We start from the raw sequence: 144179 nt of genomic DNA, 5'->3' as shown, positions 1-144179 counted from the left end.
CAGGATGGCACGCAACGTCCAGTGCTTGCAGCAAGAAAGGCTTCATCAGACTAGCTCGATGGTATGATTTTGACAGCGGTTGTGACTCCCTCCCTCCTCTTTAATTATATGCCCGTTTTCAGAGCTTGAGTCTCCAGGAAATTCTATGAACTATCCAACTCTTCTTCTCAGGGTTTGGGTTTCCCAGGCTCAAACTTTGGAGATGTGTTTGAGTCTTCTCTGTAGCCCTATATCTAATTCATCAGGGAATTCTGAAAGTGGCCCATCTCCTCCACTGGTGCCCCCAGGCCTGAGCCGCCATTATCCCTCAGTGGATTGCAGCCTCTAACTGGCCTTCCTGCTTTCATCTTTGTTCCCGTACAGTCCTGTCTCCACGTAATAGTCAGTGATCTTTTAAAATCTTAAGTCAGGGAACTTCCCTGGTTGTCCAGTGGCTAAGACTCCCAGTTCCCAATGCAGGGGGCTCGGGTTCCATCCCTGGGAACTAGATCCCACATGTCTCAACAAAGATTGAAGATCTTGTGTGCTACCAACTAAGACCTGGCACAGCCGAATAAATAGATATATTTTAAAAATAAAATCTTAAGTCAGATCCTGTTACTCCTCTGATTAAAACCAATCCATATTTCTGATTTTACTCAAAATAAATTTCAAAATACATACCGAGTCCTAGAAGATTGGCTTGTTGCTTGCTACCCTTCTAGTCTTATTTCCCTTCTCTTTCTCATTTGCTCTGCTTTGGCCACACAAGCCTCCCTGCTGTACATCAAAATGCCGAGCACACTCCTTATACTAAGCCTTTAGCCTTGCTGTTTCTTCTGCATGGAGCGCTTTTCTCCAAGATGCCACCATGACTTGCTTCCACACTCAGTTAGGTCTCTGCTTAAATGTTATTTATAAGACAGGCCACCTTGACCCCCTTATGTAAGATAGCAATCTTTTTCTCTGCCAGATCCTTTCCTGATCCTTTCCTCTGCTGGAGCCCTCCATTTTTCTTTTCTAAATCATTTTCTTTTCTGAATCTGAATCATTCCTCTTTATTTCTTTAGTACCTGAAATACAATATATTTATACACTTGTTTATCTTTTATCTTCCCTACAACAATGTAAATTCCTTGAGAATAGGACCTTTGTCTTTTATTATATCCCCTGGGCCTGAAAAAGCTCTTAGCACATAGTGAGCACTCAAGAAATATATAGTAAGTAGATGTGTTGACCAAATAAATTCCATTTCTGCTTAGACCAGCTAAAGCTGGCTTCTAGTTCTTACAACATAAACTCCTAAGAGCCTTATCTGATAGACATAGTGTAGGGCCTAGCACACCACACAATCAAACTGATCTTTTGTTTAGTGGTCTTGGACAAAGTCACTTAACATACTGGGACTCAGTTTTTTATATGTTGCCCCTTTATAGGATAATTTTGCAACTTTTTAAAAAGCCAAATTTCAAAGCAACAATAGAATAGTGATTTTTTCAAACTACTTCATTCTTTAGCTTTCACAATTAGCACTGTGTCTTCTTAGAAATGAGTCACCTCACCTCACGATTTTCTCATTCTCAACTAGTTCTTATTTATTGCCACTGCCACTTGTCGCTATTGCCACTCGTATCATCATCACGATTATCATTAACTAAAAGCAACAATCTAAAAGATAGTATAAGATTTGGGATGCATGCTAAGTTGTTTCAGTCGTGTCCAACTCTGTGCAACCCCATGAACTGTAGCCTACCAGGCTCCTCTGTCCGTGGGATTCTCCAGGCAAGAATACTGGAGTGGGTTGCCATTTCCTTCTCCAGGGATCTTCCCGACCCAGGGATCGATCCTGTGTCTCTTCTGTCTTCTGCGTTGTCAGGCAGGTTCTTTACCACTATTGCCACCTGGGAAGCCAAGCTTTAGAATAAGTAAATGCTAAGGAGGGGTTTCCCTGGTGGCTCAATGGTAAAGAACCTGCCTGACAATGCAGGCGATGCAGGTTTGATCCCTGGATCAGAAAGATCCCCTGGAGAAGAAAATGGTAACCCACTCCAATACTCTTGCCTGGGAAATCCCACGGACAGAAGAACCCGGTGGGCTACAGTCCATGGGGTCACAAAAGAGTCTGACATGACTTAGTGATTAAATAACAAAATAAAATGCTAAGAAGTTCAGAGCAAGAGAAAGTTTATTGTGAACAGAGTTAGTTGAAAGATGGGTGGGGCTGAAGGTAGGCTTAAATGAAAGACAGAATTAAGGTGACCAGGGACTTCCCTGGTGGTCTAGTGGCCAGGACTCTGGGCTCCCAGTGCAGGGGACCCAGGTTCGATTCCTCCGGGAACTAGATCTCACGTCACAACTAAAGATCCCACTCACCATAACAAAGACAGAAGATCCCGTGTGCCACAACTAACACCGGGCTCAGTCAAATAAATAATAATAATCTTTTAAAAAGAGGTGATCAGAGGGGAAAGGTGGTCTACAGACACTCTCTACACAGGAAAACAGCACTTCAGGTACTTGATGAGGAGGTGGGAGAGTCTGCAGCAAGCAAGGCCTAGCTCAGCAGGGGTTCCCACAAGCTATGCATTAGCGTCTCTGCATTTCTAGGAAAAGATTTAGAGATCCCATAGCTTACAGCTGTGCCTCAGGCCTTTAAATTGTACAGGATCTACCATCCTTCAACAAACGTTTCTTCTTCCATCTTATTTATTTTTGGTTGCACTGGGTCTTTGCTGCTGTTCCAGGGCTTTCTCTATTTGGGGCGAGTGGGGGCTACTCTCGTTGCAGTGGGCAGACTTTCCATGCAGCTGGCTTCTCTCGTTGAGGAGCACAGGCTCTAGGGGGTGAAGGCTTCAGTAGTTGCAGCCAGTGGGCACAGCAGTTGTGGCTCAGAGACACTAGAGCATGGGCACAGTAGTTGTGATGCACAGGCTTAGTTGCTTCGAGCATGTGGAATCTTTCTGGACCAGGGATCAAGCCTGTGTCCCCTGCTTTGGCAGGAGGATTCCTATCTACTACACTACCAGGGAAGTCTCCTCCAGCTTCTTACAACCAAAGATTGTATAAACAGTTTTTAAGTTCCCTTGCATCATTCACTGGGTGTATAAAATGTTAGGCCCTTTCCTTTTGAACTGCTACCAAACTGAGTTTTTCCCTTCCTATGCTTATTATATATGTGTAATGTATACACCAGACTTTCCAATTACTCCTATAAATTTATATCTTACAGCCCAACATTACAACCTGTTACTTAGCATTTGGAATCCTAACTGTGTTGGTCAGTACTGTACAGTTTATGTCATCTGATGATTTCATACAAATATTTCTCATAGGTCTTTATCCAAGTTTCTGAAGAAACTGTTGTATGAAGAAAGGCCTGGACCCTTAAAGATCTCTTATCAATTTGAAATTGATCTTATCAGTACTTGAGTTTAACTTTTCAATCAACAATAAATAAATTCACCTAACTATTTTTGCAGGGAAGAGACTGAGGTTTGTTTAGTAAGTAATAATGGACTGAGATTTCTATGAACACAACTCTGATACAAACTTTGCTACTGAATTTGTCAAGTTAAACAACTCCTTTTGACTCATTAAGAGCTTCCCTGGTGGCTCAGATGGTAAAGCGTCTGCCTACAATGAGGGAGACCCGGGTTCGATCCCTGGCTCGGGAAGATCCTCTGGAGAAGGAAATGGCAACCCACTTCAGTACTCTTGCCTGGAAAATCCCATGGACGGAGGAGCTTTGTAGGCTACAGTCTATGGGGTCGCTAAGAGTTGGACACGACTGAGTGACTTCACTTTCACTTTGACTCATTTGGAAAAAATTCAAATGGATAATGCTCAAAATCCTTCAAGCTAGGCTTTAACAGTATGTGAACCGAAGGTTATATTAAATTTATTTCCCATTCCGAAATTCAGAGATTTTATTATCCAGTCTGTATATTCAGATGAAAAGAGACCATATTGTACTATCTCTGTAAGTATTCATTTTCTGTCTCGAACACAGGGCAATAATATTTCTCATTGGCCTAGTTAATGGTATTTTGGCCAAACCGAGTCTCAAAATATTGCCAAGAATAGACAGTCTAATTGCAATTCATTTCAAAACACTTTGTTGAGAGCATGCATACTGTTCCAGACATTATACTAAAGGGCTTCGAAAATAAATTACCAACAGTAAAAAACTAAGTTAACTACCAAATAAATCCTGCATTCCCAAATTGACTTCTACTCATTGATTTTGGATCTGTGCTGAGCTATGGAAGTATGTCTCAAACTCTTTTCCATTGATACTAGCCATTGTAGTTTCCACATCAGTCTTTACTCATTTCATTAAAAGAACTGTATCTTGTCCCTGAATTCTTCAAGATGTTCTCTCAATCCCTCAGAGATCTTATGCAATTTATAGCTTTCTTCATTCTATTTTCCAGTATTCCTTCTGGGACATTCATTGAGGGAAATGGAAATTCTATCAGTTAGGATTTGATTAGCTGCTGTTGCTAAGTCACTTCAGTCATGTCCAACTCTGTGCTACCCCATAGACAGCAGCCCACCAGGCTCCCCCATCCCTGGGATTCTCCAGGCAAGAACACTGGAGTGGGTTGCCACTTCCTTCTCCAATGCATGAAACTGAAAAGTGAAAGTGAAGTCGCTCAGTCGTGTCCGACTCTCAGCGACCCCATGGACTGCAGCCCACCAGGCTCCTCCGTCCATGGGATTGTCCAGGCAAGAGAACTGGAGTGGGGAGCCATTGGATTTGATTAGAGGTGACTACTATTAGGGATGAGATAGAATAAAGGAGTTATTATGGGGACTGGGGCTTTACAGTCCTGGGGACCTGTTAAGCCATCTGGGTAAGTCTGTTGCTTTTGCAGCGAGTGCCAGGCCTGAAGTCAGCAAGGCCAGCAGTTGGGAAGAGGAGACTGACATGATGTGGGGGCATAAGAGACCAAGAGCAACCTGCGAGGACAAAGTGGAACTGTATGTGTCCCCCATATTCCTACTCTAAGAGCTGGCTTTACTTAGCATATATGAACGTTTCCTGCACATGCACATGGCCCAGGGCTTAGAGAGAATGAAGAAGGATATCCACTGGGAGATGGTTGGTATCAGCCTCAAACCAGCAAAATGAGTCAGTAACTGATACATGGTGTGTGAACTACATAACTGCTTGGCCCTACAGTGCCCTTCATTTCTACCTTCAAAATGTCATGCAAACTTCTTTTGTGGGCAATGCTAACCAAGAAGCTTGCAGGGAAGGAAATTATGGGAAATGTAGCTCTAGCTTAGCTACTGTTGACAGAGTACAAAGCCATCATAAGAATCAACAACTGGACAGGCCTTACAAACTTTTTCTCCTTATTCTTCAGAATCTTTTGGATTATTCATTTCCAAGGTCCATGCTACTGTACTTATTTCTGTACTTATTACCTCAGTAGGGGTGGGGAAGGGTACCTACAGGAAAAAATCTTCAAAAAATCTTACTGAAGAAATTCTAAAACATAAAATCAAATAAAAAACATACTATGTTCATAGAAAACTTCAGTGTTAAAGTTAATAATAAAGTAAGATGGGACTGAATTAATCTCAAAATTTTAAAAGATTCCAGACAAAATCTCAAAAGACTTATTTTGTAGAACTTACACTATAAACAAAGCTAGTGGATATGATAGAATTCCAGCTCAGCCATTTCAATTCCTAAAAGATGATGCTAAGTGCTACACTCAATATGCCAGCAAATTTGGAAAACTCAACAGTGGCCACAGGACTGGAAAAGGTCAGTTGTCATTCCAATTCCAAAGAAAGACAATGCCAAAGAATGTTCAAACTACTGTACAATTGCACTCACTTCTCAAGCTAGCAAAGTAAGGCTCAAAATACTTCAAGCTAGTCTTCAACAGTACATGAACCAAGAACTTCCAGATGTACAAGCTGGATTTAGAAAAGACAGAGAAACCAGAGATCAAATTGCCAAGATCCAATGGATCATAGAAAAAGCAAGAGAGTTCCAGAAAAACACCTACTTATACTTCATTGACTACACTAAAGCCTTTGACTGTGTGGATCACAATGAAGTCTGGAAAATTCTTAGAGATGGGAATACCAGACCACCTCATCTACCTCCTAAGAAACCTGTATTCAGGTCAAGGAGCAAAAGTCAGAACCAGACATGAAACAATAGACTGGATCAAAATTGGGAAAGAAGTATGACAAAGCTGTATATTGTCACCATGCTTACTTAACTTTCATGCAGAGTACATCTAGCAAAATGCCTGGCTGGATGAATCACAAGCTGGAATCAAGACTGCAGGAGAAATATCAATAACCTCAGATATGCAGATGACACCACCCCTATGGCAGAAAGTGAAGTGAAACTAAAGAGCCTGTTGACGAGGATGAAAGGGGAGAGTGAAAAAGCTGGCTTAAAACTCAACATTCAAAAAATGAAGATCATGGCACCCAGTCCCATCATTTCATGGCAAATAGATGGGGAAACAATGGACACAGTGACAGATTTTATTTTCTTGGGTTCCAAAATCTCTGTAGAATGTGACTGCAGCCATGAAATTCAAAGACACTTGCTCCTTGGAAGAAAAGCTATGACAGATCAAGACAACATATTAAAAAGTAGAGAATCACTTTGCCAACACAGGTCCAGATAGTCCAAGCTATGGTTTTTCCAGTAGTCATGTATGGGTGTGAGAGTTGGACTGTGAAGAAGGCTGAGAGCCAAAGAATTGATGCTTTCAAATTGTGCTGGAGAAGACTCTGAAGAGTCCCTTGGACTGCAAGGAGATTCAACCAGTCAATCCTAAAGGAATTCAATCCTGAATATTCACTGGAAGGACTGATGCTAAAGCTGAAGCTTCAATATTTTGGCCACCTGACACAAGGAGCCAACTGATTGGAAAAGACCCTGATGCTGGGAAAGATTGAGGGCAGGAAGAGAAGGAAGCAACAGAGAATGAAACGGTTGGATGGCATCATTAACTCAATGCTCATGAGTTTGAGCAAACTCCAGGAAACCGAAGGATAGGAAACCCTGGCATCCTTTAGTCCACGGGGTCTCAAAGAGCTGGACATGACTTTGTGACTGAACAACAGCAATACTTCACATAAAAGGTGAAAAATAGCCAGGAGAATTATGAAGAAGAACAAAGTAGAAGGACTTACTCACCAAATGTCAAAACCTTTGGGTGGTTGCCAGAGGTGGGGGGAAGAGGGTGGGCAAAATGGGCGCATGGGGTCAAAGTGTGCAAACTTCCACTTAGGTCATGGTGATGTTTAAAAAAAAAAGACCTATAATAAAAACATAATACTGAACACCACGATAATAGTATAGGAATTGTCAAGGCTGCCAGTGAATCGGAAGAGAGAGATAGGTGTAGATACATAAAATATGATCAAAGGGACACCACAAATTGTGTAGCAAAATATTAATTATTGGAAAATTAATGTTAGAAAAATCAATAATCCACAACTGAAAAAATTATCATACATCCATATTTTATATCATGTACAGAAAGAAAAATCCAGGCAGATTAAGACCTAAATGCAAACAGAAAATTTTATTTTTAGAAGAGAAAATTCTAGAATTTTTTTATTGGATGGAAGCCTTAAGGAAAAAAACAGCAATTTTAAAAGTACTATAATGTGAAAATTCTATAAAACAAGACACCATAAATAAAGTGAAAAATAAGCCAAGATGCTAAGGGAATATAATTGCAATAAACATAATTGACACGGGGTTGGTATTTAGAATATGTAAAGAACCCCACAACACAGTAAGAAAATGAAAAACAACGTAACAGAAAAATGAGCAAAAGATATGAACAAGCAATTTGCAAATGGGAAAACACAGAAAAGAAATTCGATCTCTCTACTAGGAGAAATGCCCATTAAAACAACAGATCATTCATATTCATCAGATCAAAAAAATAATTTTTTTAAGTCTACAAAAACGAGTAGTGGTGAGGCTGTGAAACTAGGGCCTTGCACACCACTAACATCTCTATTCCTAGGAATAAATAAATCTACTCTAGAAAACTCTTGGTGTATGTACAATGAGAAGTGTATGAGAATATTCATTGCAGCACTGATGTAACATGCAAAATTGCTAACAATATAAATGTTCATCAATAGGTCCTTAAATAAATAAGAACTGAGGTATAAATTCCATAAGAAATTCAATAGTTAGAGTGAATGTACCAGTTACATATGCCAGCATGAATAAATATTAATATATAAAAAATAATCTTGAATAGAAAAGCAATTTGCCTTTTGTGTGACACCATTTGGATAAAGTTGAGAAACAGGCAAAACACTAGCATATATTATCAGTTCAGTTCAGTTCATTCGCTCAGTCGTGTCTGACTCTTTCAGTTCAGTTCAGTTCAGTTCAGTTCAGTAGCTCAGTGGTGTCCGACTCTTTGCGACCCCATGAATCACAGCACACCAGGCCTCCCTGTCCATCACCATCTCCCGGAGTTCACTCAGACTCACGTCCATCGAGTCAGTAATGCTCCAGCCATATCATCCTCTGTCGTCCCCTTCTCCTCCTGCCCCCAATCCCTCCCAGCATCAGAGTCTTTTCCAATGAGTCAACTCTTCACATAAGGTGGCCAAAGTACTGGAGCTTCAGCTTCAGCATCATTCCTTCCAAAGAAATCCCAGGGCTGATCTCCTTCAGAATGTATGGTTGCATCTCCTTGCAGTCCAAGGGACTCTCAAGAGTCTTCTCCAACACCACAGTTCAAAAGCATCAATTCTTTGGAGCTCAGCCTTCTTCACAGTCCAACTCTCACATCCATACATGACCACAGGAAAAACCATAGCCTTGACTAGACGGACCTTAGTCAGCAAAGTAATGTCTCTGCTTTTGAATATGCGATCTAGGTTGGTCATAACTTTTCTTCCAAGGAGTAAGCGCCTTTTAATTTCATAGCTGCAATCATCATCTGCAGTAATTTTGGAGTCCAAAAAAATGAAGTCTGACACGGTTTCCACTGATTCCCCATCTATTTGCCATGAAGTGATGGGACCAGATGCCATGATCTTCGTTTTCCGAATGTTGAGCTTTAAGCCAACTTTTTAACTCTCCTCTTTCACTTTCATCAAGAGGCTTTTTAGTTCCTCTTCACTTTCTGCCATAAGGGTGGTGTCATCTGCATATCTGAGGTTATTGATATTTCTTCCAGCAATCTTGATTCCAGCTTGTGTTTCTTCCAGTCCAGCGTTTCTCATGATGTACTCTGCATAGAAGTTAAATAAGCAGGGTGACAATATACAACCTTGACGTACTCCTTTTCCTATTTGGAAACAGTCTGTTGTTCCATGTCCAGTTCTAATGGTTGCTTCCTGACCTGCATACAGATTTCTCAAGAGGCAGGTCAGGTGGTCTGGTATTCCCATCTCTTTCAGAACTTTCCATAGTTTATTGTGATCCACACAGTCAAAGGCTTTGGCATAGTCAATAAAGCAGAAATAGATGTTTTTCTGAAACTCTCTTGCTTTTTCAATGATCCAGCAGATGTTGGCAATTTGATCTCTGGTTCCTCTGCCTTTTCTAAAACCAGCTTGAACATCAGGAAGTTCACGGTTCACGTATTGCTGAAGCCTGGCTTGGAGAATTTTGAGCATTATTTTACTAGCGTGTGAGATGAGTGCAATTGTGCGGTAGTTTGAGCATTCTTTGGCATTGCCTTTCTTTGGGATTGGAATGAAAACTGACCTTTTCCAGTCCTGTAGGCAATCTCAATTTAGGAGATTCTTCTTCAACCACCCTCTCCACCCAGTACAAATGAGTCCTCAAAGTGTTACACTCTCAGTGTGAGACAAATTAGGAATTATGCACTTCCCTACCACAACTATGATCACCAGGAGACTACAACAAAAATTACTCATCTCAATATCCTGTGCAAGTTGAGGAGATTTTATCCTCTAAGAGTCTATAATCACAGAGAACTTGAATGCAAGTTTGCAGCCCGAACACCTACACCCTGGATGCTTAAAAAATCTAAAGTCAGGCTTTAGATTTAAGGTCGTCCTAGTACAATGATGCCCTCAGGTGCCCAAAAGAAGCAAAAGCAAATCCCTCTGAAGGAACTCATCTTTATCTCAGGCATCAAAACTTCCTACACAAGTGTTTTTCAAAAAATCAGTTCACAGTAAAACAGCAATAATAAAACAAAACAAAAATTGAATCAAAAACTATCAGGAAACAAAGTACCATGAGCAAGAGTCAGCAGAAATGACAGAAAAGACATCAGAGGTTGGAATTACCAGACACCAAATAGGAAAATTTTTAAAGTATACTTAATAAATTTCTAGGAATAAAAGGGAAAACTGAAAATATAGTTTAAAGCCAACATATATGAAAAGAAACAAAAAAGAACCTTAAAAAGTAATAAATTAAATAAATAGATAAAAATTTCTGAATGGCTTTAAATTTTCTGGATGTATCTTTGAAAGTGAAAGTCACTCAGTCATGTCTGACTCCTTGTGACCTCATGGACTATACCATGGAATTCTCCAGGCCAGAATACTGGGGTGTGTAGCCTTTCCCTTCTCCAGGGGATCTTCCCAACCCTGGGATTGAACCCTGGTCTCCCACATTGCAGGTGGATTCTTTACCAGCTGAGCCACCAGGGACGCCCAAGAACACTGGAGTGGGTAGCCTATCCCTTCTCTGGAGGATCTTCCCAACCCAGGAATCAAACTGGGGTCTTCTGCATTGCAGGTGAATCCTTTATCAGATGAGTTACCTTCAGTTCAGTTAGTTCAGTTGCTCAATCGTGTCCGACTCTTTGCGACCTCATGAATCGCAGCACGCCAGGCCTCCCTGTCCATCACCAAGTCCCAGAGTTCACTCAGACTCACGTCCGTTGAGTCAGTGATGCCATCCAGCCATCTCATCCTCTGTCATCCCCTTCTCCTCCTGCCCCCAATCCCTCCCAGCATCAGAGTCTTTTCCAATGAGTCAACTCTTCGCATGATGTGGCCAAAGTACTGGAGTTTCAGTTTTAGCATCATTCCTTCCAAAGAACACCCAGGACTGATCTCCTTCAGAATGGACTGGTTGGATCTCCTTGCAGTCCAAGGGACTGTCAAGAGCCTTCTCCAACATCACAGTTCAAAAGCATCAATTCTTTGGCACTCAGCTTTCTTCACAGTCCAACTCTCACATCCATACATGACCACTGGAAAAACCATAGCCTTGACTAGATGGACCTTAGTCGGCAAAGTAATGTCGCTGCTTTTGAATAAGCAGTCTAGTTTGGTCATAACTTTCCTTCCAAGGAGTAAGCATCTTTTAATTTCATGGCTGCAGTCACTATCTGCAGTGATTTTGGAGCCCCCAAAATTAAAGTCTGACACTGTTTCCACTGTTTCCCCATCTATTTCCCATGAAGTGATGGGACCAGATGCCATGATCTTCGTTTTCTGAATGTTGAGCTTTAAGCCAACTTTTTCACTCTCCACTTTCACTTTCATCAAGAGGCTTTTTAGTTCCTCTTCACTTTCTGCCATAAGGGTGGTGTCATCTACATATCTGAGGTTATTGATATCTCTTCCAGCAATCTTGATTCCAGCTTGTGCTTCTTCCAGCCCAGGATTTCTCATGATGTAATCTGCATATAAGTTAAATAAGCAGGGTGACAATATACAACCTTGACGTACTCCTTTTCCTATTTGGAACCAGTCTGTTGTTCCATGTCCAGTTCTAACTATTCCTGTTCCTGACCTGCATATAGGTTTCTCAAGAGGCAGCTCAGGTGGTCTGGTATTCCCATCTCTTTCAGAATGTTCCACAGTTTATTGTGATCCACACAGTCAAAGGCTTTGGCATAGTCAATAAAGCAGAAATAGATGTTTTTCTGGAACTCTCTTGCTTTTTCCATGATCCAGTGGATGTTGGCAATTTGATCTCTGGTTCCTCTGCCTTTTCTAAAACCAGCTTGAACATCTGGAAGTCCAAGGTTTACGTATTACCTAAGGCTGGCTTGGAGAATTTTGAGCATTACTTTACTAGCATGTGAGATGAGTGCAATTGTGCGGTAGTTTGAGCATTCTTTGGCATTGCCTTTCTTTGGGATTGGAATGAAAACTGACCTTTACCAGTCCTGTGGCCACTGCTGAGTTTTCCAGATTTGCTGGCATATTGAGTGCAGCACTGTAGCATCAGTGTAGCATCATCTTTCAGGATTTGAAATAGCTCAACTGGAATTCCATGACCTCCACTAGCTTTGTTCATAGTGATGCTTTCTAAGTCCCACTGACTTCACGTTCACAGTCAAAATAGTAGACTAGAAGACAGATCTGAAAAAATTATATAGAACAAGGGATAAAGATGATAAATACAAAAAAGATATTGGAGGCTGTATTGTAAGAATCTAACAATATATCTCAGGATATACTATAATGACTATTCAAATCTCCAGAAGGAGGAAAGAGAAAAATGGGGCAGAGGCAATAACTGATGAAATAGTGGCTAGCAATGTTTAGAACTAAAGAAAGAAAAGAATTCATAGATCCAAGAAATCCAGTGAAAACCAAGTAAAACAAGTAAAAAGAAAATTATACCCAAACCTACAACAGGGAAACTACAGAATGAAAAAAAAAAAGATATTTGAGGCGGTTATTAAAAAAGAGAGATTACTCTCACATGTGTCAATAATTAGAATAATATACATATGACATCAACTGCAACAATGGAAGTTACTGAAGTTAAAAGATAGTGAAGCAATGTGTTTAAAGTATTCAGTGTGCTGAAAGGAATAACTGTCAACCTGAAATTCTATGAGCAGTGAAAACATCTTTTAAGAATGAAGGTAAATAAAGATATTTTTCAAACAAAAGCAGAAAGTTAGTCACTAGAGCTCTTCATTAAAAGAAACTCTAGAATGTTTGCTTTAGGTAGAATGTTGACATTAGGTGGAAAGAAAGTGAGAACAGATGGGTGGTGTACGATGAAAGAACACAGTAAAGAATAAAATGGTGAGTATATAGGATAATTTAAACATTGGCCACATAAAATAAAAACAAAAATGCTTCCAGAAAATTTTTTAAAAATGAGATTAAAATTAAAATACATGGCAGTATTAGCACATAAGTTCAGAAGGAAATGGTTGGCGTTGAAACATTCTACAGTTTTTTATAAGTATTGAAGAGGAGTTTAAAGATTCTGATTCACCTTAAAGCTTCCATTTATCTCTTCATATTAACTTCTTTTAAATTCTTGGGTATACGTAAAATAAATTTAAAATTCTGTGCTACTAATTCCGTCATTCCTGTCATTTCTGCTTCTTTTTCTATTGACCACCTTCTCCTAGTATGGGTCACCTTTTCTTTCTCTGTAAACTGATATTTTTTAATTGAGTGCTGGACACAGTGAATGTTTCAGTGTGGAGCAATGGATTTTATTCCTTTTTTAAAAAAATGTTAATTTCTTTTTAGCTGACAGTCAAATTTCTGGATCCTTTCAAGATTTGTTTTGAAGCATCATTAGAGGGGGTCTATAGGACTTCCCTGGTGGCTCAGACGGTAAAGCGTCTGTCTACAATGCGGGAGACCTGGGTTTGATCCCTGGGTTGGGAAGATCCCCTGGAGAAGGAAATGGCAATCCACTCCAGTACTATTGCCTGGAAAATCCCATGGACAGAAGAGACTGGTAGGCAACAGTCCATGGGGTCGCAAAGAGTCGGACACGACTGAGCGATCTCACTTCACTTCACTTCACTTCATAGTATTCATTATTCTGGAGTCTCTGCTAAATGCTTCAGGTATTTAAAAAGTTCTCTCTCTGGCTGGTTGAAATTCAAATGCCTCCCAACTCCAAGTGTTCTCTGGAATTGATCATGTTATTGTCTCTCATTAGTTCGTTGCCCAGTCTCAAAGAGTTTTGTTCTCTGCATTCACAGATTGGTACTCAACTTAAAAAAACCCACACCATCATGGTTATCTGGGTCATGAAGATCTTTTTTGTACAGTTCTTCTGTGTATTCTTGCCACCTCTTCTTAGTATCTTCTGCTTCTGTTAGGTCCATACCATTTCTGTCCTTTATTGAGCCCATCTTTGCATGAAATGTTCCTTTGGTATCTCTAATTTTCTTGAAGAGATCTCTAGTCTTACCCATTCTATTGTTTTCCTCTATTTCTTTGTTATTTGATTTGGACTTTAGCAAACAAGAAATAAGTGGAATAATGAAGTGTTTGTGTAGCGGAACTTATTCTGTGCTCTTGGAACTCCAAGCTGCCACTGAAAGAAAACCAGGTGAGACTGATGGGTGGCAAGAGACAGGAAACCCTACCCATGGTCACTTCCATGATCTGGCTAGCAGTCTGCAAACTACTAGATATATGAGTGAGGTCATCCTAGGTCATCCAGCAGCCAACCAAGCTGCCAAATGGCCACAGATTCACAGACCCACCTAGACCAGGGCACTGCTCTTAAGTAACATGCCCAAGAGACCCGACTAATAGAGCTTGAATTTTTTCCTTCCAATTTTATTGAGATAAAATTGACATATAACTGCATAATTTTAAGATGTACAACATAATGATCTGACATAAATCGTGAATAATTGTTGCAATAAGTTTAGTTAGCATTGTTAGTCACTCTGTTGTGTCTGACTGTGAGCTCATGGACTGTAGCCCACCAGGCTCCTCCCCTGACCATGGAATTCTCCAGGCAAGAATTCTAGAATCAGTAGCCATTCCCTTCTTCAGAGGATTTTCCTGGCTTATCCAGGTCTCCTGCATTACAGGTGGATTCTTTACCATCTGAGCACTGGGGAAGCCCTGGTGAGCAGCCACCATCTCAAATAAATATAACATTAAAGAATAGAAAAAAAAATTTTTTTCTTGCAATGAGAACTCAAGATTTATTCTCTTAACAATTTTATCATATAACATATGAACTCCTTATTGAAAAATTCAGACTTAAATTCAAGAAAGTAGAGAAAACCACTAGGCCATTCAGGTATTACCAAAATCAAACCCCTTATGATTATACTGTGGAAGTGACAAACAGATCCAAGGGATTAGATCTGATAGAGTGCCTGAAGAACTTGCCAGAGGTTAGTGACATTGTATAGGAGGTGGTGATCAAAACCATCCCCAAGAAAAAGAAATGCAACAAGGCAATTGGTTGTCTGAGGAGGCCTTACAAATAGCTGAGAAAAGAAGAGAAGCTAAAGGCAAAGGAGAAAAGAAAAGATACACCCATTTGAATGCAGAGTTCCAAAGAATAGCAAGAGAGATTTAAAAAATCTTAAGTGAACAATGCAAAGAAAGAGAGGAAAACAATAGAGTGAAGACTAGAGATCCCTTCAAGAAAATTAGAGACACCAAGGGAACATCTCATGCAAAGATGGACTCAATAAAGGACAGAAAACGTATGGACCTAACAGAAGCAGAAGATATCAAGAAGAGGTGGCAAGAATACACAGAAGAACTATACACAAAAGGTGTTAATGACCCAGATAACCATGATGGTGTGATCAGTCACCTAGAGCCAGACATCCTGGAGTGTGAAGTAAAGTGGACCTTAGGAAGCCTCACTATGAACAAAGCTAGTGGAGGTGATCGAATTCCTCCAGTTGAATTATTTCAAATCCTAAGGGACTGCGAAGTGCTGCACTCAATATGTCAGCAAATTTGGAAAACTCAGCAGTTGCCACCGGACTAGAAAAGGTCAGTTTTCACTCCAATCCCAAAGAAAGGCAAGGCCAAAGTGTTCAAACTACCACACAATTGTATTCATTTTGTATGCTATCAAGGTAAGGCTCAAGCTAGGCTTTAGCAGTACGTGAATCTAGAACTTCCAGATGTACAAGCCAGATTTAGAAAAGGCAGAGGAACCAGAAATCAAGTTGTCAGCATCTGTTGGATCATAGAAAAAGCAAGAGAATTCCAGAGAAACGTCTATTTCTGCTTCATTGCTAAAGTGTTTGACTGTGTGGATTATGGAAAAATCCAAACTATGGAAAATTCTTGAAGAGCTGGGAATCCCAGACCACCTGACCTGCCTCCTGGAAAATCTGTATGCAGCTCAAGAAGTAACAGTTAGAACTGGACGTGGAACGACAAACTGGTTCCAAATTGGGAAAGGAGTATGTCAAGGCTGTATATTGTCACCATGCTTACTTAACTTATGTGCAGAGTACATCATGTGAAATGCCAAACTGGGTGAACCTCAAGCTGGGAACAAGATTGCCGGGAGAAATATCAATAACTTTGGATATATGATGACACCACCCTAATGGCAGAAAGCAAAGAGAAACTAAAGAGTCAAAAGAAGAATGGAAAAGCTGGCTTAAAACTCAACATTCAAAGCATTAAGATCATGGCATTCAGTTCCATCACTTTATGGCAAATAGATAGTGAAACAATGGAAGCAGTGAGAGACTTTATTTTCTTGGGCTTCAAAACCGCTGCAGATGGTAACTTTTGTCATGAAATTAAAAGACACTTGCTCCTTGGAAGAAAAGCTATGACAAACCTAGATAGCATATTAAAAAGCAGAGACATTACTTGGCCAACAAAGGACGGTCTAGTCAAAGCTATGGTTTTTCCAGCAGGCATGTATGGATGTGAGAGTTGGACTATAAAGAAAGCTGAGCACCAAAGAATTGATGTTTTTGAACTGTGGTGTTGGAAAAGACTGTTGAGAGCCCCCTTGGACTCCAAGGAGTTCAAACCAGTCAACTCTAAAGAAAATCAATCCTGAATATTCTTTGGAAGGATTGATGCTGAAGCTGAAGCTCCAATACTCTGGTCACCTGATTCAAGGAGCCATCTCATCAGAAAAGACCCTGATGCTGGGAAAGATTGAGGGCAAAAAGAGAAGAGGGCAACAGAGGATAAGATGGTTGAATTGCATCATCATCTCAACGGACATGAGTTTCAGTAAACTCTGGGAGATAGTGAAGAACAGGGAAGTCTGGCATGCTGCAGTCCATGGGGTCACAAAGAGTTGGACACAACTAAGTGACTGAACAACAGCAACAGTGTTAGTTACATTTATCATGTTCGTTACATCACAAGTGCTTACCCATCTATATCTGGCAGTTTGTACCTTTTGACTTGCTGCTTTTGTCTAGTCACTAATTCGTGTCTGACTCTGCAGTCCCATGGACTATAGCCTGCCAGACTCCTCTGTCCATGGGATTCCGAGGCAAGAGTACTTAAGTTGCCAGTGGATCTTCCTTACCCAGTGGATCTTCCCTACCCAGAGACTGAACCAGCGTCTCCTGCATTGGCAGGTGGAGTCTTTACCACTGAGCCGCCAGAGAAGTCCAACATTTTGACTGCCTTTTTTCAATTCCCCCCTCCCCTCAGTTGCCAATTCCGGTATCCACAAATCTGATCTCTTTTTCTATGAGTTGCCTGTTTGTTTTTGAAGTATGATTGACATATAACACTATGTTAGCTGCTGTGACGCAACATAGCGATTCAATATGTCTATGCATTTCAAAACACCCCCCACAATAAGTCTGCTTATCATATGTCACTATACAAAGACATTAGACATAGTTATTGACTATATTCCCCACACTGTATATTTTATACCCATGAATCAATTGTTTTGCAGCTGGAAGGTTTGTACCTCTCTATCTCTGTTACCTACTTCTTCTCTTTCATTCCTTCCCCCTATGACAACCACCCCTTTGTTCTCTGTATCTGTAACTCTGTTTCTGCTTCGTTTTTTCATTGGTTTTTTTAGATTCCACATTTATGTGAAGTCATACAGTATTTGCCTTTCCCTTTTTGACTTGTTTCACCTAGCATAATACCTCTGGGTCCAACCATTGTTGTTGCAAATAGCGAGATTTCATTCATTCAAAGAATGAATATCAAGGAGTAATATTCCATTTGCTCTATTAGCCACATCTTCTTTAGCTGGCCACCTATTGAAGGGCATTAGGTTGCTTTCATATCTTTGTCATTGTATGTTGCAACACATCTATGTTACAATGAACACAGGTGTGCATGTATCTTCTCTAATTATAACAGTATCTTCATTTTCTTCTGATGACTGCTGGGTTATATGGAGTTCTATTTTTAATTTTAAAAGGAATCTTCATATGTTTTCTATAATAACCACAACAATTTACATTCCCACCAACAACAGAAGGGATTCCTTTTCTCTGCATCCTCCCCAACACTTGTTATTTGTTGATGATAGCCATTCTAACAGGTATAAAATGATATCTCATGGTAACTGTCTTTTTATGTGACTGTTGTCCTTTTGTACATCTTCATAAAATGTCTATTCAAATTCTATACACTTTAAAAAAATCTGGTGGTTTGCTTTATTGATGCTGAGTTGTATGAGTTCTTTGTATATTTTGATTATTAACCCCTTATTGGATATATTGTTTGCAAATACCCTCTCCCCTTCAATAGGGGGTCTTTTTCTTTTACTGTGCAAAAGCTTTTTATTTTGATGTAGTCCCACTTGCTTATTTTTGCTTTTGTTTCTCTCACCTGAGGAGTCATATCCAAAAAAATGTTACTAAGACCAATGTCAAATAGTTTCTGCCTGTGTTTTCTTCCAGAAGTGTTGTTTCAGGTCCTACATTTAAATCTTCAATCCATTTTGAACTTATTTTTGTTCATGGTATGAGAGAGCAGTTCAATCTGATTCTTTTGCATGTAGTTTTCCTGTTTTCCAAACATCATTTATTGAATAGCTTGTCTTTTCCCTATTGTACATTCTTGCCTCATTTGTCATAGATTAATTGCACATGTAAGTGTAGTTTTATTTCTGGGGTCTTTATTCTGTTCCATTGATCTAAATATCTGGTTTTGTGTCAGTACCATAGGAGTATAGCTTTGTAGTATGGTTTTACATCAAGGAGCATGATGACACCTCCAGCTCTGTTCTTCTTTTCCCAAGATTGTATTGGCTATTTAGGATCTTTTGTGTTTCCATATTTGTTCTAGTGCTGTGAAAATGACATTGATATTTTGACAGGGATTGCATTGTATTTGTGGATTGCCTGTGTATTATGGTCATTTTAAGAATGTTAGTTTTACCAGTCATCTGCTTGCTTCATCTTTAATTTTTTTCCTCAGTGTTTTATAGTTCTCTGAGTACAGGTCTTTTATTCTTTTTGATGCAGCTTTAAGTGGGATTGTTTTCTTAATTTCTCTTTCTGATAGTTCGCTGTTGATATATAGAAATACAATAGATTTCTGTATATTAATTTTGTATCCTGCAATGTTGATGAACTCTAGTACTTTTGGGTGGCATGTTTAGGATTTTCTATGTGTAATACATCATCTGTAAGCAGTGACAGCTTCGTTTCTTCCTTTCCACTTTTTTTCTTTTTCACGTCTGATTGCTGTGGTTAGGACTTTCAGTATTGATGGAATAAAAGTGGTGAGAATGGGGATACACATCTCCTTGATCTTTTTGTTGTTCAATTGTTCAGTCATGACTGTAGCACACCAGGCTTCCCTGTCCTTCACCATCACCCAGAGTTTGCTCAAACTTATGTCCATTGAGTTGATGATGTCACCCAACCATTTCACCCTCTGTCATCCCCTTCTCCTCCTGCCTTCAATCTTTCCCAGCATCAGGGTCTTTTCCAATGAGTTGGATCTTCCCATTAGGTGGCCAAAGTATTGGAGCTTCAGCTTCAACATCAGCCCTTCCAATGAATATTTAGGGTTGATTTCCTTTAGTATTGACTGATTTGATCTCCTTGCAGTCCAAGGGACTCTCAAGAGTCTTCTCCAGCACCACAGTGCAAAACCATCAGTTCTTTGGCACTCAGTCTTCCTTATGGTCTAACTCTCACATTTGTACATGACTACTGGAAAAATCGTAGCTTTGACTATATCGACCTTTGTCAGAAAACTAACGTCTCTGCTTTTTAGTATGCTGTCTGGGTTTGTCATATCTTTTCTTTCAAGGAGCAAGCATCTTTTTTAATTTCATAGCTACAGTCACCATCTGCAGTGATTTTGGAGCCCAAGAAAAAGTCTGTCACTGTTTCCATTGTTTCACCATCTATTTGCCATGAAGTGATGAGACTGCATGCCAGGATCTCAGTTTTTTGAATGTTGATCTTAGAGGAACAAGATCCTTAGCTTTTTGCTGTTGAGTATGGTATTGGTCATATATGGCCTTTATTTTGTTGAGGTATGTTCCTTCTATACCCACTTTCTGGAGGGTTTTTATTATAAACAGATGCCAAATTTTATCAAAAGCTCCTTCTGCATCTATTTAGAGGATCAAATGATGTTTATACTTCAGTTTGTTAACATGGTGTCACATTGATTTGTGGATACTGAACTATCTTTGCATCCCTGGGATGAATCCCACTTGATCATGTGTTTGATCCTTTTAATGTATTGTTTAATTCAATTTGCAAATATTTTGCTAAGGATTTTTGTGTACGTGTTCATCAGTGATATTGGCCTTTAATGTTCTTTTGCATGATATCTTTGTCTGGTTTGGTGTCAGGGTAATGCGGGCCTCATAGAACAAATTTCCAGTTTCTTTGCAGTTTTTTGGAAAAGTTTGAGAAAGATGGGTCTTAACTCCAGCTAAAGGTTTGGTAGAATTTACCAGTGAAGTCATCTGGTCCTAGACTTTTTTGGGGGGACTTTTAAATTTTATTGCTGATTCAGTTTCATTACATGAAACTGATCTGTTCACATTTTTTCTTTTTTCTGTTTCAGTCTTGAGAAACTGTACACTTCTAGGAATTTGTCCATTTCTTCTGGGTTGTCCATTTTATCGACATATAGTTGGTTTTAGTCTCTTATGATCCTTTTTATTTCTTTGGTGTTGATTATAACTTCTTTTACCATTCTGATTTTATTGATTTGGGCCCCTCTCTCTTTTTCTTGATGAATCTTGCAAAAATGTTTATCAATTTTGCACACTTTTTCCCCAAAGAATCAGCTCTTCAGTGTCACTGATTGTTTCTATGGTTTTTTGGTCTCTGTTTCATTTATTCTGCTCTGAAGTAAATAAATAAAGCATGAAGATTTCTTTCCTTTTACCAAGTTTGGATTTTTGTTTGTTCTCCTCTTTTCGGTTCCTTTAAGTGTAAAGTTAGGCTGTTTGAGATTTTTTTTATTTCCTGAGGTAAGTGTGTATCACCATAAACGTTCCAATTAGAACTGCTTCTGCTTCATTCCATAGATTTTAGATCTTTGTGTTTCCCTTTTCATTCATCTCCAGGTATTTTTAAAATTTCTTCTTTGGTTTTTTTCAGTGATTTTTTGTTTAGTAGCATATTGTTTAGACTCCATGTGTTTGTGATTTCTGCAGTTTTCCTCTTAGAGTTGATTTCTACTCTCGTAAGATTGTGGTTGGTAAGATGCTTGACACGATTTTAGTTTTATAAAATTTACCAAAACTTGCTTCGTGGCCTACCATGTGATCCATGCTGGAGACTGGTCTAAGTGCACTTGAAAATAATGTATATTCTGCTGCTTTTGGAAAGAACGTTTCATATATATAATGTATTATATATATTTAATGTTTTATATGTATAATGTTTATATATATGTATATAGTTCATTTATGTACCATTTAAGGGCAATGTTTCCTTATCAATTTCTGTCTAGATAATCTGTCCACTGATGTATGTGAGATGTTAATGTCCTCCAATATTACTGTGTTACTCTCAATTTCTCTCTTAATGTTTGTTAACACATTATTGACCAGGGGATTTTTGCAGAAACTAATGCTTGTGGCCGTAATACATCTCTAGTTAACAATGTGTTAACATTTGTTTTATATATTTAGATACTCCTGTGTTGGGAGCATCCTCCTGTCAATGGTTTTCAACAGCTAGTTGTGATACTGGTGCTCTTGGTATAGATGATCGCTTTTACAAAGCAGAAACAGAGACACAGATGAAGAGAACAGATGTATGGATACCAAGGGGGGCAAAGAGGGGAGGGATAAATTGAGAGACTAAGATTGACATATATACACTATTGATACTATGTAGAAAATAGATAACTAATGAGCACCTACTGTATTACAAAAGGAAATTTACTCAATTCTTTGTGGTGACCTAAATGGGAAGGAAATTCAAAAAAGAAGGGATATATATATATATATATATATACACATAGCTGATTCACTTTGTTGTACAGTAGAGACCAGTACAACATTGTAAAGCACTTATACTCCAATAAAAAATTAAAAAATAAAAATGATAAATTATTGATATTTACTTATTGCCATTATATTATCTGTTGGGGTTGTTTTTGTAGTTATTTTTTTACTCCTTTCTTTTTTTTTACTCTCTTCTCTTGTGGTTTGATGGCTAGCCACAGTGTTATGTTTGGATTCCTTTCTCTTTTTTGTGTGTGTATATATCTATTATAGCTTTTTGGCTTGTGTTAGCATGAAGTTTATATATAGAAATCTATATATACATACATGATTATTTTCAGCTGTTCATCTCTTATGTTCAAACACATTTTCCAATCCTACATTTTTACTCCCTCTCCCCATGTTTGCTATTTTTGATATCATATTTTACATCGTGTGTGTGTGTGTGTGTGTGTGTGTGTGTGTGTGTGTGTGTGTGTATTCCTTAGCTATTTGTCATGGATATAGGTAATTTTATTACTTGTCTGTTAACATTTTATTACTTGTCTGTCCTTTACCTTTATGCATAGTTGACTTACTACATTTACTATCTATTTGACTTTACCAATGAGATTTTTTTATTCATAATTTTATATTTCTATTTGTGATCTTTTCTTTCTTAGTTAGAAAAGTTTCTTTAACACTTCTTGTAAAGTTGGTTTGTTGGTGCTGCTCTCTTCTAGTTTTTGCTTGTCTGTAAAACTTTTGATCTTCCCATCAAATCTGAATGAAAGTCTTGCCAGGTAGAGTATTCTTGGATTGCAGGTTTTCCCTAATTATCCCTTTAAATATACCATGCCACTCCCTTCTGGCCTGCAGAATTTCTGCAAGTCAGCTGATAGCCTTAATGAAGTTCCCTTGTATGTAACCTGTTGATTTTCCCTTGCTGCTGTTAATATTCTCTTTATCTTTAATTTTTGCTATTTTAATTACTATGTATTTTGATGTGGCTATCTTTGGGTTGATTCTGTTTGTAACTGTCTGTGCTTCCTGGATGTGGATGTCTGTTTCTTTTCCCAGATTAGGAAAATTTTCAGCTATTATGTCCTCAAATATGTTCTCTTCTCCTTTCTCTCTCTCTTCTTTTGGGACCACTTTAATGTAAGTGTTACTACAAAAGTCTCAAATTGTCATTTCTTTGAAAAAATTTTTTTAAATTGCTTTATAATGTTGTATTGGTTTCTGCCATATAACGTTATAAATCAGTCATAACTATATGTGTGTGTGTGTGTGTGTGTGTGTGTGTGTGTGTGTGTGTGTGTGTGTGTAAGACTTCCCTGGTGGCTCAGACGGTAAAGCGTCTGTCTGCAAAGCAGGAGACCCGGGTTCGACCCCTGGGTCGGGAAGATCCTCTGGAGAAGGAAATGGCAATCTGCTCCAGTACTATTGCCTAGAAAATCCCATGGACAGAGGAGCTTGGTAAGCTACAATCCACGGGGTCGCAAAGAGTCGGACACGATATATATGTATGTATGTGCATGCTAAGTCTCTCCAGTCATGTCTGACTCTGTGACCCTGTGGACCGTAGCCTGCCTGGCGCCTCTGTCCATGGGATTCTCCAGGCAAGAATACTGAGGTGGGTTGCCATACCCTCCTCCAGGGGATCTTCCCAACCCAAGGATCAAAGCCATGTGTCTTACATCTCCTGCATTGGCAGGCAGATTCTTTACCACTAGTGCCACCTGGGAGGCTATATATATATATATATCTCCCCTACTGTCCTCACTTTTTTTTTTTTTCTGTTTCCAGTGAGTTCCACTACTCTGTTTTCCAGCTAGCTGAACTGTTCCTCTGTAGCATCCAATCTACTGTTGATTCCTTCTAGTGTATTTTTATTTTAGTTACTATACTCCTCATTTTCGTTTGGTTCTTCTTTACATTATCTAACTCTGTCTAAAACTCCTAACTTCTCACTTAGTTCCTCCAATCTCTCCCAAATCATTTGAGCATCATTACAATCATTACCTTGAACTCTTTATTGGGTAGATTGCCTGCTTCCACTTTACTTAGTTATTCCTGGGTTTTACCTTGTTCCTTGGTTTGGAACATGCTCTTCTGTTGCCTCCTTTTGCCTAATTTGCTAGTTTCATATCTGTGTATTTGGTAGGTTTGTTATGCTTCCTGACCTTGTAGAAGTGGCCTTTTTAGGAGACATCCTATAGGTTCCAGTAGTGTTCTCCCTTCTGGTCATTAAGTTATATGGGTGCCCTCCATGTGGGCTGCATGAGTCCTTCTGTGTAACAGGCTGACTACTGTGGCAAGCCTGGCATGTGTGACTGGTCCCTGGCCCAATAATTACCAGTCCCTACCTTATGTGGAACCTTCCAGCCACTGGTGGGCAGGACCAGGTCATGAGGAGGCTGGCTGAAGAGCCATGGGTGGGGGAAGTGGTTTCCAGGGCTAGTGTTAACCCACTGGTGTGCAGAGCCAGGTTCTGTGGTGAGTAGTTGCGGGACTGGGTGTGCTGGATCTAACGCTGACCTGACTGTGGGCAATGCTGGTTCCTGATTGGTTGCAAGGTCCAGTTTGTCCCAAAGCTGGTGTCAGCTGTTGGCTATTGGGGATGGATTCTGAGGTGGCTGGTTGAAGGGTCTAACATGTTCCAAAGTTGGTGCTGGACTGTTGATGGGTTGGTGGACCCACTGTTGGTGGGTCCTGACATGGCAGGCTGCTGGACTGAGTTGGTCCTAGTACTGATGTCTGCTGACTAGCCAACAGGGCTGGGGCACAAAAGGTCCTACAGCTGATGCCTGCTCACTGTTGGGTGAGGCCTAATGTGGAGCTCAGACTCCTCACTCTTCGGGGAGAACCTCTGTAATTGCACTTATCCTCCCATTTGCGAGTCATGGGCATAGGGGTATGGGTACTTACTATACCGCCTTGCCACCCCTCCTGTCATCTCATTGTGCTTCCTTCTTTACATCTTGAGTTGTAGAATATTTTCTGCTAGTATTCCGGTCTTTCTCATCAAAAGGTGTTGTGTAAATAGTTATAATTTTGGTATAAATAGTTGCCCATGGGAGGAGGTGAGCTCAAGGTCTTTCTACTCCACTGTCTTGGTCATTCCCTGATTTATCTGGTAGAGCTAGGATTTGACTGTAGAATCTGTGTTCTTAATAACACTGCCATACATAAAAAATAATATCTCCTTGAATAACTTTCTATTATTTTCTCAAAGAAGAAATAATTTAGTTGTTTTACTACATCATTTAAAAAAAAAAAACAACTCTGATGTAAACCACAAAAAGAGTGCTGGAATTCAAGTGCACCTGACTATTTCCACTTCACCACCCAGAGCAGGAGCAAGGGAAGAAGGAGAAACTGTAAAATCCTATGAAAATTAGTGAAACCCTGAATTAAGACCCTCCTTGTATGCCTCTTGAGAAGGTAACAATGTGCCACACTTTTACAACTGTGTAAGGTTCCAGTTGGGTTATTTGGATAGTCAGAAAGGAGAGGGTTAGCACACTCCATTAATCTCTAAGTAGTGGGGATTTATAGCAAGTGAGCCATGGTTACTTGTGCTCGGAAATAGCAGGAACTTAGTAAAGTCATGGAGAAGGCAATGGCACCCCACTCCAGTACTCTTGCCTGGAAAATCCCATGGATGGAGGAGCCTGGTAGGCTGCAGTCCATGGGGTCGCTAAGAGTCGGACACAACTGAGTGAATTCACTTTCACTTTTCACTTTCATGCCTAGAGAATCCCAGGGACGGGGGAGCCTGGTGGGCTGCCGTCTCTGGGGTCGCACAGAGTCGGACACGACTGAAGCGACTTAGCAGCAGCAGCAGCAGCAGCAGTAGTAAAGTCAGGTGATCTCACAGAAACCAAAGGCAAGAAGGAATTTGGGGCAGTTAAGGAATTTGAGAATAGACCCTCTGGCACCTCACCCTCACCCTTTGAGCATACTTCAGCCACTCATCAACTGTCTAATCCATTTCACTCTTGCTTAGAGATCCCTGATTCTTTCCTTCCATAGAAGGAAAGATAGATATAGAAGAAGTCTATATCCTCTCTCTGTCCTAGAATTACTCCTACTCATGTGAATGCTTTCCCATGCCTTTGTGTTCCCATGACTCCTTAGGGCCCCCACTCCACATTTATATCATCAGAAACCGGGTTTGGGAAAGAAGGAACCAGAAGACCAGCTTTGAGAAGCAAGGCCACGAATCTTGTTTCAGATGTGTTGAGTCAAGATCTCATAGGCCATCCAAGAGATCACCAAATAGTTAAATTTGGCCAATGGGGCCAATCTCCACCTATGCTCTAGAGCGCAGTGGACATGTGGGCCAGAGAGGTGAACGTGGAAGTCATTGACTCCTGGGTGGCGCTTGTTCTAACTTAGACTCAGGTTAGTCCCTTAGTTCCTTCATTTTGTGCTTGTTTGGGGTTTTCATACACAGCTCACGAGGTAGCATGTAGAGTGGTTAGAGTATGCACAGTCTTTGCAATCAGATAAAGCCAAGGAAGTCCCTACTGAGCAACTCAATAGCAATATGAACCAGGAAAAGTCGCTGAATGCTTTTGAGCCTCTAAAATGAAACAAGAGGCAATTTATTTGAGTATTAAATGAAGGAATTATTTCTGAATTAAAAAAATAATTATACCCGAAAAGAATAAGAGGACAGGACAACTAAATGTAATGTTATCCTGGATTAGATCCCACAACAACAAAAAATGGGGCTTTGGTGGGAAAACTGGTAAAATTCAAATAAAATTAAAAGTTTAATTAATAATAATGTACCAATGTAAATTCCTCAGTTTTGACAAATATACCTAATATGTAAGCACTAGGGAAAATTGGGCAAAAGCCATGTAGGAATTCTCAGTACTATCTTTGCAACTTTTCTTTAAATCTAAGCTTATTCCAAAATTAAAAGTTTATTAAAAATAATCAAATAAATATCTATATATATGTGTGTGTGCATGCTAAGTCACTTCAGTCGTGTCCAACTCTTTGCAACCCCATGGACTGTAGCCCACCAGGCTCCTCTGCCTGTGGGATTCTCCAGGCAAGAATACAGGAGTGGGTTGCTATGCCCTTCTCCAGGGGATCTTTCTGACCCAAGGATTAAATCTGTCTCCTGCAGCTCCTGCACTGCAGGCAGATTCTTTATTGCTGAGCCACTGTGGAGGCCCATTTATATTTACATATAAATATAACTTTATATAAATTTACATTTGTATAAATATATTTACATTTTAACTTAAATTTATATCTATGTAACTCTATATAAATATAAATTTATATAAAGCAATTCTGTGGGGCTATGATTGTTGAAACAGTCAAGAAGCAGTGACATCCCAGTGGCAATGAGCACACCTGAGCCCAGATCTTGGTTTCTGAACACCATTCTCCCGTGCAAAGAACCAGTGTTCCTTGAACAAATGGGATTTCAGGGCTGGAGTAGGGAAGACACAAGATAATGCTGAAGCAACTTTTAGTGCCAAAAGCAAGAAAGTGATTGAAAGATAAAGTGAGGGGTAAATATGTCAGCTTTCACAAAGCCTTGGACCCACCTCTGATGACAGATTAATATTTTAAAAGCTATATCAGATAAGGTAAACTTACTGATCATTTCAATAGAAGTTTGAAAAGAAGGCAAACTAAAATTCAACAACATTCTCATTAACAGTATAGATGTATCAACCCAAAGTTAACAAAACTGTAAAGTTTCAGGGACAAGAGCTCACAAGACAAGCCTCACTAAGTCACTAATTAATTTGAGGGGGTCCAAAAGCCATCCTCCAGTTTGATAATTTTCTAGAAGGACCCAGAACCCACCTAAAGCTTTTATACTCACGGCTACAGTTTATTACAAAGAAAGAATACAAACCAGAATCAGATATGGGAAGAGACGGGCAGAGCCCAAGGAGGGTCCACATGCAGTTCCCAGCCATCCTTTCCCCATGGAGTCATGTATGGTACCCCTTCTTCTAGTCACAATGTGTGGAGTATTGCCAACCAGAAAGGCTCACCTGAGACCTTGGTGTCTAGAATGTTATTAGGGCTCAATCACTTTCTGCCCATATGGCTTTATTGTCCGTCCCTTCCAAGATTATGCTAGCATTAGTTCCCCTGGAAGTTGGAGCTAATTGTGTGGCCTAAAGCCCATACCATAAATCACATTGTTAAACTATTTGGTGGTCAAAGCCCCCAACAAACAAAAACACTTCTATAAGGCAGGATATTCTTATCAGTCAGGAGCTAGAGATCAGCTTCCCAGGATTGAAGTGCAAAGGCCAGACATCTGTTCGATAAGGATAATCCTTTTTTACACAGTTCTTAATTTTAAAAAGTGTATTTCGAATCATGAGCCAATATTCTACTTAATAGATAAAAGCTAGAGACACTCTCTTTAAAAACTGGAACTTCCTCGGTGGCCCCATGGCTAAGACTCTATGCTCCCAATGCAGGGGACGATGGTTCACTCCTTAGCCAGGGAGCTAGGTCCCACATGCCAGAACTAAAAGATTCTATATGCAGCAGTGAGAACTGAAGATCCCACATTCTGCTAAGACCCCCACAGTCAAATAAACAAATGTATATATTTTTAAAAATATATATAAAAACAAGTAAGAATGATCTCTTTGAAAATCATAAATTTAAATGTCTAAAATTTCTACCCAAAGACTGAGAATTTGAAAAATATATGTATATATATATTTGTTTCTAATAACAATAGTCTAGGTTACTTGGATTGACTGTACCTCCCATCAGGGAGGCTGGACTTAACAAGTGACCGAACAAGATGCCAATTAAATTTGAATTTTAGACATATTCATACAAAAAATTGTTTTTATGAATTCCAAATTAAACTGGTATCCTGTATTTTATTAGGCAATTTCATCCTCTTCCATTGTAAACAATTCAAAATACTGGAGACATATACACAAACATATTCAAGTACACATCAACATACATAACCTTTTAAAAACATTAAAGAGGTCACAAGATAAAAAGAAATAACTAGGTGTGGTGGCTTTGTGTTGTGTCAAGGAAGAATGTAATAAATTAATATATGCAGAGATAAGAAAATGTTACAAATTCATATAGAGGTAAAGAATTTTCTCATATAGACGCAGAGACCCATAGAAAGCTCACAGCTTTTGTTCTATAAAGACAGCTATTGTTAGCCACTCAATCGTGTCTGACTCTGTGACCCCGTGACTGTGGCCCATCAGGCCCCTCTGTCCATAAAATTTTCTAGGCAAGAATACTGGAGTGGATAGCCATTCCCTTCTCCAGGGCAATCCTCCTGACACAGGGATTGAACCTAGGTCTCCAGCAAAGCAGGCATATTCTTTACTGTCTGAACCACCAGGGAAGACCAATGGCAGCTATGGGTCAAAGTAAATACAACACACAAAATCTCAACAGTCCTGATCTCAAATGAATATTTACCTTTCCATTGTACACAAAATGTCTTCCTAATCAATTTGAAGTCACCAATGCTGCTGCTGCTAAGTTGCATCAGTTGTGTGGGACTCTGTGCGACCCCATAGATGGCAGCCTACCAGGCTCCTCTGTCCATGGGATTTTCCAGGCAGGAACACTGGAGTGGGTTGCCAGTGCCTTCTAATAGGAAAGCATTCAAAACAGAAAAGTATAACAAACCATATTCTGTGATCATTAGCTAACAGTGTATAATTCCTATCACGCTAATATAACCAAATATTCAGGCTAGAAAATCAGCCCCACAATTGTTGCTGTTGAGAATAGCTTATCAAATATGTGCAAATCAGAACCAGAACCAAGTTTAGCCAAGAACCAGAAACAAAAATAAAAACACAGGGTCAGGAATACAGACAGAGAAATCAAGAGTAAATAAAGGTAAAGCTTTAATAATGTATTGTACAACACAAGGAATATAGCCAACATTTTATAAAAACTACAGATGGAGTATTACCTTTAAAAACTGTGAATTACTATGTTGTACACCTGAAAACTCACATAATATTGCACGTCAACTATGTTGTTGCTGTTGTTGTTGTTGTTCAGTCAGCCAGTTGTGCCCGACTCTGCAACCCCATGGACTGCAGCATGCCAGGCCTCTCTGTCCCTTATTATCTCCAGAAGTTTGCCCAAGTTCATGTCCGTTGCATCGGTGATGCCATCCAGCCGTCTCATCCTCTGATACCCTCTTTTCCTTCTGCCCTCAATCTTTCCCAGCATCAGGGACTTTTCCAATGAGTCAGCTGTTCACATCAGATGACCAAAATACTGGATTTTCAGCTTCAGGATCAGTCCTTCCAATGAATATTCAGGGTTGATGTCCCTTAAGATTTACTGGTTTGATCTCTTTGCTGTCCAAGGGACTCTCAAGAGTCTCCTCCATCAACTGTACCTCCATATTTTTAAGACTTTACTCTTGTAGTTTTAGGTTCACAACCAATTTGAGGGGAATATACAGAAATTTGCGGCCTCCTTGGTGCCTCAGAGGTAAAGAATTTACCTGCCAGTGCAAGAGACGGGTTGGGAAGACCCCCTGGAAAAGGAAATGGCAACCCACTCAAGTGTTCTTGCCTGGCAAATCCCATGGACAGAGGAGCCTGGTGGGCTACAGTCCATGGGGTCACCGAGTCGGACACAACTTGATGACTAAAACAATAACAACAATACAGAAACTTCCCATATAATCCCTGCCACACACATGCATAGCATCCTCTATTATCAATGTTCCCTGCAGAGTGTATGCCTCAATATTTTTTAAAGAGTAAACAGAATTATATTTCTTCTCAGTGTTATCTACTTAGGTTCTAGGACTCGAATCAACCGAACTTGATAACAGGCCAAAAAAGAAAGTGAGGCAAGACTTTATTGGGACTCATGAGAGAACTAAGTAACAGCTTCCCTTGCTTATCCCATAGTGGGGTGGGGGAAGGTGGTCTTTCTTTTTTTTGTCCGAGCCACGTGGCACATGGGATGTTAGCTCCCCAACCAGGAACTGAACCTGTGCCCTTGCAAGGGGAAGCATGGAATCCCAACCACTGGACCTCTAGCTGGTCCCTTAAATGAGATGAGGGTAGGTACGAGTCTAGGGATCAGACTGTATGGGTGGCTTGGGAGATGTATGGGTGGCCTGTGTGGTCCATTAATGGTGCTGTGTTCAGGGATTATGTGCAATAAACTACCTTTACTCCTGACACCTCAGAAGTGGCTGTTGGATTTTTGGTCTCTTTGTATCTTGTTGCTCATGATTTGCCCCAACCGCCCATGTATGCAGTTATTTTTAGTCCCTTATACGTCCCCATTCTGTTGCTGGAGGAGACATTTGTCCAGGTGCAAGCACTACAGCAAAAGGGACCCAGGGTCAGGTCCCAGCCTGTCTCATTCTCCTCTGAGGGATTTTACATCCCTTATTCTTAAGGGTTAAGGGGTTGAAGGTCTCTTATCTTGAAACTTCTTCCTGATGGACAGGGGCCACAGACCCACGGAACTTAGCTTCTGATGCTGGGCGGGATTGGGGGCAGGAGGAGAAGGGGACGACCCAGGATGAGATGGCTGGATGGCATCATGGACTCGATGGACGTGAGTCTGGGTGAACTCTGGGAGATGGTGATGGACAGGGAGGCCTGGCGTGCTGCGATTCATGGGGTCGCAAAGAGTCGGATACGACTGAGCGACTGAACTGAACTGAAAGGTGTAGCAGTCCCTTGCTGATTGTTCCGGGGACCTGTAGGGACCTGGGTTACCCTCTGATAGAATGGGTTGAAGTCCTTGAGCCACCTTGAGTCTTATTTGAAACTTTTGAAGCCTAGAAGACACAAACCTGACCAAAAGGTTAAACAGACAAAGACCAATACAAACATTAAGATCACAAAGGTCACAACTGAGAGAGAGGGACCCAACTAATACAGTCCAACCAACTACTGAAAATGTTATTGATGATAGGGTTCCATGGCCAAGGTTTTACATACCTCAATATGTGAAAATCTTTAAAAATCATTTTCCCTTTTTGTTTTTAAATCCTTTAAAAGGTCTAAATATTTGTTTCTCAGTGGTAGGCTTACATTTTATTTATACATTTGCCTAGTTATCCATATTGGGAGAAAACAAATCAGATATCACGAGCAAGCTCAGAGGTATATTGATTGGGGAAACATCTTAAAGGCATTTTATCAATGATACTGAACTGTCATACAAACATTGTACATTGTGCTTTAGCCACAAGCAGTATTGCATGTCATGAGTAGTCATATTTTATGACAATTTTACTACAGAATTTATTCCTAAGTATTGGGTCATTGTACAGTTAACATAATAACTCAATTTTTGATAGAACCTGGTCACAGGGCATGAGGCATTCAACCTTCATTTAAAGATAGATTGCAGCAATAACTTTAGAAACAAGCTTACAGTAGTTTCTTAATAATTCAGTTAACCTTTACAAATATGTAACATGACAACAAGGAACTATCTGGGAGATTAAACTTAGACAGTAATTACAGACTTCAGTTAACAGAATCAGAATTTGATATCCATTGAAACATTTTATTTTTCTGTCTAAAATCATCTGCAGTTTAACCAAATATAGTCAAATTACAATTTATTTGACTGTAAATTAAATCTGATTTCAATTAAACACTTCAATAAACTTGGTGTGCTTAATATGTAAGCGTAATTGATTATGTAAGTATAACTGATTTTATCCCCTTCATGAGTCACAGCCTTGTCATGGCAAAGAGACTTGCATAACTCACTGAAGCTATGACCCATGCCATGCAGGGCCAGCCAAGAAGGAGGGGTCCTAGTGAAGAGTTCTGGAGCAGGGAATGGCAAACAACTTCAGTATTCCTCCCTCAAGAACCCCATGAACAGTATGGAAAGGCAAAAAGATATGACACCAGAAGATGAGTCCCCAGGTCAAGGCGTGTCCTATATGCTACTGGGGAAGAGTAGAGGCAGTTACTCACAGCTACAGTAAGAATGAAGTGGCTGGGCTAAAGCAAAAAGGACGCTCAGTTGTGGATGTGTCTGGTGGTGAAAGTCAAGTCTGATGCTACAAAGAACAAAATTGCATAGGAACCTGAAATGTTAAGTACATGAATCAAGGTAAATTGGACATGGTCAAATAGGAGATGGCAAGAATGAACATCAACATCTTCACAAATCAGTGAACTAAAATGGACAGGAATGGGTAAATTTAATTCAGATGACCCTTACGTCTACTACTGTGGGCAAGAATCCCTTAGAAGAAATGGAGTAGCCCTCATAGTCAACAAAAGAATCCAAAATGCAGTACTTGGATGCAATATCAAAACCAACAAAATGATCTTGGTTCATTAATCCAAGTCTCTGCCCCAACCACTATGCCAAAGAAGCTGAAGTTGATCAGTTCTATAGAGACCTCCAAAACTTCTAGAACTCATACCAAAAAAAGATGTCCTTTTCATCATAGGGGCCTGGAATGCAAAAGTAAGAAGTCAAGTGTTATCTAGAGTAACAGGCAAGTTTGGCCTTGGAGTACAAAATAAAACAGGGCAAAGGCCAACAGAGTTTTGCCAAGAGAATGCACTGGTTATAGCAAACACCCTCTTCCAACAACACAAGAGATGACTTTACACTTGAACAGCATCAGATGGTCAATACGAAACCAGATTGATTATATTCTTTGCAGCCAAAGATGGACAGACTATATAGTCAGCAAAAACAAGACCTGGAGCTGACTGTTGCTCAGATCACGAGGTCTTTATTGCAAAAGTGAATCTTAAGCTGAAGAAAGTAGGGAAAACCACTATGAAGTTCAGGTATGGCCTAAATCAAATCCTGTCTGAAGAACTATGGATAGAGGTGCATAACATTACACAGGAGACAGTGGCCAAACCACCTCCAAGAAAAAGAAATGGAGGAAGGCAAACTGGTTGTCTGGGGAGGCTTACAAATAACTGAGGAAAGAAGAGAAGCAAAAGGCAAAGGAGAAAAGGAAAGATATACTCATCTGAATGCAGAGTTTCAGAGACTAGCAAGGAGAGACAAGAAAGCCTTCTTAAGTGAACAATGCAAAGAAATGGAGCAAAACAATAGAATGGGAAAGATGAGATCTCTTCAAGAAAATTAAGGGAACATTCCATGCAAAGATGGGTGCAATAAAGGACAGAAATGGTATGGGTCTAACAGAAGCAGAAGAGATTAAGAAGAGGTGGCAAAAATACACAGAAGAATTATACAAAAAAGTCTTAATGGATAACTATGATGATGTGGTCACTAATCTAAAGCCAGACATTCTGGAGTGTGAGGTCAAGTGGGCCTTAGGAAGCATTACTACAAACAAAGCTAGTGGAAGTGATGGAATGTGGGTGAGCTATTTCAAATCCTGAAAGATGATGTTGTTAAAGTGCTGCACTCAGTATGCCAGAAAATTTGGAAAACTCACCAGTGGCCACAGCACTGAAATAGATCAGTTTTCGTTCCAATCCAAAAGAAAGACAATGCCAAAGAATGTTCAAACTACCATACAATTACACCCATTTTGCATGGTACTCAGGTAAGAGCTTCACAACCCAGATAATCAGGATGGTGTGATCACTCACCTAGAGCCAGACATTCTGGAATGTGAAGTCAAGTGGGCCTTAGAAAGCATCACTACGAACAAAGCTAGTGGAGGTGATGGAATTCCAGTTGAGCTGTTTCAAATCCTGAAAGATGATGCTGTGAAAGTGCTGCACTCAATATGCCAAAAAATTTGGAAAACTCAGCAGTGGCCACAGGACTGGAAAAGGTCAGTTTTCACTCCAATCCCAAAGAAAGACAATGCCAAAGAATGCTCAAACTACCGCACCATTGCACTCATCTCACACGCTAGTAAAGTAATGCTCAAAATTCTCCAAGCCAGGATTCAGCAATACGTGAACCATGAACTTCCTGATGTTCAAGCTGGTTTTAGAAAAGGCAGAGGAACCAGAGATCAAATTGCCAACATCTGCTGGGTCATGGAAAAAGCAAGAGAGTTCCAGAAAAACATCTATTTCTGCTTTATTGACTATGCCAAAGCCTTTGACTGTGTGGATCACAATAAATTGTGGAAAATTTTGAAAGAGATGGAAATACCAGACCACCTGAGCTGCCTCTTGAGAAACCTATATGCAGGTCAGGAACAGGAACAGTTAGAACTGGACATGGAACAACAGACTGGTTCCAAATAGGAAAAGGAGTATGTCAAGGCTATATACTGTCACCCTGCTTATTTAACTTATATGCAGAGTACATCATGAGAAATGCTGGGCTGGAAGAAACACAAGCTGGAATCAAGATTGCCGGGAGAAATATCAATAACCTCAGATACGCTGATGATACCACCCTTATGGCAGAAAGTGAAGAAGAACTAAAGAGCCTCTTGATGAAAGTGAAAGTGGAGAGTGAAGAAGTTGGCTTAAAGCTCAACATTCAGAAAATGAAGATCATGGCATCTGGTCCCATCACTTCATGGGAAATAGATGGGGAAACAGTGGAAACAGTGTCAGACTTTATTTTGGGGGGCTCCAAAATCACTGCAGATGGTGACTGCAGCCATGAAATTAAAAGACGCTTACTCATTGGAAGGAAAGTTATGACCAACCTAGATAGTATATTCAAAAGCAGAGATATTACTTTGCCAACAAAGGTCCGTCTAGTCAAGGCTATGGTTTTTCCAGTGGTCATGTATGGGTGTGAGAGTTGGACTGTGAAGAAAGCTGAGCACCGAAGAATTGATGCTTTTGAACTGTGATGTTGGAGAAGACTCTTGAGAGTCCCTTGGACTGCAAGGAGATCCAGCCAGTCCATCCTAAAGGAGATCAGTCCTGGGTGTTCTTTGGAAGGAATGATGCTGAAGCTGAAACTCCAATACTTTGGCCACCTCATGCGAAGAGTTGACTCATTGGAAAAGACTTTGATGCTGGGAGGGATTGGGGCAGGAGGAGAAGGGGACGACAGAGGATGAGATGGCTGGATGGCATCACCGACTCGATGGAGATGAGTTTGAGTGAACTCTGGGAGTTGGTGATGGACAGGGAGGCCTGGTGTGCTGCAGTTCATGGTGTTGCAAAGAGTCGGACACGACTGAGCAACTGAACTGAACTGAAGGTAATGCTCAAAATACTTCAAGGTAGGCTTAAGCCTAGCTGAGTGCTAAAGAATTGATGCTTTTGAACTGTGCTGTTGGAGAAGACTCTTGACAGTCCCTTGGAGTGCAAGGAAATCAAGCCAGTCAATCCTAAAGGAAATCAACTCTGAATATTCATTGGAAGCTAAAGCTGAAGCTCCAATACTTTGGTCATCTGATTCAAAGAGCCAGCTCATTAGAAAAGACCCTGATGCTGGGAAAGATTGAACACAAAAGGAGAAGCAGGCAGGAGAGGATGAGATGGTTAGACAGTATCACCAACTCAATGGACATGAATTTGCGCAAACTCTGGGAGACAGTGAGAATACAGGGGCCTGGCATGCTGTGGTCCATGGGGTTGCAAAATCAGACGCGATGTAACAACTGAATAGTTGTCAGAAATGGATGCTGTATTTTATCAGTGTTTTTTTAATCAGTGCAATTGTTGAGGAGATAACATTTTTTTTATTTTAAAGCGTGTTAGTGTGAAAAATTATACTAATTGGCTTCCTGGAGTGAGGGAGCATTCTATTCCCTTCGATTTTCTGGGAGACTTTGTAAGGAAATGTTTTTTTTTTCCCCCTTCCTTAAACGTATTGTGTAATTCACTAGTAAAGCCATCCTTTGGAAGGATTAGAGATTGGATTAGAGAGTTCTGCTTTGGGGGGAATTCCTTGCTGGTACAGTGGCTAGGAATCTGTGCTTTTACTGGCAAGCTACAGGTTCAATCCTTAGTCAGGGAGCTAAGATCCTAAAGACCAGGTAATCGAAACAAAAACAAAAAACCCCAATGCTACTGGTATATTGGTAAAATGTGTCACCTTTTTTCCTGATCAGTCTAGCTAGAGGTTTAGCAATGTCACTGATTTCTATTCTTATCTTTATCATTTCCTTTCTTCTGCTCACTTTGAGTATTTTTCCTTATTCTTATTTTGTAGCCCAGGTGGCTCAGAGGTAAAGAATCTGCCTGCCAGTGTAGGACATTCGGAAGACACAGGTTTGATCCCTGGTTTGGGAAGACGCCCTGGAGAAGGAAATGGCAACCCCCCTCCAGCATTCTGGCCTGGGAAATCCCACGGACAGAGCCAGCCACTGGCAGGGGGTCGCAAAGAGTCAGACATAACTGAACATGCACATACACTAATTTTCTAGTTTAAGGTGGAAGTTTAGGTTATTGATTTGAGAGCTTTCTTTTTCAAGTACAGGCATTTATACTATAAATTTTTGTTTGAGTTCTGCCTTGGTTGTATCTTTCAAGTTCTAGCATGATGTATTTTCACTTTTCATTCAGTTCAAAATCCTAATTTCCCTTTTTGTTTCTTTGTTGTTTCTTGGGGGACGTAGTGTGTTTAGTTCCCAAATATTTGGAGATTTCTCAGATACTGTTCTGCTGTCAAATTTTAATTTAATTTTATTGCCAAAAATACTTTGCATGATTTTAATCCTTTTAGATATACTGATACTTATTGCCCAGAATATGAGCAAGCTTGATAAAAAGTCCTTTGTGCACTTGGAAAAACTGTTTTCTGCTGCTACTGAGTACTATGTAAATGTCAATTACATTAAAGTGGTTGATAGTATGGTTCAAATTTTATATACCCTTATTTTCTGTTTTTATTGAGCTATAAGTGACATATAAAATTATATTAGTTTCATGTGTTTTCTGTATGTTTTGTTATTGAGAAGTGTTGAAATCTGACTATATTATGAATATTGCTTCCCATCCCCATTTTGTCAGCTTTTGCATGTATTTTGAAGCTGTGCCGTAAATATGTAGGAACATAAACACGTAGAATTGTCAGCTCCACAGAGTTGACCCTCTGACCTTTATAACAAGATTGACTTTTCACTGGTAATAAGCTTTGTTCTGAACTCTACTTTGTTTGCTCTTTACACAGGCTTTCCAACTTTCTTTATATTGTATTAGAGGTAGAAGGGCATTTTCCCCACAATTTTATTAATACATTTAACTTATTTGAACCACTTATTAAAGTGAAACCACTGATAATCAGCGTGTAATTGTGTCTCACTTTTTTAATCCACCTTGATGTTAACTGGGGTGTTTAGACACTTTTGATGAAGTACAATTATTGGCTGGTAAGAGATGTTTTCATTCTGCTATTTGTCTTCAGTCTGTCTCAGTTCTCCTTGTTCCCTTTATCCCTTCTTTAGGTTGGATTTTTTTTTGGTTGTGTCGGGTCTTAGCTGCAGCATGCAGGGTCTCTCATTGTGGCCATGGGCTCTTCCTTGTGGTGCTGAGTTTAGTTGCCTCCCAACATGTGGGATATTAGTCCCCCAACCAGGGATCGAACCTGCATCCCCTGCATTAGAAAGTGGAGTCTTAACCACTGAACCACCAGGGAAGTCCCCAGATTGGGCATTTTTAATGATTCTGTTACATGTCTTCTATTAGCTTATCAGTCTTACAATTTTTGTGAATGCTTCAGGATTTACCTTATACACCAATCTTTAAATTATTATGTACTACATTCCACTAATACATCACTTTATATACAGGGTAAGACTCTTACACCCTGAAAATTCCCTTTCCTTCTTCCTCATCTTTGTCCTAATGTCATACACTTTTCTTTCCTTAATTTATATATTTTATTGAAATAGAATTGACTTACAATGTTTCAGGTACACAGGAAGGTGATTCAGTTATACATATACACATATATATTACTTTTCAGATTATTTTCCATTATAGATTATTACAAGTTATTGACTACAGTGTGGTGTTGGAGAAGACTCTTGAGACTCCCTTGGACCGCAAGGAGATCCAACCAGTCCATCCTAAAGGAAATCAGTCCTGAATATTCATTGGAAGGACTGATGCTGAAGCTGAAGCTCCAATACTTTGGCCGCCTGATGCGAAGAACTGACTCATTTGAAAAGACCCTGATGCTGGGAAAGATTGAAGGCAGGAGAAGGGGACAACAGAGGATGAGAAGGTTGGATGACGTCACCGACTCAATGAACGTGAGTTTGAATAAACTCCGGGAGTTGGTGATGGACAGGGAAGCCTGGAGTGCTGTAGTCCATGGGGTCACAAAGAGTCAGACACAACTGAGTGACTGAATTGAACTGAACTGAAACTGATAGTTCACTGTGCTATACAGTAAAACTTTGTTGCTTGTTGCATATGTATATTTTTAAATTAGAAATCTAGCATTCTATTCATACTAAGTCAAACAAGTGTAATTAAAATGTCATAATTTTTTTAGTTAGGCAAAAATTTGTAAGTTTTCTAAAATATATATATTATACATACTATTTATATATATGTATACAAAAGCTTTTCTACTATGCTTGATAAAGGCTTGAGAAAGAACATTAAGAAAAAAAGAAGAGATGAGAAATTGGAAAACATAAACCACTTGAGATGGGAGCACTGAATATGAAATAGAAAAAGTGAAACAAACTGGATAAAAGTAAAAAGATCATCATATAGTCCAGTTGTTTCTAAACATGGCTGCTTATTAGAAACATATCTGGAGTTTTGGAGAAAAAAAAGCAATACCTGGGCATTTGTATTTTTCAAAAAAATTCCAAGATAATTCTGATATACATCTGGATTTTAAAAAGCGATTACAGGTTTTCTATTAAATGATAGTTTTGGTGATATAGAATTCTATTATTTTTCTATTGACTAGTCATGATACAGTGGTATTAAGTTACATAATAATAATTGTAATAGTTACATAATCACAACAGGAAAGATGTTTATCAGTTTTCACAATCAATAGCCAGACAAAAAATAAAAGATAATTACAATTGCAAGCCACCACGGGAACATGATTAACCCAACCATATAAAATAATTATATACAATTTGTGGGTGGTCAGGCCAGCTGAGGTGGTGAGTGGGACTGCATGCATGCACATGGTAACTGCCCAGCCAGTCTGTCTTTTGGTTGGTGCATTTAATCCGTTCACTTTTTAGGTAATTATTGATATGTATGATCCTGTTACTATTTTCATAATTGTTTTGGGTTTATTTTTTGTATGTCTTTTCCTTCTCTTGTGTTTCCTATGTTCTATTAGCATTTGTTATAAAGCTAGTTTGGTGGTTCTGAATTCTCTTAACTTTTGCTTGCCCGGAAAGCTTTTGATTTATCCATCACATCTCAATGAGAGTCTTGAGATGAATGTTATTTGTCAACATGGTTATTGACAAATTCAGACAAACATTGTCAACAAATGTTATTTGCCATTTTCCCTTGTTATTTTTAATATTTTATCTTTAATTTTTGTCAGTTTGAATACTATGTCCCTGTATGTTCCTCCTCAGGTTTATCCTGCCTGGGACTCTCTGTGCTTCCTAGACTTGGCTGACTATTTCCTTTCCCATGTTAGGGAAATTTTCAGCTTCTATCTCTTCCAATATTTTCTCAGGTCCTTTCTTTCTCCTCCTTCTGGGAGAATAAAGTATACTTATAATGTGAATGCTGGTACATTTAATGTTGTCCCAGAGGTCTCTCAGGCTGTCTTCCTTTTGTTTCATTTTTTGCCCTATATTCTGGTCTGTGGCAGTGATTTCCACCGTTCTGTCTTTTAGGCCATTTATCCATTCTTCCGTCTCAGTTATTCTGCCTTTGATTCCTTCTGTTATTCACCTCTGTTTGTTTATCCTTTAGTTCTTGTAGGTCTTTGGTAAACATTTCTTGCATTTTCTCCGCTGTTTTCCTGAGAGCCTGGATCATCTTCACTACCACTATTCTGGATTCTTTTTCTGGAAAGTTGCCTGTCTCCTCCTCATTTAGTTGTTTTTCTGGGGTCTTATTGTCCTCCCTTCATTTGGGGCATAACTTTCTGCTTTTTCATCTCAATGTAATGTGGTTTTTGTTCTAGGTGCTGTGGGACTGTGGTTTTTCTTGCTTCTTCTGTCTGCCCTCTGATGGAGGAGGCTAAGAGGCTTGTGTAAGCTTCCTGATGGGAGGGACTGGTGGTGGGAAAAGACTAGGTCTTTCTCTGGTGGGCAGGGCCTTAGTCAGTAAAGCTTTAATCCAATTATCTGCTGATGGGCAGGGCTGCACTCCCTCACTGGTAGTTGTTTGATCTGAGGCACCCCAGCCCTGGGCTCTATGTGCTCTATGGTAGGGTTAATGGTGACCTCCAAGAGGGCTTATGCTGAAGGGGACCTTCCAGGCCTGCTGCTGCCAGTGCCCCCATCCCTGTGGGGAGCCCCTGGTGACCCATGCCTCCACAAGAGACCCTTCAATGGTAGCAGGTAGTTTCGGTTCAGTCTCCTGCAGGGTCACTGCTCCTTTCCTTTGGGTCTTGGTTCAAGCAAAGCTTTGTTTGTGCTCTCCAAGACTAGAGTTTCTGTTTCCCCTAAGCCTGTGGAAATCCTATAATCCAATCCTCCTGGACTTCAAGGTCAGATTCCCTGGGGTTCCTCAAGCTGGGAAACCTGACATGGGGTTCAGAACCTTCACAACAGTGGGAGAACGTCTTTGATATTATTGTTTTCTAGTTCGTGGTGGGTATGGGATTTGATTTGATTGTGACTGCACTCCTCCTGCCATATCCTGCGGCTTCTTCTTTGTCTTTGGACATGCGGTATCTTTTTGATGGGTTTCAGCATCCTCCTGTTGATGGCTGTTCAACAGCTAGCTGCGATTCTGGTGCTCTTGCAAGAGGAGATGAGCACACATTCTTTCACTCTGCCATCTTGAACCAGAAGTCTGTCGTACACTTCTACTTCTGTATTTTTTATATTTTACTTTTACTTTCTCCTTCAGATAAAAACTTGTGTTCTATTGGTGTCATACTTTTTATTTCTACATATATTATAGGGCCATGGTTAATTTTATTACTTTTCATTTAAGCAATGCAGTTGACTCTTGAACAAGGTGGAGGTTGGGGTATTGTGCCCCCTGCAGAGTCAAAAATCTACATATAATTTTATAGCTGGCTCTCCATATCTGTGGTTCTACATCCAGGGAGTCAATCAATTGTTGATTATGTAGTAGAGTAGTATGTACATATTGAAAAAAAAATCCATGTATAGGTAGATCTCTGTATTAGTTTAAACTTGTGTTGTTAAAGAGTCAACTGTATCTATCTTTTAAAGAAAATTTTACTCTTCATTCCTTTATGTAGATCCAAATTTCCATCTGGTATCTTGTCTCTTATTTTTGAAGGACTTCCTTTAACACTTCTTTTAATATGAGTCTGCTGGTGATGAATTATTTGAACTTTTGTAAGTCTGAATTGGTCAATTTTACCACAGATTTTGAAAGATATTTTTGCTGGGCATAGACCTCAAGTTTGTTTGTTTGTTTGTTTTCCTTTTAGTACTTTGAGATATTACTCCACTGTTTTCACATTTGCATTGTGTCTGATGAAAACTAGGCTGTCATCTTTGTTTCTCTATATGCTTTGGGTATTTTTGCTCTACCTTTAGTATTTTCTTAATCTCTGGTTTGCAGAAATTGAGTATTATCTGCTTTCATGCAGTTTCTGGCATGTTTCTTGTACTTGGTGTCCAGTGAGATTCTTGGATCCACAGGCTTATAGTTGTCATCAAATTTGAAATTTTCTTCGGCCATTAAGTATTTCTTCAAATGTTTTTTTGGTCCTATACTCTGCTGTCCTTTGGGGACTCCAGTTACACATATATCAGATCATTTGACGTTGCCCTAAAATTCCACAACTCACTGTAGAGCTCTTCAATCTTTCAGTGAAGTCCCTCACATACAAACGAGTTCCATTTCAAGAGCATGTTCATAAGTCCAGTTTGTAAGTTCAACAAAGTTAGCCTAGGTATCCAACTAACACAGTCAACTATATAGTCCTGTACTGTGATAGGTTCATAACAGTTTTCACATAAATAATACACAACAAACACAAAAAATAAGGAAAAAACCTTTAATCTTACAATACTGTCCCTTAAAAAGTATAGTAGTACAACAGCTGGCATACAAGGTGCTGGCATCGGGTGGACAAGAGTTACTGACTACAAGAGAGAGAATGATGAGAGACAGTAGAGCTGAAGGATCAGCAGTAACAGGAAATGGAGGGCAAGCTGGAATGTCACTCACACGTGATGCTGATGGCACAGATCCCGGTTCACACGGACCCTCTTGAGAAACAACCCAGTGACGTCTGGGTAGTAGGTCTTCTTTTCTTGTCAGAGGTGACACAGTCACACTGGATTTCATTCTGAAGGGCAACCTTCGTGTACCACTCTACACGTAGGTCCCATGCCTCAAAAACATCTAACCTATTGCTGGACCAACTACTTCACTGCTGTTTTTAAGTTTGCTTCTGGGCATCCTAGGCTTGAAATAGATACTGTTACTATTCTGTTTTCTATTTAGTAAAGTACACAAAAGCAAACCACGCACAGAGGATGCAAGCACGTGACAGCGAACACCAGACAAGTGAACTAACTCATGTGATTGGACATGTGAATGCATGTTCATATCTTTGAAAGTTCACAACTTGAAGATTTGTATGTAGAGAACTTACTGTATTGTTTCACTTTGGATAGTTTCTGTGTTTTATCTTCAAGTTTATGAATCTTTCATTCTGCAATGTCTAATCTGCTGAAGAAGCTGAAGTTGAACGGTTTTATGAAGACCTACAAGACCTTTTAGAACTGACACCCAAAAAAGATGTCCTTTTCATTGTAGGGGACTGGAATGCAGAAGTAGGAAGTCAAGAAACACCTGGAGTAACAGGAAAATTTGGCCTTGGAATGCGGAATGAAGCAGGGCAAAGACTAATAGCGTTTTGCCAAGAAAATGCACTGGTCATAGCAAACACCCTCTTCCAACAACACAAGAGAAGACTCTACACATGGACATCACCAGATGGTCAACACCGAAATCAGATTGATTATATTCTTTGCAGCCAAAGATGGAGAAGCTCTATACAGTCAGCAAAAACAAGACCAGGAGCTGACTGTGGCTCAGATCATGAACTCCTTATTGCCAAATTCAGACTTAAATTGAAGAAAGTAGGGAAAACCGCTAGACCATTCAGGTATGACCTAAATCAAATCCCTTATGATTATACAGTGGAAGTGAGAAATAGATTTAAGGGCCTAGATCTGATAGATAGAGTGCCTGATGAACTATGGAATGAGGTTCATGACATTGTACAGGAGATAGGGATCAAGACCATCTCCATGGAAAAGAAATGCAAAAAAGCAAAATGGCTGTCCAGGGAGCCCTTACAAATAGCTGTGAAAAGAAGAGAGGCGAAAAGCAAAGGAGAAAAGGAAAGATATAAGCATCTGAATGCAGAGTTCCAAACAATAGCATGAAGAGATAAGAAAGCCTTCTTCAGCAATCAATGCAAAGAAATAGAGGAAAATAGAATGGGAAAGACTAGAGATCTCTTCAAGAAAATTAGAGATACCAAGGGAACATTTCATGCCAAGATGGGATCGATAAAAGACAGAAATGGTATGGACCTAACAGAAGCAGAAGATATTAAGAAGAGGTGGCAAGAATATATGGAAGAACTGCACAAAAAAGATCTTCACGACCCAGATAATCATGATGATGTGGTCACTAATCTAGAGCCAGACATCTTGGAAAGTGAAGTCAAGTGGGCCTTAGAAAGCATCACTACGAACCAAGCTAATGGAGGTGATGCAATTCCAGTTGAGCTGTTTCAAATCCTGAAAGATAATGCTGTGAAAGTGCTGCACTCAATATACCAGCAAATTTGGAAAACTCAGCAGTGGCCACAGGACTGGAAAAGGTCAGTCTTCATTCCAATTCCAAAGAAAGGCAATACCAAATAATGCTCAAACTACCACACAATTGCACTTATCTCACATGCTAGTAAAGTAATGCTCAAAATTTTCCAAGCCAGGATTCAGCAATACATGAACCATGAACTTCCAGATGTTCAAGCTGGTTTTAGAAAAGGCAGAGGAACCAGAGATCAAATTGCCAACATCCACTGGATCATGGAAAAAGCAAGAGAGTTCCAGAAAAACATCTATTTCTGCTTTATTGACTATGCCAAAGCCTTTGACTGTGTGGATCACAATAAACTGTGGAAAATTCTGAAAGAGATGGGAATACCAGACCACCTCACCTGCCTCTTGAGAAATCTGTATGCAGGTCAGGAAGCAACCATTAGAACTGGACATGGAACAACAGACTGGTTTCAAATAGGAAAAGGAGTATGTGAAGGCTGTATATTGTCACCCTGCTTATTTAACTTCTATGTGGAGTACATCATGAGAAATGCTGGACTGGAAGAAACACAAGCTGGAATCAAGATTGCAGGGAAAAATATCAATAACCTCAGATATGCAGATGACACCACCCTTATGGCAGAAAGTGAAGAGGAGCTCAAAAGCCTCTTGATGAGAGTGAAAGAGGAGAGTGAAAATGTTGGCTTAAAGCTCAACATTCAGAAAACGAAGATCATGGCATCCGGTCCCATCACTTAAGAGATGGGGAAACAGTGGAAACAGTGTCAGACTTTATTTTGGGAGGCTCCAAAATCACTGCAGATGGTGACTGCAGCCATGAAATTAAAAGACGCTTACTCCTTGGAAGGAAAGTTATGACCAACCTAGATAGTATATTAAAAAGCAGAGACATTACTTTGCCGACTAAGGTCCGTCTAGTCAAGGCTATGGTTTTTCCAGTGGTCATGTATGGATGTGAGAGTTGGACTGTGAAGAAGGCTGAGCGCCGAAGAATTGATGCTTTTGAACTGTGGTGTTGGAGAAGACTCTTGAGAGTCCCTTGGACTGCAAGGAGATCCAACCAGTCCATTCTGAAGATCAACATGGGACTCCTTTGGAAGGAATGATGCTAAAGCTGAAACTCCAGTACTTTGGCCACCTCATGAGAAGAGTTGACTCATTGGAAAAGACTTTGATGCTGGGAGGGATTGGGGGCAGGAGAAGCGGACAACCAAGGATGAGATGGCTGGATAGCATCATGGACTCGATGGACATGAGCCTGAGTGAACTCCAGGAGATGGTGATGGACAGGGAGGCCTGGCGTGCTGCGATTCATGGGGTCGCAAAGAGTCGGACACGACTGAGCGACTGAACTGAATCTGCTGTTAATCCTATCGAGTATGTTTTTCATCTCAGACACTGGAGTTTGCAGAGGTTTAATTTGAATCTTTTTGTTTCTTTAATCTTTTAATGTTCAAGCATTTCTCTACTTCCTTGAACATATAGAACATAATGTCTTTGTAAATCAAATCCTATCAGGTGTTATTTCCAACTGTGTTGCTACTGATTTTCTCACTATAGGTTGTATTTTCTTTTTCCTTTGCATGATGGATAATTTCCAACTGGTTAGCAGACACTGTGAATTTTACTTTATTGCATTCCAGATATTTTTCCATTTTTATAATATTCTTGAGATTTGTCCTGGGATCCACATAAGTTACTTAGAAATTGTTTCCTTAAAAGTTTAACTTTAATTACTTCTATTTATTAATAACTTTTATGTTTTAATCTTTATTAGATGAGACCAGAGTAATCTTAATCCAGGGCTAATTTTGTCCCACTAATACAACGTTGTCTTAAGTACTCTGATGCCCTGTGAAGTATGAGGCCTTCCTCTGTGGCTGGTGGGATTATAATATATTCCCAGCTTTGTGTGAGATATGTTGAAAGTGTACTCTGTTCCATTTTGGTATTTATACCCTTGTCTTGGGTTATCTTACAGGCCTTCAGGAAAGTCTGCACATCTTCAGCTCTCTTTTCTTCAGCACTGTGTCCTAAAAACCCTTATTTACACTGGCCTATCCAGGTTCTTGTCTCCATCTTCTCAACTTAAGAGACCCCTGGTCTCACCTGGATACCTGCCCATTATACCTGAAATGTCTCCAGAGATTATGGCCAATTATACGGCGCATCTCATTTGGTTTTCCCTTCCTCATAGATCGCTATCCTGAAATGCCTGATGTCCAGTGTCCGAAATCTACTGCTTCATATAAATTTTGTCCAGATTTTTTGTTGTTTCTGGTGAGAAGACAAATGTGGTCCTTCTTATTCCAACCTGATTAAGAAGCCTAGTATTTTTTTCTTTTTGCAGTGATGATTATGAAAGTATTGTGAGAGTACATAAATTCCTCTGTAACTCCCTCCTCGTATTCCTCTAAAAAAATGAACGTTCCCCCCTACTTATAATTGTAGCAAGGTTCACTAGCTTCTGTAGCTAATATTGGGGAAGGGAGGGTTCATGGATATAATGTTTAAAATCTTGATTTAGAATAGTATATATTTTCCTTTTTAAGTTATCTTTCTGTTAATTCTGTCCTCTTCATTTTAATATTTAATCATTTTGTCTCATTAATTTTAGCCTTATTTTTCAACTTTCATGTTTATTTTTTAAAAATAAATTACTTTCTTGGATTATAAACTGAAAGCAGAAAACATAGCAATGTAGGGATAACCGTGTACTCAGTTCATACTTTAAATGGGTAATAGTTGGCAATAAACCTTCCCAATGCCCACGTTCTTCTTCCAACCAGCTGGGTCTGCATTAGCTTTCCAGGCTTCCTTTCCTATTTTTCTAACACCAAACCCTCTAATGTCAACAACTCTATAGAGCTACCACTTTTCCTGTATTTACAACACTGGAGAGCCATGGGAATGGTGTTTTAAACTCATGTTACATACAATCTAGGCTAGTGCTGTCTAAAAGAAATACAACAGAAGCCATATATGTAATTTAAGTTTCCTAAGTAATGAAAAAATTAAAAAGTGAAATTAATTATAATGCACTTTATTTAATCCATTATATCCAAAACATTAACATGTAATAAATATAAAAACTTACTAATTAAATATTTTACTTCATTTTGGGGGTAATTATCAAAATCTGATGGGTGTACATTCAATATGTATGTAGAAAACAGAATTTATTCTTATCAGTAATACTTGATATGTACTGAGTTTCATTAAATGTTTAGCTGAAAAAGTGGATTTCCATAGCAAGGTTGTTTCACTTACCCATGAGAGTTTTCTAAATTAAACTCTTTGTGTCTACATGGAATATAGCCCCTCAGGCTCTTAGGTCAATGGAATTCTCCAGGGAAGAATAAATTTAAGGTCTTCTCATTTCGTTTTTGAGCCTGCACACTTTCTAATTTTTCCCATATATGTATTTGGTTTTGAATGTCCTAGTCACTCCCTTCTCTAGGCGACCTTCCCCACCCAGGGACTGAACCTTGGTCTCCAGCACTGCAGGCAGATTCTTTAGTCTGAGCCACCAGGGACTTAGTAGCCACATTTCAAGTGCTCAACAGCTACTGTACTGGCCAGCACAGGTCTCAGAACTTTATGAAGAGCTACATATCATATAATTCCCCATTGTATTTATGCATGTACCCTCTCTATCTCCACACACACTCAAAAACACTGAAGTTCTCATAAAAAGATCTCACAACAGGAAGGGATATGTCAAGAATTTCAGCTCAGGAACAAACTCACAAAATACTGCCTTTTTACTGCCTTTGACAAACAATCATACTGCCTTTAAAAAATAAGAGAGGATTCTGGGAGGATGGCAGAGCAGGAAACACTAGGACTCTCTCCCCACTTAAGACTACAACTGGCAGAATTCCTCTGACATATCTGTCTTAAAATTCTGAAATTGACTGAAGGTTTACAACTTCCGGAGGAAGGCTTGGAAGGTAAACTATGGTTATTTTTGGTCAGTCTCAGCTCTTAGCACAGTACAATCCCCCATCTCCAAGGCAGGCAGCTGTGCATATGTTCCCGATGCAGTTTGCACACATCCAGGATGGGTAAATAGGACTCTGTCCTCCAAATATTGGGAAGTCATATTCTAACTGGTGATAGCTGCTAGGAGGTCCATTGTTGTTGCACTTCCACCCATTGTTGTAACCCTCCTCTCCTATGGCTGAAGGGACCTTATAAGGGATTTCAGGTGTCAGTGCCCTTTTCTCCCTCCCTTTCATTTATTTCTTTCTCCTACTTTGGCAGCCAGACATCAAAAGACTAGGACATTCAAAACCAAATACATACATGGGAAAAATTAGAAAGTGTACAGGCTCAAAAACGAAATGAGAAGACCTTAAATTTAAACCTGCAGCTGATCCTTGGAACAGAGACAACCCATAACAATAAAATAGTAACAACAAAAAACTTCAGGTAAGAGGGAGAATCTGATTTCCAGGGATAACATTATTAGATTCAAATATCTAATTTTCAACAACAACAAAAAACACAAAGCACGCAAAGAAACAAGAGAGTATAGCCCATTGAAAGGAATACATTGTCAATAAAAACTATCCCTGAGAAAGACCTAACTGCAGACCTACAAGACAAAATCTAACATATGCATTAACAATGCTCAAAAAATACGGAAGATGTGGAGAATGTCAGAAAAACGATATAAGAAATCTAGAAAGAGACTTCTTTGGTGGCACAGTGGATAAGAATCCACTTGTCAATGCAGGGATGCAGGTCTGATCCCTGATCCAGGATCTGTGGAGCAACTTAAGTCCATGCTCCTGAGCCTGTACTCTAGAGCCCATGAGCAGGAAGTACTGAGCCCACAGCAAGTGACTACAGCCTGCGGGAAAGACTAGAGATAATTCAAGAAAATTAGAGATACCAAGGGAACATTTCGTGCAAAGATGGGCTCGATAAAGAACAGAAATGGTATGGACCTAACAGAAGCAGAAGATATTAAGAAGAGGTGGCAAGGATACACAGAAGAACTGTACATAAAAGATCTTCACGACCAAGATAACCACGGTGTGAGCACTCACGTAGAGCCAGACATCCTGGAATGTGAAGTCAAGTGGGCCTTAGGAAAGTATCACTACAAACAAAGCTAGGGGAGGAGATGGAATTCCAGCTGAGCTCTTCAAATCCTAAAAGATGATGCTATGAAAGTACTGCACTCAATATGCTAGCAAGGAAAACTCAGCAGTGGCCACAGGACTGGAAAAGTCAGTTTTCATTCCAATCCCAAAGAAAGGCAATGACAAAGAATGCTCAAACTACCACACAACTGCACTTATCTCACCCACAAGCAAACGAATGCTCAAAATTCTTGAAGCTAGGCTTCAATAGTAGTCAACTGAGAACTTCCAGATGTTCAAGCTGGATTTAGAAAAGGCAGAGGAACCAGAGGTCAAATTGCTAACATCCACTGGATCATTGAAAAAACAAGAGGGTTCCAGAAAAATATCTACTTTTGTTTCACTGACTACACTAAACCCTTTGACTGTGTGGATAGCAACAAACTGTGGACAATTCTTAAAAGAGATGGAAATACCTGACCACCTTACCTCCCTCCTGAGGAATCTGTATGCAGGTCAAGAAGCAACAGTTAGAACCAGACGTGGAACAATGGATTGGTTCCAAATTGAGAAAGGAGTACGTCAAGGCTGTATATTGTCACCCCGTTTATTTAACTTATATGCAGAGTACATCATGGGAAATGCTAGGATGGATGAAGCACAGGCTGGAATCAAGACTGCAGGGATGAAAAAAAAAAAAAGACTGCAGGGAGAAGTACCAATAACGTCTCATATGCAGATGACACTACCCTTATGGCAGAAAGTGAAGAGGAACTAAAGAGCTTCTTGACGAATGTCAGAGGAGTGAAAAAGCTGGCTTAAAACTCAACATGCAAAAAACTAAGATTATGGCATCCGGTCCTATCACTTCATGGCAAACAGATGGAGAAACAATGGAAACAGTGACAGACTTAAGTTTCTTGGGCTCCTAAATCACTGCAGATGGTGACTGCGGACATGAAATTAAGACACTTGCTCCTTGGAAGAAAAACTATGATAAACCTAAACAGTATATGAAAAATCAGAGACATTACTTTGCCAACAAAGGTTCATCTAGTCAAAGCTATGGTTTTTCCAGTAGCTATGTATGGCATGTGAGAGTTGGACCATAAATAAAGCTGAGCACTGAAGAACTGATGCTTTTGAACTGTGGTGTTGGAGAAGACTCTTAAGAGTCCCTTGGACTGCAAGGAGATCCAACCAGTCAATCCTAAAGGAAATCAGTCCTGAATATTCATTGGAAGGACTAACACTGAAGCTGAAACTCTAGTACTTTGGCCATCTGATGTGAAGAACTGACTCACTGGAAAAGATCCTGATGCAGGAGAAGGGGGATGACAGATGAGATGATTGGATGGCATCACCGACTCAATGGACATGAGATTGAGTAAACTCTGGGTGTTGGTGATGGACAGGGAAGCCTGGCGTGCTGCAGTCCATGGGGTTGCAAACAGTCGGACACAACTGAGCGACTGAACTGACTGACCATGTTTGTCAACAGAAAATGGTCAATTCTTCCCCAATTATTTATAGCATGAAATAATCACAACCAAAATCCCAGTAGAGTTTTTTAATAGAAATTGACAAGCTGATTCTGAAATCTGTATGGAAAAGTTGTGATATGTCTTGCTCTACGTAGAACAAGTTTACCTTTCCTCACACATTCCTAAATAAATCTTTTAAACTACAAAACTATCCACATTTATAACTAGACAAATAAGTATCATTTCTAATGAGACAAAGAATACTTCTTGAGCATTCCTGAGGCTTGATAGGTCTTCCACCAACCCTGTGAAACTGAGGTTGAGATATTTGGGTAATTTTAAAGTTGGCATTTAAGGCCAGGTACGTGGACTACCAAGGTCATCTTTCCCTCTTTACCACACTGCTTTCCCAGCTCCCCAAAGACAAGGACTAAATTAAAAATTTTTCACTATGTCTAACACATACATCTTAATAAAAGCTGACATTGGTAAAATAGAAGCCATTATCTTCCCAAATTCACCTTACCAAGTATGTGATCTAAAGAATAAAGCTTTTCTTGGGAAAATCCTCCCTTTCCCACTCCACTCCTACCATCTCTGGTTTAGTAACACAGTTCATCAAAAGGAGGCACTTGTTATTAATAACTCTCCCTCGCTCCTCTGCAATTTCTCAGCCAAGCAAAACATCTCAAACTCAGATGGCCCTGGGAATGAGGTCTTCTGCCAGCACTCCAGAGACAGTAACTTCTCCAGACACGATGGTCCAGTATCATTTTTCTCAAAAATTATTTTAACTAAGGAAGTTTACTGTTTTATAGAATAACATCGGTCACATCATTTCGTTTGTATTCCCTCATATAGGTCCAAGTTTGCCAACCTTCTCAACTATGGCATTTGACAAATCTTCAGTAAAACAACTAATCCCCTCCAAGTTTAAGAGGTACTGAAGACAAGTAACCCTGCTCTGAGACTGTACTCAGTTACAATGCTTTAGCTCTAAGTAACAGAAAAGCCAATCAGGAATTTTATTCTCTCACATAAGAAGTTAGGTGGCAAGGAAGTTTCAGAGTTGATTAATTCAGTGGTGTAAGTTCATCAAAGATCAAATTCTTCCATCTTTCTCCTCTAGCATCCTTAGGATGTTAGGAATCATTGTCTCATAGTATCCTCACAATAAGCCTGTGTGTTTCATTAATGCTGCTGCCTGATGGTTGCCTGGTATGAGGAAAACAATTTTCTCACAAGTACTTTGGAAGGCAATTTAAAATTACCTAGAGTTTTTTTTAAATGTGCATATCCTATGATCTAGCAATTCAACTTCTAAGAATTCATCTCAGGAAATGTTAAGTGGACAAAAACAGGCACAAAAATGTCAATTACAATTTTTTTTTAACAGCAAAAAATAAGAAACAGCCTAAAATACCTATCAATAGGGTGTGACTACTTAAATTGAGAGACTCATATATTAGAATACATCACAGCTGTTTAACATGGAACTAGGTACAAGTTTTGTTGGTAAGAGTGAAGCTGCAAAGAGCATGTGTACATAGATAAAGATACCTATGACACTACAAAGGCAACAGGGAATTCCTGGTGGTCCACTGGTTAGGACTTTGTACTTTCACTGCCAACGGCCGTGTTCAATACCTGGTCGGAGAACTAAGAGCCTACAAGCTGTGTGGCAAGCCCCTAACCCCCTCCCCAAAAGGCTACAAAAGCAAAAACAGATAAATTGGACTGCATCAAAATTTGGAACTGTGTATTAAAAGACAATCAACAGAGTGAAAAGGCAGCAAATATGTGCAAATCACTTAAGAATATGTAAAGAACTAGTACAAATTAACAACAACAAAATAACCTATTTAAAAATGGGAAGAGCACTTTATTTAAGACATTTCTCCAAAGAAGACATACAAATGACCAATAAACACATGGAAAGATACTCAACATCACTAATTATTATAGAAATGAAAACCAAAGCCACAACCTCACAACCATTAGGATGACTGCTCTCAAAAGCAAGTTTTGCCTCTAAAAGAATCCACAAGGTTGCACAAGTGGAGGAGAAGCATCAGACCTTCTGCAATTTGCCCTACAAGGAGCTGGTACAGCTGCGCAGGGCCCAGCAGCTGCTGAGCCAGGCCTGGCGAGGAAGCAGCACTCCCTGCTACAGCACCTATGTAAGGCCGAGAGGGAGGCACCACCCAAGGAGAAGCCTGAGGCGGCAAAGACGCCTGCAGGACCCGATCACCCCGCCTAAGACGGGCAGCACGGTGGGCATCCACAAGGGCGAGACCGTCACACAATCACCTACACAGCCGGGCCAGCATCGGGACCACTCCTCTGCTTCATCCCCTTCACGCAGCCTGCCTGGCCAAAAAAGTCAGACTTCTCTATTAAAAAAGTTGTTTTACCAAGGAAGTGAAGAAACTGAATCCTTTGTGCACTAATTATGAGAAAGTAAAATGGTGAAGATGCTGTGAAAATAGTATGATGGTACCTCAAAAAAAATTGTAAGCATATGCTCAAAAGAACTGAAAGTGGAGTCTCAAGATGCACAGCAGCCTAAGTAAAAAAGCGGAAGCAACCCAAATGCCCACTGACAGTTAAACGTATAAACAAAATAAGGTATACATACAGGCAATAGTATTCATCCTTGGAAAGGAAGGAAATCCTGACACATTCTCTTTATATGAGGTGCCTAATCAAACTCAGAAACAGAAAGAATGATGGTCACCAGGGGCTCAGGGGAGGGAGGGGTGACAAGTTCTTGTTTAATGGGTCTAGTTTGATTTTTGTAAGATTAAAAAAAAGTTCCAAATATTGGCTGTGTAACAATGTGAATATAGTTAACGTTACTGAGCTGTACACTTTAAAATGGTTAAGATAGCAAATATTATATGTGTATATTTTACCAAAATTAACAATTTTAATTAAAAGAAATTTTAAAGTAAAAACACCAAAATGAGAAACCAAGCTATACATATTAAAAAAGAGCTCAGAAGGCATCCAACTCCTAACCGTGGTTTTTCATGAACACTGATGGGGAAAGGGGGGATTTGTTCTCTGCTCTACATCTTTCTGTGTAGTTTCAAGTTTTAAAAATTTCACTGGATATGTTTTTTTCCTATGTGGTTATGATTAGTTCTAGTAGGAATAATAAATTATGGAATAATTAATAAGGAAAAAGATCCTGGGTCAACCAATTAACAGGAGATGGTGCTATTAGGCTTTCCCCCAGGAAATGCCTGTTGCATTTCCTGGGCAGTAATGCCTTGGTCCAAATTAGAGAGCCACTCTCTAATCCTGAAACTGACAAATGTGACTCAAGAACAGCTAGTGCCTGCATACACAGAATTCCAGTGTTTTCCAACTATTCTGACCCTTCTTTCCCCCTGCTTACTACTAACAGAACACCAGGCCCGAATCAGCACCTACTGTCTCAGAGGCTATTCTCCTCCCATCCTTCACTTAAACAATATTATGAGAGTTACTGAGTGGTTAGCAACACCCCTTCAGAAACCAACCATTCCAGAAAAATAACTGCTCAAATACCAAGAGCTGCCAAGAGCAGATTCCCGGCAGCACATACTAATAACCTTAATGAAGCAGAGAGCAATGCCTTCTATAATATAAATTCTGGTTGGAAGAAAAGATCTACAGACTGTGGAAAAGTACAACTTAAAAAGCAAACACCATAGGTTCCAGTACAGCAGGAAAGCAAGCAGGGATTTCTAAATACAGAGCTCAATTTTAAGAGTTCACTGTACCTTTATTTCTCACTATCATCATTTGCTCTGTCAAAAATAGACACTTGCATGTCTTGAGCCATTCAGGATAAGCCACAGCAGGAACAGCTTTGCTTACATAGGGTGGGCAGGTCAGAAAGGCAGCATGGGGAAAAGAAAAAGCAGCCAGCAGGTTTTCTTAGGGATTATATTGCTCCAGCTTTTATCCTTCTTCTCAGCTATTTTGGTGCCAAGAAAGCTGCAGGGAGGTCTTTGCTCTGCTCTCAAAAAGCTTTTCACCAGAAAGGCTGAGGCAGTCTCAGGGCTGCAACGCCCTCTGCCGCTTGAGGTTTCCTTTGCCTGCTACAGCAGGTTCAATAGAATTTCCAACTTAAGATATGTTAAAAGAGCGAAACCAGCCCTTTACTCAGAAAACATGACCAAAAAGGCACAACTTTAAATAGAGTGGGACAGCTAAAATGCCAAGGTCTAAGTTGGACTGATTTCTACACTCACCTACCAATCTTCTCTACCTCACAAAGTGATTCTTTTACTCAGTTTAAAGAAAAGTTCTATATCACCCTCACAGGCATTTGGAAAAATAAGAACTGGACTTTTTGGTTTTTCCTCAGCTACCCTTAGTAACACTGCCCATTATCAGAATTTAAGGCAGGTCTTATTCATCTTTCAAGATTCAACTTAAATAATACTTAGTACCTGGTGTAAGTAATACTTAGTACCTGGTATTGAGGCTATGTTTGTGCGTCTGTTTCACTGTATGTATTCAACTAATAGCAGATGCTCAATAACCATTTAATAGAAGAATTCTAATCAAACAACCCTGATATATTGGGGGAAGCAAGAACTAACGACATAATTAGGAAACAAGCAATTACTGGGGGAGGAACCAAAATCCTTGGAGATAAGAGTATGAGAGGTGTTTCTTCAATTAACATTCTATTATTCTGCCTAACAGCAGTTAACCAGTATTTCCTGTGGGTCTTTTTCAGATTACCAATCTCACAAAGTCTCCCTCTGGTTAACTCTTAACAGAACCCCTTTTTAATTAAAACCTTCATTCTCTGTCTATATCCAAATATTCCTCACATTCTGATCTTAGTGATAAAAGAATACACAAAGACCTCACACAGTAACTCTAACAGAGTGCTAAGCAGATACTGAGCCCTTATAATGTTCTCAACATAATGCGGCTAGAAGCCCTGGTGTCCCAGCTTCCAGAATTAGAACTGATGATGAAAACATATATTAGCACCATAATCTTTACTTTTGTGAACGCTCCCTTGCTACACCACCCAGTATCAGAAGTCACATCAGGTAGAATTCCTTGTCTTTGCCTTAAGGATCTACAAATCCCAGTTCTGTGAAAAACAAATGTTCAGGGCAAGTGCCATCCCTCCGAAAACTTTAAAATAAACACTAACAACTAACAGCAACATTATGTAAAAACTCTGTAACTGGACAGAAAAAATAAGGTAAATATTTTGATACAAACAGTCCCACAGCATTTATTGTCATCTGGTAATAACATAAGGGTGAGCAGAACAATATGAATACACATTTTAGAACTACATCTCTAACAAAGGACACCTAAAAAACCCAATTGTTTGGTATCGCCAAACAATTTCTCACTTCATCTGTCACTTCTAGTTGGAGACACTTTGGAGCAGAGTAATGTTATCTCCTTTTAGCATGATCCGACCTGCAACACAAAATTAAAAAAGAAAAAAAAAAAAGAAGCAGCCATTAATAGTCACTCAGAAAACTGTAACTTTTAGCTTCAGAATTTTAGATCGTTCTTGAGTGATTCTAAAAATGCTTTCTCGTCTGTGAAATTATGTGACATTTTCCAATGTTGAAAGGCTGTGCCTATCAGAACAAATTCACTTTTCCAACAATAACCTAATGAAGGCAGAGAAATGTTATTTTATGAAAAGTACAGTTTCTGTAGACTAAGTCAACTGTCCCAACATTTCCTCAAGCTGATGTTACAGAAGCTGAGAAATGAGTTTTTTAGGAACTGCAGCATACTATATGGAGAAGGCAATGGCAACCCACACCATTACTCTTGCCTGGAATATCCCATGGATGGAGGAGCCTGGTGGGCTGCAGTCCATGGGGTCTCGAAGAGTCGACACGACTGAGCGACTTCACTTTCACTTTTCACTTTCATGGAGAGGCAATGGCAACCCACTCCAGTGTTCTTGCCTGGAGAATCCCAGGGTCAGCGGAGCCTGGTGGGCTGCCGTCTATGGGGTTGCACAGGGTTGGACACAACTGAAGCGACTTAGCAGCAGCATACTATAACCTCATCTTAAGAGTTCTTAATAAGGATTTCATCCTGTGATATACAAACTTGTTTAAGTTTTACCTAACACTGTCTAAATCTGTTTGAGCAAAGGATACTCTTCCTGAGAAATATCTATAAATATCTGCAAGAACACTGGTGTTCAAAAGGACAGTTTGAGAAATGTTAATCAACACCATCAGCAATTCCACAAGAAGTAATATTAACCTGTTTTACAGAGTTGATATTACCATGAGCAATCAATACTTTGCAAATAATTTATAAACAATGTCAGGAAGGTGAGCTTGCACTTCCTGATAAGACACGTTTATATCAGAAAAATCCAGGCTTTCAAAAAGCCTAGGCAGGAAGAAGCTAAGCAAAACATTATACCACTCTCAGAATCTACTTTGCACACAGCTAGGATAAAGCTCAAGAGAATCCTCAGGGACTGGAAAAAAGAGGCACTTGAAAACTACCACTTTTAAAAATACTAGTGAGCTGTCAATTGGGGCATTAAACGGTTAAAGACAAAATGCCTAAATAAACCTCAACTTAATGGAATTTTAACAGAAATTATTTAAGCCTTGAGGAAGCCATAAATCCTAAAGAACATGGGTCAAGAAACTGACTTCACTATCCAAATATTTTAAAATCTCTACTATGTGGCATGCACTAAGTATATTAGGGAGCGAAACAGAGAGGACTCAGGCACTAGTGGAGCATGCGGTCCAGTGGCAGACACTAACAATCCCCGAAATGCATGTTTTACTACGAATTCAGCACAGCATACCCTCCCTCCATCCCCACCCCAAGCAAAACAAAACCTAACCCGGGCAGGAAGTGGCATCTGACCTGAGTCCCAAAGACACAGGGGATAGCACACACACAAATTTATGATGAGACAAACGTGCAGATTCCAAGAACCGAAAAAAGTGTGGATGATCCTCAGAAAATGAAGTACAGACTGATACAAAATGAGCAGAGGGAGGTAAAGCCAGATCATGAAGACTTTGACGGATATATTAAAGATTTTCTTATCCTATGAGTGACAGGAAGCCGCCAAAGGATTTCAAGCAGAGAGATAACAAATTCAGGTCAGTGTTTTAAAAAGATGACTGGAGTCTACAGAGCAAATTGGAGTTGCAGAGAAATTTATTAGTAAACTGAACAGAACTGGTCCCATTTGCTATGGCAGTAAACACTAAAATAGCTCTAAATAGTGTGTCAGGCCTTGGAATTGAGTTTGATTCTGATATGCTAATTTTGAGGAGCCTTTGAGATATCCAAGTAGAAACACTGAAGAAGTTGAGAGAGGTCTAGGGCTACAAATCAACATTTGCAAGTCAACATATAAATATATAACTGTTAGTGCAGTCTTGAGTACCTAGGAAAAATAACATTGAGTGACAGGAGGACTGAGAACCAAGACTTAAGCAACTCAAACATTTAATGGCTGGGTTCTAAAGAATGAATATATAGAAGTGAAAAAGGAACAACCAGTAATGAAAAGTGAAAAGCTGACTACAGTATCAGAGAGCCAAATGCTGTTTAGAGCTCAATAAAACGGGGACCATTAGATTTAACACCATTAGCCTTTGGTAACCTTGGTGAGAGCTCTCAACTGGAGAGACAGAAGTAGAAATGGAGTGAGATAAACAATAAGTGGCAAAAGATGATTAAGAATATACTGCTGCTGCTGTTGCTAAGTCACTTCAGTCATGTCCGACTCTATGTGACCCCATAGTCAGCCTCCCACCAGGCTCCCCCGTCCCTGGGATTCTCCAGGCAAAAACACTGGAGTGGGTTGCCATTTCCTTCTCCAATGCATGTAAGTGAAAAGTGAAACGGAAGTCACTCAGTCGTGTCCGACTCTGTGCGACCCCACAGATGGCAGCCCACCAGGCTACTCTCCCAAATAATTTCTCAAATACAAACTAAATTTAAACATGAAATAAGTCGCAATTCATTCAATTCTGCAAGTGAATAAAAATATCTGTAATTCTTCAAGGCCATCTATATTCTTACCCAGTTGTTTTCTTGACTTTGTTTTAGAATGAATCTCTTCTGCATCATCTAATACGAGGTTCATATACTCATCAAAACCCTAGAAAAGTAAGTCAATTGAGTGTCATCTTCATGTAAAATCATTTCCAAACCGTTCTAATATGGCAATATATAAAAACATCAAGTTCAGAAATTCATCTCTCCACTGATCTTCCAGCTGAAACACCACATCTCAAGCCTCTTCTTCTTATTTTTTTTGGGAGGGGGAGTGCCCCACACAGCTTGCAGGATCTTAGTTCCCCAACCAGGAACTGAACCCAGGCCACAGTACTGAAAGCCTGGAACCGTAACTACTTTGCCACTAGGAAACTCCCCAAGTCTCTTTTTAAATAACAACGAAAGAGGGAATGTACTTCAGATTACTTCTGGAACTTTGGGGACTTTAGACTTCATTAACTATGCCAAAAAGTCATCATCCACATCTTTTATAACCTACTCAGTTTTCCCATGTTCCCACAAAGACACTATCATTACCAACCACCAAGCTTGTTTTTTCAACTAACAAACACGGGAAGGGGAAATTACTGATGGAATCTACTACACTGTCTAAAAGAAATACCAGACTCTTAGTATAACACTTCCACCCATATTTTCTTTCTTTATAACATTATTTAAGTTACTGTGCTACCTTGGACATCTTATTTAACTACCCCACCCAGTTCTATTCAGGTATTACTAACCAAGAATTCTCATCTTTCTCCCTTTTCATTTCTTATGACTCCTCCTTTAAAGACTAATACTGTTTAGTTATCTAATAAAATTAATTTTCACTCTCTTTTGTGAATTACCTAATCCCTATTAAGTAGAACAATGAGACAAGGACAGTGAGTCCTGAAGGACTTTCCGTGGGTTGGGTCTTTGATTTTTTTGTATATTGCTCTGCTGGCCATCTTTTAGGAAATTTTTTCTTTGAACAAAATGCTCTGATGTAAAATATCTGGGTACTTACAATGATACAGCCCTCTATCCGCATATTCACTTGCTCATAAAGCCACACCTGAATCCGCGATCTCTGAAATAATCAGAAAAACAGAAATGTTAAGAACTAAGTAAACAAAGTAAACACTTTGGTCAAACAACAGACAAATATGGCTCCTAAAAAACTCTGACAAATAAAAGCCAAGACAAGTTACTTACCAGGAAACATTCTCACTTAATAAATGTTACACTGTAACTAATAATAATATTCCTGTGTTTTTGAGACTCAATCATATTTCTGTTGCTTATAGTCTCTATATATTTAGAGTGAAAATTTGTGACAAGATAGCAAAAAGGGCTTCTTTCTTATCTACCAGAGCAAACTCCAGCTGCAAGAGTCTTCTCTAGCATCTGTTTTCCACGTCTCACACCTAATAACCGGGAATGCGTAAGTCGTGTCCAACTCTTTGCAATCCCATGGGCTGTAGCCGGCCTCCTCTACCCAAGGGATGGATTCTCCAGGCAAGAATACTGGAGTGCGTTGCCATGCCCTCCTCCGGGGGATCATCCTGACCTAGGGATGGAACCCGAGTCTCTTCTCATCTCCTGTACTGGCCGGCAGGTTCTTTACTACTAGTGCCACCTGGGAAGCCCTAAAAACCAGGAGTGAGACCCTCAATTCCTGTGTTTAAAAATTACAACAGCTTGAAATTAATGCTTTTCTATTAAGTCGTCACATACTAAAATCAGAACCACAGGAAACACATTTTCTTTCAGGGATAAATACTCTGCTCTGCCAAGTCAAATTTTGAGTTGATAAAAATTCCTCCCAAGGAAAGGGAGTAAAAGGGTTCACTAAATCCTCTGAACCTATCCCTCCAATCTTCCTCTTCCAGTGTCTTTTCTATCAATAAGTGTGTCTCCACCTCCCAAAGTGCTTAACACACCACCTTATGACCTAGTAAAAGCTGACTGAAATTTTCTTCCAGTGTCTCATCCTGAGGTGCCATGGAAAGGGTCCAATGTTCTTGCCATAATCCCAAGGAAAGTACCAATACCCAAGTGCCACTATCGTATCAGCCAGTAATTACTTTTCGAAATTATTAATTTTGGTCTTGCAAAGTAGTAACGACACAGTTCTTTGCATGCTTGGAGTCGGCATAGCTGTGTTAGGGGCTCAGTCATGACCAACTCTTTGAGACCCCATGGACTGTAGCTCTCCAGGCTCTTCTATCCATGGAATTCTCCAGGTAAGGATGCTGGAGTGGGTTGCCATTCCCTTCTCCAGAGGATCTTCCCCACCCAGGAATCCAAGCTGGGTCTCCTGCACTGCAGGAAGATTCTTTCCCGTCTGAGCCACCAGGGAAGCCCATGGCATGGCTACATACCATTTTGTCACATTAGAGCTTTCCTGGCACTCCCTCTCCTCAAATGCCCTCCCAATCTCCAGTTTCATTTTTCAACTCTAGAACAATGATCAGACAGTATGATACAAACAGCCAAATAAATTCACCTTTAACTTGAAAACAAAACAGAGAACAACTTACATTTTGCAAGTATCTGAAGATGAGATTCTGCAGCAAGAGTTAAGGGAAAAAAAACACCACACACACACACACACACACACACACACACACACACACACACGCCAAGCATAGACTCTGCTTCCTGGAACTCGTTAAATCTACCCGCATCTCATTTCTCTGAACGCGAACTCTGTGCCTAGGCAAAGAAAGTGCCCAACTAGGTACCCACTGTTGCTGTTCAGTCGCTAGGTCCTGTCCCACTCTTGTGACCCCATGGACTGTAGCCCCCCAGGTTCCTCTGTCCATGGGGCTTTCCAGGTAAGAAGTCTGGGGTGGGCTGCCATTTCCTTCTCCATGGGATCTTCTTCACTCTGGGATCAAAACCCCATCCCCCGTATCGGCAGACGGATTCTGAGCCACCTGGCAAGTCCAAACACCCATCAGGACATCACTAAATACTGGAAAGGAATAGCTCCCCACTCTCATCTTCCTGGAGTTTCTTCCGCGCCGAGGTCTCCCTCCCGGTGGAAAGCGGTAACACCCGCTTTCAGTCAGTATATAATTAAAGTCGCCTTCCCCGCTCACCCCACCACTACCGCATTCTCCAGCGCAGGGTCCGCCCGAGCCCACCTCCCGCCCATAACTGGTTCTTCAACTCCCCGCGCTTTCTCCTAGCCTCGGCCGCCCCAGGGGCTCATGGGATGAGCGGCCGCACTCCGCTCCCTCGGGCCTACTCCGTCTCCTCCTCGCCCCTCATTTCCCGGCCCAAAGCTGCTAATGCTCACGCATCGAGCAGGATACGATGGGCTGCACCATCACCTTCTGCACCTTCTGGCCCTGGCCCCGGTACGCCATGCTGGAAGCTCACAAGCACCACACTGCTCCACACTCTCTCAGAAAGCAACTTCCGGAACACCGAGCCGGAAGCGGAAGTGCGCCGTGCTCAGGCGGCGACGTGGGCGGTTCCTGGAAAATACCTCTCTAGCCACACGAGTCGGTTATTTCGGTGCTCCAGAGCGTCCCGGGGAAGCCGCACGGCAGCGACTCCCTTTCGGAAAGCGAGTTGTTCCTGCAGCGCCACCTGGAGGGAGGCTGGAAGGGGAGCGCGGCTTCGGTTGTGCGGCGGCCGCGGCTGCCCATCGCGACTTCGCTTTGGAGTTGGTTTTACGAGCCGGATCGTTCCCCTGCGTAGCTCCTCTGAAATGGTGTGGTTCAGTGGTTTTTCTAAGGCCTGCTTCCCTGGGATTTAGGCTTGACAGCCGCGTCGTGGTGGACAGGGTAGGGCCGCAAGAAGCCCAAACTCAGGGCTCCCGCAGCTGACACTTTGGGCTACAGACGATACGATTTCAAAGCCGGGTGCTGTGGTTACTCCAGTAACTGATTCAACTCTCATCAGCTTTTTGGAGAGCTATTTGTTAGGTGGCAGCGGAGGATCAATGTTGAATGAAAACCCTAAAACCTGATTTCTAGGCTCAAATCCTGCACTCTTATAGTGTGTGACCAAGAATGTTACTCACCCTTGCCCTGTCTTGGCTTAGTTATTAACAAAATGGAGATAAAAATGTTCCTTCCTCATGGGGTTAAAGATCCAATGAAGAAGTAGTGTACGTGTGTACACATCAAGGTCTCAGCCTTCCAGCATATCGTTTCCTGGGTAACACAGCTGAAGGGGAGGGGTCGGACTTGGTTAGACTATATTCTGGGTTGTGGGCTGACAGAAATTTCCTTTAATTGGAATACCCATTTTATAGATGAGGAAACTGAAACTCAGAGTCGAAGGGACTCGTCCAAGGGGACACCGCTTAGATTAGACACCACTTGAGCGACTTCGCTTTGACTTTTCACTTTCATGCATTGGAGAAGGAAATGGCAACCCACTCCAGTATTCTTGCCTGGAGAATCCCAGGGACGGGGGAGCCTGGTGGGCTGCCGTCTTTGGGGTTGCACAGAATCAGACACTACTGAAGCCACTTAGCAGCAGCAGACACACTTCCGCAAGTAGCAGAATCGTAACTTGTTTAACTGAGATTCTTACCAAACCAAACTTGGGTCTGCTCCGAGGAGGAGCAGTAAAGCCAAGCTGTTGACACTGGTTCGTGGTGAAGGACAGCCAGGGGAACAGGCAGCTCACCGTCAAAAGACCCAAACACCTGCGTGTCTTTTAGGAGAGGATTTTTAAAGACAAAGTAAGGGAGAAGGTTGAGGATACATGATCAGCTTATGCACAGTTCTCTCACTGGGTGGTTAGGTAACCAGCTGAGGTCACAGGGGTCAGTATTAAAGATCCTCAGGCCCCAGGCAGTCTGAAGGCTATGTGTTCATGGTCACGAGGTAGTTCACTTTTTCTCCCTGGTTTTAGTACCTGCAAAACAACTCAAAGATATGGCTCAGGATATTATCTGTAGCCCTTGATTCTGTTTCATGGCTAAACTCATTATTTTGTCTTGTTTGACTGTTTTCCTTTGTTTCTGCATTTTCTCACTTCTCTAATTAAATTTACTCTTAGAAACTCAGGGAAGGCCTAGGAGGTTAAAGCTTTTCTATAAATAAGAGGAAAGGGAAACAAAGGGGTCTGTCACCTGGAAGGCACCACAGAGTCCTGGCTCAGTTTTAAGATCTTCTGTTTAAAGAGGATAATATTAATAACAACCTCATAAAAATGTGAGATCAAAGGACATGAAAGTAATTTTTTAAAAGGACCTAGAAAACACATGGAAAAGTTGAGATTTGCTGAATTTGAAGACAGTGTGAATAGAACACACCAGTATACCTGTCTGATCTCAGATGCAGAAATGCTTAGCTACTTTTTTTTTTTTAGCTACTTGTTTTTACATTTTCCTATTTCTGAAGGCACGATTCCTAACTTTTAAGGACTGATCTTTACAACCAGTCAATTGACTCATATAACTCATGAGAAGAGATTTACTTTTCCTTAATGATTTTGCCATTTTCCATTTAAATCTTTGATCCATCTAGAATTTATACCAGTATATCTTAGAACTGATACAACTTTAAAGTTTCTAGGTGGCTATCCACTTGTCCATCACTATTACAAAAAAATAAAATAACCCTTTGTTCTTCATTTAATTTTAAATGCCACATTTATAGTATATCAAGTGTGTGTGTGTAGGTATGTGTTTTTACGTATAGAATTTATATTTTGTTCAGTTGGTCTTAGTATTTATTTAGACTAGTATCTCTGTTATTTTTATTTGGCAGGACAAAAAGTTCATAGAATTTTCATAGTTATTTTTGTTTTTCCTTAAATCTTTAGAATGCTGCTGCTGCTGCTAAGTCGCTTCAGTCGTGTCCGACTCTGTGCGACCCCAGAGACGGCAGCCCACCAGGCTCCCCCGTCCCTGGGATTCTCCAGGCAAGAACACTGGAGTGGGTTGCTATTTCCTTCTCCAGTGCATGAAAGTGAAACGTGAAAGTGAAGACGCTCAGTCGTGTCTGACTCCTAGTGACCCCGTGGACTGCAGCCTACCAGGCTCCTCCATCCACGGGATTTTCCAGGCAAGAGTACTGGAGCGGGGTGCCGTTGCCTTCTCCGATAGCCACCGTGTACTTAGATTTAAAAAAATTAATTCTAAGTTGTTCTAGGTTTAATGTAATCACAGTAAAAATACCAACAGGACTTTTAAAAATTAGGAAAGTTAAGTAAGTCCTGTTGGTATTTTTACTGTGATTACATTAAACCTAGAACAACTTAGAATTAATTTTTTTAAATCTAAGTACACGGTGGCTACTGTTCAAATTTTGATTCTTTGAGAAATTTTTAGTTTTGTTTCTCTGGAATCTGCCTGCAATGCAGGAGATTCACATGCAATCCCTGGGTGGGGAAGATTCCCTGGAGGAGGGAATGGCAACCCACTCCAGTATTCTTGCCTGGAAAATCCCACAGACAGAGGCACCAGCGGGCTAGTCCCTGGGGCCGCAGAGAGCTGGGTATGACTGAGTACACAGGCATTAGTTTTCTTTAGTTTTAATTTCTTTGTGGTTCATCTAGTTTAATCATAGACAGTTCATCTCTCTTGTTCTGAAAATTTGTATTTTACTCATTTGTATGCTCTAGTTGGTTTTGAAGAGAGAAGTAATACATTCAATTATATAAAAATCATATAGTTTTCCATGAATAAAAACCCATCAAAATAAGCAAAATGAGAAGATCTGGGAAAAGTATGTTTATACTACATCAAACAAATGGGTAATTTTACTAATACATAAAAAAAATTACTGTGTAAGAAACATTACAAAGCTTAATGGCTTACAACAGCCTTTATTATTTTTTTTTTAATTTGTGACCTTAGTGGGTCAAGCGTTTGGAGAGGGCTCAGCTGGGTGACTTTTCTGCTTCGGAAGGTGCATCTAAGGCTGGCATGTGTATTTGGAAGGCTGGCCCCACCTGAATCAGCCTCCGTGTCTGTGTGGCCTCAGTGCCTCACCACATGACCTCTCTGGCCATGAGGTGTGCTTTATTACGTGGGGGCTCAAGGCTCTAAGAAGCCAAGACTGAAGCTAACGGTGCCCTGAAAGGCCAGGTCGAGAGCTAGTATAATGTTCACCCCCCAGGCCAGACTCAAGGGCTGGAAAAACAGAGTCCATCTCTCTCTCTCTCTTTTTTGGCTGTGCCAGTCTTAGCTGTGGCATGCAGGATCTAGTTCCCTGACCAGGGATTGAACCCAGGCCCCCTGCATTGGCAGCTGGGAGTCTTGGCCACTGGACCACCAGGGAAGTCCCTAAAGCCCACTTTAAAGAAGTGCGTTAAAGAATTTGCAGACATTTCTAATCTGACACAAAGACCCCAAATAAAAATTGGCAATTTTAGCAAAGGAAATACAAATTTCTTCAAACATATGAAAACAGGTTCAACTTCACTCATTATAAAAGAAATGCCAACTAAACTACCAAGAAGTCGTTTTCCCGGACTAGGCTGGCAAAGATAAAAAAGTGGTGGTAATATAAATTATTAAGCTCCACCTCTAGATATTTAATCATACAAATAAATTTACATATGTGATATAATCATTGCAGCATTGTTTAAAATACCAAGATGGGAAACAACCTAAATGTCTATCAATAGGAATTAGCTCAATTATTGCATGTTCATAGAGTGTAATACTATTTTGCAATTATAGTAAAAATTGAAGATCTTTGTGTCCTCATATGAAAAGGTATCTAATATACAGTAAGATAAAAAGTAAGCTATGATGTATCTGAGGTTTACTTCAAAATAATTTAGCAGAGCCAGCAAAGCTGGATCTCAGATGGGGCAAGCCTAAGGAGCAAAATGTAAGTCATCACGCTTGCCTGAGCAAGTACAGCTCTGAGAGTGAGTGCTCCCTTAAATTATGCCCACTTTGCTCACCCGACTCTAGCCCTACTCCTGGGGGCCAGAACTCTAGCCCTATCCTGGGGGTGGATAGCTGGTATGGGTATAGGTGAAACAGGATTTGTCATCAATTTGTAATTCAGAATTTAAGACTGTTCATGATATAATAAAAATCGAGGTGATTATGTTTTATATATTAGAGAGAAATATTTTTGCTTATATGAACCTAAAATCTCTCTAGAATACCTGAGAAACAGAACTGGTTTGGGGGAGGCAGGAGCTGGGGCAGGAGCAGGGAGGACTTTGGCTGTTTACCCTTATATACATTTTGAATTTTGAAACTTGTGAATGAATTTATCACTGGTTCAATGAACTTATCAGTGAAAAGTACTATGGCACATTTGTTTCCTTTTGTGTGTCCCAACTAGTTATGATGTTCTTGTAAAATCTGAAGTTCTCAGGTGTCTGCAAATCAACTGGCCCACAGAGACATATTGAAGAATATCCTTTCTCTCAGTTTAAAGTTCTTGCCTCTCAACCAGAAGACTCACAGCTTGCTGAATGAAGCATGGCAAAGAATGCGGTTGGGAAGAGATAGAGGCAGTCTAGCAAAGATCAATAGCCCCTGAAATGGGTCAAGAACTTTTTCATTCATTCAGCAGTATTTATTGGATGCTTTCTATTATGACCTGAAGTGTGGCCCTCAAAATTCATGTATTGAAGCTATACCCAGTACCTCTAGAATGTGACTACTTAGAAAGAGGTCCTTAAAGTGGAAATTCAGGTTTTTGAGGTCATATGGGTGGGCTTCCCTGGTGGCTCAGCTATTAAAGAACTCAGCTACCAGTACAGGAGAGTCAGGAGTTGTGGGTTTGAGCCCTGGATTGAGAAGATCCCCCAGGGAAGGAAATGGTACACCGCTCCAGTATTCTTCCCTGGAAAATTCCATGGACAGATGAGCCATGGGGTTGCAAAGAGTCGGACATGACTGAGTGCATATGCCATGGGTGGGCCCTAATCCAAGGTCACTACTGTCCTTCTACAGAGAGTAGAACAGACACGTGGGACTTCCCTGGTGGCCCAGGGGTTAAGAATCCACCTGCCAATGCAGGGGACTGGGGTCCGATCTCTGGGTTGGGAAGACTCCACATGTCATGGGGCAGCTAAGACCATGCGCCCAACTACTGAAGCCCATGAGCTCTAGAGCCAAACCTCTGCAGCAAGAGAAGCCACGGCAAGAAGCCCTCGTACGACTGGAGAGGCCCCTGCTTGCTGAACCTAGCGAACACCCACACTCAGCAACGAGGACCCAGCACAGCCATAAATAAGCATAGATAAAAGCCACAGACCTGGGCATAGAGGGGAGACCATGCCTCATAACAGGACACGGTGAGAAGGGGGCCATCTGCAGGCCAGAGAGAAAGGCCTCAGGAGAAACCAAACTAGCCAACACCATGATGGAGGATTCTAGCCTGCAGAGCTGTGAGAAAATACCTGTTGTTGAAGCCACCCAGGCTGTGGCGTTCCTTCTCAGAGCCAGACCGGTAGTAGGTGCTGAGAACATATAAGTTAGTAAGCGCCTCTATCTGAAGCAGTGTACATTCTGCTGAGGAAGATGGACAGGCGCTTTCAGAACAACGAAGGGTAAACAAAGTATGTGCCTAGAAGACAGGCATCAGACCCCATTTGGGAGAGGGAGAGCAGGGTGTAGGGAGAGGAAATCCGCAAGTCGTGTAGTATGTAGAGTCAGCAGAAAAACAGACGAGAAAAGAGATGGCATTAGCAGAGGCAGTGAGATTAGTGTACAAGGGGTCAGTGGCCAGTAGTTTTGCACGTGTAGAGCATGAAGGTGAATGATGGAAGAGGCGAGTGCACCAGGGCCTTGCATGCTGTGCTCACGAGCTTGAGTTTAATTTTGGAGGGAAGGGGAAGGCACGTGAGGATTTTATGAGCAGAGTGACTCCAATTCACATTTAAAATACATCCTCTTTTTTTTTTTTTAAATAGCTTATTCTTTGGCCAAGAACAGCTGTCAGCAATCTGAGCAAGAATCAGACTGACTCTGAGACTACCAACGGGATGATCAGAGGTCATTAAAAACAAACATTAGTTGCTCAAAGTTTTGGCTTTGTTTACAGCTCAAATCATCTCCTTTACTAAACTACACAAAACTCCAGATCTAATACCGCAAGGAAACCTCCTCTGGCCAGTCTGGAACTCACGGATTTCTCATCCTCCTCTCTATAGATGTTTTTCTGTGCTCGGTCACTTAGTGGTGCCTGACTCTGCGTCCCTATGGATTGTAGCCTGCCAGGCTCCTCTGTTCATCGAATTTTCCAGGCAAGAATACTGCCATTTCCTACTCCAGGGGATCTTCCTGAGCCAGAAGTTGAACACACACCTTTTGTGTCTCCAGCATTGGCTGGTGGATTCTTCACCACGGCGCCCCCTGGCAGCCATCTATAGACAGCATCATCCGTTTAATACTTTTACCCATTTCATTCCTGCTACTTTTCCCTTAGAAGTATTTCAGAGCTGGGGCTTGCTTCATAAATTCTCTGTCCCTAGCGGCCAGCAGTGTTTAATGACGGGAAGAATTTGTGTTCTAATTTGAGCCTCTTCAAGGGAGGGTAGTCCAAAATACTCCTGTGGCAGTTATGCCAACGTATTTCTTTCACATTTCTTCAGTTTTTCTAAACTTGACTATCTTCCTTGACCTCTCAAACCAAATAAGTGAACTCATTAACAAATAAGCCTACCAAGGAAGGGATCCCTCTATTTAACTTCTCTTCCTCCACCCAATGCCCTATCTCAGTCATTTGTCTATTCAGCAAACTGTTGATTTTTATTTGGCCCTGGCATGCAGAATCTGTTTCCTGACAAGGGATCAAAACCTGGGCCTGCTGCAGTGGAAGCGCGTGGTGAATTCAGGAAGCAAACCCCAGCTTTGAAACACTTTTAAGGAAAAAGTAACAGGAATGAAATGGGTGTAAGTATTAAATGGATGATGCTCTCTATAGATGGTTCCCAGGTGCTGCGTGTAGTTTCAACCTCTGGACCACCAGGCAAGTCCTACAATAATCTTTTACTGGAGTGTTTCTCCATGGAGCATTTTTCCCCCTCTGCCTTCTCAATGTTGGGTGAGTTTACCCTTCATCTTAACAGACCGTTGTCTTCCTATCTGAAGACAAATCAGTCACAGAATCTAGAACAAAAAGCCAGGAACAGGCATTACTGAGTTTTAACCCACTTTTTGCTCATTCCCACTGACTCCAATGCAGCAACACCTTCCCAGTCATATCCAACCAAACTTTACTAATGGGCCCACTTAGTGATGCCTATTTTTAAAAATACATTTTTTTTTTTAAACCTGAAAAGAATGGAGCCACCTTGGGCTTTTGCCTATTGGGGTAAAAACATAAATTCTTAATTGCTGTTATTTGGGGGCCTTTTCATACTCTGACCCTTTTATTGTAAAATGTTAAGAAAATATTAAGTATTTTTGCATTGATGCCTGTAGCTTTATTTCAAAAATTCAATGAGTTTAGATAATTATTAACACAGTCAGATGTATAACCTATGGATACTTCCATATATTTATTCAGCAGCTTTCAAAGATCTGATTTAAGCAAGTTCTTGAAAGGTTCAACAAATCAAACCCAACTGCACATAAAAATATACTTATTGTTATATCTGAAAATACTTGACACTACAGTGGGGATAAAAAGCAGTAATCTTTCAATGCAGTATAGGATTAGTGTCGAAATAGATATGTGAATTCACAGGCACGTAAGAAGTACTCAGTACATCTCAGTACATGTCAGCTAAAGTGGTCTAACATGGCAACTGAAGACCACACAGTTCCTCTTGGTTCTTGACAAAGCAAATATTTTAAAGAATTGCAGAAGTAGTCTGGCAAAATGAAGCCACAATTTTAGAAAAGGATCGTGGAACTTTGATCAGTATGGAGAATAAGCTTTATTTCTGAAACTGTGTCTAAACACTGACCACAGGCTGGCCACGAGGAGCATAAACCATGTTCTGGCCACGAGAGAGGGCCCCTGGGATTGGAGGTCAGGGCCAGAGCTTCGAGGGGCCCTTTACTGACACACACAAAGAAGCTGCCAATTAGTGTGGAATCTCTGGCTATCGCAAAATTGTACGTTTGGACCTTTTCCCTGTTAAAACTGAAAACCATCATCACTCAAAACTGAATATGCGATATTTTGCTGTGACAAGTTGATTCAACTTGTTGGGGACGACTTTTAGAGTATGTGGAAAAATTTACATTGTGTGTGTGCTCAGTCATGTCTCTGCAACCCCACGGACGCTGGCCCAGCAGGCTCCTCTGTCCATTCAATTTTCCAGGCAAAACACTGGAGCAGGTTGCGATTTCCTACTCCATGGGATCTTCCCAACCCAGGCACTGTTTGGCAGGCAGAGTCTTTACCACTGCGCCATCCGGGAAGGCCTATATTCTTTGGTGGTTAACAAACTTATGTGTATTTCCATAACAAAAAACTGGACTTCCCTGAACTAAAAATTTCATATATGCTTTCATGCTTGAAAATTCTAAATTGTTGAAGCCATCTAAGATCTCTTCTAAACCCTCTCTTCTTTAAAAGAATTAATGACATTAGTTGAGTTAGAATAATAATGGGTAAGCATCATTGTCAGAAAAAAATCTTCACATGTGGGGAAGTTTGGCACCAAGTCCTTGTAAAAGGTTTGTAAAGACAAATAGAATCTGTGAAATTGGATCACATACACAAAGGTTCAACAACATTCTAACTGGGCCTCTACTGAGGCAGATCTCAGCCTGAAGTGATGTACGACTACTTAACTCACAACATCAAGACGTTCCTACACCAGTTTTATTTAAAACACAAATAAGTATTTATCTTGCTGTAATGGCAAACTGTTCAAATAATGGTGAACATGAATCACTGACTAACACAAGGCTTTAAATATGAAACAAAAATTTTTTTTAAAAGCAAAAGAATAAAGGTTATATACAAAAGGGACCTGGAATCTACAAGCCGATTCCAAAAACGAAATGAGTACAAAATCTGTGGTGAAACCAGAACATTTCACCCCTGCTTTGGAGAAGGGCTATTAGACAACACTCAGTCAGCTGAAGATGGACTGGTAGGTAAGTATCTATACATAAATTTCAAGTCATTTTTGCTTGTGTAGAATCATCCAGATCTTCCCAAGACTGAATTGGGCAGTCCTGTGGCTTTCTTCCTTTTCATATTCCCAACAAGGCTACACGAGGTTCAACTCTTGATGAGCCGCTTACAACAGCAGTTCCTTAGGAGCCAACACGACAGGTGGGTCAGATTTCCTTTTGAGAAACAAAACTGGCCACCTACAGCAAAGTATCAAAACGGGCACGTCCTTTCCTCTTCCTTTTGATTATGTATGTACAATATGTCTCCTTTCAAGACTATTATCCCCATCGTACTTGTTCCTTCACAAGTCTAAACCTTGAGGTGATATGAAGGAGATGAACATCAAGAAAAGAAAATTCAATTCAGAAACGAAGAGAACCGGAAGGCATACAATACACCCCCAGAGCATCTCGGCGACTCCTGCTACAGCGCAGTTCCGGGTACTCTAGCCCATGGATAAATAACGGCAGCTTGAGTGAGCTCGTCCTTCCCCCTCAGGTGGGTAAAGGGCACCAAATAAATACTGGGCAAGAGGAGTTTGCAAGGAGAATCAGAAATGAAAAACACTAACCAATTTTTATCCCTGTGATAATACACACCAGTAAGGAAGCAAGCACTAAAGAAGAGAAGGGACAACTTTCTTGCTAAAAAATAAATTCCTGTAATCATTACGTCACCATCTCTTTTTAAGAATCCAGGGAATCCCAGAAATAGAAAATTAGTTTCAGAGGACCCCTGAGGCACTTTAAAGCCTTAAAAAATTACAGTAATAATAAATTAGCTATTGCCTTTCAGAGGCTTACAGAGCAGAAGCGTGAAAATCAGGTCCAAAAAGTTATGTCCAAATTACAGGTTTCCTGAGCTGCTCAGCTGTTTCTAAAAGCTTAGTTGAATTCTCCAAATACCTTTAAAAAGACATACAATTTAACACAGACTGAGTGGATATTTTTTTTAGCGGTGGCATGAAATTTGGTCCTTAGTGGTAGCAGCTGTCTTCACCCTTTTCGAACTCAGGTTAACAATAGGTACATTAAGACCATACATAAAAGAAATTATACAATAAAGGGAAAAAAGGTGAAAACTGACAAACACCTCAAGGAGTCACTAAGTTTTCTTCACCCTTTCACTTAGGTCTCCCGCTCAGTCTTTTTGTGGAGAGAGGGGTAAGACAGAACTTTTTTCTCAAAGATGCTGAACAATGGCATCAAACAGACAAAATGATTACCAAGGGATTTAAAAATCTGACCCCAAGGAATCCAGGACTCGTGGATAACTCAGACGTACACTTCTGATTTGGGGCAAATTCTAGACTAAAGAAATCACCGTTTTGGATAAATGTTATAATAGATGAAACTAAGTCCAGTTTTTTGGTGAGTTTCTTTGTTTTGCTTTAAATGTTCTACTACCACCTTCAGCTATCAATCATTTCTGATAGCTCAAGCAGAAGGTCATCTTCATCCTTCCCAGGATCCAGATCAATCTCAGCTTCTAATTTGCCTCCTGAAATCTCCCATATTAGTTTCTCAAAATCATCCTCCATAGAAAGTGGGGGCTTTCCTGTTGAGGCAGAGCTGAGTCGGCGAGTTTTTGTGGCCGTCTGGGATGAGGAAGGGCCAGATACTTCCGGTGGGGGAGGCTCTGAAGAGGACTGGGCTGGAGGCAGTACAAAACTGTAAGAAAAAACCCAAAAGGTTATTAGATAATTGCCCTTTGTCAATGGTTGGCAGGTCGGATCACCTGGTCCCAGGTACACAAAGAATTTTAGTGAAGAGCTGTTTTTGAGAAAACACATAAAGAACTGTTTTACTGATTTGGGATAAACCAGTTTCATCCTTTACAGGAGAATTCAGATAGGTGTTTAAAAACATTTTTTAAATAACACAGGCAAAATACAAACAATAGCATCAAAAGAGAACAGCAACCCTGAATATCAGGGGTTTTTGCAGTTAATTTGAAGTTTAACAGATTTATTTAGATGTAGCTAAATTGTAAATATTTCAAATTATCTAGCAGTGTTATTCTTAGAAAACAAAAATGGTAACAGAGGTCTAAACTGTGGTTAAAAAGAACTGGAAGGCATTACCTGTCTCTAGGTTTTTCTGTCTCAGGCACAGTGACTGATTTGTCCTCAGAGAGAAGTGGGACAATAGCCTACAAAAGTGACAGTAAGGTAACTCAGTGGCAAAGTCAGACTTTTAAATTTGAGCAGATTCACTTTTTTTGAGATCCAAGAATCAGTCCAAGAATCAATAATCCAAAGACAGAATGTACAAATAAGCAAAATATTATAATTAGGCTTTAAAAAAAACCCCAAGGAACCCTGCCTAAGCTGTAAAGATAAAATATAGTAACTACCTAAACATTAAAAAAAATACTTAGGAAGTGACAGAAGATATTACACATAATGAAGAGAGCTGAAAGAGAATCTTCCTCGCTTTCTTATCACACAGACTAACGCACCCGAGCTGATCTGCTTCTTACCACAGCTGCTTTTTTGGATGGGCTTTCCAGCAGGACACTGCTGGAGTTGAGCGGCTTCACAGCTGCAATGACAGCAGGGTGGACCTCCACTGCCTTACGTTTTGGGGCCAATTTGGGTGATGAGACAACTTTAACCACAGATGGCTTCACATTCACTTTCGGTTTAGCTACAAGACAGAAAACATCTGATTAGAAGCTAAAATAATCCCCTTTTTACATGGAGAATAAAATTTGGAGTATCAAAATTCCTTCTCAGCAACAGTAGTATCACAAATAATTTAAAAACCAACCAAACAAGAAAACCAGATTAAAGATGGCCCATCAGCAATATGTGCTACACACAGCCATACACACACACGCGCACGTATTTATCTCATGAAACAATTCATGTCAATGGCTTTCGAATTTGCTGCTCGCTCTTCATTTCCCCAGTGTTTCTCTCCTTTAAAACCAGAGGAAAAATGCACCATGGAAAGCTTTAGATAAAGCTTTATAAAGATCAATTTTAAATTGTAAGAAAGGAACTCATCTAGTCTTTTCGTCTCTTGAAAAACAGAAATATCACTATCCACCTGTGTGACCAGTAAACAAAGGCAAATGAAATTCAACCCAATTATTGCCAGGCAGTCACTGAAACTCAGTAACTTTGAAATTCTAAAAAAAGATGCACTAGTAAAAATACTCACCTTTACTTCGTTTTTCCAAGGGCTGCGTTGCACATTTCACATTCAATATTGAGTCCCCAATCCCTGAGGTTTCTACCTTTGCCTTCTGGGATGACTTTGAAGGAAGCCGCTTAGTCAGGTGCCGTGTGATGCCTAGCATGGTGGTGAGCACTGGTTTCTCAGCTAACTCGGTACTGTAAGAGAGTAAATCTCCTCGAAGGGGTGTCAAAACTGATTTTTCCTTCTGTGAGGTTCCTTTCTCTGGCAGTTTCGGCACATACTTTTCTCTCATTGTCTTACATCTCTTGTCTTGAATTTTAGTGATGCCAACTGTTGTGGTCTCATCTGAAGCCTATGGATAAATTTAAATGACAGAATTAAAAATCCAGTACCTCTAACAATCTGTATGATAATTATATTTATAAGTTAACAGGCTAACATCTAAGTCAAGCAGTTACTAGATATGATCCAGAATACAAGAGCTTTTGCTCTTTATTTTATATTAAACAGAAGTGGAAGTGAAAGTGCTAGTTGCTCAGTCATGTCCTACTCTTCGCGAGCCCATGGACTGCACTGTCCGTGGGACTCTCCAGAAGATCGGAGTGGGTAGTCATCTCCGTCTCCAGGGGTCTTCCCGACCCAGGGACTGCACCCAGGTCTCCCACACTGCAGGTGGATTCTTTACTGTCTCAGCCACCAAGGAAGTCCTCTATTAAATAGAAAACTCAAGGTAAAAGATTGAAGATGTGTGGAACAGTAAAAACCCAAATTCCATAGGCAGACGATTCTGACCGTAAGTCTAATACAAAACGTTTCGTAATCAGACACTTGCACAAAGATTCTGTAAAAAGATGTTCACCATCTTAATTGTGTAAAACAATCTAGTTCAGAAACAGACTATATTTGTGTAACAGGACACTAAATGACCAGTAAAAGCTATCATCTGAAAGAATTATTAATATGGTAAAGTAGACTGCAAAATGATACACAGTAGAGTTCTCAATTATGTTCTAAATATGAGTTAAACATTAAACACATTCACATACATAAATATATAAAGAAAAGGCTTGAGGGTCTTCCCTAGTTGTCCAATGGTTAAGAAGAATCTGCCTTCCATTGTGGTGGACGTGGGTTCAATCCCCGGTTGGGGAAGGAGTCCACGTGCGGGGGTGGGGGGGGTAGGCACCAAGTCTGAGCACCACAGCTGCTGAAACTCCCGAGCCCCGGTGCCCAGGCACCACAGCTGTTGAAGCCCCCGAGCCCTGGGGCCCGCGCACCACAGCTGCTGAAGCCCCCGAGCCCCGGGGCCCAGGCACCACAGCTGCTGAAGCCCCCGAGCCCCGGGGCCCGCGCACCACAGCTGCTAAAGCCCACTCAGTGCAGCGTAAAGCCTGCACGCCAGAATGAAGGCCTGCATGCTACAACTAACACCAGAGGCAGCCAAACAGATGAGTATTTTTCTAATAAAGGAAAAGGCCTGAAAGATATGCATAAAGAAACTAACTGTGGTAACATCTGGATTGCAGAATTAAGGAGTTACTCATTCTTAAAAAAGAAAATCCCTAATTTTACAAATGAGTAGCATTACTCTGAAAGGCAGGGGAAAAACTTACTTTAAAAAATATTAATGGCCAATTAAAAACAGTTTCCAGTATTCTTGCCTGGAAAATCCCATGGATGGAGAAGCCTGGTGGGCTACAGTCTGTGGGGTTGCAGAGTGGGATATGACTGAGCAACTAACACTTTTCAAAAACACCTTAAAAGGGCATTAAATATTGATACACATAAAAGTACAGAAAACTCTGAAGGAAAATTACAAGCACAGTGAAAGACTGTTTACCTGATATATCAGTGAAGTATTAAACAGAAACTTAAAAGAACACTTATTATTCATCTAACCTTTGGCTGCCATGGATAAACCTATAAAATCTATCTAAATAAACCCACCTTTTTAGCTTCTGTTCTAGAAACACTGCTCTGAGAAGCAACATCACTTTCTTCTTGAAGTTTCTTCTCTTCTTTTATACCTAGATTCACATTAAACGCACCATTAATAATTTCATTCATGCTGCAACTTAATAACAGATGAAGTTAAATAAAACTTTTCTTCAAAAAAGTAACGAGGACTTCTCTGGTATCCTCTTAATGAGGCAGTTAAGAATTCGCCTGCCAATGCAGGAGACCCGGGTTCAATCCTGATCTGGGGAAGATCCCACATACCTTGGAACAACTAAGCTCTTATGGTAACTACTGAGCCTGAATGCCACAACCACTGAAGTCTGAGTGCCCTAGAGCCTGTGTTCTGCAACAAGAGAAGCCTCACAGGCAGCAGCACGCACACCACACCTAGCGTAGCCCCTGCTAACTGCAACTAAAGAAAGCTCGCATGCCGCAATGAAGACCCAGCACAGCTAAAAATTAAAAAAAATCAATTAAAAAAAAAAAATTTTTTAAGAATAAAGATAGGCCAGATAAAACTGTAGACAAAATTTTAGTTCTCATACAGATTCAAAATGCACATTAAGATATCAATGCTCTATATAACACTGCTATAAAGAAACAGCTTCACTTTCTGTGTGTCTGTGTTGTGGGGAGAGGGGAGTGGGGTGCTATGTGGTTTGCAGGATCTTACTTCCCCAACCAGGGATGGAACCCGTGTCTCCTTACAGTGGAAGTACAGAGCCCTAACCACTGGACCAGTGTAATTTCTTTTAATCCAGTGGTTTTCAAAGTTATCTGAGTAAAGAAGTAGTTCTCACAGAAATCCTATGAACACTGTGTGGAACACCACCATCTGAAATATCATCTGGGGAAAAGGCGCTACAGATCAAGCTCTTTTGTTACCTGCTTTCTTAGTGATCCGGAGAAGCCGCTTCGCCGCTGGCACGGCCTCAGGCTGAGGCTGGGCGCCGGTGCCGCTCTCAGAGCTCTGCTGCACCCGGAGAGCCTTCTCCAGCTTAATTTCTTCCAGCGTCTTGATATGCACTTCCTGCATAGACTTTGCTCTACCTACAGGTTCCTCTGATTGTCCTCTGCTGGCTACAGTGGGTGGCAAAATCACTGTTTTTTTAATTTCATTGTCAGTCTTTAGCTTGACACAGCTCATGTCCTTTTTGCCCTTTTGTCTCTCTGCTTCCTGCTGCCGGTGCTTCTTTTCAGCCAAGACCTCGGAGAATGTTTTGATTCGGATGGTGGAAGAGGTTCTCGCTCCTGATGTAGAGTCATCAGCTTTTGAAGGTCCTTCTGTCTTGAGTTTAGTTTGCAATTCTCCACGTTTCTGACTGGCTCTTTCCAGAAGAATTTCTTCTAATGTCTTCACATGAATCTCACCAACTTTAGTGACTTTCTCTGTTTTCATGGGGGAAAAACAAACCACTGTATTTGGAGTTCATCTCTTAACAACTTATGATCTCTCTATTCTTGGATCAGGACAGAGTCCAATAAGAGTCACATAATTTAGGCAAGAAATTAAAATGAACAAAAGCACATTAGTTTCAACCTCAATTTTAGAGAGTGGTCCTCAAGGAAAACATGCAGGAGGCAAAAATGACTGATCTGGATTTCTATTCAGAAGTTTATTCTTGAGGATTCTGAAAGCCTTTTACTAGTTGGAGAAGGTTGTCATTATAAATCTTACTAAAAAGAATAAATTAGTTCTTCCATTCATGGATAGATACAAACATCTGCCAGATACTACAATAGAAATATAATGGTAAGCAAAATGCAAACTGCCCACACATATAGTCTGCAGTCTAACAAACGAATAATTAAGCAACAACTAAGTGTGCTAATAATAACAGCTTTGATAAAAGAAGTACAGTTGATCTTTGAACAATGCAGGGATTGGGGTGGGATTATCTGGGCACCGAATCCTGTGCAGTTGAAAACCCCCATATAAAACTTTACAACTGGGCTCTGCATCGATGGTTCTGCATCTGTGGATTCAACCAGCCACCATAGATCGGGTAGTACTGTAGTAAGTACTTAACGGAAAAAAAACCCTGCATATAAGAGGACTCACACCGTTCAAACCCGTGCGGCTGAAGGCAACTATATAATGCTATGTAGAAGTATGCAGCAAGGACATCTGGTGCTGCTGCTGCTGCTAAGTCGCTTCAGTTGTGTCCGACTCTGTGCGACCCCGCAGACAGAAGCCCACCAGGCTCTTCCACCCATGGGACTTCCCAGGCAAGAGTACTGGAGTGGGGTGCCATCGCCTTCTCCGGCAAGAACATCTAGAGTTTGGTTAAGGGAAGCTTTTCGGAGTAAGCGATATTTAAGTGATATTTAAAGAATGAAAAGGAGGTTAAAAACAGGTTAAGACAGAAGAAAAATGAAAAAGGCCCAGAAACTGGCATGCCACTGAAGAGTTATTTTTCAAAATACATTAATCATTCTTTATGTGTTTAAACTAAAAAGCAAATTTCCTATTTGGCAGGGGTTAAAGAAAGAAATAATGAAGTAATGTGAGAAAAATAAGAATATGGAGATCTCACACACACATATTTAATCACTAAGTGACACCTTTTAATGAAACAACAAAAACAAAAAATATCTTTTACAACCTTAAACATACCACGTTCTGTCTCATCTTTTGAATCTTCGAAAATGCTGTCCCTTCTACATGGAACAGTGCCTACTGGTCACACTTCTCCTGCTGCCTAGTTAGAGTGAGCTCAGCTTAGAACCTGACACCCTCCAATCTAGTTTGTTTCTCTGATCACAGTACTGATCACAAAGTACATTAACTGCTTCTATTTCCATGTCATGAAAACAGTGACTATATTTGTTTCAGTATAGAACCTATTACAGGGCAAGCACTCACTCAGTGATATTTCTAAGGTTTTTTTAAATAAAAATTCAAGATGGTAGTCTGATCTCAAAATTATCACTTTAAGAAAGTACATGAACAATGACATAGAGACCCCATTTCCCTACCCTACAAACTTCATCAAAACAACAAAGACATTAAAAGAATAAACCCACAATGGCCATGGAAAACAAGGATGCCAGTGGCAGAACATAAGTCTTGAGAAATCTGAGACAGAAAGATGTCTGAAATTACAGAAACAGAAGAAGAACAGATAAAAGTATAGGAGTGAGATCTGTTCTTTCTCAAAGAGACAAAAAAATCTGCCCAACTAGTATGAAAACGAACAACGGTAGAAGTAAAGGACGATTTACAGAACGGCTGGGTCAGTGCAGCCCTTCTCCTAAGAGCTGCCCTCTAAACAGAGAAGACTCTGTAGGGAAAGGAAGCACAGTACAACGATGTCGGGTGGAAGAGAAGTGAAACAGGGACATTTCGGGCCTTCCCAAATGCCAAGCAAAAAAAGGAGACGTGAGGGAGAAAACGAGAAGCAAAGCCAGGAAACAGTCAGTTGCACTCTGAAAGTAAACCGAGGCTCTCTCATTGCAGCAATTACATGAGCCCTCAGCCTTCCAGCCTATAACCAACGTAAGACACCACTTGGTGTACCCTCTCTCACTGAGACAGAGGTTTCCCAGCCAGGAAAATGGACTACTGGGGAAAAGACCTTTAGGATCACAGAAGAAACCTAGACCTAAGCTATGAAAAAGCAACACTGAAAATGAACCGAAATGAAGATAACCAATGAAGAAGACAAAATAACACATAGACCCATTAAAAGAAAAGAGTCTAATTAGAAACCCCAATCAATGAAACAGAATAGATAGCTCAGAAATAAATCCACATACCTACAGTCAATTAATCTTTGACAGAGCCAAGAATATACAATGGAGAAAATACAGTCTCTTCAGCAAGTGGTGCTGGGAAAGTTGGACGGCTGCTCACAAAGCAATGAAGTCAGAACACACTCACATACCACATACAAAGAAAAACTAAAAAAAAAAAGAAAGAATAACTCAAAATGGCTTAAAGGCTTATTAATATAAGACATGACAGAAAAGAACACTGGCAAAACATTCTCTGACATAAAATTGTACCAGTTTTCCTAGGTTGGTCTCTCAAAACAAAAGAAATAAAAGCAAACAAAAACAAAACAACCAAATGGGACCTAATCAAACGTACAAGCATTCGTATAGCAAAGGAAACCATAAACAGAAAGACACCCTACAGCCTGAGAGAAGAATATGTGCAAATGACGCAATCAGCACGGGCTTAACTTCCAACACACACAATCAGCTCATACAACCCAACGATAAAAACACACAACCCGACGGAAAGATGGGCAAGACCTAAACAGACATTTCTCCAAAGAAGATACACAGATGGCCGACCAACAGGCACATGAAAAGATGCTCAACATAAACAATTATTAGAGAAATGCAAATCAAAACTATAGTAAGGCACTACACCTCACACTGGTCAGAATGGCCATCATCAAAAAGTTGACAAATAACGAATGCTGGCGAGGGTGTGGAGAAAACGGCACCCTCCCACACTGTTGGTGGGAATGCAAACTGCTGCAGCCACTGTGGAAAACAGTATGGAGCTTCCTCAAAAAAAAACCACAAACAGAGTTGTCACATGATCCTGCAATCTCACTCCTGGGCATATATATGAAGAAAACTGAATTCAAAAATGTTAAGGCACCTCAACATTCACTGCAGCACTGCTTACAATAGCCCAGACCTGGAAGCAACTTAAACGGCCACTGACAGATGAATGGATGGAGACGTGACAGCTGCAATGACTCCCAGTCACAGAAAAGGGTGAAATCACACCATTCCAGCAACATGGATGGACCCATCACCCAGAAAGGGAGAGACAAATCCTAGGCACTGTTACTCATGTATGTGACCTAAACTATGGCACAAATGAACTTATCCGCGTAACAGAAACAGACTCACGGACACAGAGAACAGACTTGCAGCTCTGCCCGGGCGGGGTGGGAGGGTGCAGGCGTGGGTAGGAGAGGAATGCATAGGAAGCCCGGGATTAGGAGATGCAAACTATCACACATAGAATGGATAAATAACAAAGTGCTTCCTACCATGTAGCACAGGAAACTATATTCAATACGCTGTGATAAACCACATGGAAAAGAATATGAAAAAGGATATGAATATATGTGTTACTAAATCACTCTGCTGTATAGCAGAAATTAATGCAACACTGTAAATCAAGTATACTTCAACAAATTAAAAAAAAAACCCTCAGAACTGCGAGATATCAAGCTATGGGAAAGGACAAATCAGAGAAGTAAGTAAGAAAAGTTCTTGAAAAATAAAAATCCAAGTGAAAAAATAAATCTAACCAAACAACAATAATACTGCAAGGCCAGTAGAAAATCAGCCATCTAGAATAGGGTCAGCAAATAAATCTGGTCACAATCTATATTTCATAAATAAAGCTTTACTGGAACACAGCCATACTCATTTATTTATATACTGCAAACAACTTCTTTCACATTAGTGGGAGAGTAGTTGCAGCAAGAGACTGTGGACCTCAAGCCTAAAATATTTACCATCCAATCCTTCACAGAAAAAGTACATCAATTCTTAATCCAGAAAACAGCCAAGCAAAAATAACAGAATGTGAGGCAAAAAGCAAAGGAACAGAAAGCATGAAGGCAAGGTTAAGACGTGGAGTATACGCCCGAAAGTTCCCACATCTAGTAAGAACTTCATAAAGAGGAAACATAAAAGGGTGGGGAGGACATACTCAGACAAGTTAGAGGAATATTTTCTACAATTAAAAGTTAAGTCCTTAAAGATTCAAAACTCCCAGTGAACACTAAGCATAATGAACAAAAACATCCATGTTTAGATCTCTCATACCCAAGTCCCGCATAAGAGGAAGAAACAGAAAACTCTTAAAGGAGGAAGAATCACAAGCTAGAATCAAGACTGCTGGGAGAAATATCAACAGCCTCAGAACTGCAGATGATATCACTCCAACAGCAGACAGTGACAAGGAACTAAAGATGAGGGTGAAAGAGGAGAGTGAGAAACTTGGCTTAAAACTCAACATTCAAGAAAGTAAGGTCATGGCATCTGGTCCCATGACTTCACTGCAAATGTTAAGAGGAAAAACTGGAAACAGTGACAGATTTTATTTTCTTGGGCTCCAAAATCACTGTGAACGCTGACTACAGCCATGAAATTAAAGATGACGCTTACTCATTGGAAGGAAACCTATTACAAACCTAGACAATGTATCACTTGGCTGACAAAGATCCGTATAGCCCAAGCTATGGTTTTTCCAGTACTCATGTATGGGTGTGAGAAATGGACCATAGAGAAGGCTGAGAGCCAAGGAACTGGTGTTTCAGAACTGTGGTGCTGGAGAACACTCTTTTGACAGTCCCTTGGACTGCAAGGAGATTAAATCAATTAAACCTAAAGGAAAGCAACTCTGAATATTCATTGGAAGGACTGATGCTGAAGCTGAAGCTCCAATACTTTGGCCAACTGATGCGAAGAGTCGACTCAATAGAAAAGATCCTGATGCTGGGAAAAACCGAAGGCAAAAGGAGACTGCGGCAGAGGTTGAGGCAGTTAGACAGCATCTCTGACTCTATGGACAGGAATTTAAGCAAACTCCAGGAGATAGTGAAGGACTGGGAATCCTGGTGTGCTGCAGTTTGTGGGATCACAAAGAGCTGGACATGACTTAGCAACAGAACAACAATAAAAATTAGAGCACAAGAGGAAAATTAAATGAAGAAAATTAAAATTACTTAAATTAAAAATTAAAATTACTTTTAAGTGATTTTTTTATAAACACCCAGATAAAAACCAATGTTAACACTTTGGTGTATTTTTCTTTCTAGGCATTTAGTTTTATTTTTATAAAACTGGAAATCACCTCATACATAAGGACATTTTCTGAGGAATATGTTTCTATAATAAGAAAATAAACTTTATTACCCACCTCTCACCAAAAAAGTTTATGTTGCTCTAAGTCAAAAGCACTATGTGTTCTTTCATAACCTTTCCTCATTCAAAACAGGGAGCTAAGCTTCCGATATCACTATTGTTCAGAATATGACTTCTCATGACAGCAACTATTTTAACACCTAACTATCTTAATTCCTTTTTGTTGAATAGATTATTTCTAGTTTCCAGTTATTACTGCTATCATAAAAAAAAAATCATGTTGCCATCTTTAACCACAAAAAGAGAATTCATACCAGTGAGAAAAATATTACTTAAAAGACAAACAAATCCATACACACACAAAAAACTCCAGAACCTTCAACCTAAGTCAAAAGGTAAACTGGAGAAAAAGATTCTTAAAGTAAGGAAAACTTATCAGGAGCTAGTATTAGGGTTTACCTACCTGCTGCTTCCTCACTGTTTGGACCAGTCGACATGCCTAATCGCTCCTTCAGAGACTTGGAAACTTGGACTGTTTAACAAAAGAAAAGATTTAAAAAAGAAGTTAGACTTCTTAGAGATCAAAAATATTTTTCAAAGGTTACAAATCAGACTTATTACACTTGTTTTCTAAAGAAAATGCTTTTGAAAAATCTCTTTAGGTCTTAAAAACTTGTCTTCTTCACAGTATAGATAAGATTTATAGGAAATCACAGATTCTCTAGAGCACTTTGGAAAGCTCAAAAAAAAAAAGTTACCTCTTTACATCTGAAAAGCAAAAACTACTTAATTTCGGGGAGTAGTTTTGCTATTGTACGACATTCTGAAATCTTACTGGCATCAAAAAGTACCCTGCCTTTTGAAATATGCTCTTTAGCTATGAGTCTTCAATGTAATTAATAGGCAACAGGAAAGGACATTTGATTGCAAAGAAAGAAAGCAACTTCTGTTTACAGGTCTGAGAATGTAAGAAAGAATATAGACCAAACGAGATGGTCTATTTATCAAAGCCTCTTGCGCTAGGGAAGACGTGGAAAGAAATTTCTTATCTTCAGGAGAAGTTAAAACTAAATACAAGAAGAAAAAACACCTTATTTATTTATTTAGTACTTAATACCATTGTTTCAACTGCATGTCATATAACGGGAAAAAATAAAAATCCAACCACTTCTTTCTATACATAAAACTTCAACTATAAAATCATTCTAACTCCCAACTACCTCTCAAATTAGTCCACGCTTCTTCATACCAACTTCTAGAACACTAAATCCATGCCACTACCTCTTCTTGCCTGTATTTGAAAGCCTGCCAGCTCCTTCCTGGAGAGCACTCTTAACCCTCTTCTCCATATCTTAGACAAGGTGGTGGTTCCAAAATGCCAATCTGGGCACCCTGTTCCTTGTTAATAACCTTCCCATTGTTTGCTACTATCTTAGGATAAGCCCAAACTCTCTAAGATTTAAGCCATATTAGGCTTAAAAGACTCTGCATGACCAGCAGTCCCTTCATCCTCTCCTGTTATCATGCTCTTCTTTCCAAATTCTGATTCAGTCACAAGTGAGTCCCTTGAGCTTTGTGCCTTGCACGTGTTACACTCTCAGCCTCTAACCCTTCAACTTTACCTGGATAAACCATGTTTCAGGTCTGAGTGTCAACATCACTTCCTCTGGGAACCTCACCCTGACAGACTGTGAGATCAGGTGCCCTTCCTATGTGCTCTCGTAACACTGTGCACTTCCTGTCACAGAATTTATCACAATATATGTAGGTATTCCTATCTACCATGAGACTACAAGCTCCTGAAGACTGTGATGGTGTTTTTAACCCAACGGTGACCTAGAATCCAGCAGAGTAAACCTTCAAATGTTTGCTGAATGAAAAAACAGACATGAGAAGATAATAATCTAATCCACTTGAGCAAAAAGAACGGCAAATCATGCCTGTTATCATCACAACAGACAAGTATCGGGATCACACACCAAGCGTATTGGAACACAGGTACCTTTCTTTGGTGTTCTGTCAGTGTTAGCCTCCGGAGCTTCAATTTTCTTCCCTAGCCTTTGTGCAAGGCTACGCTTTAATGGAGGATCACTGTCACCACCTACAAACAGAGGGAACTCGGCTTCAGATTTCAAGGTCAAGAAATACAATATAGAATAATTCTGCAAGCTTTCTGCATGTATATGATGTGTTCACCTTCTAGCTTCCTTATAACTCAATGTTAGAAAAGGACTAAAAAGGTACCAGAAAAAAGAGACGACAAAAAATTAGGAAGCACAAATTAACATTTACCAAATAATTAAAACTAAAAATAGAGCATTATAAACCCTGATTCAAGCTGAAATTCAAGATTTAGGAATATAAGGAAAAAAATCTTCATGCACAGAAAACTCTTTAACTGGCCAACTGCTGAAATCTAGGTAGATTCTGTGATTCAATGCAACTGGTATGATTAGGAGTACAGCAAAAGAACCACAAAATTTAAAAATTTCCTGTGACATCAAGACTACAAAGGCCAAAACCTCATTTCAGATAAGAAAGCTAAGATTATGAAAGATGCTGTATCTCACCCCCAAGTTATCAGTCAGGGATAGAGCCAGGACCTAAACCAAGATTCCTAACTCCTGGTTTATTACATTACACTGGTCAATACAAGCTATTTAAATGTCAGAAGTTTTAAAAAAAAACTATTCTTTGGATCACTTAACTGAAGATAAACCTTAGCAGGGTTCTGTAAAAACTTAAAAGACCCTATACAGAGTATACTTTTCTGTCTCCTCTTATTTATACTTTAAATATACAACCAAAAAAATCAAAAAGTTAACACATATGCTGATATTAAGAGATTATTTTCATAATTTTTTACCTAAAATTTCTCAGGCAGCAAGAATGGTATAAAACAAAACAGGTAAGATTTCATATGCATAAGCACATGCTGAACGAGTATGAAAGAAGCTCTGATGTCAGTCAAGATTTTCAAAATAACTCTCTTGAGACAGACACACTAGGGTCACTACACAATAATTTAGTTACATGGTAAAATACTTGCCCTAAGTATAAAGCAGCACTAATAAATTTAACTGAATTTTACATCTGTATGACTGCGCATGTTAAAAACATAAAAAGATTTTATACATGCTTTCAACCAGAAATACAAGGGAGTCAATATCAACACTGACTGGGCACAAGCAAGCAGAAAACAAAGAATATGCATAAAACTTTTCTCACCTACTGAAAATTTTCGTTTCCCCAGTCTCTCGGTTAGACTCAATCTTACCAGAGGTTCGTCCCCTAAAATGGCAAAAACGGAATTTCTCTATCATTATCCAATTTTTCCTGTATTCAGTAACTACTAATGGATACAAAGTATGCTCTGATATTAAGAAAGTCTCTTGGAAATCAGATCTTAGTCATGAGAAATAAAGACTACTGACATTTAAAGGGGGGGGAGAAAATCAACCTATTGAGTAATAATTCAAATAACCAAATAAACAGTCCAAAGGAAGCAATAACACAGTCCTAATTATTAACAGTAACCAAGAACACAAAGACAAGCTGTGTCTAACCAATTGGTTACAAAACTCAGGCTATATTTTTGCTTGTGCACTTCCATATGTTAAATGAAATCACACTTATTCCACTGCTGCTGCTGCTGCTGAGTTGCTTCAGTCGTGTCCGGCTCTGCGCGAACCCACAGACGGCAGCCCACCAGGCTCCCCCGTCCCTGGGATTCTCCAGGAAAGAACACTGGAGTGGGCTGCCATTTCCTTCTCCAATGCATGAAAGGGAAAAGTGAAAGGGAAGTCCCTCAGTCGTGTCCGACCCTCAGCGACCCCATGGACTGCAGCCTTCCAGGCTCCTCCATCCATGGAATTTTCCAGGCAAGAGTACTGGAGTGGGGTGCCATTGCCTTCTCCATACTTCACTGCTAACTCTCCTATATAACCTTCCTTGATCCAACAAGTAGTGAGCTCTTTTCTTAATTTTTTGTTGTCTGAACGACACAACATTTAAATGTATCTGCATACTATATAATTACTTGTCATATTCCTTATTAGACTTAAAACTACTAAAGGAAAAGACTTTTACATTTCTCTCTAAATGAAAGGGTTTATTATAGTTCTTTACCTACAATGGACAGTCAATAAACTCATTGGATAAACAATGTAAAACTTAAATATATAAATATGAAAGCTGCATGATTAACAATTTCAACCTTTTAAACAATAGAGTCAAATGCACTAATTCTCATCCTTCTATCCAATCAACATACTCAAAATCTCCCTGCAAATCCACCAATACACCAAACCCAGGGATTCTGCTCTCCTACTTAGAAGCAGGAACTTACAGCTGCTCAGATCTACCTGTACCTCACCTTGCTTGCTGGACAGAGTTACTGTCCTCACCACAGTCCGGACATTCTCTTTTTCAGGACCTGGCATGGGCTGTGACTGGAGTACAAGACTGGAAGCTCCCGAAGAAACTTCTAAAGAAGGTAAGTCAAAGAACCGTAAATAATCCATGAAAAATGAAGCTATCACAAATCAAGAAATTTTGTTTTTTGAGACCAGGTAAGTCCAATACAGACCACTGGACTACAAGCCAAGCAATCTTTCTGTTCCTGTTTGCCTACAGTGAAATGGGAGTAGGGAAAGGGAAATAATCTTATTTCTTATCTGCCTTTGGCACAATGTGAAAATAAAATATAAATTGTTCTGAGTTACTCAGGCACTCAATCTACTTTTATTTACAGTAAGTAAGGCTAACATTATACTAAAGTTAACCTCAGAAGCACATCAGCTATTAGGTGTGTCAATTCAATTTTTTCCTTCTATACTCAATCATCTGCAAAACATAACCCCAAACTTGCTACAGAACAAGCTTTAACAAGGTGCTTAGAACCAATCCTCTGATTCTTTCTAAATACATTTCACACTATATCTATTAGGTTGGTACAAACGTAATTGCAGCTTCAGACCATGAATTTTAAATCTGTATAACTAGGCTCAAACACATCTTTATGAATCAAAATAGAACCATTACAATTAATACATTTTTTGCCAATGAGAAATAAGTTTATTCCTGTAGTGTAAAAACCCATGCATTCGATGAACCCTTGAAAAGCATTTTCTGCATCCTGCTGTTTGTGAAACCATTTTCCCTGCATAAAGTTGTCAAGGTGCTTAGACGTGGTTATCGGTTGGCGAGAGGTCAAATGAGTCTGGAAGATGAGACAAAACTTCAGAGCTCAATTTTGTTCAACCTTTGAAACATTGTGGAGAAGAACTGGGCCCTTTCTACTGACCAAAGTCAGCTGCAGGCATTGGGGTTTTCAATGCACCTCATTGATTTGCTGAGCATGCGTCTCAGACGTAATGGTTTCACTGGGATTTAGAAAGCTGGAGTGTATCAAACCGGAAACAGACCACAAAAGAGAGACCGTGACCATGTTTTGGTGCGAGTTTGGCTTTGGACGTCCTTTGGAGCTTCTTCTCAGTCCGACCACTGAACTGGTTGCTGCCTGCTGTCACGTACAATCCAATTTTTGTTACATGTGATCGAGGAATGTATATATATGTGTTACATATGATCAAGGAATGGGTCATTGTCATTGTGTAGAATAAGAGGAGAGCACACTTCAAAATGACGATTTTTTTTGGTTTTTGGTCAGCTCATGAGGTTCCCACTTAACGTTCTTCACCTTTCTAATTTGCTTCCAACACCGAATGACCACAGAAAGATCAACACTGAGTTCTTTGGCAACTTCTCATGTAGCTCTAAGAGGATCTGGTTCAATGACTGCTCTCAGTTGGTCACTGTCAACTTCTGACAGCTGTCCACTATGATCTTCATCTTCTTTTTTTCCTTCTGGTCTTCATTTTCAAGTCTCCTTTGCAAAACTTCTTGAACCACCACTGCACTGTTATGCTTGTTAGCAGTTCCAGGGCCAAATGTGTTGCTGATATTGAGAGCTGACTCTGCTGCATTATGACTCATTTTGAACTTGAATTAAGAAAATCAAAAAGTTGAATCTACTTTTTGTCTAACACCATTTCCCTAGGCTAAAATAAATATTAAAATACATAGCAAGTAATAAGTCACTAGCAAAAAACAAAGTTAGAAATGAACATTAAAATGACGTATAACACACATTATTTAAGAATGTATCCCAATATCAAACAGCAAAGTTCAACAATGTAGAATCGCAATTACTTTTGCACTAACCTAGTATTTTTATGGTTGGAAATACCGATCAACCAGACTAAGGCAGGTGCTAGAAGAAAATTCTAGCAGTTCCTGAGGAAGAATTCACCTACTACAAAATAAAGTCTTTCCCCTTTTAATAATAGTTTAGGGAATTCCCTGGCGGCTCAGTGGTTAGGACTCTGAGCTATCGCTGCAGGGCGCACAGGTTCAATCCCTGGTCAGGGAACCAAGAGCCTGCAAGCCACGCAACATGGCCAAAAAGTTCACATGCTATTCTTTAGTTCTATTTCTCAAAATAAACAAGCTCTTTCAGGGTTTCATTGTGTGTGCCTAGCTCTGAATAGTTAAGGACTGAAACACAGCTGCAACGGTTTAAAAAAGCAACTATGATTTAAATAAGACCATGTTTTTATTTAAACAAGCCACAAAAATCAAAATCTATTTGCTCATTTTGGTTCATGCCGAGTGTCCTTTTAGTCTTCCCTAGCAACATTCAATTCTCCATGTTAAAACTCCTGAGAACTCACCACCTTGCTTCTTTGATTTTTCCTTCATTTTCTTTGATTTAATTTCTTCAAGAGTTTTTATTCCAAAATTCAAACTTTCACCTAGGAACACAAATAGCAACCACATGAGGAACTAGCACCATTTTACCCTTGCATTTTATTTGTACATACATAGCTGGCATTCAAATGTTTTCTCAATGAATAAGAGAAAGTATATGTAAGCGTGTATGTGTGAATGAGTGTAATGGACACAAGGAAGAGGGAGGTATTGGTAACCATGAACTAAATTTCAAAGGTATTTAAGATAGTCTGGACATACTCAATAGTGCTGTAAGATTTATGAGCAGAAACTAGCCTCAAAATAGCCCCTTCTTACCTTGTTTTAAATTGACCCCAGGTTTCCGGGCAGAAGTCATTCGTAATCCATTATGAACTTCAAGAGTTGGTTGCAGGGTAGGTGTTTTGGTTTCATCACCTTCCTCAGAAAATTGATCTATATTGTCAACATTTAAGGCAAATTTCCAATTAAAAAACAGATGCAGAGTTTCAAATCTGATGCTAACTCACTAGGTCACCCTGACCTTTCCCTTGTCCTAAAGAAAGAGCTAAAGCTCACCGTCATCGTCTTCGTCGTCGTCTGCAGCATTGATCACCACTGGTGGGTGTGTAGGGCTGGGAACGTTTTCTGAACTTTCTACTTTCATAACACTTCGCAGCTGAGGAGAGGGATTAGACTGGACAGATAATTTGCTCTGCTGAACTGTGAGCTGGCTAGCTTTCACTTCCTCTTCTGGTGACTCAGGCACAGTGGGCAACATAGCTAGACATAAAAAATTAGTTGTAAATTAAAAAAAAAGTCCCAATTAATCAAAAAACTTCCAACTATAATAAGCTTGGTGATTTGAGCATTGTCTTTTTTAATTCATGTCTTTCAATTAAAATTTAATTTTTAATTTCCCCATTTTCCCAATTAGGTTCTAAACTTCCAGGAGGGAAAATGTGGCTTCTAGCTAAAAACTATTCACTCCATGTAAACACAAAGTGGGCACTCAAAGAATAAAAGCTAGATGCATAGTAATTATTTACACATTCTAGACATTAAATCTCAACACTGAAATTCTAGGCTGTAGGATCAAGAAGCAGCTTTTTAAGGAGACAGTGGGTAATACTTTTGAATCAAATCAAAAAGGAGTGAGCGTTTTTTCCCCTTAAAGAAGATAAGAATATACAGCCATCAGATTTTAATCACAGCAGATGTGGCTTTTAAATGGCTGATCACTCCATTAGGAAATTACTTTATAAGGAAATAAATGCTAGCTTTTGACAGAGTGTAAGTTTTATTTTAGATTATACCCTAGAGCAGGATGAGCAAAATTTTTAATATAAAGAAGTATACAATAAACATTTGAAGCCTTGTAGATCTGTGTTTCAACTACTCAACTCTGCAGCAGTAGCAAATTTGGCCACAGAAAATATGTAGACAAACGGGCAGGGCTTCATCTCGGTAACATTTTACTTTGAAATACAAGTGAAAGACCAGGATTGCCAACCCCTGGCCCGGACAACCAAGTTTCTTTTGAAAATCTCTGTAAGCATGGTAAGAAAATGGGAAATGACGTAAGCTGAAGTAACCTAAACTGCCATGCCAGGAAACATTTGTGAAGCAGCACAGCTCTGTCAACAAAGTTTTAATCATGACTGCTACTTTACTGGCTTATGACTGTGCACAAGTCATTTAACCTTAATAAAGTTCAGTTTCCTCATCTGAAGTGAAAATAAAACTGCTCTCTCACAAGACCACAGAGACGGCAATGTTGACAGTACTCTACAAAGTATGCACATAGGTGTTCATTATATAGCAGCTAGCCTTTTACAATTAAAAAACCAAACTCACTTTTGCTTGGAGGTAGGAAAAGGCCATCAACATATCGTCCTCTGTTGTGATGGAAAGCACAGTTTAGTTTCTGACATCCCATTGGCTGATTTTCCCAATAACAAGGAATCTCACTGCGTTTTTTCTGTAAGAGGAAAAAGACATCAGTATGACCTGTATTCATTTGGTCATGTTTTCTGGACAAAGTTCACACAAGGTTAAAATATCTGAGGCATGTGAGGATTCTGAATATAAGGAAAAGGGGTTGCTGAAAGTGACATATCCTAGCATGATGGAGAAATGAAAGAGAAGGGAAGAACTTTGCTGTTCTCTCCTCCTTGCCCTCATCTTAAATGTCCATAATTTAGAAAAGTGCGGTAATATAGTAGGTTAGATTATGGAGTCCAAGATAATAGTGTTTGATTCTCTATCGCATTACTTACTGACCGTGTAATGTCAGACAAATAATACCTCTCAGTCTCACTTTCTTCAGCTATAAAATGGGAGTACAGTAGCTATCTAGTCAGGTTCTTATGAGAAATAAATGAAATAATGTACAAGAAGCACTTAGCAATAAAAGAGCCAATAAACTGCAGCTGTTATCTGAAGCTGAGAGTTCACGACTTGGATAAAAAAATTCTTCCCATTCACGATTTCTCAAAGGCTCATGTAACACACTAGAAAGGTTTCCTTCCCAGGCTACCTTGCTTTTAGAAAAGGGAACAAGAAAAACAAGAATAGAATGGTTTGCTGGATCACCGGATATATGTCCGAGAGAAACACATATTAGTTCTAACACAGACATTACATTAGATGTATATAAAGAATTTCAAAGCAACACTATTGAAAAGAGCTCCAAAATGGAAACAAACCAAATGTATAGCAACACTAGAATGGATCTATTCCAGTATATTCATTCTGGAATACTCTGCAGTATATTCATAAAATACAATGCTATCCAGTAATAAGAGGGAATAAACAATACCATGGGTGCAAAATCAAAAAAGCCAAACAAAAGAGCACATACTGTATGATTCTATTTGCAGAAAAACCAAACAGGCAAAACTTTACTATGGCAGAATGGTCAAGATGGTGACTAGTTTTGGGATTGTGGTGAATGACAATGAGGAGATAAAGGGGGAAGACAGGGTTGGAAATGTTCTATTTCATGATCTGGGTGCTGCTCTATTAGGTACACTCACTCAATGAAAATTCAACATGTAACATAATGATTTGTGCACATTTCTATGTAACTCAAAAAAGTCCCGATAAGCACTTCTGAAAAGTAATTAATGTCTGATTAATAACCTGCATTACGTTAGATGTCTCATAATAAAGCAGCGTAAGCTTTAAATTTCAAGACAAGAACAGCAGTACTATTCAAAAACTTCCACTTTTCAATACGGAAGAAACAAATAGAGAAACAACGCCTGAAACAAAAAGAACCTTAAAGGTATCAAGAAGGGCAATGATCCCAATATCTGCTATACTGGGAGAGTGATAATACACCGTGTTGGTAGGAATATGGAAGAATCATGAGTCCCACACACTGATAACAGAAATGTAAACTACCTCAACATCTCTGAAAGGTGATTTGGTAAAAATTATGTCACCGTGCTTATTTAACTTATATGCAGAGTACATCATGCGAAATGCCAGGCTGGATGAAGCACGAGCTGGAATCAAGATTGCCGGGAGAAAAATCAACAACCTCAGATATGCCGATGATACCACTCTAATCAGAAAGTGAAGAGGAAGTAAAGAGTCTCTTGATCAAAGTGAAGAGGAGAGTGAAAAAGCTGGCTTAAAATTCAACATTCAAAAACACTACTAAGATCATGGCATCCAGTCCCATCATTTCATGGCAAATAGATGGGGAAACAATGCAAACAGTGACAGATTTTACTTTCTTAAGCTCCAAAATCACTGCAGATGGTGACTGCAGCCGTGAAATTAAAAGATGTTTGCTCCTTGGAAGAAAAGCTATGACAAACCCAGACAGTGTATTAACAAGCAGAGACATCACTTTGGCAACAAAGGTTCGTACAGTCAAAGCTATTGTTTTTTCAGTTGTCAGGTATGGATGTGATAGTTAGACCATAAAGAAGGTTGAACATTCAAGAATAGATTCTTTAGAACTGTAGTGCTGGAGAAGACTCTTTAGAGTCTCTTGGACAGCAAAGAGGTCAGCCAGTCAAATCCTAAAGGAAATCAACTCTGAATATTCACTGGAGGAACTGATGCTGACGCTCCAATACTTTGGTCACCTGATGCAAAGAGCCAACTCATTGGAAAAGATCCTGATGCTGGGAAAGATTGAGGGCAGGAAGAGAAGGGGATAATAGAAGATGAGATGGTTGGATGACATCACTGACTCAATGGACATGAGTTTGAGCAAACTCTGGGAGATAGTGAAGAACAGAGAAGCCGGACATACTGCAGTCCATGGGGTTGCAGTCACACATGACGGAGAGACTGAGCAACAACAATGTAAAAGAGTTATGTCCTGCACTTACTGAACTTTATAGTATTTACTAGTATCCCGCTACCCTTAAAAGTTAGGTCTAATAGCTACAACTGCACTTCCCTGGTGGTACAGTGGCTAAGAATCCGCCTAATTCAGGGCACATGAGTCTGGTCCCTAGTCTGGGAAGACTCCATGTGCTGTGGAGCACACTAAGCCCATGTGCCACGACCACTGAGTCCACGCTCCGGAGTCCATGTGCTGCAAGTACTGAAGCCTGTGCTCCGCAACAGGAGAAGCTACCGCACGAGGGGCCCGTGTACTGCGATGAAGAGCAGCCCCGCTGACTGCAGTTAGAGAAAGCCCATGAGGAGCAACAAAGACCCCAAGCAACCAAATGAAAAGTCGCTCAGTCCTGTCCTACTCTTGGGGATCCATGGACTATACACAGTCCATGGAATTCTCCAGGCCACAATACTGGAGTGCTAGCCATTCCCTTCTCCAGGAGATCTTCCCAACCCAGGGATCGAGCCAGGTCTCCCGCATTGCAGGCAGATTCAAGACTGAACCTGTAACCAGCTGAGTTACCAGGGAAACCCATGAAGCTACCAGATGCTACCACTGTTATCACCAGGGATGTGCAACCAAATAAATAAGTACATAAATACATAAACACATAAATAAATGTTAAAAAAAACAAAGCTACCATTTCTCTTTAAAATAACAAGTATCCAATTACTTCTTGAGGTAGCATCTAATGCCAATCTTCCCTGCTCCTGGATCTGTCTTTGCTTCTTTCGTAAAAGCAACCTTCAAATTATTGGATATGATAGCATTATCTTTAAACTGAAGTCACAGAACATTTATTTGACATGTTTAATACCATTACTGAATTTTATTTCAAAATAAAAAGTAATACACAAATAATAAAGATGACTTGGAAAATAAAATTAATACCTATTATGCCATTACACAGTGAGTCACTTATTTTATTACAGAATTCTTAAAAAAAAAAAACTGTAACATGTATTGATTCACACTTAAAAGTTTTCCATATAATTCTGTGCATTTTCACTTAGCAACACATCCTCATAGTAACATTCTCCTACATGATTATTTCTTTAGCTTTTAAAAGAGCCATATATTTAACACATGGTTCAAAGATATATAGCTAGTCCAAAGATACACAGTGAATGCTCCTCATCTGGCGCAGTTTATGTACTATAAAGCTACCATAAGTATTTAACTAAGAAATACGGAACCATTCTGTGCCTTAAGGACCCAGGGACTGAACCTAAGTCTCCTGCACTGCAGGCAGATTCTTTACCCACTAAGCCACCAGGGAAGCCCCATATAATGGGCTTCCCAGAGGAAAAACATGCACACGTATTGCTGCATTTTCACTGTTGGGAGAAGCGTATGTTCTCTGTGAACCCTCATGCAGAGATCATAACAGAAACGCATATATGAGTAACTCCAGACTATGACTGTCTTTTGTAATCAGTGTATCCTTACTCTATCACTGTAATAAATCAGAATTCACATAAAATGCAGGAAACGTGGGAGATATACATTCAATCTCTGGGTTGGGAAGATCCCCTGGAGAAGGAAATGGCAACCCACTCCAGTATTCTTGCTTGGAAAATCCCGTGGACAGAGGACCCTGGCAGACTACAGTTCATGGGGTTACAAGAGGTCAGCCACGACTGAGCACACACACATGCGTGCATGAATGCTTGCATAAGCCATATGCTGAATCTCCTGAGTTTTCTAGAGACTTCCAAATGTATTAGGCTGATGCAAAACTGTGGCTTTCCCATTGTTGAAAGCTGCTGTCTCATGCTGGAATGCATTCTTAAGCAGACGTGATCATGTCATATATAACTTTGATGTGCGTTTGTCACTTCATGTCTTTCTGCTAATGACTCATCAATGCTGTTTATTTTATATTCATTTTAGACTAGGGAAATGATGTAAGACAAAAAGAGAATTCAAGTGATTTTCTTATTCAAGTTCAAAATGGGTCATAAAGCAGCGGAGACAACTCACATCAACGATGCATTTGGCCCAGGAACTGCCAACAAACATACAGTGCCATGGTAGTTCAAGAAATTTTGCAAAGGAGACAAAAGCCTTGAAGATGAGGATCAGAGTGGCTGGCTCAGAAGTTGACAATGACCAACTGAGAGTGATCATTCAAGTTGATCCTCCAAAGAACTCAAAGGTGACCATTCTGTGGTTGTTAGGCATTTGAAGCAAATTGGAAAGGTAAGAAACTTGAAGAGTGGGAGCCTCATGATCTGACAAAAAATAAAAAATATCACTGTTCTGAAGTGTTCTCTCATACTATGCAACAACGAACCATTTCTCGATCATATTGGGACGAGCAACAAAAGGTGGATTTTATACAACTGACAATGACCAGCTCAGCTGCTGGATGGAGGAGAAGCTCCAAAGCACTTCCCAGAGCCGAACTTGCACCAAAAAAAAACGTCATGGACCCTGGTGGTCTGCTGCCAGTCTGACCCACTACAGCTTTCTGAATCCCAGTAAGACCATTACATCTGAGAAGTATGCTCAGCAAATCAACGAGATGCACAAAAAACTCCAACATCTGCAGCCAGCACCGATCAACAGAAAGGGCTCAATTCTTCTCCACAGCAACGCCCAACCACTGCACAAGCAATACTTCGAAAGCTGAACAAACTAGGCGATGAAGTTTTGCCTCGTTCACCATATTCACCTGACCTCTCGCTAACCATCACTTCTTCAAGCATCTGGACAACTTTTTGCATGGAGAACGCTTTCACAACCAGCAGGATGCAGAAAATGTTTTCCAGGAATTCATCAAATCCCGAAGCAATTTATTTCTCATTGGCAAAATGTGTTGTCATTAATTCTATTTTGATTAATAAAGATGTGTTTCAAGCTAGTTATAATGATTTAAAATTTACGATCTGAAACAGCTATTACGTTTGCACCAATCTAATGTATGTTCTTAGAGACTGGCACAGCTTTCCTAAGAGTTGTGCCAGTTTACTCTGCTTGCAATGTTACAGCATGATTTTTCAAAAGTTGCAAGAGCATTTCTTTTTCTGAATGTACTTAGTCAATCTGCTATTTGGAAGACAGCACAGAATGTTATTGTTTATTTGCTAAGTCATGACCACCAGACTCCTTTGTCCATGTGATTTCCCAGGCAAGAATACCAGAATGGGTTGCCATTTCCCTCTCCAGGGGATCTTCCTGGCCCAGGGGTCGAGCCCACATCTTCTGCACAGGCAGGCGGATTCTTTAGCACTGAGCCACCAGGTGCTCAACTGAAACCAGAATGGAGTGGCTACACAACCCCAGACCTACAAATTGCACACTTCGGCTCTTTCTTCTTTCCCCACCCCTTCTCAAACAATTCAGAAAGTCATTATGTGAGGCTGAGAGAGGTAGGAATAGCTGCTAGGGGAGGAAGGGCAAGTGGCCCAGAGCAGAGCGGTGGAAGCTGACTGAGATGAAGAAGGCATCCACGGGATGAAGTGGAATCGGCACAAGTGGTCAGGGTTAGCAAAGCATTTGTGTAGGAGGATAGCCAGCACAATGCTAGAGCCTGAGAAGGGTAGGAAGGCCTCTGTGCAGAAGCAATCTCATTATAGGGTGAGGAGGGTGTACTCATGGAGGTCAGCCTAGAAGGGGCATCAAAGACTAAGCAGGTTGAGGAAGGCAGGATCTTCCCAAGCGGGGGTCTAGTGTCGTCAGATAACAAGCAGGGTGGGCAAACAAGTAGAGCACGTGAACCTGGACAATCCTGTTAGGCCAGAAAGTGAAGAAGTGTTCAAACAAGGATGGAAACATCACAAAGACACAAAAATCAGCTTTAAGGGCTCTTATCGGCCAAACATCTGAGGAGAAAAAAATGACAGTAATGGCATATACCACACTGAATAAAACAGGAAATCATTGAGGCCACACATAAAAAGCTGGAAAAAAAAACCCTTCATTCAAAATTTGATATGAAATGGGATAATTACAAGGTCTCAAAGTACCTTTCCAAAATACTTAATTACAAAAAAAAAAAAAAAAATGTATAGTGAAGCAATCTGGTGGCTACCACCTTCATGAAGTGATGCAAGTTAACATCAGTAATGGGATAATTAAAACTGTACACCACTCAATGGTAAGCAGTGAGAAGAATACCACCTCTGTGCTATTCCTGCCAAAAATATAAGATCTGAATTTAGCAATGAGGAAGTATTAGATGAACCCAAAGTGAGGAACATTATACAAAATAACTGTCCTATAGTGACCAAAAATATCAAGGTCAATGAAAGGCAAGAAAAGACTGATCAACGGTTCTAGACAGAAGGCCAAATCACTATGACAACTCAATGCAGCACATGATTCTGGACTTACTCCTACTGCAATAAAGAACATCACCAGTTCAAGGGCAAAACCTGAATGGGATCTGAGGATTCAATGAGAGTAATATGTAAATATTAATATTCTAATTTTGATGGTTTATCACAGTTACGGTTCAGTGGAAAGTTTCACACTATACTTGCAACTTTTCTCTAAGTTCAGACTGTTTTAAAATAAACACAGAAATATGAATAATCCCTAAATGTATATATGATTTTTACCCTTTAGACATATTACCAAATGGCCTCTATGAAATATGATACTAATTCATACCATAAAGCATCTCGATATTAAGTGAGCATTTCACTAATGACAGAAATTTCACTAGGTCATTAAAAAAGAATTTAACCCATGTTACATAAAATGTTTTTTACTGCCATATTTTTTATTGTCCCACCAGGACACAAGACTACTTACTAAAACACCAACTGAAGACTTACATCAATCTCCATGTGCCGAAACCTGCACACCTGTCGAAAACAGCGCCCTTCTTGCCATAATGTGCAAACAGTTTCATTTCCCAGGGCAGCTTCACAGTGACGGAATGGACAGCTGTCACCCTGTGAACAGAAAGAATAATACAGAAATAACTGTGGGATCAAACCAGCCCCCAGGCAAAACACTCACTGTAAGTTTCTTGGTACCTAGACAAGCACAGAAGAGGAAGGAGAGACAGGTAGACAACAACTGAAGTGGGATGCTAAGAACAATCTGAGGTCAAGAAATGTTTAATTTCCTAAAAGTGATTTCTTGACAGTATCGTTTATCTGATCTGACAACATGAATGACACAAGCTGAGAGATCGGGTTCAAAAATACAAGTGGGGACATTAGGGACCCTTAAAAAATATGTTTTACAGTTAATCTTCAAAACCATTTCATATATCCTGACTTGTATAACTAGCTTTAAGTGGAAAATTAGAAAGTAATTGATTCAAATTTAAGTATAATTCCACATTTCACTATACATTTCATACAATGCTACTATTTGAAATAAAATGCTACTGTCGTGCAACTTGTTGCATAAACTCAAAGCTTTGCGCAAAACTAACAATTTAAAATATAGCACCAAAATGATTTAAGAAAAGTACTTGGGGGAAAAAAAACACATGTAAAGAATTAGTCATAAAGGAATAACAGAAAATAATGGATAAATCTAAATGGAGCTGTAGAAGAAACAAGCTGAAAAACAGGAAGCTCCAACAAAGACAAAAGCTCTAATAAACCTGCAAAAGCATGTTTAGAAAAGTGGCTTTAGGATTCAGCAGGAAATCTGAAGAGAGAAGTCAAATTCAATCCATGACAATTCTATGACTACAATACAATCCACCCATTCATTTACTACAAAGTAAATTTACTACACAAAGATGAAAGTTAGCAAGCCATAGTCAAGTGTTCCTAATTCCTTAAAAGCACCCTGAACAGATTAATTATAGCTATAAGAACACTGAATGATGACTAAATGCTATCTTTTTACTTCTGGAGAGTATGGAGAACATAAAATGAACAGGAAAAAAACGATGAGTAATGAATTCACTTAGGAATGCTATCCTTTACTAAAAATTGACAGCAGATAATAAACAGTTGAGCAAAACATAAAAGACAACTTGGTATGCTGGGAAAAGTTTATTCAATTTTATTAGGGAAATCATAGAAAGAACTGATTTAGAGATGCTAATTCTTACTTTAGTACAAGTAGAATAGAAAAAAAAATAGCAGTCTTCTCCTTGATTAGGCATGCTGAGTAGATCCTTGGATGAGAAGTGGCTTTTTGAAAACAAGCCACTGCTTCCTCTAGGCGAGGACCAGCTCCAAGTCCTCTTGATATGGGTTTAATCTTCCAAAAGACAAGTCAATCACAGAAATCGTCTTTTAAATGTTAATCCTAAAATGAGAAGACAATGAATGACTTCAGGTAAATTCTTTCAACAATCTTCTCCAAGTTACCCTGACCAATGAGCAGAGCCTTATGAAAATTCTGATTCATATTTTAATCTGTGAATATTGTACATTCTCATCTACTATGCAAAATTTTTGTTAAACAGCCATGCTTCTTTCTTTGCATTCTCTATGGTGCTTCAGCATAAATTATGTAAGCATTATATACTCAACAAATGATCTGCAGTTTAGATTATTAACTTGGACTATTTTACACAAGATAATTTGCTCAATTTGTATTTCTGACAAACTAGACTTTTTTCATCTAACAAACGTTTCAATATGTTAACAAGCATTTTTGTTATTTCAAAAGTATATAATTCTAAGTATGTGGAAAAAACTATCTCGCTGGAATAGCTGGTGAACCACTACCCTTGAAAAATCTGTAGAGCAAGCTAATACGATGAAGATGACCCAAGAGCTGCACACCAGTTACACACAAGGAGCAAAAGAAGTTCTCAGGGCTTATTCCTAAACTAGTGCTTATGCAGAATGACCAACATTCCCTCTCCCCCTTAGTCCTTGCCATACCATAGTTCTCGCACTCAAGGGTTCAAGAAAGCAAGCTACAGAAGTAAAAACACATGACAAGAACACATGTCAGAATCTGAGGGGTTTCTACAAACCCCTGCATCAGAGGATAAAGTTTCAGATACATGGATCTAGGGATTTCCCTGGTGGTCCAGTGGTTAAGACTCGCAATTCCACCACCCAGAGTGTGGAGTTGCTCCCTGGTTGGGGAAGTTCCACATACCAAGAGGTTTTGGCCAAAACAAAACAAAAAGATCTTAAAAGAGAAACATTGATCTACAACTTGAAATTAAGATGAATCAAATTTATTCACATTTTCTGCTAACAATTCCTAATGCAAGAATAGCAGGCCATGGTAAAACCAGCTTTTAACGCAGCAACCTAGGTTAGAAGAGTTATGTTACTAAACACACACGAAACCTTCAAAATTTAAGTATCGTATGACTTTCAATTGTATTTCCAGAATTTATCCTGAGAGTAATATTCAACAGTGGAAACAGTGACAGACTATTTTGGGGGGCTCCAAAATCACTGCAGATAGTGACTGCAGCCATGAAATTAAAAGACGCTTACTCCTTGGAAGAAAAGTTATGATCAACCTAGACAGCATATTAAAAAGCAGAGATATTACTTTGCCAACAAAGGTCTGTCTAGTCACGGCTATGGTTTTTCCAGTAGTCATGTGTGGATGTGAGAGTTGGACTATAAAGAAAGCCAAGCACAGAAGAATTGATGCTTTTGAACTGTGGTATTGGAAAAGACTCTTTGAGAGTCCCTTGGGGAGATCCAACCAGTCAATGCTAAAGGAAATCAGTCCTGAAAATTCATTGGATACTTTGGCACCTGATGCGAAGAATGGACTCATTTGAAAAGACTCTGATGCTGGGAAAGACTGAAGGCGGGAGAAGGGGACAACAGAGGATGAGATGGTTGGATGGCATCACTGACTCAATGAACATGAGTTTGAGTAAACTGCGGGAGCCGGTGATGGACAGGGAGACCTGGCATGCTGCAGTCCATGGGCTCGCAGAGTCAGACACGACTGAGTGACTGAACTAAACTAATATGCAACAAATATGAAAAAGAATAGTGCATAAGAAAGTTCATCACCATCTTCTAACAATGAAAAAACACCTAGAAACCTACATGTTAAAAAACTGATGCTTCTATAAGCCAAGGAATGACAAGGATTGCCAGCAAACACCAGAAGCTAGAAGAAGCTAGGAAGGATCATTTCCCTACAGGTTTCAAAGAGAGCATGACCCCGTCAACACCTTTTCAGACTTCTAACCTCCGAAACTGTGAATAATAAACTTCCACTGCTTTAAGACATCCAAGTATGTGGTGCTTTGTTATGGAAGCCCTAGGAAACTAATATACATTACAAATGGAGTCAACCGATCCTTGCCAAAGAAGCAAGGCAATTTCAAAGGAGAAAGGACAGTCTTTTCAATATACAATGCTGGAAGAAGAGGATACCTGCATGCAAAAAAATGTATCTAGACAGATGTTATACCTTTCACAAAAATTAAAATGGATCACAAATGTGAAATTTAAAAACTCCTAGAGAATAAAACAAGAGAAAACCCAGGTGATTCTAGGTGTGGTGATAGCTTTTTAGACATAACACCAAATGTACAGTCCATTAAAGAAACCATTGATAAGCTGGAGTTAATTAAAATTAAAAACTTCCACTTCTCAAAAGCACTATTAAGAGAATAAGAAGCCAAGTTACAGACTGGGAGAAAATTTTTGCAAAACACATAACTGATAAAGGACTGGTATTCAGCATATACAAAGAACCCTTACAATGCAACAGTAAGAAAAACAAACCAGGGACTTCCCCAGTGGTCCAGTGGTTGACTCCATGCTTCCAATGCAGGGAGCATGGGTTTGACCCCTGGTGGGAAACTAAGATCCCATCACCTATGCCATGGGGCACAGCCAAAAAAATAAGTTAAAAACGAATTTAAAAATGGGCAAAAGATCTAAACAGACACCTTACCAAAGAAAATATACAGATGACAAACAAGCATATGAAAAGACACTCAGTATCACTGGGAGTTGCAAATCCCTTTTAGAATAGCTGACAAAAATCCAAAAACTGACACCACCAAGTGCTGGTGAGGATGTGGTAGCAGGAAGAAAGCTAGAAAAATATAGAGCAAAGGTTAGCAGTAGTGATAATCACGGTGGTAGGATTACAGGTGGCTATTTATTATTTTATGCTGAGAATAACACTACATTTTCTAATATGATGAAACACAGATGTAACAGAAAATTCAAGTCTACCCTAACTGACCTGACCATCGCTGATATACTACAGAACAGAACAAAGATTGGGTCTTTAATAGTACTTCACCAGTCCACTACCAACATTCCTCTGACCACAAAGAGAATGCATTCCACCATCTGGGGTACACCAAACGGTAACTTAAAAGTCAGAGGGAGGAAGAGAATTTCCTGGTGGTCCAGTGGTTAGGCTTTGGCACTTTCATGGCCTGACTTCAGTCCCTGGTTGGGGACTGAGATTCTGTAAACAGAATGGCCAAAGAAGAGAAAGAAAATCTAGAGGCAGGAAAAATTAGGAGTTTAACATATACATACTACTACACATAGAACAAATAATCAACAAAGACCTGCTGCACAGCACAGTCTATTATACTACTCTGCAATGACCTGCATGGGAAAAGGATCTGGAAAAGAATGGATATCTGTGTATGCACAACTGAGCCACTCTGCTGTACACCTGAAACTAACACGGCACTGTACATCAGCTCTACCACAACATCAAATGCAGACTAAGAAATGGCCTCCAATGGGATAAGGCCTCCAGGAATGCTTAATCAACTACAATGACACACACAATAAGAAAAAGTATTAGTCAAAAAAGAATGGAAACGTTTTACAATAGAAAGGTCTTTTGGTGTCCCTTTCATCCCTGAAATCAACATCCCAAAGACCATAAATGAAACTGTTGCTGGTTTCAGTAAGACTGCTACATATTAATCACACAAAATGAGCTGTATGAAATAGCAGAAGAGCATGAGTTGTACTCCCCCGCCACCCACCGTTTTTTTCAAAATCAATTCTGTAAAACACCCTGAGGTAGGCAAGGCAAGGCATGGAGAGATTGAATCCTGAATAGATACGCACCACATTACTAATGTTTAAATAGAACAGTTCTTTCATATATCCCTTTTACATACTGAATTTCTAAAACTTTCACTAGGGGGTGGGGAGAAGGATATAACTGCTATTCAATAAAATAGCCCCCAAAAATGTAGAGGTAAAAAATTGACTGTAATTATTACTACATAAGACAAAAGTCCAAAACCATGGTGCACATTCCGTTTTTAAAAAAAAAGAAATAGTACCCAAGATAAAGAAAAATCTGAATAAACACTGATGAAAAAGACAAAACTGAATTACAGAATATTACTATCAGAACATTCCCCAGAATGCAAAAAGATGTCAATGTGAGAGGAAAGATATATAAAATAGGAATAATTCCAGAAGATTCCATTTCTACACAGTGAAAATTAGACAAGGATGGAATGGAACTGGTAGAAATGATAATAAAATAACAATACAAAGAAATTTCCCTAAACTGGATGAACTTAAGTCTTTTAACTAAAGGAGTCATCAAATGCCAGGCAGAAATTTTCTTTAAAGACATCGCTACTTCACCATATACCATGTATATAATGGTGAAATTTTTGAATTCCAATGGTAAAGCAGAATTATACAGACTTCTAGGAAAAAGCAGACTGAAAACAAAGGAAAGAACATCAGACTTGACATTTGACACATTATTTGAATCTCTAAAATTTCAAAAGACAAAATATCCAGAATTTAAAGGTGATATTATGACCCCAGATTGAACTTTTCAAATTACATTTCAAGAAAAGCTCAGGACTGGGAAGAAGGTTTTGGAAAGTCTCATAAAGTATATATCATATATGTACTCCACGTAGTCTTTTAAAAATTACTAAAGGAAGCAGTCTAACTTCAGAAAAAAAAAATTAGAATAAATAGTAGTAGAAAAAGAACAAAACAATGAAAAGGCATTATCTCATTATTTCTTTTTAAGTTTTAAAGCAACTACTTGGGGGTGTCTGATTTATGACACAGCTGATAAATCCTAAATAAAGTGAACCATATAACATATCAAAAGAGTAACAAAACATGATCAAAGGAGGTTTATTCCAGAACCAAGAGTGGTTTAACATTGGGAAATTCATTACTAGAATAAACAGGGGTTAAAAAAGGAAACTCTGTGGTATCTTAAGATTTCAAGAACAGAAAAATGGTGAAAAAAATATTTAAAACTGTAGTTTTTTTGAAGTTAAAATGGCTTTTAAAAAACAGCTACAAACATCTATTCCCAATAAAAACTCTTTGTAAATTACAAGGAAGCTTCTTAGCATAAATGTACTAATTGATCAGAAACTATCATCATATATGACATGGTAAAACATTACAAGTAAATCACTCAAGGGAAAAAAAAAAGCCTGTCTCTACTACCATCCAACACTGTTTCAGAGTTCAATGCATGCAATAAGGGAAAAAAGTATCAAGATTAGAAAGGATGAAGCAAAAAATTTAGTATCTGTAGATTATATGCTTGCAAACTATACAATCTAACAATCAATTAAGTAAATTGTAAAAATTAACACGTTTTTTAAAATCAGTAAATTTCTTATGTTCCAACAACAATCATTCAAATGATAACAAGAGTCCTAGTCACAATAAAACTAAAACATATAGGAAGAAAACAAAAGAAATATAAAAGACCCCATCAAATTAGAAACAAAACCAAAACTATTAAACTACTAAGGCACAAGAAGACCTGGATAATGGAGAGATAACGGAGTAGAGACTTAAAGAAGTCTACTTTTCTCCTAAATACCTTAAGTAGACCGAATGCAATTCAATTCAAAATCTCAATGATACTTTATTATTGGAACCTGACAGACTGCAAAATTATATAAGAAAATCTTAGGAAGAATGAGAGGGCCCTGGGCTTCCTGTAATTACCACAGGTGTGAAATATAACATTTAAATATAATATTGGCAAATGAATGAGTACAAGATAAACAGAATTCAGGCAGTTTCTGGAAAAAGTGGCATTTGAAATTAACCAAAATAAATTTAGCCATCCATTTGAAAAAAATAAATTCTGTATCATACAAAAAAGGTTCCAGGAGAACAAAAGCAAGGATGACAAAGATGCTGTAACTCACTAAAAGCACTATATAAGAAAGAGTCTAAATTCATAGCTGTGCGGAGCTAAGAAAGCATTCTTGACAATGCTTAAGGGGAGGAAGACCGGCAATGTCATGTGACTACAATCCTTAGATTACATTTTAATATAAAATATGTAAACACTTAAGTCCTGGGAAGAAATGCATGGTTTTTTTTTTAATAAGCTCAGGATGAAAAAAATCTGTCCTAAACATGATACCAAAGTTACAAACCAAGACAAAACTCATAGAAATGACTACATAAAATGAAAACCATTCATACGGCAAAAGATCAGCAACATGGCCAAGGATTAATACCTTCGCTAAAAGGGATGTGTTAAGAACTTTTAAAAATCAAAAAGACTTCACTAATTCAGTAAATTGGTATAACCTCCTTAGAGAATTGTAACAATTCTACAAATTCACATTTAAGAACTGGTTCAAAGAAACAGTTCACACATGTGTGTGTGTGTATATATACATATATATATATAGCTGTTTTTAGATAAGGGGCTATTTTTGTTTTCAATGGCAAAAACCCAGAAGTCCATCGATGAAGGACAGACTAAGTTACTGCATATCCATTTCCATAAAGCAACAAACACAGCCACTAAAAAGAGGTGAGGCAAAGCTACAAGCATGGACATGGAACGATGCCACGATCAACTGTCAACGGTGGTCTTCTCTGAGGAGGCAGAATTACATGAAGAATCCACCTTGTCTACATTACTTTTACTTTTATTATAAGTACATATTATCAAGAAAAAAAGTAGTGATATTCCTATCAAAAAAGCCCCAAAACTTGTAAACAATTACAAGAAAAAAAATAATGTGTTGACAATTATCTTTTTGATTTCTTACTGGTTCAGGAAAATTATGCCCTAAATTACAAAAATGTTTACCCCTTTAATGATTAAAAAAAAAAAAGAATTTCCACACTTACATTAGCTGGTTGATCTCAACAGGAATGTCTGTGTCTTCACTGAGTTCCAATTTATTACGCCTGTAGGTCGAACCAACACTCAATCCATGAATTAATAATAATATTAGAGGCAGAAAGAATTTTCCTCCTCACATTGCCAAGGAAACCTCTCAGCCACAATTCAAACACAGGATGTGTTTTTAAAATATCTCTCAACTACTGAGAGTTTAAGTCCATTCAAATAACCTTTGTCAAACTGGAGACAGCTAGGGTTAGTTATCTCCTCAAAAACAAAAAAACGACAAAAAAAGAGTTCATATAAAGATGAACTTGAGATTCAAAGGATTATTAAAAAGAAAAAAAGATCAATCTTCCATAGCCGAACAAGTAATTTAAAAAGAAAAAAGAAAGAAAAAAATTAAAAAAAAAAAAAACCACCAAAATTCAATAAGATCCAATTTCTGGTCTTCAAGATTTCTTCACCTATTAAGAAAAAAACAGAAACCTTCCCCCATCTTTATTATCTGTATAATAAAAACATACTTGTATGTAAAAATATAGTGTTTTATGTATAATATACATATACATATATACTAACTGGCTTATAAACACACACACACACGTACACAAATGTGTAGAAATAAAACATCTGGGTAAGTTTTCCCTTTTAAAATACACTACAAAAGCCTTCAAATTTGGGTCATTATAAAAATAGTGAATTTCCTCTTATACCAAAGTATCATGAAGTATTTTAATGTTACACTAAATTTTGCCCGGCCCACAAGATAAAAATGAAGGGAAATCCTTACACATATATCAATGTGTATAATATGGATGTATGTATACTCTCACATCATCTTTTATCATCTTCAGGGAGTGTTTAACCAAAAAAGATAGAAATGTATAGTTACAGAGTAACTACAGAGTGGTGCAGCAAGCTGTAGAAGGCAGAGCAGCATTATAGCCATCCTGAACTGGCACTGTCAAAATATAGAAAGTTTCTATCTCAGGGAAGATTTTTTTCTTCTTTTATAACACCAGTGTCACTGGCATGACATTCAACGGTGGCCCTGCAAAGGCTTATGCAATCTAGTTCCAAATTCTTTACTAGTGATGGCTACAACTAAAGACTTTGTAATTATCCATTTACTCCATTTAGTAAAAGGGTAAACTTTTGGAGTTGAAATTTCATTTCACAATGGTACATTTACCATTTAAGAATTTCAAAAAAACAAAAATGAAGAGCGATTTTGATACATAGAAATGAGTTCTAAATTTTGAAACCAGCCCAGTAACAAAGCAATTTGATTCTCATGTAATAAATACTACATAATTTCTAGGCTAAATCTTGCCAAATACTATCCAAGACAAAACTAAAATCAAAACTTTAAAAAAAGTGGACACCTTTTACTCACACTTAATACTAGTCAATTTTCCAGGAAATTTTTGGGCAGGGAATATCCCCAAATCTAAAATGAAAAAAAGGAAAAATTGGGATCTTACATTAGTTATTCAGTCTGAAACTTTTACTAAAAGTCATCATTTCTGGCCTCCCACTCGATCACAAAAACAATACTCTCAGAGTGGAAAGGGACAAGATCAACTGAGATCAATTCTTTCATTTTACCAGTGAGGCAATGATTACCAACACATGAAAATACTGACTGCTTATTTTGAAATAAGAGTTAAGGCCAAAATAATCTCACAGTTAAGAATATAGTATTATGGGTCATTCGGTGTAATTTTTAAGAAGACATTTATGATCACTTAAATTCAGAGAAACATTCTTTGGGAAATGGATATTGGTTTTGTCACAGTATGCTCACGGGGCTTTTGTTTTTATTCCCATTTAATCTTCTCCAATTCTGTAAATTTTTTGTCATTTACCCATAAATTATATAAAAGTACCTATATAATCTTTTATTGTTTTTACAATAAAAGTTAAATAGGGCAATTCAAAGACTAAAAATATCTAATTGTTTATTCTAATGTTTCCGTTTCATACAGAACCAATCTTAAATATAAAGGGCAACTCTATCACACTTAAATTATAAAATTGACCAGTATGAGGAGGCAATTAGAAACTCCGAAGTATAAAACAATTTTGTGAACTTTTGTTTTTGCCAAGCTGTAAGTATGAATCAGGGTTTTTAAAGAAATAGAAAACTAGTGGTGGTGGGGGGAGGGGAGATATATCAGTTTAGTACGAAAGTAAAGTCGCTCAGCTCCATATGACTTTGTGAACCCATGGACTATACAGTCCTGCCTTTTCTCTATTTCATTGGTTTCAGAGCAATCAACCTTCCCAAGTTGAGAGAAATTTTAACTTAAAACCAATTACTAGTTCAATCTACCAGCCAGAAATAGCCTAAGGCCTTTCAATGCTGCACTATATTTTTCTAATTAAAATATCTCTTTTCCTCTCTCAATTGGAACAAACAAAATTTCAGGTGATAGCTATACTGAATTACTACTATGAAATCTTTAAAGTTAATCTTTACTTTGTCGATACTGTATTACCTCTGAGGAATTTTCAGCCCTTTCTGTGTTTTCAGGTTTCCCCAGATAGTGCATAAAGAATAATTAGTATAACTACATATAACAATTATAGCAATTAGGATACACTAACATAGCAATAAGTTGCCCATTTTAAATGGAGAAAGGAAAAAGAAATTAAGATAATATTTCTTTTTCATTGCTTTGAATAACTTCATTCTCAGGATCCCAGCTTAGAACCAATGCAGAATAATCATAGTTAACATTTTTCAAGTTCATTTTCAGAAACATCAGCTGTTCTATATTATCAAAGTCCAGGCTCATGATCTGCTTTGGATGAAAGTGGCTATTTGCAGTAAAGACACATTCAGATTGCCAACTACACATGGGGCAGCTCAGATACTGAATAGCAACTTGGGTCAAAGCTGGCCATACGTTCACCTTCTTCTGCCAATAAAACAAAGGGTCATCATCCCCTGAGATCTCTGAATACTTCTCTTTGAAGTATTCATCCACCACTGCCATAGCAGAAGGAAACATGAAGCTTTTGCCTCCAATGGCAACAGTATCTGCAGCTGAGCTATCAACAGATCCTGAAATGGAGGTGCCTTCTCTTATAGATGAGGTAAATGAATCAGCTCCTACTATAGCTGAGGGGCCAGAAGCTTCTGAAGTTGCAATATGGCAGACCTCTGGTGAAGATTCCATATAGTTACAAACTTCTTCTGCAAGGATCTGCTTATAAGTTTCCAAATCAGCACCTTGAGGAAAAAAGTCTCCCAAACTGTTTTTAAAGCAAGGATCTAACAAAGTAGCCAAGATACAGGGCTTGGATTTGAGCATGGCACTTAGTAGGGTGTCAGTTTCAAGTTTCAGAGATAAACTGTCTACCAGATTGAGGGCCTGAGTAATACCTCTGACTTGAAAATCTTCTCTGAGTTTCTGCAGGGAAAGGAGTAGATGATGGATGAGGGGTAGCACCTGATTCAATCCTATGGTCTTCACACTCACTTTCTGGGTGGCCTCCTCAAATGGTTTAAGAATATCACAAACATATGTCATTAGAGTCCACTGAAGGGAGGTGAGCACAACTCCACTGGCTCTACCAAGACTATGGTGAACTGAGTAGCAATGCTCCAAGAGCCATTTTAACATATAAAAGGTAGAAATCCAATGGCCAGCTTCATCTTGTTTCAAATTTTTCCATGGAAGTTGGTGATCATTTTGGAACTCTTGCAGTATCTGACGGGCCTTGACTGAATGACTAAAATGATGACAGGTTTTCCTGGCAGCCACTAACATGTTCTCAATGCTTTTGTGCTCACAGAAAAAGTCCTGAATGACTATATTTAAACAACGCAGGAAGCATGGCACGTGGGTAAAACCGCCATCTTTGACTGCGTGTACTACACTAGAAGAACTGTCAGAAACAACGAAGCTAGGGATGAGGAAATTAGGAGAAAGCCACAGACCGATCTGGTCATTTAATTCTTGTAAAATGTTGGTTATCAAACAGTTTTTGGCTAAACCTGTTACACAAAGAACTGCCCACCTTCTAAAGTTGGGGATCCTGCCATTATTGAAAGAAGGTGTAGTTTCCAAAGAGACCCAATGTACTGTCACAATGAAATAGTCAGTGGATGGGTCATGGGTCCATATGTCCACAGTCAGGTGAATCTTTTGGGTCTGAACATTCTCCAAAGTTAAGAAAATTTTTTCTCTGACAGAATCGTATAATCGAGGTACAGCCTTAGTGAAAAAGAAAGTTTCAGACGGTAACCTATAGTCAGGGGCCACAATCTGCAGGAACCTCTGAAAGGCTGGGGTTGAGAAATAGTTGTAAGGATGCATATCTTCCACAATCATTTGAATAACTGCCTGACTTATTTGACTTGAAGCTGAATTTCCACAGTATGCTGTTTCTTGCTCTTGTGCATGCATTTGAGTGTCTTGCTCTGCAACAGGAGTAGGACTCTCAGATCTTCTATTTTCAACCTCTAATACAGGAGGTTCATCTGAATCAGAGTCACTAAGGTGCTCAGCTGCTACGTCTTGGCCGCCTGCAGACTTCTCTCCATGCAAAGTGTCACTCAAGAGATCATTTCTCTCAGTTTCAGTTTCATCTAATCCATTTCCAACTGCACCACTGTCTTTGTTGGCAACTGCCCAATGGATGGGATGAGTGGCCTGCAGGTGTCGTTGAAGTGTTGAAGTTCCTAGATGAGAACCTGGCCTACCCCGGCTCACACTTCGTTTACATATGTTACACACAGCTCTTGAGATGTGCTGAGGATCAGTATAGAAAAAATTCCAAACTGCAGATGTCTTGGCTCTTGTTCCAGGAATTAAGGCATGCTTGACAATGTTACTTTTAATGAGAAATCTCCCTCTTTGTGCCCTCAGGGCATCAGATACTGATTTATCACGTTTCTTACCCATTCCATTATCTAATGGATCAGCAGGGATATATTCAAAGCTTCCACTGCTTCCAGCAGAAGAGGGAGATAAAGGTGCATCCAGAGGAAAATCTTCCTCCCCACTTGTAACTCCAAATTTGTTGGCCCTTGTCCAGTGAGGTGAATGCCTTGCCTGCAGATGTCGTTGAAGAGTAGATGTCCCGAGATGGCTACCTGGTTTACCCCTACTAACACTTTTTTCACAGAGGTTACAAATAGCCCTCCAGGTATACTGCGGGTCCACATGAAAGAAGTGCCACACAATGGAGGTCTTGGCTCTGGTACTAGGTAAATAGATCTGTTTTTCTATATTGCTTTCAAAGAGACTTTCTTCATCCTGCTCAGGGGCACTAGAAGCTAACAAAGTAGGGGCATCTGCAACTGGCCTCCCAGATACCAAATCCTTACTAAACTTTTTCGCAAGGATCAGTTTCTTTCGTCGCCTTTTCCCCTTAATTCGCAAACCCTTCTTTCTTTTCTTTTTAGTGGGCAATTCTGCCTCTTTATCCATTCCTTCTGCTACCATCTTTCCCTCTACCACATCTTCTTCATCTGTATTAGAAGTAATAGGAACACACCCCAGAATCCCAGCACCACTAAAAGTGCTACGTCTTCTACCAGGAGAAAGTGAGGAAACTGGTACACTTATGGTACATACACTCATCCTTTTTAAGTCTCCAAAATTCGCACCAGAATCTGTTAGTGAGTTTACTCCTCAAACATATACACAGCTGTTCCTCTCTACTTGCATTACCTTTTCTCCAATTTCTATGGGGAGTCAAATTCCCTTTGGACCAATGACTTCCAAGCCAGGTTATTTTTGGAGGAAAAATGACAGCAATGGAGAACATTCCCAAACTTTTTCATGGAGGGCTTTAAGATCCCTTCCAACTTTCTGAGTTCTGAATTCAAATAGTCCAATTTATTCATGTTTACAGAAAAACAACTGAGGCCCACTTTCCCAGTGTAATAAAGTTGATAAGTAGCAGCTAGAAACCAGGTCTTTTAAATCTCAGGTCCATGTTCTTTCTATTTCATCAAAAACTAAACCTGCTTGAAATGTCTTCAGCTTTTAAAATATGTTTGTTTTTTTTTTAATGCTGCCTCATGATAGCAACATCAATTTCCCCTAAGTCTCAATGAAGTTAATTATTTTCCGTAAATTTCATTTAAACAAAAACATAGTGCATCATTCAACATTCACCATTTAGGACTGCAATTTGGCAATACAACTCAAAACATCATTTCTGGAAAGTTAAATCAGACTCCACATACTGGTCATTAACAGCAAAATGCTATTTGAGCCCTTTCAACTCTAAAACAGTAACACAGTTCTTTTAAAAATATGGGCAGCAAAAAAAAAAAAAAAAAAAAAAAAAAGCTTTGAGAGTAAAACTTTAAAATTTTACTCACAAGCGATTTTTCAATTTATTTTTCGTATCAAGAGTTAATCCATGCTTGGTTTTCGGACATGTTTAGACTGGAGAAGCTGTACAGCCTATAAATGAGCTAACTCCTAAGTTGGACTCTATATAAGCAGCAAAAAATGGAATACTAGCTTTAAACCATTCTCATGCCTTCTTGGTTGATCCCTCCCCTTCCCCCAGTACCTACACACATTTATCCTAAAAAACATCGCTATCACTAGTTCAGCCTCCTTCTCAAGGTCCAGAACCAAGGGCTGGAAGATGTCAACAATATGAGCCTTCCCCATAGGAATCCGCACCGATTATGGGAGTTTAGGGGGTGTTCTTCATTACGGTTTCATCAATCCCACAAGGAGAACGGAAGTGTCCCTGTTGTTCTTGATTCCGATGCTGAGGGCTGGGGGTGGGAAGTGTAATTAAGGTACGGAAGGGGTGTAGGATACCGGAATAAGGTCGGTGGCTTTCTGTGTGTGGAGTTTGAGAAAATCTCCCAAGTAGTGGGGCCCTAGAGAGGAATGAGAGTAAGTAAAATCAGCTCCTAGCACTCAATCCCATTTACGCAGCAGGGGTCCGCTAAGCTAGGGAAACTCTTGCCCCCGAAGAAACCAATTTAGTGTCAATTCTCCTCTGGCGGTAGGGTAACAAGTCGGCTTCCAGGGCCTGCTCCGGGATCCCAGTTTCGCCAACACCGGATGTGGGGGAGGGGAAGAAGGTTGGGAAAGGAGCAGGCGCCGTGGGGGTGGGGGAAGTGAGGCGGGGGCGGGGTGGGGGCAGGGTGGACGGGAACTGGCAGCGGGAACCTGGGGCCCCCAGCCCGCCCTGGCGACGGCGGCCGCTGGAAGGTGGAGGAGGGGGTCGTTACCGCAAGACCTAGGGACCCGCTCTGACTTTCCGGGCTAGGCCGCGACCCAGGGGCGAGGGGAGGCCGCGGCCACTCCCCTCGCCCTCTCCCCCACCTCCCCGGCCCCAAGCCACCCGGGAAGCAAAAAAACGGGTTTAGTTACCAGAGAACAGAAACTTTACCGAACCGTCGACACTATCCCCGACTCCCGCTTGCTGCCACGTCTTTCTTCTTTCTTAGCCGCTGCCGCCCGCCGTCTTCTCAGCAGCAACACCAGCAGAAATCCAAGACTGCCAGAGTCAAAGATGGCGCCCGGCTACAGGCTCAGCTCTAAGACCCTGCCAGTAAAAGTGCCAGCACGACGCAAGCCGCAAGGATTGTGGGAGATGTAGTTTCCTCTATGAGGCGATGCTTAAGATGGCTTCCCTGTTTGGGAGGGTCACGTGAGACGGGAGGCGCTAAGCCGCCGCGTCCCTTATCTTTTAGAAGTTTTAGAAAGTTACAGGTTTCTTGAAACTGTCTTTTATTAAAAACAGATTTTTAAAATCAAATTAACATAATAAGCGAGAAAGCCGCGAGAGTTTTATCTAACCCGACAGTAGGCACTCAGTTTATTCTCACCAATGGGTTTGCTTAATAAATAAATCCAAATCCTGTGTAAATCTGATTTAGAAATAAACAGTTTTTTTGCTTGCGATGTTGAAGAATTTGTGCGTTTATTTTTATTTGCAGAAGTGAAATGTGTTTGAAGGGAGTTTCTTTTATTTATTAAAACATTTTCATATTGGAAAAAACAGTTCATGCTCATCAGAAGGTTGAGGGTTAAGATGTGAAAAGGAAATAACATCAGTTGCTTACCCATTTAATTATTAATATTAGCCTGTATTTTCCCATTGGAATATCTTTACCTTTTTTATTCGATTATAAAGGTATAATTTGTGAGGTTTTTTTTTAAGGTGATAATAGGGAAATAAAAGTACAAAGTTTAAATCTCCATTAACCTCATTCCTGAGAAATAATCTCTCAGAAATTATCCTGTATTCTAACCTGTAATTTATCCTGTATTCTAACTTTTTTGAATGCAAATACATTTGAATATATTACACTAATATAGTAGGAACCCAAGATCCCCCTAGGGTTATAGGCTCAAGAGAACTTGCTTAGGATAACATTTTACTGAACTTGGATAAAGGATACCCTTTGATGGTAAAGCAGTTGAGACTCCAGGCACCTTTTATTTCCTCTTGGTCTTGTTCCTTCAGCTACCAGCTTAATGAGAGAGTCCCAGCCAGTCCAGGACTGGGCATGAATCAGGTCAGAAGGGTGTTGAGTCTCTTCACACTTGGACGTTTATCTGCTTTCAAAGTGAGAAGCCGCAACATTAGAATCCCAGCCCCAATCACTCCCTTACATGACAATCCTCTGATTGCCATGTCAACCAGCCCTACAAGCAGGTTCTTGGTAACCAGTTTCTGTTTGTGCCTTAACACCTAGGGTTTTTCAGTTTAATAGAAGGCTTTCTAAACAGCTGAAGGGTTTTCCAGACTAGGGCTTTCAAGATGCAACCTGGTCTGATTAGTGTGCTATATACAGTGTTAAAAAAGAAGCAGGAGCCCCCAAATGGGGTCACTTATGCTAAGCACCACCAAGACTTAATACCTAAGGTAGTTTTGGCCTCTCCCAGGAGTAAGACATTTTAAACCAGTCTGAAATGTCTTGGTCTGCACTAGTGAGGCAATCTGCCTACTAAGATTCCACCCACCTTTCAAAGAAAAGGTAAACTTCCCCAAATAATCCACTTTAAACGTCCTTGTCCTACCCTCTTTCTGCCTGTAAAAAGCTTCTATTTCCTCTTAGCAAAACTTCCATTTTGTGCAACTCTGTCCTTCTATTTGTCTTCTGTCTGGTTCACGAGTCGTTGAATAAAATAAACTTCATCTTTAAATTTATTTAGTTCAAGGTTTGTTCTTTAACAATTGTTGTATTTCGTCAAATCTAAGGTATCATTGATTATGTATTTTATTTTATAGACCTCTAAGAGAAAAAACTGCCAATTAAACTCTGATAGGCCATTGATCAGAGATGTTAAAATTTGGTAGTATGTGTGTGCATCTTAGAATGAATGAAAGATAGTAATTTTAGGATAAGAACAGGCTACAACTATGCATATTGTTTGGCAACTTGCTTCCCCCACCCTCACCCCAGCCCCCCTTTACAATATATCTTGAATATTTTTGATGGTCATCAATTCTTAGAGGCCTACCATATTCTTTTTTAGCAGCTCTGGTAACACAGTAGGTCTCTTTTGTGGTAAACTGCCCCAGTTCCTTTTTGATGGAAATAATCATGATTATTTAGTCTCACCCAAAGAGGGGAGGAAAAATAATGGAGTATTAGGGATACTAAAGGGGTCAGAAATTAAAACCTAGGGCAATTAGAAAGAAGGAGAACCCATCAAGAGATCCTCTGAAGTCCAGATGAGAACCCCCACCCAACTCCATATATACAAACAGAATTCTCAGGGGGTAAATGTGGGCCTGCCCTTGGTTTGTTAAAAAGGGTTAAATTATCTAGACCAAAGGCACAATGCCAGATTTTCTCTACTCACACCCACCCTCTCGATTCTAAATGAATTTCAGTCTTTAGACCTCTTTAGTAAATAAAGACCTCTTTAGTAAATAATTGGCGAAACATTTTATGGTGTCCAATGTCAGAGCAAAGGTTTTGTAGCTTAGCCCTCTGGGCTTCCCCGATAGCTCAGTTGGTAAAGGATCCGCCTGCAATGTAGGAGACCAGGGTTCAATTCCTGTGTTAGGAAGATCTCCTGGAGAAGGGAAAGGCTACCCATTCCTGTATTGTTGGGCTTCCCTTGTGGCTCAGCTGGTAAAGAATCTGCCTGCAATGTGGGAGACCTGGGTTTGATCCCTGGGCTGGGAAGATCCCCTGGAGAAGGGAAAGGCTATGCATTCCAGTATTGTGGCCTAGAGAATTCCATGAACAGTACATGGGTTTTGGACTGCAGAGTTGGACACGACTGTGAGAAAATTAGATTAAAAAGTGATTATTTGGGGCTTCCCTGGTGGCTCAGTGGTGGAGAATCCGCCCGCCAATGCAGGAGGCATGGGTTCGATCCCTGATCCAGGAAGATCCCACATACAGTAGAGTAATTAGGCATGCACACCACAACTGTTGTGCTCCAGAGCCCAGGAACCACGGTCACGGAGCCCACGTACAGCAACTAGTGAAGCCCTCACGCCCTATAGCCTGTGCTCCACAACAAGAGAAGATGCCACAGTGAGAAGCCAGCAGACGTCTAGAGAGAAGCCCTCCAATCGCCACAGCGCGAGAAACGCCCTCACGGCAGGGAACACCCAGCGCAGCCAAAAAAAAAGAATAAAATAGAAGTGAACATTTATTTAGACGAGGAACAATAAACTGCATATAAAAATTATCTTAAACCATATACACTACAAACTAAAAAAGTCATTTTTTAACCAATAAACTCTATAATCTTCTATAATAGATTTTTCTATATATTTGCCACATAGTCTTTGATTGTCTTTTCATATGACAGTTTTGTAATATCTCCTATAAAGAGTATAAAAGTAGACCGGTCTTCCCTCTGGCATTTTATTTTATTTTTTGCCTGGCTGGGTCTTCCTTGCTGCACAGGGGCTTTCTCTGGTTGCCGCGAGTGGGGGTAACTCTCTGGTGCAGCACGCGGGCTTCTCACTGTGGTGGCTCTTCCCGTTGCGGAGCACAGGTTCTAGGCGCCTGGGCTGCAGTGGGCGCAGCACGCAGGCTCAGGAGTTGCGGCTCGCGGGCTCTGGAACATGGGCTCAGGGTTTGTGACACTCGGACTTCGTTGCTCCACAGCATGTAGAAGCTTCCTGGACCGGAAATCGACCTGTCCCCTGCAATGGCAGGTGGACTCATCTACTGCGCCACCAGGGAGCCCTCACTCTGGCATTTTCAATGAAAGTAGTTTCATCCATGATAGTTTAGAAAAGTCTATTTCACAACTTACTGGTAAAATTGGTGACAATTTTAGATTGCTGTCAAATTTAGGGACACTTCTATCAAGTTTCTTACATCTACAAGCACTAAAACTTTGTAGACTTAATATTGAATTAATATTAACTTAATATAGTCTTGGCCAAGAGAGAACAATCATTTTTGGTAGATATATTAGTTATCTATTGCTATATATGTTATCCCTAAATTTAATGACTTAAAACAACAAATATTTATCACCCCATGGCTTCTGTGGGTCAGGAATTCAGAAGCAGTTTAGCTGGGTGGTTCTGGCTCAGGTTTTCTCATAAAGTGGTGATCGGTTTGTCAGCCACCTGAAGACTTGACTGAGGCTAGAAGATCCATTTCAAAATTCTCTCATGTAACTGTTAACAGGGGACCTCAATCTTACCATATGGACCTCTCTACCAGGCAGCTTATCTTATGGGCTTCTGGCTCCTTCCTGAGGGGGAGAGAAAGAAGGCGAGAAAGAGGGAGACTGAGACAGGAGGTGTAAGCTGCAATGGGTTTCCTGACCTAGCCTTGGAAGTGACACGCCACCGCCTCTTCTGTATTCTGTTGACCAACACTGACATAATGTGGGAGGGGAGTAGGGTGTGAATAACAGGAGACAGAGTATATTATCTTGAATGCTTGCTATTGTATCATTTGTTAATGATCCTCCATTAGAAATTTTTCACATATGGTGATTGGAAGATTTTTCCAAAAATTAACTTCTGATTACATAACTTTCAAACCTGTCTCTCCTCCACAATCTACATGCCACTTATATCAAGATGTGACCTCTGGTCCTATAGCTATGGGCCATAACACCAAATGAGTCTACAGAGCACGTAATAGAGATATTCTTGAAAGCCATTTCTACATTTACATGTGTGGCAATGACTCTAAGTGAAAATAACTGTATACCACATAAATACAGCTCAAAATATTTGTATCCCAACTCAACTTCCTCTTAGCAGATCCCAGAAATGGCTAACAGGGGGAAGGTATTGGAGAGAGAGTCTGAGTGAAAGGATACAGGGATCTTAATCATTGCAATGAGAATACTTTACTTATAGAATTTTATAATGACTGTATGAGCACATTGCTAAGGCCTTGCCCAGAGCCTTGAAAAGGGGTTGTGCAAGGAAGTGGTCCTGAAGGTTAAAGTTGGTTAACTTCATGGTAAATCCTCCTTTCTTGGCATAGTGTTAGGATCTGTTGACTGTGGTGTCATACGATCAGGATTCAAATCCTGGCCTGTCCCTCCCCTGAATCTCTAATCAACTCTGTAGACTCTACAAGTTGGCAATAGCCGTCTGTTTGTACTTCCTACATTAGAGAATAAAGTGGGAGAGAAACTACCATATAAGCGGTTCTGATCACCACTAGCCATCATCCTTGCTCTTTTTCTTCTTGCCTTTGAGTCTCAACCATCTGACCTGAGTGAGGAAATAAGAATCAACAGAGCCTCCTAGCCTGAAGCCTTCATAAGAGCCACGAATATCTGCTAACTGCAATAGATAAATTTCAAACCTCTTGCTCTAGCTGCAAGACCAGAGCCGGTATCACTGAAATCAACCTTTCTAGGACTGCCTTCCCCTGTTGACTCCCAGTGCTTTCTTGTTTCCAAGTACAGAACTTTTTCCTTGGAATTTATTTTTGGAATGGGATAACTGTAGTTTTGTTGGGTGATGGGTTAGTTAAGAAAAGGCAGATTAGGTTCTTATTCCCATTTCAGTCGGTTCAGTTCAGTTCAGTCGCTCAGTCATGTCCGACTCTTTGTGACCCCATGAACCGCAGCACGCCAGGCCTCCCTGTCCTTCACCAACTCCCAGAGTTCACTTAAACTTACGTCCATCGAGACCGTGATGCCATCCAGCCATCTCATCCTCGGTCGGCCCCTTCTCCTCCTGCCCTCAATCCCTCCCAGCATCAGAGTCTTTTCCAATGAGTCAACTCTTCGCATCAGGTGGCCAAAGTATTGGAGTTTCAACTTTAGCATCATTCCTTCCAAAGAAATCCCAGGGCTGATCTCCTTCAGAATGGACTGGTTGGACCTCCTTGCAGTCTAAGTTACCCTCAAGAGTCTTCTCCAACACCACAGTTTAAAAGCATCAATTCTTCAGCGCTCAGCTTTCTTCACAGTCCAACTCTCACATCCATATATGACCACTGGAAAAACCATAGCCTTGACTAGACAGACCTTTGTTGGCAAAGTAATGTCTCTGCTTTTGAATATGCTGTCTAGGTTAGTCATAACTTTCCTTCCAAGGAGTAAGCGTCTTTTAATTTCATGGCTGCAATCACCATCTGCAGTGATTTTGGACCCCCCAAAATAAAGCATGACACTGTTTCCACTGTTTCCCCATCTATTTCCCATGAAGTGATGGGAGCCCATTTATCTTATACTAAATATTCTATGTTTGGGTTGCTATGCTAGGCATTGTGGGGAATCCCAAGTAGGCATAAAAGTTCTATGTGGAACTTTTCCAGGAAACATGAGAAATGTAAAGATAAATAATTGCCGTGTAGTGTACACCAAGTGTCCAGCTACAGTTGAGACTTGGGTTTATAAACTCAAATGTTTACATGAGTTAGGCACAAGTGTGTATGAGAATGATAAGCCAGGTATAAAAATAAAACTTGAGAATGCACACCCTAGCTGAAGGGCCCACTTTACATTCAACTCCAGTCCAGACATGCCAGGAGAGAAGGCCTGATTTTTCAAAAAAAGCCAGAAATTCAGACTTTTTATGTGAAAACTTCTGATTACACTACTTAAAATGAAACAGACAGAAAACATCACCTCATGGCCTGGCTTGTCACTCTAGTTCTAGGAGAGTTAGAAAGGAAGCGGGGATCATTGAAAAGTGTAGTGTTCCAGGAAATACTTTCTGGAGGTATAAGCTGAACTTTAATTAGGACAGAACAAGAGGTAAGTGAAGACATTGTTAGCGGGATCCCTGAAGGAGCTAGGAGAGAAATTCAGCTGGGGAAGTCTACAGATTATAGGGAAAGACAGCATTGTAAACATAGCAAGATTATGGAGGGCCTTGAATGTTGGGAAGACATTTCAATACTATTCCTTGGACCACAGGAATTCCTTGATAGCTTTGAAAGAGGGACAACAAAGCAGAGGACGTGACATTTGCAGACTTAGGTTTCATAAAGCCTAAGCTAGTGGTAATGTTCAGCAGGAGTGATGGCAGTGAGAGTCAATGGGAGCATCAAGCAGTGGTCCCGTATTGATCCTACCCATGACCACCTCTTGTCTGTTGTATTAAAAAAAAAAATTATTGAACTACAGTTGATTTACAATGTTGTTTTCATTTCTAGAGTACAGCAAAGAGTTCGCTTATCCATATACACACGTACTCTTTTTCATGTTCTTCTCCATTGCTGTTTATTGGAGGAGAGTGACACGGCTCCCTGCGCCGTGCAGCAGGACCTTGCTATTTACCCATTTTATATGTAGTAGTCTGTATCTGCTAATCTGAAATTGCTAATTTGCCCCTCCTCTACCGTCTTTTCTCTTTGGTTCCTGTAAGTTCATTTTTTGTGTCTGTGAGTTTGTTTTTATTTCATAAATAATTTCATTTGTGTTGTATTTTGGATTCCATATATGAGTGATATCATACGGAATTTGTCTTTCCTTTTGTAACTTGTTTCACTTCCGTACGTTAATCTCTAGTTTCATCCATGTTGCTGCAAATGGTATTATTTCGTTCTTTTTTTACGGTTGAGTAGTATTCCAACACACACACGCACACACACACACACACACATAGCATCTTTTTGATCCACTCGTCTGTCAGTAGACACTTAAGATGTTTTCATGTCTTGGCTATTGTAAATAGTACTGCTATGAACATTGGGGTCCGTGTATTTTTTCAGATTATAGTTTTCTCCAGATATATGCCCAGCAGTGGGATTGCTGGATCATATGGCTATTCTATTCTGAGTTTTTAATGACCCTGCATGCTGTTTTCCATAGTGGCTGCGACTCAAATTCCCAACAACAATGTAGAAGAGTTCCCTTTTCTCCACACCTTCACCGGATTAGGTGATTTCTGGACTTTTTAATGATAGCCATTCTGACCAGTGTGATATGGTCTGAGTGTAATTTCTGACTCACTGTAGTTTTGATTTGCATTTCTCCAATAATTAGAGATGTTAAGTATCTCCGAATGTGCCTATTGCTTCCTAGTGGTAAAGTGGTGCCAGTGGTAAAGAACCCACCTGCCAATGCCAGAGACATAGGAGATACGGGTTCAGTCCCTGGGTTGGGAGGGTCCCCTGGAGAAGGGCGTGGCAACTCACTCCGGTATTCTTGCCTGGAGAATCCCATGGACAGAGGAGCCTGGCGGGCTACAGTCCCTAGGGTTGCAAGGAGTCAGACATGACTAAACTGACGCAGCACTTAGTAATGGGCCTACTGGTCGTTTGTATGTCTTCTTTGGGTAAATGTCTGTTTTGGTCTTCTGCACACTTTTCAACTGGGCGTTTGCTCTTCTGTTATTGAGTTGTATGAATTGTTTGCGTGTTCTGGGAATTAAGCTGTTGTCCCTGGCATCATTCGCAAATGTCTTCTCCCACTCTGTATGTTGTCTTTTTGATTTGTTTATGGTTTCCCTTGCTGTGCAAAAACTTGCAAGTTTGATTAGTTCTTTACTTTTGCTTTTATTTCTCTCCTTGGGAGACTGACCTAAGAAAACATTGATATGATTTATGTCAGAATGTTTTGCCTATGCTCTCTTCTAGGAGTTTTATGGTATCATGTCTTTAAGCCATTTGGGGTTTATTTTTGTGTATGGTGTGAGGGTGTGTTCCCACTTCATTCATTCCCATGCAACTGTCCAACTTTGCAAACATCGCTTGCTGAAGAGACTGTCTTCTCTCCACTGTATACCCTTGCCTCCTCTGTAGAAGATTACTTGACTGTAGGTGTGTGGCTTTGTTTCTGGGCTCTCACCCTGTTCCTTTAATCCATATGTCTGTTTCTGTGTCAATACCACACTGCTTTGGTTACTGAGCTCTGCAGTATTGTCTGAGGTCTGTGAGGTTTCTGCCTCCAGTTTTGTTCTTCTTCTTCAGGATTGCTTTGGCACTTCTGGGTGTTTCTTGGTTCCATATAAATTTTAGGATTATTGGTTCTCGTTCTGTCAAAAATGTCAAGGATAATTTGACACGGATATCACTTAATCTGTAGATTGCCTTTGGCAGAATGGCCATTTAACAATGTTAATTTTTCCAATCCAAGTTATATCTCATACTTTTAGTTTGTCCCTCTCTAAGCTGTTCCCCTCCAGCACTCTTGCCTGGAAACTCCCGCGGATAGAGGACCTTGGTGGGCCATAGGCAGCCATTGGGTTGCGAAAGAGCTGGCAACTAAAGAGCAAGAGCAAGTTGTCCCCAAAGCCTAATAATATACACGCTCTATATTCTGAAGAGGCTGGGGCGGGGGGTAAGGGAATATTACGCTCAATTCCTTGCTTCCCTCTGGCACACTTGTTTTATCATTTAATCTTCAATACCGAATTCCTTGACTCCTTTTTCTCCTCTCATATGCTCTTCAATATGCTTAATTTGGATTTATATCTGCATGGCTTCTCTGAAATTACTGTGACAGGGTCATTAGTTTTAAGTTGAATGAATTACTTTCAGTGTTTATTTTTCTTCTTATTAGAAATCAGCATGTAATGAGTTTATTATATATCAGGCACTGTACTAACAGTTTTATATACATTATCCAATTTAATCACAGAGTTTTGCCAAGAGAACACACTGGTCATAGCAAACACCCACTTCCAACAACACAAGAGACAGCTCTGCACATGGACATCACCAGATGGTCAACACCGAAATCAGATTGATTATATTCTTTGCAGCCAAACATAGTGAAGTTCTATACAGTCAGCAAAAACAAGACTGGGAGCTGACTGTGGCTCAGATCATGAACTCCTTATTGCAAAATTCAGACTTAAATTGAAGAAAATAGGGAAAACCATTAAGCCATTCAGGTATGACTTAAGTCAAATTCCATACGATTATACAGTGGAAGTGACAAATAGATTCAAGGGATTAGATCTGATAGACAGAGTGCCTGAAGAGCTATGGATGGAGATTCGTGACGTTGTACAGGAGGCAGTGATCAAGACCATCCCCAAGAAAAAGAAATGCAACTCCCCCCCCAAAAAAAAAACCCAAAAAGTTATCTGAGGAGGCCTTACAAATAGCTGAGAAAAGAAGAGAAGTGAAAGGCGAAGGAAAAGAGGAAAGATATACCCATTTGAATGCAGAATTCCAAAGAATAGCAAGGAGAGACAAGAAAGCCTTCCTCAATGATCAATGCAAAGAAATAGAGGAAAACAATAGAATGGGAAAGACTAGAGATCTCTTCAAGAAAATTAGAATACCAAGGGAACATTTCATGCAAAGATGGGCACAATAAAGGACAGAAATGGTATGGACCTAACAGAAGCAGAAGATATTAAGAAGTGGCAAGAATACACAGAAGAACTGTGCAAAAGATATTAATGACTTGGATAGCCACAATAGTTGTTGTACAGAATGAGACATCCTGGAATACGAAGTCAAGTGGGCCTTAGGACGAATCACTACAAAGCTAGTGGGGGTGATGGAATTCCAGCTGAGCTATTGGAAATCGTAAAAATTGATGCTATTAAAGCACTGCACTCATTATGTCAGCAAATCTGGAAAACTCAGCAGTGGCCACAGTACTGGAAAAAGTCAGTTTTCATTCCAGTCCCAAAGAAGGGCAATGTCAAATAATTTCAAACTATTGCACAATCGCACTCATTTCACACGCTAGAAAAGTCATACTCAAAATACTCCAACATAGGCTTCAGCAGTATGGGAACTAAGAACTTCCAGATGCACAAGCTGGATTTAGAAGAGGCAGAGGATCCAGAGATCAAATTGCCAACATTTGTTTATAGAAAAAGCAAGACTTATATTCTAGAAAAAGCAAGATTTGATTATAGGAAAAGCAAGAGAATTCCAGAAAAACATCTACTTCAATTTCATTGACCAAAGCCTTTGACTATGTGGATCATGACAAACTTTGGAAAATTCTGAAAGATATGGGAATACCAGACCACCTGACCTGCCTCCTGAGAAACCTGCATGCAGGTCAAGAAGCAACAGTTAGAACCAGACATGGAACAATGGACTGGTTCAAAATTGGAAAAGGAGTACATCAAGGCTGTATATTGTCATCCTGCTTATTTAACTCATATGCAGAGTACATCATGTGAAATGTCAGGTTGGATGAAGCACAAGCTGGAATCGAGATTGCAGGGAGAAATATCAATAACTTCAGAAAGGCAGATGACACCACCCTAATGGCAGAAAGTGAAAAGGAACTAGCCTCTTGATGAAGGTGAAAGAGGAGAATGAAAAAGCTAGCTTAAAATTCAACATTCAGAAAACTAAGATCATGGCATCCAGTTCCATCACTTCATAGCAAATAGATGGGGAAACAATGAAAACAGTGACAGACTTTATTTTCTTGGGCTCCAAAATCACTGTGGACAGTGACTGCAGCCATGAAATTAAAAAAACACTTGCTCCTTGGAAGAAAAGCTTTGACAAACCTAGACAGCATATTAAAAAGCAGAGACTTTACTTTGCCAACAAAGATCCATCTTAGTCAACGCTATGGTTTTTCCAGTGGTCAAGGATAGATGTGAGAGTTGGACCATCAAGAAGGCTGAGCACTGAAGAATTGATGCTTTCAAACTGTGTTGTTGGAGAAGACCCTTCAGAGTCCCTTGGACTGCAAGGAGATCAAACCACTCAATCCTAAAGGAAATCAACCCCGAATATTCATTGGAAGGACTGATGCTGAAGCTGAAACTCCAATACTTTGGCCACCTGATAGGAAGAACTGACTCACTGGATATGACCCTGATGCTGGGAAAGATTGATGGCAGGAGGAGAAGGGGATGACAGGAGATGAAATGGTTGGATGGAACCACAAACTCAATGAACATGAGTTTGAACAAACTCCAGGTTATGGTGAAGGACAGGGAAACCTAGCGTGCTGCAGTCCATGGGGTTACAAAGAATCAGACATGAATAAGCACCTGAATAACAAAAGCAAATGACTCTATTAGGTAAGTAATATTATTCATCTTTTTTTTGCAAATGCTTATAAAGTTTGGTGTGTGTCCAAGGTGTCATTGCTGGTAATTGGCAAAGCTGGGCTTTACACCTGGGTCTGTCCAACTCCTAATCACTATGCAATCATTTGGCCTCACTCACCATTTTCTCTTTCTTTAAACTCCTCCTGCCTTGGTTTAAAGGACAAAATCTTACCTCAGTTTCTTTCCAAATTCTCTGGCTGCCTGGTTTCTAGTTCCTTTGCAGGTTTCTTCGCTCTCTCTCATTCAGTCGTGGATATTCCGTAGGATTCAGTCCTCAGCTCCCATCTTTCCTCACTCTGCATTGTCTCCATGGGTTATTTCATTCATTTCCTTGGCTTTGACTATGAATTGATTCGATGTGGTGACTCTGAGATCTGTATCTCTGACCCAGATCTCTCTCTAATTGGCTTTAGGAATCTTTGATTAGATGTTACAGAGGCGCTTTAAACTCCAAACAAAAACTGAAATCATCCTCATATCTTCAACATCTATTCTTCCTCTTGAAGCCTTTGTCTTACTGGACGGTGCCACTCACCATCCACCTAGTTACTGAAGTCAGAAATCTGGAAATCAATGAGGACTTTTCTCTTTTCTCACCTCCCATATTCAAATACTTAGGAAATCCTACCAACTTAACCTCCTAAATCTCTGTCTCTCTTAAAGTCCGGCTGCGGCAGCTCTTAATCGCTGGGCACAGGCTCTCTGCTTCCATGTGTGGGCTTCTCTTTGGTTATGGAACGCAGGCTCAGTAACTGCCTGTGGCATGTGGGGTCTTAGTTCCCCAACCAGGGATAGAATCTGCCTCCTCTCCATTGGAAGGTGGATTCTTAACCACTGGACAACCAAAGAAAGCTCTTAAATATCTCTTTAAAAAAAAATTTATTTATTTAGCTATGTTGGGTCTTAGTTTTGGCCCATGGGCTTTCTCCATAACACATGGAATCTTAGTACCCCAACCTGGGATCGAACCCACATCCCCTGCGTTGGAAGGTGGATTCTTAACCACTGGGCCACCGGAGAAGTTCCCCGTGAATAGCTCTTGAATCTTCCCTTTTCTTTCCCATTCCCATTGCTTCTGCTTAGTTTGAGCCTTTGTCACTTACTGCTCATTTTCCAGATTGCTGCCACAGCCTCTTTGTTGCTTTTACTGCCTCCCCATCTTTCCCTCTCTTTACTCTCCCTTCCAAACAGAATCTCTCCTCACCACAGAACTTCTCCTTCCAAACTGCAACTATAATCTAAATAACACACACATACACACTTGCTTATGCACAGAAAATTCTCTGGAGGAGGGTATTCATGGTGGTTAATTGAAGAGAAAGGAGCTGGATGTCCTGAGATGGAATGGAGACATGTTTTGTATTTTTGTGTACTGATTCAAATGTTATTTTACGATACATATATATCCCTTTTATTATACAAAAACTGTTTTTAAAAAATGACTTCTCTAGACTTCGACCCAGAAATTCCACATCTAGTTTATCCTGTACTTGCATGTGAGCAAAGGCGACATATGTGCATAGACGCAGTATCACCTGCACGTGTGGTCGGTCACTCAGTCGTGTCCAGCTGACTCTCTGCGACCCCATGGACTGTAGCCTGCCAGGCGCTTCTGTCGGTGGGACTTTGCAGGCAAGGATACTGGAGTGGGCTGCCACCCCCTCTTTCAGGGCATCTTCCCGACCCAGGGGCCAGACCCATGTCTCCTGCATCTCCTGCATTGGCAGGTGGATGCTTTGCCACTGTGCCGCCTGGGAAGCCCCCATGATACAGCTTAGTTGCCTATAAATGCTATATCAGTTCAGTCCAGTCGTTCAGTCATGTCTCTCTGCAACCCCATGGACTGCAGCGCCCCAGTCTTCCCTGTCCATCATCAACTCCCAGAGCTTGTTCAAACTCATGTCTATCAGGTAGGTGATGCCATCCAACCATCTCATCCTCTGTCTTCCCCTTTTCCTCTTGCTTTCAATCTCTTTCAGCATCGGGGTCTCTTCCAAAGAGTCAGCTCTTCCCATCAGGTGGCCAGAGTATTGGAGTTTCAGCTTCAGCACCAGTCCTTCCGATGAATATTCAGGGTTGATTTCCTTTAGGATGGACTGGTTTGATCTTCTTGCAGTCCAAGGGACTCTCAAGAGTCTTCTCCAAAACCGCAGTTCAAAAGCATCCATTCTCTGACACTCAGTTCTCTTTATGGTCCGACTCTCACATCCATACATGACTACTGGAGAAACCATAGCTTTGACTAGATGGACCTTTGTCAGCAAAGTAATGTCTCTGCTTTTTAATATGCTGTCTAGGTTTGTCATAGCTTTTCTTCCAAGGAGCAAGGGTCTTTTACTTTCATGGCTGCAGTCACCATCTGCAGTGATTCTGGAGCCCAAGAAAATAAAGTCTCTCACTGTTTCCAAATGGCCACATACAAAAATAGTATAACTATATGATGAAGTTCTATGCTGTCATGAAGAAGAATGATGTGCTTTGTACTCAGTACCTCTGTGTATTAATGTGCACGAACGTGCAAAAGATCATTACAGCATATCATAAAGCAGAGATATTACTTGGAAGAAAAGTTATGACCAACAGAGACAGCATATTAAAAAGTAGAGACATTACTTTGCTGAGAAAGGTCCATCTAGTCAAAGGCAGAACAGTAGTAGCTCCTAAAGATGGGGGTGTGTGCGTGCACCTCTGTGTATGGCGGAATGGGATGGCTCTGTGTGCCTACAGGGGATGCCCGAAGCTGGAGTCTCATGAAGCCTGTATCCTGTTGATGTCCTGAAACCTCTGGAACTTGGAATCAGGGCAATTGGTTGGGCTCTGTCTCCTAGCCTCCTAGCATGACCTTGAGCAAATAGCTTATTCTTATGGCCTTTTTGTGTAAGCCAGTAGGTAGAAGCCACCTCTGCTTTTAAATCATGGACAGCATTTACATGTTAATATAAGAGGAAAATTCTGTGTCTCAGGAAACATTTTAAGGTACTCTTAGAGCTGAAGCCTGGTGCAAACTCCGTGAGGAAGAGATGAAGTTGTAGGTCTGGGTTAGCTTACACTGGAGACCAAGAGGAGTGAATGGCCCCTGTGACCAGCTTGTCTTGGTTTGCCCCCATTTCACAACCTGCTGAGTCTGGGGAAAAAGAGGGGGGCTGGTCACCCTAATTGGATCTCATATTTGGGCAGATTGGGAAGCAAGGGATCGTTTTTAAAGGGCTCTTTTAACTGCCCTCCTCTGTCATTCAGCTCTTCCACTTTTTTCTTGCTCACTCACTCCACTCCTGTCTGTTTTTCAGGCCTATCTGGGAACCCTGCAGATCTGGAGAAACGTAAACAAGTGTTTGGAGAGAACCAGATTCCCCCCCAAAAGCCCAAGACCTTCTTAGGGTTAGTGTGGGAAGCCCTTCAGAATGGCACGCTCATCATCCTGGAGATCGCAGCCATCATCTCCCTGGTCCTGTCCTTCTACCGCCCCCCAGGGGGAGAAAATGAACGTGAGTACCTTGAACAAACAAGCGTGATTCTCTTCTGGGTTCTTTCCAGTGTCACTGAAAAGCACGTAGTATTTGTTGACACATTTTATTAGGTTGGTGCAAATATAATTGCAGTTTCAGACCGTGAATTTTAAAACATAACTAGTTTTATTAGGAACCATTACAATGAACACATTTTTGCCAAAGAGAAACGTTTGTTTATTCCTGTAGTGTAAAAATCCGTGTTTCAGGATCGACAAACTCTGGGAAAGCATTTTTCTCCATCCTTAGGGTTGTGGAAGCATTTTCCCTGCAAAATGTTGTCGAGATGCTTGAAAAAGTAGTCAGTTGATGAGAGGTCAGGTGAATATGGCCTTCCCTGGTGGCTCAGATGGTTAAGAGTCTTTCTGCAATGCAGGAGACTGGGGTTCAATCCCTGGGTCAGGAAGATGCCCTGGAGAAGGAAATGGCAACCCGCTCCAGTATTCTTGCCTGGAGAATCCCATGGACAGAAGAGCCTGGAGAGCTACAGTCCTTGGGGTCACTAAGAGTCGGACAGGACTGAGCTTTGAACAGGTGAATACGGTGGATGAGGCAAAACTCTGTGGCCCAATTCGTTCAGCTTTTGAAGTGTTGATTGTGTGGCCTGCCATCGGGTATTGCTGTGGAGAATTGGGCTCTTTCTGTTGACCAGTGCCAGCTGCAGGCGTAGGAGTTCCTGGTGCATCGCATTGATTTGCTGAGCATACTTCTCAGATGTAATGGTTTCTCTGGGATTCAGAAAAGTTCAGTGGATCAGGCCGGCAGCAGACCACCAGACAGTGACCAGGGCCTCTTTTGGATGGAAATTTGACTTTGGGAAGTGCTTTGGAACTTGTCAGTCCAGTCACTGAGCTGGTCATCGCCAGTTGCCATGTAAAATCCGCTTTTTGCCGCACATCCCAATCCAATTGAGAAATGGTTCATTGCTGCTTTGTAGAATGAGAGAAGATGACACTTCAGAATGGCGATTTTTTTGCTTTCAGGCAGCTCACGCGGCTCCCGCTTACCGAGCCTTTCCACCTTTCCAGTTTGCTTCACGTGCCAAACGACCGTAGAATGGTCAGCGGAAGCTCTTCAGCAACTTCTTGTTTAGGTGTAAGAGGATCGGCTCCAGTGACGGCTCTCAGTCGGTCGTTGGCAGCTTCCGGTGGCCGGCCGCTACACTTATTCCTCGTCCTCAAGGCTCTCATTTCCCTGTTGAACCACCACTGCCCTGCACGGTCATTAGCAGCTCCTGTACCAGCTGTTACTGATGTTGCAAGTCGTCTCCACTGCTTCACGATCCATTTTGAACTCAAATAAGAAAATCACTCGCATTTCCTTCTTGTCTAACATCATTCCTGTAGTCTTAGTATAAAATAAACAGCAAGAAATGTCTTTAGCAAAAAAAAAAAAACATAAAGCAAGAAATGCACATTAAAATGATGTATAATTTTATAACCACGTTTATTAAGGACGTATTCCAGTAGCAAATGGCAAATTTCAACAATGCAAAAGCTGCAATTACTTTTGCACCAACCTAATAGCTTAAGTGTTGTGTGTGTGCCCGCCCCCACCCCGTTATCTGAGTGGGTTCTCCAAAGGAAACTGAAAAATAATTAGTAAGCTATTCTTCCAATGCATCCTAATTCCAGGGTCTTCCCTGCCTTTCCCAGTAAATCCTATTCAGAATGTTATGAATCCTCTGCCCTCAATAAACCAACAAGGCCATGCACCCCAAAATTCCCCCATCCCCCACGCTGGGCGTCACGGGAAATAGCAGTGGGAGCTGCCGTGCTGGGGGTCGTAAGGCCTCTATATGCGTCTTGCCTATAGTTTTCACTGACATGTTCCATGCTGTTTAGTCATATGCTTTTTTTGGGTAAACATAAGTAGTTATATTGGTGACGAGATGATGCCCAACCCTGCCGTCCTCTGCTATCCTCAGGATAGCTATTTTACCCGAGCTTTCTGTTCTTCTCTTCCCCTGGCTTTCTGTTCTGGGGAGTTACAGGAGCACAACCCCCATTTTTAATGTCAGCAAAGGCCCCTCGGTGACCCTTTCTCTCCTTTCCCTGGGCTAGAGTGTGGTCTAGCCGTCAGTAGCCCAGAGGACGAAGGGGAGGCGGAAGCTGGCTGGATTGAGGGCGCAGCCATCTTATTCTCGGTGATCATCGTCGTGCTCGTGACCGCCTTCAATGACTGGAGCAAGGAGAAGCAATTCCGGGGGCTGCAGAACCGCATCGAGAAGGAGCAGAAGTTCTCCGTTATCCGGAATGGGCACATCATTCAGCTCCCTGTGGCTGAGATTGTGGTGGGTGACATTGCCCAAATCAAATACGGTGAGAGCTCTGTGCTTCTTTTCTCTTTTAGCTCTGTTTCTTACACCTCTGCCACCCTCCCTATCAGAGGGCTAGGTCCTTTGGCATAAGGGGGCTGGGAATTGCTGAGGATCCAAAAAGATAAGACCCCAAATTGTGTTAGCTTCTAGGTTAGAGTTTAAGGAGGTTATGGAAAAACAATTCAAAGAAAACAGTAACTGACCCTGCCAAAGATGTCAGACTGTACCCTGTATGTCTTAGACTATAAGCAGGTAATATTCAGGCCATGGGAAGGTGTTTGGGGATCAGGAACCATTAGAATTTATAATACCCAGAGCAGACTTTTATCGCAGGTTGTCAGATCTGAAGCTGTCTTTCAGAGGTTCTCCAGGCTCTCCCAGGCTGTTGCCTATAGATGGAGGCCCGGGAGCAGCCCTGAGATGAGGCCGGACGGTCCTCACCTGCCTTCTCCCTGTCGCCCCTTCACCACCGTGTGCTAGGTGACCTGCTGCCTGCAGACGGGATCCTGATCCAGGGCAACGACCTCAAGATTGACGAGAGCTCTCTGACGGGGGAATCGGACCATGTCAAGAAGTCCTTGGAGAGGGACCCCATGCTGCTCTCCGGTGAGGCCCTGATGACACCAGCCCCCAGCCCCCTCCCTGCAGACACAGCCACAGAGACCGGTCCAGACCTTGCCCTGTCTTCCGATCGTGCCCCGACTCCTGCCCCAAGGCTCAGCGGGGGCTGTAGCGTGTCAGTGGGTTGAACACAAGGAAATTGAGCAACCTAACAGAGGTTGTCCATGGAGCAGATGCTACAGGAGCCTTCGAAGGGCTCTGCTGGCTGGAGTGGGTGGTGGGAAAGGAGCCTTACCCCTAAGCCGCTACACACATTGTTCTCCTTCCCCCCCGGGCTGCTTGCTCTTGATCTTTGCCTACTATCTGCCAAGTATAACACCATGCATAGGAGGGAAAGGAAGAGGGATTGCTCTCTTCCAAGTTTGTGTTCACAACAAAGGATGGCCAGGTATTAAAAAAAAAAAAAAGGAAAAACTCTTCTCCCATCTTCTCATATAGGGACCCATGTAATGGAAGGTTCCGGACAAATGGTGGTGACTGCTGTGGGTATCAGCTCTCAGACTGGAATAATTTTTACCCTCTCGGGAGCCAGTGAGTGGGAAGAGGAAGAGAAGAAGAAGAAAGGTAAGGGGCTTTCAGGAGAGCCTCTTCCCTCCCATTCCCACAGACAGACTAGGAGAGAGAGCGGGTCTGCAGTGGAACACCTGGTGGGCAGACTCTGCAGGATGATGAGGACAGGTCTCCAAACCCCTTCTTCAGCTGGCGGTTTCCTCCCTGACTGCCCACGGTGCTCTAATGGAGACCGGATCCGGCTCTGCTCAGCGGTCAGGTTGCACTGGTTCCTGCGTTTACTGGTGGCTGTAAGAGAATGAGGTGGAAGGCCTGTGCAAACGGGCCGGCAGTGTGCTCTGGCTCCAGCCCTCGCCACTTTCTTCCTCAGTCACGGGGGGTTATACAAACCAACAAGGCTAAGGGAAAACTATCCAGGAGAAGAAACTGGTTTCCTGCTGAAACTGTGAGCAGGAAGAGAGATACAGCCAGAAGGGTGGGAACAGAGAGGGAATCTCTGCCTCAAAGTGAGCCCTGTCTTTGCCATTCACTTGTTCCTGAAAGCGAGAACAAAAGAGAAGTGGAAAGCAAAGAAGAGGAAAGATATGCCCATTTGAATGCAGAGTTCCAAAGAATAGCAAGGAGAGATAAGAAAGCCTTCCTCAGCAATCAATGCAAAGAAATAGAGGAAAACAATAGAATGGGAAAGACTAGAGATCTCTTCAAGAACATTAGACATACCAAGGGAACATTTCATGCAAAGATGGGCTCGATAAAGGACAGAAACGGTATGGACCTAACAGAAGCAGAAGATATTAAGAAAAGGTGGTTAGAATACACATAAGAACTGTACAAAAAAGATATTCACGACCCAGATAATCACGATGGTGTGATCACTCACCTAGAGCCAGACATCCTGGGATGTGAGGTCAAGTGGGCCTTAGGAAGCATCACTATAAACAAAGCTAGTGGAGGTGATGGAATTCCAGTTGAGCTATTTCAAATCCTGAAAGACGATGCTGTGAAAGTGCTGCACTCAATATGCCAGCAAATTTGGAAAACTCAGCAGTGGACACAGGACTGGAAAAGGTCAGTTTTCATTCCAATCCCAAAGAAAGACAATGCCAAAGAATGCTCAAACTACCACACAGTTGCACTCATCTCACATGCTAGTAAAGTAATGCTCAAAATTCTCCAAGCCAGGCTTCAGCAATACGTGAACTGTGAACTTCCAGATGTTCAAGCTGGTTTTAGAAAAGGCAGAGGAACCAGAAATCAAATTGCCAGCATCCGCTGGATCATGGAAAAAGCAAGAGCGTTCCAGAAAAAATTTATTTCTGCTTTATTGACTATGCCAAAGCCTTTGACTGTGTGGATCACAATAAACTGTGGAAAATTCTGAAACAGATGGGAATACCAGACCACCTGACCTGCCCGTTGAGAAACCTATATGCAGGCCAGGAAGCAACAGTTAGTACTGGACATGGAACAATAGACTGGTTCCAAATAGGAAAAGGAGTAATCAAGGCTATATACTGTCACCCTGCTTATTTAGCTTATATGCAGAGTACATCATGTGAAACGCTGGGCTTGAACAAGCACAAGCTGGAATCAAGATTGCAGGGAGAATTATCAGTAACGTCAGATATGCAGATGACATTACCCTTAAGGCAGAAAGTGAAGAAGAACTAAAGAGGGCCTCTTGATGAAAGTGAAAGAGGAGAGTTAAAGTTGGCTTAAAGCTCAACATTCAGAAAACGAAGGTCATGGCATCTGGTCCCATCACTTCATGGCAAATAGATGGGGAAACAGTGGAAATAATGACTGACTTTATTTTTCTGGGCTCCAAAATCACTGCAGACGGTGATTGCAGCAATGAAATTAAAAGATGCTTACGCCTTGGAAGGAAAGTTAGGACCAACCTAGACAGCATATTCAAAAGCAGAGACATCACTTTGCCAACAAAGGTCTGTCTAGTCAAGGCTATGGTTTTTCCAGTAGTCATGTATGGATGTAAGAGTTGGACTATAAAGCAAGCTGAGTGCCAAAGAATTGATGCTTTTGAACTGTGGTGTTGGAGAAGACTCTTGAGAGTCCCTTGGACTGCAAGGAGATCCAATCAGTCCATCCTAGAAGAGATCAGTCCTGGGTGTTCATTGGAAGGACTGATGTTGAAGCTGAAACTCCAATACTTTGGCCACCTGATGCGAAGAGCTGACTCATTGGAAAGGACCCTGATGCTGGGAAAGATTGAGGGTGGGAGGAGAGGGGGATGACAGAGGATGAGATGGTTGGGTGGCATCACCGACTCAATGGACATGGGTTAAGGTGGACTCCGGGAGTTGGTGATGGACGGGAAGGCCTGGTGTGCTGCGGTTCATGGGGTTGCAAAGAGTTGGACATGACTGAGCAACTGAACTGAACTGAACTGTTCCTGAAAGAAGGAAAAACAGAAGGCAGAAAGATAACAAACCAAATGTGCACCTTTCCCTAAGCGTTCCTTGTCTTGGAGAAGAGAAGGATTTGTACCATTTGGCTGGAGGTGCATCTTGGGCTGTTTAGGGAAGGGCAGTTAATGAAAAGGCAACAAAGCTCATTCAGTTAGGAACCAGCCTGTTTCTGCAGCTGCCTTCAGAGTGAGTAAGGAGAAGGCTTGCCTGGTGCTGGTGAGCTGACACGGAGGCACCTTGCGCGGCCTTTGCTACCAGGCAGAAACAGTTCAGACCTCTCACTCCCTAAGCCCCACCCCATTTCTCCAAGTGGTTTGACTCAAGCCAGAAGCACCTCCCAACAGCAACCGTGCTCCAGGAGAAAGCAGCTCAGGAGGGAGTGTGCACTCCCCTCCATGAGTGGCCTGGTCCATACCCCAGGGATTTGTGAGAGCCTCTAATAAAAATGGGGATAAACAGAGGTGTGAGCTTCCTTTACATCCCCTTGGCTGCAACTCAGACCCTTTGCTGTCACCCTTTTAGGCTCTGACCAGGACCAGCAAATTGGATATCTGATCTCTGAATAGTCATTTTGGGTCCCCACCCCGTTATTTTCTTTCTTGTTCAAACAGGTAAAAAACAAGGAGTCCCTGAAAATCGCAACAAAGGTAACCTTGCCACTCACTCATTTACCATCTCTACCTGCCCACACTCAAACCAGACCTTTCCAGGCCATCTGCCGTCCCTCTGTTCCTCTCCATAAATCTGTTATCTGCTCCTGTGGCCTACATGCCTCATCCTGAGGACGGTGCAGAGATCTGGGGGTGGTCCCAAGCTGCCAAACCCAATCTAAGGTGGGACGCAGCACCCTCTGCTGTTAGCTCAAGGGGCCTCCTGTCAAGATTTCTCTCGGGAAGCCTGTGCGGTGATCTGCTCTTCCCAGGGTGCTGACCTCCTTTTTCATTGCCCTTGGCCGGAGTTAAAGAGCAAGGACCCTTAGTCTCTGGGTTGGAAGTCTGCAGGGTCCTTATGGGGGAAGGGGTTGGGATGGGCAGTCCCTGCACCCTCTTCTTCCTCTTTTGGTGCCGTCTTCCCATCTAGATGCCTTCTCAGCTAGTCTTCTCTGGGGTGCAGAGAGCCCTTTCTCTGTAACCTCTGTCCCCACTTCTTTCTTCTCTCCAGTCTGTTTTCTTCTTCCTAATCTGATGTGTGTTTCTTTTTTGGTGGCTGTGTTTACATCCTGTCTCTGTCTTATTTGTGAGTCTGGCAGCAGAGACAATCTCTCAGGAAGGGCACCTAAGCAAAGGAGCAGAGCTCTGCAGGGTGAAGCTGGAGGGGTGCTGGGGGCCAGCAGGAACTGCTCTCTTGAGACAGCTCCTGGAGCCTTTTTTCCTTTCATAACCCGCATCATAGTGGATTTTAGAAATAAAGACATCACGTTGGAAAACCAGGACTCAACAAAAAGTAATTCTTAAATTTCAGATCTCTTTAACTCTTCTATTTAAAGCAAAATGGATTTCTATGTCTGTCTTTATCTCTGCCTTCTCTTGTTCCAGAGAGTCCCTGATACCAACTTCTTCCTTTAGGGAAAGGTACTCTGTACCTCCCCTACCTTCATCAGACAGGGGAGAAAGGCGATTTCCTTCCCCTATGGCTCAACTAATATAACAGGGAACTGGAAAATACCCTGTGTCTGGGGTCTGGGTTTCTTCCATGAAAATCTATATCTATGTAGAGAGAGAGGGGAACCTTTCAAAGAGCCAACTAAGACCCTAATGTGTTTCCCATGTGGCTCAGTGGTAAAGAAACTGCCTGCCAATGCGGGAGATGCAGGTTTGATCCCTGGGTCGGGAAGATCTCCTGGAAAGGGAAATGGCAGCACACTCCAGCATTCTTGCCTGGGAAATCCCATGGACAGAGGATCCTGGTGGGCTACAGTCCATGGGGTCACAAAAGAGTTGGACACGACTTAGCAGCTAAACAGCAAGACCCTTATGCTCTAGGAACATTTACCAACCTTCCCCTTCAGCCTCTTTCTGCAGTAAAGACTCACTGTTTTAAGCACTGAATTCCAGGAAGGATGGCTGTTGGTAATAGCACCGAGTGGCAGGACAAATCCTCTTGCGAGAATAAACCTGGCTCAGGGCTCTGAGACAGTGCCAGGAAGCTGCCACTGAAGAGGAGAGCCATCCACTTCACCTCCAGTTGTTAAGATACCCTTCCCAAGGCCCTAAGAGAAGGTCTAGCTGCCTGTCTGGCATGGGGTGAGGGAGGTCAGATCTGATGCAGAGGTCCAAGGTGTGTTCCAGAAACAGACAAAGGGGCGTGTTAGTTTCCCCTTGCTGCTACTCAGGGCTGCTGCCTTGCCTGCTGACCTGTCCTCTTTGTGTGTGCACCCTAGCAAAGACCCAAGATGGAGTGGCCTTGGAAATCCAGCCACTCAACAGCCAGGAGGGGATCGACAGTGAGGAAAAGGAGAAGAAGGCCGCCAAGCTGCCCAAAAAGGAGAAGTCCGTGCTGCAGGGCAAGCTGACCCGCCTGGCCGTCCAGATTGGGAAAGCTGGTGAGTAGGTGGGGCCTTCTCAGTGTGTCCGTCAGTCTTCCTCTTCCTCGCCACTTTGATTACCTCCTGTCTGTACCAACCAGGTCTGGCAGGAAGGAGCCGAAAATTCCAAGTGGCTGGTGCAGTTCAAGAATCTGTGTCCTTCCCTGTGACTGTTGGACCCTTGGCTTTAGCAGAGAGACATGTCTTTCTATTTACAGTTAAAGGCCCAAAACAAATGGGAGATTAACATTAGCAAGAAGGAAGACTTTAATAACTACTCACCTGCTCAAGTATTGGCTTGAAAATTCCTGAAGGGTAGAGAAAGCTGCTGTTGGCTGGGAGCAATTCTCTAGCATAGGAATGGCCAGGCACAGAGCAATGAGTTCAAAATGAGGACTGGAAGGCAAAGGAAGACAATGATTAAAGAGGGGCTTTGCAGAGCAGAGGTCACTAAAGGTACTCCTGTGCATCAGGAGAGGAAACAGCTTCTCCATGCCTGACTCTGGAGAGGGTGATGGGGAGGGAGTGGGGAGGGACGGAGCTGGAAGAGGCAGTGAAAGGAAGATTGCTCCTTCAGCGGGTATCCCTCCAAGCAGTCTGTTCCCGCTGTTTACTTCCTGACCCCACCTCCGTGTTCACTACAGAGTCTAGCCCAATGCATCTCTCCATGTGCTGTTCACCTGGGACCTTGTTATGGTGCAGATTCTGACTCAAGCAGTCTGGGTGGGACCTGTGTTCCTAACAAGCCCCTGGGTGGGGCCCGCGCTGCTGCTCTGCTGAGCACAGTGAGAAGCAGGAACCTGTGGCGATCCACTTGAGCATTCAGCTGCTCGGTCACATCAGCCTGTTTCAAGTGGTTGGTCACCGCGTGTGGCCGGTGGCTCCCTATTGGACAGTGCAAACAAAAGCCAAAGCAACTCTCCATCCTGAATAGGGAGGCCTAGGAGAGCTTTCCAGCTCATGGGAAGGACATGCAGGTTAGCAAACATCTGAGCACCTGGTGAGTATAAGCTATATGATGAAGTCGCTTTTAAACATTATCATGTCTTGTTTGTCGTTAGTACTGGGAATTAGGCAATACAGGTTAAGCTCTTTCCATTCTGCAAAAAAGAGGGTCTGAGGCCGAGACGACACGTAACTGATCCGGATTGCCCAGCTGGTAAATGGAAGTGTTATCGTTCAACCTCTGGGTCTCTGCCTTCAAACCATGCAGTGCTTTCTCGACTGCATAATAGCTGCCTTGATGTACCGGACAGGATATCTGATGAGGTCAGGCTTTCTTGGCTTAGATTGCTACCTGTGAGACAATTTACTGCCGTTTGGTGACGCTATGAAACCTCTAGCACAGGGAAAAAGGACAGAGTGTAAAAAGGGAGGTAGTGACAGGGATCAGAGAGGAAGACCAGAACAGCATCTTTTGTGGGAAGGCGGCCCCGCCCTCACTGTGGCGCGCCTGTCTCCCCAGGCATCATCGACAGCACTGTCGGAAACCAGCGACAGGTGGTGGCTGTCACCGGTGACGGCACCAATGATGGGCTGGCTCTGAAGAAAGCAGACGTCGGTTTTGCCATGGTAAGCAGCTCAGCGTAGCGTCTCTCTCTGCCTGCAAGCTGCCTGCGCCAGAAGGAAGCCCAGACAGGCTCTGGTACCCTGCTGCTTCCTGGACCTTCATAGCCCGCTTTGTGCTCTTTTCTCTAACCTCGTCTCACCTGCCTGCCTGGCCAATAATAATATATATAATGAGGGACTCATGAAGTATGAAGACAGGGAAATCATGAGGTTTCATTACCCGGGAAAATAAGACAAACTGAAACTTACCCATGAATATGATCATATCGTCTGCCTAGGCACACTACAGAAAATTCACGTTCCATATGGAAAGTGTTTATTCTGTAGTTAGCACTGTTCATCACTCTGTTTGTGAGGCCAGGAGCATCAGAGTCACTTAGAAAGTTCATTTAAAATCACATATGTCAAGGTTCGACAGTCAGTTATCTTGATTGAGTAGCATCGAATGTATGTTGTTGTTCAGTTGCTAGGTTACGGACGACTCTTTGCAACCCCATGGAGTTTGCTCAAACTCTTGTCCATCGAATCGGTGATGCCATCCGACCATCTCATCCTTTGTCGTCCCCTTCTCCTCCTGCCCTCAGTCTTTCCCAGCATCACGGTCTTTTCCAATGAGTCAGCTCTTCACATCAGGTGGCCCAAGTATTGAAGCTTCACCTTCAGCATCAGCCCTTCCGATGAATATTCAGGGTTGATTTCCTTTAGGATGGATTTGTTTGATCTCCTTGCTGTCCAAGGGACTCTCAAGAGTCTTCTCCAACACTGCAATCTGAAAGCATTAATTCTTTGGAACTCAGCCTTCTTTATGGTCCAGTCTCACATCCATACATGACCACTGGAAAAACCATAGCCTTGACTAGACGGACCTTTGTTGGCCAGGTAATGTCTGCATTTTAATATGCTGTCTAGGTTGGTCATAGCTTTTCTTTCAAGGAGCACGGGTCTTTTAATTTCGTGGCTACGGTCACTGTCCGCAGTGACTTTGAAGCCCAAACAGAAATCTTTAGGTGTTTCTAAATAGGTACACTTGTTGATTCTAATGCTCAGGGACACTTAGAAGCCCTCAGATAGCAAAGTACGTTCTCCCATTCAAGTAGGTAATGATTGTAAGCTTCCCATACGTTTTGAACTATTGGTGATTTTTAAGCAGTAGAAGGTGATTCAAGAAGAAATCTATCTTTAGGGTGCTCTCTTTACCCAGAAAATAAAATTTAAAAGTTTTTATCCAAGGGAATTTCAAGAACATACAAAAATAGAATAGTTTATTGAATCCCCATGTACCTGTTACACAGAATAAATCTTGCTGGGTGGGCCAGTGTTGGCCCACACATACACATTTCCCCTTCTCCAGCTGGATTACTCCGAAACATCTCCAAGATGTTATATAATTTCATCCAGTATGTGTCTCTGGAAGAGAACTATGTATCGATAAAATATATTTAAAAGAATCGTATGCCATTGTCTCACAGCAATATTGATTCCTTGCTGCTGCTGCTAAGTCGCTTCAGTCGTGTCCGACTCTGTGCGACCCCCGAGACGGCAGCCCACCAGGCTCCCCCGTCCCTGGGATTCTCCAGGCAAGAACACTGGAGGGGTTGCCATTTCCTTCTCCAGATTCCTTGCTATCATTAGCTATCTAGTCCGTGTTCACATTTCTCTTGATAAGATTTTTGTTTTTCTAAATTATTTGTCCAAATGGGAATCCAAACAAGATCCATACACTGTGGTTGGTTGATATATCTCTTAAATGTAAGAATCTATAATAGCAGTTCCTGAAGTGTGCTCTTCCACCTCCGCCTGGAAACCTACAGAAATGCAGATTTTTCAGGCCTCGCCCCAGATCTACCTAGTGAGAAACCTTGCAGTGGGGCCCAGCACTCCATGCTTGAACAGGCCCTCTGGGTGATCCTCACGCACCCTAAAGTTTGAGAACCACTGACCCCACAGGACCTATGTGTCAGGGGTTCCCAAGACCACCCTTCACATTTGTGGATTCACTGGAAGGGCGCAGGGGACGCGGCCTCCAGCTGTACTCATGGCTAAGATTTAACCCACTGGTGTACTGAGAATCTAGTAAGACAGAGTCACAGACAGGGTCTGGAATCCGCATGCAGGCTTGCTGTGATTGCTCCCTGCTCTGAGGGGGTTAAAAAGAGCACCTGCTTTCCCTAGCAACGAAAATGTAGCGATGCCGGTGATGCTTCTGCCCAGAGAGATGCATCAGAGACTTGGCACCCTAGAGGTCTATTAAGGTTGGCCATATAAGCACCATCAACCCTGCATATGCTAAGGTTCCAGACTCCTAGAAGGAAGCAGGTTTTCAATGGAAAATAAGGAAAATTAGTGCGTCACTAACTGATTTTCAGTTAATGTTGACTGAGCACATTCTGAGAGCCAAGTTACCAGATGCTAACCAAGTGCCAGCCTTGCACACAGACCTTTCACAAGATAGCAGTCTCAGCCATGCTGTGTTAATTCTTTTCTGCACAAGCCCTTGCATCTTTTTTCCTAGCTATTTAATTTTGAAGGAAACGGTTTGTTTTCCTATGTAGGATATACCACGTCATGGATTTTGTTGATTATATCCCTGTGTCCTTTAAAGTGCCCTTGTATTTCCTATAAGGTAGCATTTAGCTCTATGAGCAGTCAGATTCTACACCCCATCTTTCACTAAGGGCTGCAATATGACAGTGTTCTGATTTTCTTTCTTTATTAACTTGAATACTTCTATAAAAAGAA

The 144179-nt window shown here is 40.7% G+C and overlaps 4 protein-coding genes across 10 annotated transcripts in view; 1 reads left to right on the top strand and 3 right to left on the bottom strand.

Annotated features, from left to right (window-relative positions):
- SNRPE (small nuclear ribonucleoprotein polypeptide E) lies at positions 56685-62936 on the bottom strand. The gene is made up of 5 exons (XM_005690384.3): positions 62802-62936; positions 62022-62048; positions 60506-60568; positions 59518-59596; positions 56685-56904 (listed from the first exon to the last, which is right to left on the bottom strand). Exons 1-5 carry the CDS (start codon positions 62853-62855, stop codon positions 56849-56851), a joined length of 279 nt encoding a protein of 92 aa, XP_005690441.1. The 5' UTR covers positions 62856-62936; the 3' UTR covers positions 56685-56848.
- Positions 72185-116436, bottom strand: ZC3H11A (zinc finger CCCH-type containing 11A). 7 transcript variants are annotated; one of them, XM_005690380.3, is made up of 20 exons: positions 115956-116436; positions 115232-115437; positions 109969-110022; positions 108575-108634; positions 101602-101801; positions 100358-100477; positions 93065-93188; positions 91787-91990; positions 91547-91663; positions 91192-91272; positions 88833-88943; positions 87686-87748; positions 86460-86558; positions 84921-84989; positions 78497-79000; positions 77600-77679; positions 75674-76004; positions 74988-75154; positions 74590-74657; positions 72185-74176 (listed from the first exon to the last, which is right to left on the bottom strand). In XM_005690380.3, exons 5-20 carry the CDS (start codon positions 101653-101655, stop codon positions 73918-73920), a joined length of 2451 nt encoding a protein of 816 aa, XP_005690437.2. In that variant the 5' UTR covers positions 101656-101801; positions 108575-108634; positions 109969-110022; positions 115232-115437; positions 115956-116436; the 3' UTR covers positions 72185-73917. The 7 variants fall into 7 exon arrangements, with proteins under 7 accessions (XP_005690437.2, XP_013825456.2, XP_005690436.2 ...); XM_013970002.2 differs by having other exon boundaries at positions 115937-116097; XM_005690379.3 differs by having other exon boundaries at positions 115376-115437; positions 115937-116097.
- On the bottom strand, positions 110029-114879 carry ZBED6 (zinc finger BED-type containing 6). The gene has a single exon (XM_005690378.3). The coding sequence runs from the start codon at positions 114167-114169 to the stop codon at positions 111227-111229; it is 2943 nt and encodes a 980-aa protein (XP_005690435.2). The 5' UTR covers positions 114170-114879; the 3' UTR covers positions 110029-111226.
- Positions 130669-144179, top strand: part of ATP2B4 (ATPase plasma membrane Ca2+ transporting 4) — a 17504-nt gene continuing 3993 nt past the window's right edge. Inside the window, exons 1-9 of the mRNA XM_018059929.1 lie at positions 130669-130720; positions 131249-131446; positions 133531-133788; positions 134268-134393; positions 134847-134972; positions 137959-137994; positions 139728-139889; positions 140574-140656; positions 141258-141443. Of these exons, the coding sequence (XP_017915418.1) occupies positions 130669-130720; positions 131249-131446; positions 133531-133788; positions 134268-134393; positions 134847-134972; positions 137959-137994; positions 139728-139889; positions 140574-140656; positions 141258-141443 (1227 nt within the window). The remainder of the gene's footprint in view (positions 130721-131248; positions 131447-133530; positions 133789-134267; positions 134394-134846; positions 134973-137958; positions 137995-139727; positions 139890-140573; positions 140657-141257; positions 141444-144179) is intronic.

The sequence above is a fragment of the Capra hircus genome, chromosome 16, assembly GCF_001704415.2.
Source record: "Capra hircus breed San Clemente chromosome 16, ASM170441v1, whole genome shotgun sequence".
Lineage (NCBI taxonomy): Eukaryota > Metazoa > Chordata > Mammalia > Artiodactyla > Bovidae > Capra > Capra hircus.
The sequence above is the reverse complement of the archived record's forward strand: the minus strand, read 5'-3'. Positions and strand labels throughout refer to the sequence as shown.

Bases quoted from the DNA above. Each gene is read 5' to 3' on its own strand.
- ZBED6 (XM_005690378.3), bottom strand. From the start codon at position 114,169: ATGAGTGTATGTACCATAAGTGTACCAGTTTCCTCACTTTCTCCTGGT.
- ZC3H11A (XM_005690380.3), bottom strand. From the start codon at position 101,655: ATGCCTAATCAAGGAGAAGACTGCTATTTTTTTTTCTATTCTACTTGT. The intron at 76,005-77,599 runs GTGGGTTTATTT...ATTTATCCATAG, and splicing joins CTAGAACAGAAGCTAAAAAG to GCTTCAGATGAGACCACAAC. The intron at 75,155-75,673 runs GTGAGTATTTTT...TCTGTCTTGTAG, and splicing joins CTTGGAAAAACGAAGTAAAG to CTAAACCGAAAGTGAATGTG.
- SNRPE (XM_005690384.3), bottom strand. From the start codon at position 62,855: ATGGCGTACCGGGGCCAGGGCCAGAAGGTGCAGAAGGTGATGGTGCAG. The intron at 62,049-62,801 runs GTATCCTGCTCG...CTCTTGCTGCAG, and splicing joins AGGTGATGGTGCAGCCCATC to AATCTCATCTTCAGATACTT. The intron at 60,569-62,021 runs GTAAGTTGTTCT...TGATTATTTCAG, and splicing joins TCTTCAGATACTTGCAAAAT to AGATCGCGGATTCAGGTGTG.